Source organism: Globicephala melas, chromosome 12 (assembly GCF_963455315.2).
Source record: "Globicephala melas chromosome 12, mGloMel1.2, whole genome shotgun sequence".
Lineage (NCBI taxonomy): Eukaryota > Metazoa > Chordata > Mammalia > Artiodactyla > Delphinidae > Globicephala > Globicephala melas.
The window spans coordinates 21,149,192-21,293,370 of record NC_083325.1 but is presented as its reverse complement, the minus strand read 5'-3'; the positions used below and the strand labels follow the sequence as shown (position 1 = coordinate 21,293,370).

Here is a 144,179-nt window from a genome sequence, read left to right as displayed (position 1 = left end):
TAACTGCCAGTATTTGCAAATCACCTTCCTGGGCTGGAAAGGGCATTAATAGGCTGTCTCTCTTAAAAAACGAGGGGCAGCATAGACACATAGCTAAGAAGAGGTATAGCAGAAATTAAAATCCAGTTTACCAACTTCCAGTCCATTTCCTTTTCCACTTTATACCCATTGTTGAGCTAAAGCTGTACAAAGGATGGTAAAGGTCATAAATCGGTGAGTTACAAAATCAGACCAACCCTGGAAAGACCCCAAGGCTTCCCACATCAACCTGTTGATGTGATCAAAATCCCATCTGCTTGAGAACTTAAATCCTCTTGAAGCTGAAAGCCAAGAGTTTTCCCTCATGCTCAAGTCATTCAGCCCTCCTGGCAACACAGTGCTGAGAGATACGGAAAAGGACCTTATTTCCTTAAGGGAATGTTATTTTTTCTTATTAAACCATTGAGTCCATCTTGTGGTTCTTAGGGGGAAAGATTGTTTACATTTTGTGTTTGATTTTTCGTTTCTGTCTTTTCGGAACTTTTGATAGAAAAATGGCACAAAGGACACTTCCCTAGAGGGGACAATGTTTACGTGTCTCCCTTTCTGTCTTCCGGCTCTCCCATGAGAGTGACCCTCCCCTAGGGAATGTTATCACTTTTAATTTAGTTACAAGTAGACGAATTGATAGTAGTTTGGTATTTTTTCCTCTTTTCTTAGCTTAGGAAAAATATGTGCGCTTCCTTGGTGACGCAGTGGTGGAGAGTCCGCCTGCTGATGCAGGAGACGTGGGTTCGTGCCCCGGTCTGGGAAGATCCCACATGTCGCAGAGCGGCTGGGCCCATGAGACATGGCCACTGAACCTGCACATCCGGAGCCTGTGCTCCGCAATGGGAGAGACCACAACAGTGAGAGGCCACGTACCACACACACACAAAAAAAGTCAATTTTTGAAAAATAGGTCAAAAATTCAGCAATGCCCTCTTCTCATTCCTTCTACCCCATGAATCCAGCCCTCTCCACCAATGTGAGTGACTTTAAAGACAATGGCTAATGAATACGTGGTTTTGCTCTGAGAGAGGAAGAAGAAAGGAGCAGTGCACTTATTGACTATGGATCAGGCTGGGGCTGCTGCCATTGCCTTCATTCATCAAATTGGGATGAAATGCTACAGAACTGCCTTCACTCATTTAGTTTTCCCAGGATTGGGGAACATGGTCACTGACACAGCCCAGAGCCTTGGGTGAGCTCTTATATTCCTTTGCAAGACACACCCATATTTAGAGCGAAGAGACAGATGGAAGTTTCAGTTACCCACCTTAAGGTGTTGGAGGGCAGGATGCTTGTCAATTTAACTATGACAGTTTTACCACAAGAAAGAAATGTGAAAATTCTGTCATTATCAAAAATGAGTTCATATTTCACAATTGTCCTCCAAAGGCATACTTTATTAATCAAGACCTTATTACAATTGACTCACTAGGATAGATTGTTATATCTTTTCAGAGTCTTTTAATCTAAATGGTATCTTTTCCCACAACACTGTGTTTCTCAGGAATTCAAGAAGCATGGGCCATTCTGTGTTTCTGATTGCTATTATTTACTTTTTCTCAAATAATTGTTTTACTGTAGCAAGATTACTTCTCAACTCATGCTATCTATATTTCCATGAAATATTGGTTTTTCACACTTGAATTTCCACTGAGCTCTAAATATAGTTATGGCTTTGCATTTAAATATTTTTCGTGAAGTAAGTTCTTTTTCCTTTGTAACAAAAGAATCTGTTGGTTGTCCTATCCTGCCTGTTAGATTATTTGTGTGTTCTACTGACTTTTGGATTCTGAGGACATGAATCAATTACAAGCTCAGTTGCATTGACTGCATCTCACACAAACTGGCCTATAAAAACCACTTGAGAGTCAGGGTCTGCAGAGAATTCCAGCTTAACGTATTCCCAGACTGACCAAAATAAACCTGAGCCACTTAGCATGTACCTCATCCTTGCCAAAATTGCCAACTCAGAAGTAAACATGACTAAGGAATTTTTCTCAGTATCCCCACATGAAGCTGATCACCCTTCCAAGTAGAATGCAAAAATAAGTGACCCTTCTTCTACAGCTAAATGACAGTTTGCGAGGCAGTTGTCAGTAGCCCAGGGGAGTGAGCACCTTGATGAAGTAGAGATCTAACTTACATGCAATGTAGGATCAGGTCTACAATTTCATCCATCTCTTGCTCTTACCCTTGCTTAACCCTCTCTCATTCTTCCTTTGATTCTGCATCATTTGACTCTAGTCCTCCTAGGCTTGAAATTCCTCCATTGCCTCTTATTATATCACATTATTATTACCCATCAAGGAAGTTCCATCTCTCAGAAGATCAGCAAGGCAAGTTTCCACATTTCATTTTCCTTAAGATTTTGGCTCATCTATTGAGTTGTGAGATGATTATGAAGTTGCTTTAAACCTAGCTACCATGTAGAAGAGGCAACACTGAACCACCGTCTCCTCTTACTTTCATTTCCTTCTCTGACCTCACTTATCTGTGACACTTGTCATCCCCATACTCACCTCCACTTATCATCCAACATTTATTTAATTCTACTGAACAATTTAAAAGAAATACATGTGTATGCCTACAGGAGTGAGCACTTGAGACATCAACCAGAAGAAATACTCCAGTAGATGTGCCCCTTAAAAGTTAATACCACATTTTGTGCCACAGTTGCCTATCAGGGAAGAGTTGGGGAAAGAATAAACTTCACCTGTTCCTGGAAAAAGGGCTGACCTGTTAATGAGAAACAGGCAATATCTGTGGCAATTCCCAGGCTTTGCTGGGAAGAGACTCCTCCCCATGGCGGGAATCTCCTTGAACCAAAGCCAGGCCCTTCCCATGACCCCTGTCCTGGCTCCCCGATCCTGCTATTCATTTCAGTGCCCCTCCCTCAAATCCTCTTATAAAAACCCAGTCTTTTCTGCCCCGACAAACCAGTGCAGATCCCTTGCAAGAGAAGTAAGTAGGTGCTGAGACAAGATGACACCCCTGACAGGGGTTTCACCTCACATATTTCAGGGAAGGTATACAAGGATCCCTGTCCTCAGAGAATGCAGGAGCTCTGAGAGCAGGCAAAGGCAGTCCTGGGAGGCCCCAGGTGTAGTAGGATATATAGATTTTCAGATTCTTTCCAGAACTATGGAAGGGGATGGAAGCCATCAAGATGGATTTATTCCTAAAGAACTAGACAGAGGAAAAGACAAGAGGTACAACAGGGGGTTTCTCATAGTCTCTCTCTGACCACCCTTTTTTTAGTTCTCTGGTTGTCTCCGCACATCACAGACAAAATGATGTCTTCCATGGGCGCCCCCAGCCTGTCCTGGATGCTGCTCTCCTGCCTGATGCTCCTGTCTCAAGTCCAAGGTGAGACTTTTCTGCCTCTAGCACTGGGTTCCCAGTGTTTGCTCAGGGCCAAGAAGAGGAGGAAAGCTCCTGTGTGCCTCCCGTGGTAATGGTACATCCCCACACAACAACACTGCCTGCAATTCCTGCATCATCACCCTTCCTTCTGGGTGACTAGTGGTGGGAGGTACCACAGTGGTCCAGTAACAGTGGGATGAGATGATTCTCAATTTTCAGTAGAGTCTAATTTATGTGGGTATATTAAGGAGGGAAAGCATAGAGTGTCAGTAATGAGATGAGTAGAAGGAGAATGACTGGAGGATCCAGTGTAGAAACAGTCAGCCAAGACGAGGAGAAGGCTTGGACTTTTGAATAAGGCAGATGAATAAAAAGAAAACAGACCATCTCCCAATTACTAGGTCTACTTTATGATTAAGAAAAACTCCTGGAAATATTGACACTGGTGACAGGCAGTCAGGAGTTTGGTGTCACTGCCTCAAGCTGTGGCACCACAGATATTCCTCAAGGTCACCTCCCCACTCCAATCCCCTCTCTCTATTTTGCCCCATCCCTCTCCTTTATTTCTTCCTCGCCAGGGGAAGATTCCCAGAAGAAACTGCCCTCTGCACGGATCAGCTGTCCGAGAGGCTCCATGGCCTATGCGTCCTACTGCTATGCCTTGTTTACAACACCTAAAACCTGGATGAATGCAAACGTGAGTGCTGGGATTTGCAGTTCGGGCTGGTAAGGAGAAGCAAATTAGAGACAGGGTTTGGGGGCTGGGAGTTCCATTCTCTAGAGTTTCTTGAGGGTGGGAATGAGCACCTCATCTTTTGCAAACACAACCCCTTCTCACCTACCTTGTCCCTGCCCTTCCCTCAGTGAGGGTCTCAAGCTCCTCCCCAGTCTCTCCCTTCTCCACACAGATGGCTTGCCAGAAGAGATCCTCAGGAGAACTTGTGTCTGTGCTCAGTGGGGCTGAGGGATCCTTCGTGGCCGCCCTGGTCAAGAACAACTTGAAAACTGTCTCAGACGTCTGGATTGGGCTCCATGACCCCACAGAGGTACACTTACATCCTCTCTAGTCTGTTACCTCCCAGGATGCTATGGCCACCCAGGCCTGCTCGCTGTCCCCTGTGCCTGCCTAGGAAATAACGTAGAGATCCCTAGAGCTTGGAGGTCAAGGGGGTAATTGGAGAATGGAGGGCCTTGAGACCAGCTGCAGAGCTGAGTTCTGTGCAGGTCTCCAGTCTCCAGCTAAGGTTAATCTGCCTCTTGTCAAGCTTTTACACAGTTCACACACCACGTCTTGATTCAGTTTGCTGTGCATCCCTGAGTCTGTACATGCTGCCCTTAGCAAGTGCTAAATGAGTATTTAGGATTGATGCATTTTTCCCTTATAAAACATATGTTGTCTTGGAGGTTCAGAGGGTAATCACAAATGCACCACCAAATGTAGTTCACACAGTGTCAAGTTACTCTGAGGGCTTCTATTCGTCTTTGTGATTATTGACTTTTGAATTTGCCAATAGAAGCAAAGAGTTAGGGATTGTTTCCCAGAGGAGAGCTGTTGGGCCTCACCTGGTAGAGCAGAACTAATTCCATGATGCTGGGGAGGGTAGCAGGTGTTCCAGCTGAGGGAATCGTGCCAGGAGACCTCTAAAGGCCTTTCCACTTCACCTGACTCCATCCTCTGCTCTATAGGGCTCTGAGCCCAATGGCAGTGGATGGGAGTGGAGTAGCACTGATGTGCTCAATTACGTTGCCTGGGAGACAGATCCCTCCACCAGCTCATCCCCTGGCTATTGTGGGAGCCTGTCCAGAAGCTCAGGTAGGAAACAGAGGAGGTCACTTCTTTCCAGCCTTTTCCATCCCCTCATCCCCTATTTCTGGGTCTGGTCTTCAGAGAATCCCCCTGGGATGGAACTGCTCATCTGTTCCCATCCCCTCTCACCTCTCCTTTCTTTCTCTCTCTTTCCCCTGGAGTGGGACCCTGGTGAATTTGAGGGAGAGCGTTTGAGTCCTAGGCCAGAAGCTGGGATGTGTCCCCATTGGTTTCTCACCAGCCTCATTCACTTGAGCTCTTCTGTCTCTTCAGACTTTCTGAAGTGGAGAGATTATAACTGTTCTGTGAACTTACCCTATGTCTGCAAGTTCAAGGGCTAAGTCAGATGGGAAGTCACTAGCCTGAGTCTGGTGTGCAGCTCATCATGGACTTGGAACCAAGAGTGAAGACCTATCCCGGAAAGGGGAATCCTCCCCACACCCCCAACCTGACCCCCTCATTCTGGCCTTCCCTGTCTCTCAGCCTCATTTCAGGCATGTGTGTGTGTGTGTGTGTGTGTGTGTGTGTGTGTGTATGCATAGCATGGCCTGAGGTCTTGTAGAACAGTAATAAATATCTTATTCCAAACTTACCTGCTTCTGTGCTCTTGTCTTATAACAAGGCTCTGAGGAAGAAGTTTGTATGGGAAGAATCTAGGGGTGGCCTCTGTCAAGTTTCATCCAATTTCCTTGGAAAATGACTGAATGTACATTCCCACCAGTGTATTTGTGATGAGTATGTAGGTCCTGTTCCCTTAGGAATTGGGTTGTGTTATACAAAGGCATTGCTTCCCCACACACTATACTGCCCATTCCTCCTGATGGTATGACACAAGCAGCCTTCGTGTGGTCCCATGCTATTTATTATAGAATGCACTTCTGAAATCATTTGCTGTGAAGGATCATGAAGGATCTATTCCTTTTCTTTAATGTGAGATCCACCTTGGATCATGACTTCTATAAAATATAGTCAAGAATAAATTACTTGGACTGACATGCAGATCATTGGCAGTTGTCACTCTCTTTATTAAAACAGGAAAAAATCTGAATAATTTTAGCACCAACAACTTTTCCTGGGGTAATCTCCTTTTCTTGGGCAATCTGCCGAGGCACCCCATTACATAGATACCTTCTCATTTCTGCTTACTTGGATCAGAACTGCTAGATCTATAAACTTTTAGAAACATGAAATTGCAATTTGGACAACTTGTTGGATGCTGAGTGTGGATTGGCTTTATGAGTGAGAGACTCCTGGAGGCCCCTGTCTAGGGAGTCTCCACTCTCTCATGGCTTTTTCTTTCTGAGAACCCACCAGATTCTTATAGTGAAGAGATAAGTAACCATTCTGAAATATGTTCAGATAAAGACACCATAAATAAGGAACTCTTCAGGTCAATATTCTTGATATACATGGTTGAAAATATCCTCAACAAAGTATTAGCAACTCGAATTCAACAGAACATTGAATGTATAATACACCCTGAACAAGTGGTTCTTATTCCTCGGATGCAAGTGTGGTTCAACATATGCAAATCAATCAACAGTGTACATCACATTAATAGAATAAAGGGTAAATAGCACACAATCATCAATAGATATAGAAAAAGCTTACGGAATCTGTGGTACAACACAGTGGCTATAGTTAGCAATAAGATATTGTGCACTTAAAAAACTGTCTAAAAAAAAAGAAACTATTAGGAGTGTAGTTCTCATGTTAAGTGTTGTTACCACAGAAACAAAGAAACAAACCAAGAAGCGGGACACAAGGAAACTTTCAAAGGTGATGGATATATTTACTACCTTGTTTGCAATGATGGTAACACATATGTATACATATGTCCAAATTATCCAAGTTATATACATTATGTACAGATATCTGTATTTACCAACTATTCCTCAATAAAGCTGTAATAAAAGTGGAACACAATCAAGGAACTATGGAGCACCACTACTGCCGAGATCCTGGATTTAATACAGAGTGCCTGGAATCATTGTCATTATTGTTTTTTTTTAATCGTGCCATCCCTAAACGAGCTTTTTTTTTTTTTTCTTTCAATATCTAGGTTGAAAAATTCTGAATTCTTCTAGAGGAAATCAAGAAAATCTTAAAATCTACTATATCTATCTTAAAAAATTAATCTATATTAAAAATACATTCTTACAAAGAAAAGTTTAGGTCTAGAGTGTTTTTGGAAGAGTCCTACCAAACTACCCCAAAACACATATTTTAAATATTATATACAGGCTTGTAGAGAATAAAGGGAAAATACTTCCTAACTCTGACAGATAATAATAGAAAAAATTCCTTACGGAAAGGAAAAGATACACTTTTACCTAGTTTCAGATGTAATGGGTGATTCTCTCTTTGAAGAAAGATTGCCTATCTTAAAAGGGTATAGGAAACTTGCTAAATGTCAATTAAGGAAAGTAGACACTGTCAATTCATCTGATCTATTTATTTAAGAATGAAAACCTCCATATGTAGTATCACCAGATTTGGCAAATATGCAATATCTGTCAAGTTGAGCAAAGATGTAATATTTGATATACACTAATACCAAGAAACTATTTGTGGCTTATCTGAAATTCAAATTTAGCTAGGAGTCCTCTATTTTATCTGGCAAATATACCTATGTAGCAATGCTGAGTGGCTCTTGGCCCACATAGAAGATTTTGACCAAGGTGACATCCCCATTTCAGATGGGGCAATTGGCCAAATATTTTTACACAAGATATGAGGCTGAGAATGTGTCGGAAATGAGGTAGTGAGTAGTATAATGGTCTAAAAATATTTAGGTTCAATGAAAATTTCAACCGTCTTCACTCATGTAAGTGGTTCTTTTCAAATAAATCATCATTTATTCACTTTTTTTATTTATTCAAAAAATATGAGTAGAGACCCCACAGGATATTAAGCCTTCCCAACTCTAGTCCCGACTGAGGCCAGAGCATGTTTCCAGGACACAGGACAGAAAACCCACTGGGCATTTCTTGCAAGTACTCAGGAAAGTGATACCATTCAGCAACTATAGGGATAAGGAACTAATTGTGTGGTCCATGAAATGCTGCTCGTCCTCAAACTGTTTGTTGCCATACCTGTGCAAGATAACTACAGAAATCCAGGGTAAAATTTTAGAAGTTTTTATAGCAATTTGGCAGATTAGTTTTGTCTATGAAATCTAAAATTTTATAAATGGTTTCTTAACATATGTAACTCTTTTTTATATTTCAATTTTAGTAATTCATTTTTAAAAAGGCTTTAATTCTTAGAATAGTTTTAGATGTATGGAATTATTGAAATGGTAATACAGGGACTTACCACTTGATACAACTGATGAACCATACTGATACAGTATTACTGATAATTCTAATTGAAATATTATTGACATACAATATTACATTAGTTTCAGCTGTACTACATAATGATTGGATATTTGCATACATTATAAAATGATCAGCATGATAAGTCTAGTAATCATCTGTCCCCATACAAAGTTATTATAATATTATTGACCATATTCCTATATATTGCATCCCCATGGCTTATTTATTTTATAACTGGAGGTTTGCACCTCTTAATCCCCTTCCCATATTTCACATCCCTTACCACTGGCAACTTCCTGTTTGTTCTCTGTATCTATGAATGCTTTTATTTCTTTTCATTTGTTTGTTTTATATTTTAGAATTCACATATAAGTAAGGTTATATTGTATTTGTCTTTCTCTGTCTGATTTAATTCACTTGGCACAAAACCCTCTAGATTTATACATATTGTCACAAAGTCTTTCAGTTTTTTTTGTGTCTAAGTAATATTCTATTATATAAATTTTATACATATAAAATATATATTCTTCATCTTCTTTATCCATTAATATGTTGATGAATAGTTAGGTTTATTCTGTGCATTAGCCATTGTAAATAATGCAGCAATGAACATTGGAGTGTACCTATCTTTTCAAATTAGTGTTTTTCTTTTCTTCAGGTAAACACCCAGAGGTGAATTTGCTGGATTACCTGGCAGTCCTAGTTTTAATTTTGTGAAATAATGTTTTCCATAGTGGCTGTACCAATTACATACCCACCAACTGTGCATGAGCGCTCTTTTCTCCACCTCCTCACCAACACTTGTAATTTGTTGTCTTTTTGATGATACCCATTATGCCAGGTGTGAGGTGGTGCCTTATTGTGGTTTTGATTTGCATTTCCATGATGGTTAGTGATGCTAAGTATCTTTTCATATGCCTGTTGGCTGTCTTCTTTGGAAAAATATCTACTCAGATCCTCTGCCCATTTTTTAATCAGAGTACTTGATTTTTGTTGATGTTGAGTTGTATAAGTTCTTCGAGTATGTTGGACATTGACCCCCTATTGCAAATATTTTCTCGCAGTTAGAAGGCGTTTTTCTGTTTTGTTGATAGTTTCCTTCACTGTGGAAAAGCTTTTTATTTTGTCTTAGTCGCATTTGATTATTTTTGCTTTTGTTTCACTTGTATGAGGAGACAGATCCATAAATATATTGTTAAGAAGGATGTCACAGGGCTTCCCTGGTGGTGCGGTGGTTGAGAATCTGCCTGCCAATGCAGGGGACAGGGGTTCGAGTGGTGGTCTGGGAAGATCCCACATGCTACAGAGCAACTAGCCCCATAAGCCACAATTACTGAGCCTGTGCATCTGGAGCCTGTGCTCCACAACAAGAGAGGCCGCGATAGTGAGAGGCCCGCACACCACAATGAGGAGTGGCCCCCACTTGCTGCAACTATAGAAAGCCTTTGCACAAAAATGAAGAGCCAACACAGCCATATATAAATAAATAAATAAATATATATATATATATTTTTAAAGGCAAAAAAAATTTTTTGACAGAAAAAAGGTAATCTTTCTAATTGTTGTACAATTTCAGCTTCTATACTTCCCTTGCCATGGTCGATTGGCATGAGTCCATTTAACTACATGTTGCCCTGTCCCTAGAAGGCACTTGGGAGAACAAACCCCAGAAGGTCCTCTTAAAACACTCTGACTCCATTCAGGACTGGATTTGTGCAACTTATTGTCTGGCAGGATTTCTCTTAACTTATTTTTTTCCATGGAAGCAACCTAAATGTCCATCAACAGATGAATGGATAAAGAAGATGTGGCACATATATACAATGGAATATTACTCAGCCATAAAAAGGAATGAAATTGAGTTTTTTGTAGTGAGGTGGATGGACCTAGAATCTGTCATACAGAGTGAAATAAGTCAGAAAGAGAAAAACAAACACCATATGCTAACACATATATACGGAAATTTAAAAAGCGGTACTGATGAACATAGTGGCCAGGCAGGAATAAAGACAGAGGCTTAGATAATGGACTTGAGAGCACGGGTGGGGAAGGGGAAGCTGGGATGAAGAGTAGCATTGACATATATACACTACCAAATGTAAAATGGATGGCTAGTGAGAAGCTGCTGCATAGTACAGGGAGATCAGCTTGGTGTTTTGTGACGACCTAGAGAGATGGGATATGGAGGGTAGAAAGGAGGCTCAAGAGGGAAGGGATATGAGGATATATGTATACATATAGCTGATTCACTTTGTTGTACAGCAGAAACTAACACAACATTGTAAAACATTTATACTCTAATAAAGATGTGATTAAAGGCCTAAATGTAAGGCCAGACACTATAAAACTCTTAGACGAAAACATAGGCAGAACACTCTATGACATAAATCACAGCAAGATACTTTTTGACCCACCTCCTAGAGTAAGGGAAGTAAAAAAAAATATATAGAAGTGGAACCTAATGAAGCTTTTGCACAGCAAAGGAAACCATAAACAAGATGAAGGGACAACACTCAGAATGGGAGAAAATATTTGCAAATGAAGCAACTGACAAAGGATTAGTCTCCAAAATATACAAACATTTTCTGTATTTAAAAAATGATGCTTTTTTAGTCTGTCATACAGAGTGAAGTAAGTCAGAAAGAGAAAGACAAATACCGTATGCTAACACACATACATGGAATTTAAGAAAAAAAAATGTCATGAAGAACCTAGGAGTAAGACAGGAATAAAGACACAGACCTACTGGAGAACGGACTTGAGGGTATGGGGAGGGGGAAGGGTGAGCTGTGACAGGGCGAGAGAGAGAGGCATGGGTAAAGTAGATAGCTTGTGGGAAGCAGCCGCAGGGCACAGGGATATCGGCTTGGTGCTTTGTGACCGCCTGGAGGGGTGGGATAGGGAGGGTGGGAGGGAGGGAGACGCAAGAGGGAAGAGATATGGGGACATATGTATATGTATTACTGATTCACTTTGTTGTAAAGCAGAAACTAACACACCATTGTAAAGCAATTATACCCCAATAAAGATGTTAAAAAAAAAAGAATAAAATTACAAAAAGTGACATTAGCAGCCACTCTAGAAGAAGTACACAGCCTCTGTAGAAATACAAGTAAATTCGCTCTTTTTCCTTAAAGGAGCATTCAAGTGCATTTTGTTCATTTTTACAGTAATGAAAGAGAGTGCCCTTCAGTCAATTTTCAGGACCTGGTACAAATTATTATATTTTCTCCCTTTAAATGTCAAGGGCAAAAAGTGGAGGGCTCCCCCGCCACCCAGAGCCAAGCGCCTGGGCCAGCAGTGGGAGCTGAAGGATCCCCTGTGCTCAGAACACAGGGGCGCCCCGCGAGGCCCCGGGTCCGTGAGGCCCCGGGGTCGCGAGGCCCCGGGCGGGTCCGCGAGGCCCCGGCCTGGCGCGCGCAGGACCTCGTGCCCAGAGGTTCCGACGCCCCACGAACCGTCCCACACCCCGATGCCAACGGTTGCCTCAGCGCCGTAAGCTTCACGTCTGCTGACTTCGGGGCCTCCCAGAAGCCAAAGCCCGTCGAAGGTCCGACCCCGCTGACCCGCGAGCATGGACAGCTACCTGAGCATGTACCTGGGCACGGCCAAGGCCACGCAGCCAGCCCACGCCCGGAAGCGCCGGTCCCCATGGTTCCCATGGACCGGGCCGCCCGCGGCACCTGCCTCCTGATGGGCCGGGACGGGCGCCCAATCCTGTGCTACCGCCGGCACCGCCGCCAGGATCGCGGGCTCTGGTTCCGCAGCAGGCAGCCGCTCCCCGCCGTCCTGCGCAGCTGGAAGTACTACCTGGTCCGCGGGTCCTCGGCGCCCCAGGGCTGGACACGCCTTCCCAGCGGGCCGCCCCTCCGCACCTCCTCGGGGCTGGGGTTTTCCGGCCATGGCAACGGTTTCACGATGAGGTCCCAGTGGAACGCCCGCCTCTCCTGCCACACGCAGAGCCTGGTGGACATCCGTACCGCCCCCCGTTGAAAGCCTAAGCAGCTTGTCCACGTGTCCGCCCAGCCAGGAGTCCCCGGACACCTGTGCCAAGGAGACCGCGCGCTGAGGGCCCTCAGCCGATGCGAGGAAGGACAAAGGCGGCTCGACGGGCCTCTTAGGTCTGAGAGCCCCGAGCCCAGGCTGTCGGCCTTCCGGCCCGTGATGAGGAATGGAGTGGTCCCTGTCTTTGTGCCCAGGCCGGGGCCTTTGAGAAGAAGCATCTGCTCCAGGTGCAAGCGCCTCCGAGAAGAGGACACTGAGCCCCGGCCTGACCAGCAGCCCTGCCTGAGACTTCTCTGTCTGCCGCCCACCCTGCTGTGAGCCCCCACCCCCACCCCCCACCCACCCAGGGCACAGTCACAGAGCCTCGCTGGAGAGATGGGGGCGGATCAGCACTCCCGGGTTTGGGCCTCCTGCAGCCTGACGTCCCCCTTGAGTCCTGAGAGCCAAGGCCACCTCCTCCTGACACTCAAACTCACATTTCTTTTACCCAGCTGACCCCTGCCCTACCCCACCCCTGCCTGAGTCACTGGCACGGACCACCAGGCCAGCTCCCTCCACTCCAGCCAGGAGCTGCCAAGCCCCAGAGCCACCTCTCCTACCTGCAGAGTCTGCCCCGAGGAAGCACTGCTGACGTCCAGGCCTGCACTCCCTCCTGCCCACCCACCCTTGCTGCCTTTGCCCCTGAGAAGACCCTTCTCGGAGGACCCTTCTCAGGAAGGCGTGCTTCTCCCCTATTGCCCACTTCATACGTTTTAAAGGTTGTTCTTATTTTAAATAATACTAAAATAGCTTCATTATCCTAAAAAAAAAAAGTTTCTCAGAATACTACTTCCATCCAAATCACTGTTCAAGAATACATGTTTTTTAGTACATAAAAAAAAATGATGCTTTTTTGAAGAAGTTCCCCTCACCTAACTGATGGCAAGACCCAGACTTTTCATGCATCTGCATATTTCAAGACCACTAATCTACCTTCTCCCCTTATCATCATCCCACCCTCGCCACAAGCTTCCATTTTGGAAAAAATGGTTTTGGTCAGATTTTCCATAATCTGGAAAAAAACATTTATTCTATGAGAACACTGACAAAATTTTCCATATGGGCCAAGAACACTACAGTCTTGCCATGTAAGGGTATTGCTTCTTAAATAAAGAGATGAAAAGAATCGTGTCTTTTTCTTTTAATGTTTGTTAAATGTCATTTGTTCTTTCTATGATTGACTGCCTTGACTAAATATTCCTTCAGCATTTTTGATGGAAACACCAAACATCAGTTTCAATGAATTTATGATTGCACAATGTCAGACGTTTTGATTTTCTTCCCTGTTTAAAGTCACAACATGGGTTTGAAAAGTTCACAGTAATTGTGCTTGTGTCAGTTTCTATTTTAGTTGAGTTCTCCCTTTGATGGCAGGTGAGCCACTCCAGCTGTGGGGACCAGATCCTATCCTTCCTGTTGGAGAACCCATTGTGTTAGATATGACATTTGAAGTTGAAAGTAAGAAAAATCCCAGAATGATTTGGCTCAAAAATTTAAGGTATTTACTGGACCACATTACTGAAAAATCTAGCAGTGAGGAAGGCTTTGAGCTCAGTTTGACCAGGGCTCAAGTGTCATTTCTCTTGGGTTCTCCTGTCTACATTCTCTTTTATCTGTATCCTTTATTCCTCTACTGGCTTCCTTCTTTTCATAGCTCAAGAGAGTTGCCAGCAGCAGCTGGGGCTACTGTTTCCTTAACAATATCAGTAGAACATATATTATTTCCTCAACTGATAAAAGAATAATACTGACTTCCTCCTGCCTTTTTAGACAAAACTGAGCATATCACTATGGTCAGGAAAATGTCATGGGCTGTTGCTCGAAGCCTGAATTACTGTGCATCTTTGAACCATAATTACAGCAAAGTGGATATAGTATTACATGAGTTATAAACTCTCCAGGATCTTAGAGTGTGATCACTATCAACAAACCTCAGGAAGGGGTCTCAGAAGCATGGAGGGAGTGGATTTTCTTAGTGGACCACCTGAGCTCTTAGAGAAAGGGGAAAAGAGAATAATGAAAAGGGTAGGTTCCCAGGGATTTTCAGCACACACACATTCAGACAATTGGAGATAGGTAAGACTAGACATAATAATTAACTGGAATTAAAGAATGTAAAAAATGATATAATCCTACTTTTTTGGTTGATTATCAGCAATTACCATATTTCCTCCATCAAAAGACTAAACATACAGGTATGTCCAGTGAGGGGAAGCGTCCCAAATTTGCAGACTCCAAGTCAAGGATCAGTCACTTTCTTATAGTCAGTTTGTTATTGACAAGTGACATAAAATATCACTCTTCTCATTTTTCCACATACCTTTGGTCGAAGCTTTTCAGTTCTCTTTGCCAGCTTATATTGTGAATTCTCCTTTGGTTTCCTATCCCATAGATCATCATGTAAATATTCTCTGGTTATTCTCAGCCTCTCTTTGAAAGTAATCAGTCCCTCTGATACTGAAGGTTTAGATGACATTATTTTTCAAACCTAAGCTGGTGATGCTATATATTTTCAAAAAGTGAGTAAATCATTTAGTGATGATAAAATAAAAATTCTGCCTTCTCCTGAGAGCAATGAAAGGACAGAGAATTAGGAAGACACTTGGAAAAATTTGTGATATTGTCACTTACTAAATCTTTTGAAAAGTTTTCTCTTTAATCAGGTTTAGACTGGATATCAATGTATTGCTGCTTTTCTAAGGATGTGCTAAACACTGTCATATGTAGTTTACCTGGAACTTGAATAAGGCCACTTGGTATTCATATTCTGGGTCTCTAAGCCAACTGGTTACTTCGAGAATATAGGAAATTTGTAACTAGTTCTTCGCTGCCAGCCTTTTCACAGAAAGAAGTACTTCCTGATTTTCTTAAAATGAAAACAACAACACCATTGCAAACAATCCTGAGCATTTTTAACTATTAATTTACAAGAGTTTTTATTCCTATCTTTCCTAAAATGAAAATAATAATAATACAGACAGTCAACAAGCCAGATAAGTTTAAGAAATTGTGGCACACTATTGAATTGAATATTAGCCATTATAAATTACATAGAAATATTTAATTTTGTAAAATTATAAAATGTGTACGTGGGAGGAGGTGGAGGCAATGAAGGAACTCCTTTTCCACCCCCTCATTCACTGTCCAGCTTGAGTGGTTTTGCCAGAGTAGATGAGGAAGATTTGTTGTAATGTAACCAGAGGAAAGGGTAGAGGCAAAATTAAAGCCTATGAAGTGAGCAGAACAAAGCCAGGACACTGAGAAGGGACAAAGGTGATGTGGGCTCAGAGAGATTCCCAGAATGGGGAGAGGCCCTTCCAGGCATAGGCTAGAACTGTCCAAGGTCAGGTGTCCTCTCCACAATCAGTCCCACTTTCCTTTAGGCAAAGGTGGAGTTTTATCATTCTATGAATGCTCCCAGGTGCCCAACTCTCGTGTCCTTAAGAGTTGGAGAGAGTGAGAAAAGATCTTCCAGGAAAGGCTGCAAAAGGGAAGCAAAGAGGTAGTCCAGAAAGGATGAAGGAGATCAGGCCTCCTGCTGTTACCAAGCATAAGTTTACATGCCTGATGCACAATGAAGTCAAATAAACCAAAACATTGGAGTTTGGAGCAGAGATAGGTTTATTGAAGGGCCATGCAAGGAGAATGGGTGGCTCATGCTTCCCCAAATCCCTAACTTTCCAAAGGGTTTCAGCAAAGCATTTTTAAAGGCAAGGTGAGGAAGGGACGTGGTTGGTAGTTGCAAACTTCTTGGTGTGGGAATCCTTTGTTCTGGCAACTGTCCTCATAGGTCAGGTCACAATGTTCCTGTAAACCTCCAACAAGACAAATGTTATTCTCTATTCTGCAACTTTTTATCTGTGTATGAATGGAAGAGTGTTATATGCTTAAAGGTCAGAGCCTTGAGAATGGGCTCTCCTGAATATTTCAGGCTATAGGCAACATTCTTTTTTTTTTAATTTTTGAATTTTATTGTCTTTTTTTATAGTGCAGCTTCTTATTAGTAATCCATTTTATACATATTAGTGTATATATGTCAATCCCAATCTCCCAATTCATCACACCACCCACCCACCCCCACCCCTTTCCCCCCTTGGTGTCCATACATTTACTCTCTACATCTGGGTCTCTATTTCTGCCCTGAAAACTAGTTCATATGTATCATTTTTCTAGGTTCCACATATATGCGTTAATATACAATATTTGTTTTTCTCTTCCTGACTTACTTTACTCAGTATGACAGTCTCTAGATCCATCCATGTGTCTACAAATGACCCAATTTCATTCCTTTTTAAGGCTGAGTAATATTCCACTGTATATATGTACCACTTCTTTAACCATTCATCTGTCGATAGGCATTTAGGTTGCTTCCATGACCTGGCTATTGTAAATAGTGCTGCAATGAACATTGGGGTGCATGTGTCTTTTTGAATTATGGTTTTCTCTGAGTATATGTCCAGCAGTGAGATTGCTGGGTCATATGGTAGTTCTATTTGTAGTTTTCTAAGGAACCTCCATACTGTGCTCCATAGTGGCTGTATCAATTTACATTCCCACCAACAGATTAAGAGAGTTCCCTTTTCTCCACACGCTGTCCAGCATTTGTTGTTTGTAGATTGTTCTGATGATGCCCATTCTAACTGGTGTGAGGTGATACCTCATTGTAGTTTGATTTGCATTTCTCTAATGATTAATGATGTTGAACAGCTTTTCATGTGCTTCTTGCCCACCTGTAGGTATTCTTTGGAGAAATGTCTATTTAGGTCTTTGGCCCATTTTTAATTTTTATTTATTTATTTTTTTTGCGGAACGTGGGCCTCTCACTGCTGTGGCCTCTCCCGTTGTGGAGCACAGGCTCTGGACGCACAGGCTCAGTGGCCATGGCTCACGGGCCCAGCCACTCTGCGGCATGTGGGATCTTCCCAGACCGGGGCATGAACCTGTGTCCCCTGCATCAGCAGGCGGACTCTCAACCACTGCACCACCCTTCGGCCCATTTTTGGATTGGGTTTTTTGTTTTTTGGATATTGAGCTGCATGAGCTGTTTATATATTTTGGAGATTAATCCTTTGTCCATTGATTGGTTTGCAAATATTTTCTCCCATTTGAGGGTTGTCTTTTCGTCTTGTTTGTAGTTTCCTTTGCTGTGCAAAAACTTTTAAGTTTCATTAGGTCCCATATGTTTACTTTTGTTTTTATTTCCATTACTCTAGGAGGTGGATCGAAAAACATCTTGCTGTGATTTATGTCACACAGTGTTCTTCCTATGTTTTCCTCTAAGAGTTTTATAGTGTCTGGACTTATATTTAGGTCTCTAATCCATTTTGAGTTTATTTTTGTGTATGGTGTTAGGGAGTGTTCTAATTTCATTGCTTTACATGTAGCTGTACAGTTTTCCCAGCACTATTTATTGAAGGGACTGTCTTTTCTCCATTGTATATCCTTGTCTCCTTTGTCATAGATTAGTTGACCATAGGTGTGTGGGTTTATCTCTGGGTTATCTATCCTGTTCCATTGATCTATATTTCTGTTTTTGTGCCAGTACCATATTGTCCTTATTACTGTACCTTTGTAGTATAGTCTGAAGTCCGGGAGTCTGATTCCTCCAGCTCCGTTTTTTTCCCTCAGCACTGCTTTGGCTATTTGGGGTCTTTTGTGTCTCCATACACATTTTAAGATTTTTTTGTTCTAGTTCTGTAAAAAATGCCATTGGTAATTTGACAGGGATTGCATTGAATCTGTAGATCGCTTTGGGTAGTATAGTCATTTTCACAATATTGATTCTTCCAATCCAAGAACATGGGATATCTTTCCATCTGTTAGTATCCTCTTTAATTTCTTTCATCAGTGTCTTATAGGTTTCTGCATACAGGTTTTTTTGTCTCCCTAGGTAGGTTTATTCCTAGGTACCTTATTATTTTTGTTGCAATGGTAAATGGGGATGTTTCCTTCATTTCTCTTTCAGATTTTTCATCATTAGTGTATAGGAATGCAAGAGATTTCTGTGCATTAATTTTGTATCCTGCTACTGTACCAAATTCATTGATTAGCTCTAGTAGTTTCCTGGTGACATCTTTAGGATTCTCTATGTATAGTGTCATGTCATCTGCAAACAGTGAGAGTATGACTTCTTTTCTAATTTGTATTCCTTTTATTTCTTTATCTTCTCTAATTGACATGGTTATGACTTCCAAAACTATGTTAAATAATAGTGGTAAGAGTGGGAATCCTTGTCTTGTTCCTGATCTTAGAGGAAATGCTTTCAGTTTTTCACCATTTAGAATGATGTTTGCTGTGAGCTTCTCATATATGGCCTTTATTATGTTGAGGTAGTTTCCCTCTATGCCCACTTTCTGGAGAGTTTTTATCATAAATGGGTGTTGAATTTTGTCAAAAGCTTTTTTTTGCACCTATTGAGATGCTCATATGGTTTTCTTCTTCAATTTGTTAATATGGTGTATCACATTGATTGATTTGCATATATTGAAGAATTCTTACATCCCTGGGATAAATCCTACTTGATCATGATGTATTATCTTTTTAATGTGTTGTTGGATTCTGTTTTCTAGTATTTTGTTGAGGATTTTTGCATCTATATTCATTAGTGATATTGGTCTGTAATTTTCTTTGTATTATCTTTGTTGGTTTTGGTATCAGGGTGATGGTGGCCTCATAGAATGAGTTTGGGAGTGTTCCTTCCTCTGCAAATTTTTGGAAGAGTTTGGGAAGGATGGGTGTTAGCTCTTCTCTAAATGTTTGATAGAATTCACCTGTGAAGCCATCTGGTCCTGGACTTTTGTTTGTTGGAAGATTTTTAATCACAGTTTCAATTTCATTACTTGGGATTGGTCTGTTCACATTTTCTATTTCTTCCTGGTTCAGTCTTGGAAGGTTATACCTTTCTAAGAATTTGTCCATTTCTTCCAGGTTGTCCATTTCATTGGCATAGAGTTGCTTGTAGTAGTCTCTTAGGATGCCTTGTATTTCTGCGGTGTCTGTGGTAGCTTCTCCTTTTTCATTTCTAAATTTAACGATTTGTGTCCTCTCCCTCTTTTTCTTGATGAGTTGGGATAATGCTTTATCAATTTTGTTTATCTTCTCAAAGAACCAGCTTTTAGTTTTATTGAACATGGCTATTTTTTTCTTTGTTTCTATTTCATTTATTTCTGCTCTGATATTTATGATTTCTTTCCTTCTACTAACTTTGGGTTTTGTTTGTCCTTCTTTCTCTACTTCCTTTAGGTGTAAGTTTAGATTGTTTATTTGAGATTTTTGTTGCTTCTTGAGGTAGGCTTGTATTGCTATAAACATCCCTCTTAGAACTGCTTTTGCTGCATCCCATAGGTTTTAGATCTTTGTGTTTTCATTGACATTTGTCTCTAGGTACTTTTTGATTTCCTCTTTGATTTCTTCAGTGATCTGTTGGTTATTTAGCAATGTATTGTTTAGCCTCTATGTGTTTGTGTTTTTTTACATTTGTTCACTGTAGTTGATTTCTAATCTCATAGTGTTGTGGTCAGAAAAGATGCTTGATATGATTTTAATTTTCTTAAATTTACTGAGGCTTGATTTGTGACCCAAGATGTGATCTATCCTGGAGAATGTTCCATGTGCTCCTGAGAAGAAAGTGTAATCTGCTGTTTTTGAATGGAATGTCCTATAAATATCAATTAAATCTTTCTGGTTTATTGTGTCATTTAAAGCTTGTGTTTCCTTATTAATTTTCTGTTTGGATGGTCTGTCCATTGGTGTAAGTTAAGTCTTAAAGTCCCCCCCGTATTATTGTGTTACTGTCGATATCCTTTTATAGCTGTTAGAAGTTCCCTTATTTATTGAGGTGTCCCTATGTTGGGTGCATATATATTTATAATTGTTATATCTTCTTCTTGTATTGATCACTTGATCATTATGTAGTGTCCTTCCTTGACTCATGTAACATTCTTTATTTTAAAATCTATTTTATCTGATATCAGTATTGCTACTCCAGCTTTCTTTTGATTTCCATTTGCATGGAATATCTTCCTCCCCCACCATTTTCAGTCTGTATGTGTCCCTAGGTCTGAAGTGGTTCTCTTGTATGCAGCATATATATGGGTCTTGTTTCTGTATCCATTCAGCAAGCCTGTGTCTTTTTGTTGGAGCATTTAATCCATTCACGTTTAAGGTAATTATTGATATGTATGTTCCTATTACCATTTTCTTAATTGTTTTGGCTTTGTTTTTGTAGGTCCTTTTCTTCTCTTGTGTTCCCCACTTAGAGAAGATCCTTTAGCATTTGTTGTAGAGCTGGTTTGGTGGTGCTGAATTCTCTTAGCTTTTGCTTATCTGTAAAGCTTTTGATTTCTCCATCAAATCTGAATGAGATCCTTGCCAGGTAGAGTAATCTTAGTTGTAGTTTCTTCCCTTTCATCACTTTAAGTATATCATGCCACTCCCTTCTGGCTTGTAGAGTTTATGCTGAGAAATCAGCTGTTAACCTTATGGGAGTTCCCTTGCATGTTATTTGCCATTTTTCCCTTGTTGCTTTCAATAATTTTTCTTTGTCTTTAATTTTTTGCCAATTTGATTACTATGTGTCTCGGTGTGTTTCTCTGTGGCTTTATCCTGTATGGGACTCTGCACTTCCTGGAGTTAGTTGCCTATTTCCTTTCCTGTGTTAGGGAAGTTTTCAACTATTATCTCTTCAAATATTTTCTCTGGTCCTTTCTCTCTCTCTTCTCTTTCTGGGACCCCTATAATGTGAATGTTGTTACATTTAATGTTGTCCCAGAGGTCTCTTAGGCTGTCTTCATTTCTTTTCATTCTTTTTTCTTTATTCTGTTCCACAACAGTGAATTCCACCATTCCGTCTTCCAGGTCACCTATCCATTCTTCTGCCTCAGTTACTCTGCTATTGATTCCTTCTAGTGCAGTTTTCATTTCAGTTATTGTATTGTTCATCTCTGTTCTTTCTTTAATTCTTCTAGATCTTTGTTAAACATTTCTTGCATCTTCTTGATCTTTGCCTCCCTTCTTTTTCTGAGGTCCTGGATCTTTTTCACTATCATTTTTCTGAATTCTTTTTCTGGAAGGTTACCTATCTCCACTTCATTTAGTTGTTTTTCTGGGCTTTCATCTTGTTCCTTCATCTGGTATATAACCCTCTGCCTTTTCATCTTGTCTATATTTCTGTGAATGTGGTTCTTGTTCTGCAGGCTGCAGGATTGTAGTTTTTCCTGCTTCTACTGTCTGCCGTCTGGTGAATGAGGTTATCTAAGAGGCTTGTGCAAGTTTCCTGATGGGAAGGACTGGTGGTGGGTAGAACTGGCTTTTGCTTTGATGGGCAGAGCTCAGTAAAACTTTAATCCTCTTGTCTGCTGATGGGTGGTGCTTGGTTCCCTCCATGTTGGTTGTTTGGCCTGAGGTGACCTCAGACTGGAGCCTCCCCCGACTCTTTGTTGGGGCTAATGGCAGACTCTGGGAAGGCTCACACCAAGGAGCACTTCCCAGAACTTCTGCTGCCAGTGTCCTTGTCCTCATGGTGACACACAGCCACCTCCCGCCTCTGCAGGAGACCCTCCAACACTAACAGATAGGTCTGGTTCAGTCTCCTATGGGGTCACTGCTCTTTCCCCTGGGTCCCGATGAGCACACTACTTTGTGTGTGCCCTTCAAGAGTGGTATCTCTCTTTCCCCCTGTCCTGTCGAAGTCCTGCAATCAAATCCCTCTAGGCTTCAAAGTCTGATTCTCTAGGAATTCCTCCTCCTGTTGCCGGACTCCCAGATGGGGAAGTCTGACGTGGGGCTCAGAACTTTCACTCCAGTTGTTGGATTTCTGTGGTATAAGTGTTCTCCAGTTTGGAGTCACCCACCCAGCAGTTATGGGATTTGATTTTATTGTGATTGCACCCCTCATAATGTCTCACTGTGGCTTCCCCTTTGTATTTTGATGTGGGGATATCTTTTTCGGTGAGTCCCAGTGTTTTCCGGTTGATGCTTGTTTATCAGTTAGCTGTGATTCTGGTGTTCTTGCAAGAGGGAGTGAGAGCACACTCTTCTACTCCACCATCTTGAACCAATATTCAATTAATTAAAATTTAAGAGCAAATTCTTGTACTCAAACTTCCACTCATCATTCCCAGTTATTATGAAAAGAAGGCGATATAACTTTAAGCAGTCACCAAGACTTGCCCTTTCTAATGTCTTAATAGCTCTCCAGTGTGTGATCTTCTCTGCTTTACAGCTGCCACTAACTAGTTCAGGCCGTCTCATTCTCTAGGGTGGAGGCAGTGTTCCAGCATGTAAGAGCCCAAACTGAGTTCATATCCTGATTGTAACACTTCTCAAGAAAATGTTAATCAGAGATGCTGTCTGCAGGTTATGCCTGCAATACCTTAGGAGCTATTCAGAATGTATCATAAGGATGATAAAAGGTTTCTAGTTGTATAGTGCTTTATGCACAATCATTCTTCAACTCCATACATTTCAAGATTGCCAAATGCTCTGAGCACCTCTCTGTTGCCAGTTACACAAGGACCCTTCCCCAGACACTTAAACCCTTGCAAATCATTTTTTTTTCTAAAAGTCATTGACTATCACAAGTGGAAAGAACCCTGTTGTTTCATTGAGAAAGTAAAAAAAAATGTTCAGAGATGCCTTGGAAAATAATTCTGTGCAGGGCTCTGATGTTTCTGCACTTCATGCAAGCAGAGACACTGACTGCCCTTTGTTCTGGACTATATTTGCAAGGTTGTCTGTGTAGTGAAGAGCCTTTAAAAATAGAGATGGGTTTGAAGATGACATGATACTATAAATAAAGAATCCTAAAGATGTCACCAGAAAACTACCAGTTAATCAATGAATTTGGTAAAGTAGCAGGATACAAAACTAATGCACAGAAATCTCTTGCCTTCCTATACCTTAATGGTGAAAAATCTGAAAGTGAAATTAAGGAAACACTCCCATTTACCATTGCAACAAAAAGACTAAAATATATAGGAATAAAGGAGACAAAAGACCTGTATGTAAAAAATTATAAGACACTGATGAAAGAAATTAAAAATGATACAAACAGATGGAGAGATATACCATGTTCTTGGATTGGAAGAATCAACATTGTGAAAATGACTCTAATACCCAAAGTAATCTACAGATTCAATGCAATCCCTATCAAACTACCACTGACATTTTTCACAGAACTAGAACAAAAAATTTCACAATTTGTATAGAAATGCAAAAGACCCCGAATAGCCAAAGCAATATTAAGAAAGAAAAACAGAGTTGGAGGAATCAGGCTCCCTGACTTCAGACTATACTACAAAGCTACAGTAATCAAGAAAGTATGGTACTGGCACAAAAACATAAATATAGATCAATGGAACAGGAAATAAAGCCCAGAGATAAACCCATGCACATATGGTCACCTTATCTTTGATAAAGGAGGCAAGTATATACAGTGGAGAAAAGACACCCTCTTCAGTAAGTGATGCTGGGAAAACTGGACAACTACATATAAAAGAATGAAATTAGAACACTCCCTAACACCATACACAAAAATAAAGTCAAAATGGATTAAAGACGTAAATGTAAGGCTAGACAGTATCAAACACTTAGAGGAAAACATAGGCAGAACACTCTTTGACATAAATCACAGCAAGATACTTTTTGACCCAACTCCTAGAGAAATGGAAATAAAAACAAAAATTAACAAATGGGACCTAATGAAACTTAAAAGCTTTTGCACAGCAAAGGAAACCATAAACAAGACCAAAAGGCAACCCTCAGAATGGGAGAAAATATTTGCAAATGAAGCAACTGACAAAGGATTAATCTCCAAAATATACAAGCAACGCATGTAGCTCAATATCAAAAAAACAAACAATCTAATCCAAAAATGGGCAAAAGACCTAAGTAGACATTTCTCACAGATTGCCAACAAACACTCAAGATCATTAATCGTTAGAGAAATGCAACTCAAAACAACAATGAGATATCATCTCACACCAGTCAGAATGGTCATCATCAAAAAATCTACAAACAATAAATGCTGGAGAGGGTGTGGAGAAAAGGGAACCCTCTTGCACTGTTGGTGGGAATGTAAATTGATACAGCCACTATGGAGAACAGTATGGAGTTTCCTTAAAATACTAAAAATAGAACTACCATACAACCCAGCAATCCCACTACTGGGCATATACCCAGAGAAAACCATAATTCAAAAAGAGTCATGTACCACAATGTTCATTGCAGCTCTATTTACAATAGCCAGGACATGGAAGCAACCTAAGTGTCCACCAACAGGTGAATGGATAAAGAAGATGTGGCACATATTTACAATGGAATATTACTCAGCCATAAAACGAAACAAAATTGAGTTATTTGTAGTGAGGTGGATGGACCTAGAGTGTGTCATACAGAGTGAATTAAGTCAGAAAGAGAAAAACAAATACCGTATGCTACCACTTATATATGGAATCTAAAAAAAAAAAAAAAGGTCATGAACCTAAGGTCAAGATGGGAATAAAGACACAGACCTACTAGAGAATGGACTTGAGGATACGGGGAGGGGGAAGGGTAAGCTGAGATAAAGTGAGAGAGTGGCATGGGCATACACTACAAAATATAAAATAGATAACTAACCAAGAGAAGCCGTATAGCACAGGGAGATAGCTTGATGCTTTGTGACCACGTAGAGGGGTGGGATAGGGAGGGTGGGAGGAAGGGAAATGCAAGAGGGAAGAGATATGGGGATATATGTATAACTGATTCACTTTGTTATAAAGCAGAAAGTAAGACACCATTGTAAAGCAAATATACTCCAATAAAGATGTTAAAAAAAAAAAAAACAAAGTAGAGATGGCATCTCTCTCCAAACAAAAGGCAGGCTTGCTTATAGTTTTAGAAAATTGACATAGTGTTTCCATCCAGAGTGAAGTAAGTCAGACCTGGTTACTGTCCAATACAAGAAAGATGTCTCCATCTGAAGTAAGGAGTAGGCTAGCTTACTGCCCATCATAAAGATTCATGTTACCCAAGCTCCTTTAGTGTAATTGTAGGGGATATTCCTCTCCTATAACATAACCCACTACATGTGAAGGCACCTGTATGGGCCCATTTATGTCCCCACCATGGGACTAGCGAGTAAGGGGGACTGAGATGAATATTGTGAAACTCATGATGCTACAAGTACTAATGTCCTTTGCCTCCTGCAAATATCTGTGTAACCATGGGGAGACAACTAGCCTTGCTATTAGAGCAAAATTTCAGAGAGCTCATGGTCCTTGACATGAAATGAAGTAACGTTTGCAGCACATTGGAAGAAAAGGACTTTAACTGAGATGTCTTATGTCTCACTTCCTAATTTCTATTGCTGTTTCCATTGCATTTTCCTTTCAATATAAAAACAGGTTTCTTGCTCTTTTTAAAATTACACCTGTCAGACCTGCTATCCTGGCCTTTTCCTCTGGCAGTCCTCCCCTCCCTCCCTTTCCCCCAAGGTCCTACAGTGTCTCTCTTTCCCTCCCTCTTATAAATCTACAGTTGTTACAGACCCAGTCCTGACATGGTGTCTAGTCCTGCATGATACTAGGAGTTCCATCTTCTTTCCTGAACTTTCCAAGAGCCTCTCTCTGAAGGAAAACTGACTCTTATACCAATACCCTCCTGAAATATCTGCTAATATCAAATACTGTGGACTTCACGAGGTCATGGATCAGGAAATCAGGTAAGAAAATAAGTTTGGAAAAGAATCAACCAAAATACCATTAAATTTGGGGGTTAGATTGTCTGTTTTATTTGTCTATCCTCAGGAATGGTTAAAGAAAGGAATTTTCAACTTTTCTTACATTTTTAGAGTTTTTATATATTTATAAATTCATCTTCACAAGATTTTAAAAAATGTAGATGATTAAATATTTAGAATCTTTAAACCTTTTGATTTTAAGGTACTATACAATGAGAGGGTCTTATTTATATCTCAAATTCCCCTAATGACACTGTGACATTCTAAATTTTCTTTCATAAAATCCTAGCTGAGATTCAAGTGTTTAGCACTATTGGTACCATAATCTTTGTCATGTTAAAAGGCAGAAAATGACCCTGAAATTTTTTGAATGACTGTCAGTTTCTCATAGTCAAGTGATAAGAAGATAGAAGAAAAAAATTCAGCATCTCCTCAGCACTGCTTTCCCAGGTTTTCTAGATAACCATGAGTACCATGGTGAAACAGATTAGGTCAAGAAGCTTAGACCAAGGACAAAGAAGAGAGAGAATAAGGGTTTAAACCACTCTGTAAAGCAAAGAGAGTGGAGCAGTGCTTAGGAGGGGCCTTCCTCAGTCACATATTTGCTGGGACTCTCAGGTGGAGAGATGTCAAGGGGTTTCTGGAAGTGACTGAGTGGTAGGAGGTCCAGCCCTGTTCAAGTCAGTGTACCAAAAACTGGAAGGAAATCAAGCAGAGCACTGTTAGCCTTTATTCAAAATATCTGGCCTGAGAAGCCTCCCAATGAACATTCTGATTTGAGTCAGAAATATGTATTGTTTTATGGAGCTGTAGCATGGGAAGGTGGGTTGTTTCACCTACTGTCAAGATTAAAGGAAATCTTCTTGAAAATTAGCAAACATAACTTGGGCCATCTAGATTTTCTCTAAGTGAGGGAAAATATACAGGGGCTGATTTTCTGTACAAGGTGGGGGTGGTTGGGAGAGAGGTGGAAAATGGCCACAGGGGCAAATACAAGCAAATCCCAGAGGAAATGTTTCCATCTCCAATCTTTCAGGTGCTTTCATATAAGAGATAGGGAGATTATTATCATTCTACAGGTTTGAGTGCGGTTCATCTCAGGGAAGCATGAATGGTGACAAACCTGGGTTGTACAGAATGCCAAAGACCCCCAATGAACCTTGATCTTATATGTTTTCTCCCCTTGATTGTGAAAAGAGCCTTTAGCATGATGAGATACTAACCCCTCATTATGTGATATTATATGGCAAAATGGATTCTTGAAGAAGCAATTCAGGTCACTAATCAGTTAACTGAGTCAATAAAATGAGAACTTTCTGGGAGATTATTGAAGTGACCCAATCTAATTACATGAGCCATTTAGATGCAGTTTCTCTGATTGAGTGTAAGGGGAAGTCAAAAGATTCAAAGCACCAAAAAGGTATATTGTGTCTTTGCTGGTTTAGTAGATGGAGGTGACCATGTACCAAGGTGTGCAGTTGAGAGTGGCACCTCAGTGGACAGCCAGCAGGAAATGGGACCTCAGTCCTACAACTACCAGGAACTGAATTCTGCCAATAACCTGAAAGCAAGTGGGAGTTTGTTACACAGCAAAATTAAACTAATACAGTGGGGTTTCCATGGGATAAAATATGTGGGGCTTAGGTTGGAATCACTTTTGTTGAGTGAAAATTAACTTCTGTGAGTATCAAAGGCCCTATGCCTGTCAGAGCTTAATGAACAGATTTAGCCTATCTTCTAGTGAATCCTAAGCCTGTGTCAGGCCATGCTTAAGGAAAATATTGTGAAAGAGAATTCTCTGTCTGACCCTATTGTACCCTGAAGTTAGAAAAATAAGGAAAACACCAGTGTTGAAAACATCCACCAGATGGCAGGGTCTGAGGACAGAGCAGCATGGTCCCATCAGAGAGATGTTTAAAGATTCCAGGAGGTCCATTTGCAAGGGATGGTGTATGATCCTGACTGACCTTAAAGTGTGCTCAATGGAAGAAAAGCAGCATGGGCTTACAGGCTACTTGGAAGATGGGCACAGTTCAAATGAAGGAGTGGTTTGGTCAATCTATTGAAATCATATCAGAGCAATGCAGGCAGAGGACAGGTCAGGAAAATGATGGCAGGGGAGGGCTAACAAAACAAGGACTCAGTAGGAAATCTGCAAGTGGAGGTGTTCAGAGATAAGGACAGCATGAATTTTGAAAGAAAGCAAAAGAAGGAAAAAATATACTGGAAGTCAGAAGTGTTGAATTTTAACCCCTCTTTCTTTGACAGTAAGATATTGGACAAGTCAGTTAAGTTCTGTGATTTCAAGCTGTTTTCCCACTTGCCCCAAGCAGAGGTGCTCCACATTTGGCCCCACTGCCTGCCTTGTCCCTGTGTCCCACAGATTGTTTCATTACAGATTCACACTCTCTTTGCATGCCCCCTGCTGCCCTCCCTCTCACACCAACCATCACTCTTCCTGGAAGGACTCAGTTCCTTCCCCTTGTGCTCGGGATCATGGGAACAGAGCATCTGGTTGCTACTGGGGAAGGGCAAACCCTGCCTTTGACTTGGACAGTTTGCCAACCTGCCTGGGGCATGGGACCACATCTGTGACAATTCCCAGGGTGTTCCAAGAAGCGGCTACTCCTGATGCTGGAATTTCCTTATGTCAGGACCCTCTGTAGGGCCTCTGAGCTTTCACCTGTGCCCTCCCCTTATAATTCAAATTCAAGGCTTTATAGAGGAGGAATCTAGAGGAAAAAAAGCTATTTCTGAATGTGAGAAATTTACAATGTTTCTAGAGACTTCTTGCTCAAATTAAGTAAATTAAATAACTGGTGGCTTGATGGAGAATGTGTTTCTGACCACTCAAAGATAATGCGATTTAGAGGAGGGAGAGACCATGGATGCTTTTCTATAATATCTGGTTCTTTTCCTAATGCTTTTATGTTCTTTATTTCCATGGACACACACTGAGTCATGAGTGAGAGGTGGAGGCTCTATCTTTCCAGGCTCCATCCTGATTTTAATTTATCTGACCCCATGTGTTTGTGACCAAGGGTGGGGCTTGCTTACAACTATGTTGAGATGAGAAAGTACAACATCTTCTCCCCCCATGTTAGTGAATCTGGTGTATGTAAATACGTAAAGGACAAATTAAGTTGTGGGTCAAAGGACTTGGTTCTTGATGTCTCACCTTTATTCACTGTTTAAGCTCTTCTCGTGAGGTCTGTAGTTATAGCCATGATCGATAGGTGGTTATTTATTAAGATCAGGCAGGCCTCAGAGAGCTGGATAGGTTGAATATAAAGATACTAAAGAAAAGGGAAACAGAAAGTTTTAGTAATATAAAAATTACCCTGAAAGAAAACTTACTGGTTTCAAATCAATCCAACTCCAACACTTTGTAGCTATTTGATCTTAAGTTTCTTAGCTTCTGGGATCCTCAGGTCCTTCCTCTGTTAAATATGCTCAATAACAGCACCTGTATTTTCAGATTGTTATGTGATGGAGATGAACTAGTCTACTATTTGTAAAGCATTTAAGATAGTAGCTGCCAATAGAACATGCAATAAAAGTGTGTGTTAAATGTTCTAGACTTTTCCTTTGAAGTAAAAACGGTTGTGTTGTAAGTAGACCAGAAATGGCCTCATTCCTTCATGTGCTCTTTTAGCCCCTATTCTCCCAGGTCAATTTTTTCTAGACAGGTTCTTACCCACAGGACTGCCAAGAATTAAAACAATTTGGAGATAATCTCTCTATAGAAAGTTTTCAATACCTAGTATGAGGGTGGAACGTAGTGAACAAGTACCAGAAGACAGCCAACAGAACCACTTATCAGTCACAGCCTTGAACTGTCCTAAGCCTTACTGGGGACTTATTAAGGAATTACTCCACTTGGGACACATGAACTCTAGAAATCCAGCATTCTGCTTTCCATCTATCAGAAGAGTTTCAGAGGACTTGTGATGGGAAAGACCTGAAATGAGCTCCTCTGTACATGGTGAAACGAAATCAGAAGATAGTATGTTGAGGTCCCTGAGACCAAGGAGGTACATATTGAAGGGATGGAAGTAAAGCTTCCCTGAAAAAGGCATCGCTATGGACAGAGCAAAAGTCCTCAATTTTATTACCTTCCATGTGAAATTTGGCCAGCTTTATTTGTAAGCAAAAAGGATAATTACCTCAATAAGTATGCAGCTAATGGGGCCAATAAAGATTTTGATGAGACAACAACTGTGTCAGTTGTTGTTTTAACTCTTCCTCTTTTATCTTGCAGCAGCTCCCTCTCTATATCACACTAGCCACAATATATCTATATGCATTTTGAAGTATTAGATCTTTTATTCCTGGAAACTCATTGTGTGTTTAAAGTCTTCTTGAAAAATGAAATATCTCAAATTTAAAAAAGCAACAATCCAGCATGTATTAATGTTCAAAAATTAATTGCTTGCTTACTTTTATCAAGAGAAATATATCATGGTATTGTTGGGGATGGGGAAGTTTCCCCCTCTACCATTCTTTAGTTCTTGTGGCTGAAATAAAATTGAAACAGGACATTAACTGGCTAAAAATAAGCAAATTTTAATTTATGTACATGGAGGCCCCATAGAAATGGAACCTGAGAAGTGGACAAAGTAGGAAGCTTTTATGCTTTTAGACAAAGAAATAATAAATTTGTGAGGAATTGACAGAATAAAGAAACTTAGGCTTTGGGTACCTAATTAGTGAAGAACCTAAACAGAGCTTGGGCTTGGGGCAGTATATTAAAGAAATAACAAAGTTTGTTTACATGGGCCTTCAGCTGAAATTCCCTACCTTTGGTGGTAAGGGTGTCCTGCTAACTCCAGATGCAGGGAGTGTACATTTCACATGAGAGATTTACTTCTTGCTTTCAGGGAGACAGAAAGGAGGGTCAGAGTGTCCCTTTTCCTTAGCTACTTCTTAAGTAACTTTAATTCAATAGGATCAATGTACCATTGAAGTACATTTAAGGACAGCCTAGCCTGGGCCCCAATAGCTACTTCCTCTGAAACTTGGAATTTCTCATATTTAAAGCTGAGCTGTTGACTATATAGAAAGAGAACAGGTTAGTAGGATCCTCCATTTCATTGAACCAACATTTTAGTTCTGAGAACAGATCAGTTAAACAGTTGTATCTCATTTATGAGGTGATGATGCAGATGGGCTCCCCAAGGCAGACATATCTGCAAGGAATCAGGTATTTAATAAGAGACACTTCTGTGGGAACAAAAGGAAAACAAAGGTTAGTGAGACAGCAGATTATAAACCAGTTTCTGAGCCCAGGTTGCAGTCAGTCAAGCAGATTGCTGATGTCAGGGACAAAGCATCTTTTGCAGTTTGAATTATCTCTGAGGAAGTAATAGGATATGTGGGTAAACTTTCTGAGTGGCTTATACGGAAACAGGCACAAGGATTGTTTAAATATGAGCTATTCTAGTGATTTCTTTGAAATTTATATCACATCATGTAGCTTCAATTTGCAGGGCTTCAGGAAAAGGGCAGTTTTAGTTCTCAATAATCCCAAAACAAAAGAAGAGGGTAAAACTGGAAACTTTAGAGAACTGTAGTTAGATATTGGAGAAAACTAGAAAAATTCAGTATCCAGTCCAATTTTCAGGTAAGTAACACAACCTCAAAAGAAAGTAATAGCACTAGAATTTAATATCTACAAGTGGGTATTATAGTTTAATTGAAACATATTTTTTCTCTCTAAAATCTCCTTAATTTTACAAAGACAAATAAAGACTAAGTTGTTTGCAAAATGTTTTAATTTAATAAACCTGACCTGATTATTTTCATAAGTCCAGCAAGAATAGTGATTGACCATGTAGGCTCTTTTAATTATGTTTTGCTGGAACTTGTTATAAGAAATCTCCATATTAAACTTTTAATAACCTCTCAGGAACAGTAAGTCACACCAGATACTCACCATCAGGTTTGCCTATAATAACTATAGATTTTGTGAATTCCACTCCTCTTGAAGTCCCCAAAGTATCCTAAGTTTCCTGGGCCTTCCAGGAAGGACCCTTCCTTATTTACCAGGTAAGGCTGCTGGAAACCCTGTTAACAAGGTACAGGGATTTTTTTCCAAGGGGCCTTATTGGCTCCAAGAAGTCAGCCTTCGTTCCTCCAAGCTCTCTGGTCATATTTGTCTATGCATGTCTCTTTCCAATATGACATTCCAGTCAAAGCCTTGGTAATATAATCAGTGTTTCTAATTGTGTTGTATTATAAAGAGAACAGATTCTTATTGAACTTATGCAAATAACTATACTGCCAAGGAAATAAGAATGCTCACTGAGAGTTTCTGAATTCTGGAAGGATCAGTTAGGGAGAAAAAGATCAATGTCTCAACTCTGCTTATAACAGTATGTCTTACCAAATCGTTGTAAATTTTTTTCAAATTTCCTATACTGAAAAAAAAAAGGATAAAAAATCAGTAGTATTTTAGACAAAAAGTTATAAAAATTATAATAATTCATCAGTTCATTCATTCCCATGTAATTCACTCTTGGTTTTTTAGTCCAGTTTTCCATTAGTTCTGTTGACCGTGCCTGATAATTGAGGTGACAGGGACAGTGCGAATCCAAGAAGTTTGCAAGTTTGTTGTTAAGGCTTATAGTATTTGCCCAGTGAAGTGAGTTCCTGATCACTGGAGATTGTGGAAGGTAGACCCCAAGCAGAAAACACATTTTTAAAAGTTTCTTTACCATTGTGAGGGCATCAGCTTTGCAGCAGGGGAAGGATTCAACCCATTTGAAAAACATACATACAGTAACAATAACATTTTGATAACCCAGTATTAAGTGGTAGTTGAATGAAGTCCAGCTGCGGATGTCCAAAAGGTCCAGAGAAAGGAAGTCTGAGGCCACTGAGGACAAAATTATTTTTTCCCCACGGTTATGAGCCCAGCAGCTCAGACACTGCAGGTAGACTGTTTTCTTAATTTTATAGAAATCTTCCTGCCAATGTTTATTTACAATTTGAATTATTTTAGCTTCACTATGATGGGTGAAGAAATGCAAGGAGAAAAACAAAAAACTGAGGTTTTCCAGAAAGCCATGAAGAACCAAATGGCCATTTTGGTTTCCCATTGCCCTGTTTGTTAATTTAGAGCTATTGCTTCTCCATCTTAATTTCTCTCATTTAGGTGCAGACTGTTGCTTTGTCACAAGCACCTTGAGATCGCATAAATCTGCCAATAAGCATTTTTTTGTTCTGTTTTGTTTTGTTTTGTTTTTGTTTTGTTTTTGTTTTTGCAGAAGCAGAATGAACTTCAACCACATGTGCCACAACCTTACAGATTCTGTTGGTGCTGCTTTTTCGCGAAAGTCAGGGCATTTCCCTGATACTTGAGTTCAGTCCCTTTATCATAAGCCTCAATTTTAATGACAGATAACATCTTATGTCAGAACATATATGACTTCCATGACTTTTATGTAGTTTCTGGGAACACTTATAGTACAAATCCATACAGACACAACATAAAGAAGAGTTAATGTTACTTCTTATTTGACAATGTGTCCCATGTAATTTAACATATCAAATATATTTAGTTTAACCTTGCTCTTTTCATAAAGGAGAGAAAACAAATTTTTGAGATACTTCAAGAACCCTCTAACATAATTCATATCTCAAAGTTAGTTCTAACTCAAAAAGACTTTATTTAGAATTTGCTTTTGGGGAAGTTTGCCAAAATTATCAAAAAAGCTTAAAAACACGGTCATATAGGTGACAGTAGAACAAATCATGGTCATCCATTTAACTAAAACAACAATTAAAGACTTCATAGGCAAATGTAGAAGGTTATATTAAACTTTGCTCTTTATTATTGAGAGAACTAGGCTTCCTTAAGTAAGCAAAGACCTGATAAAGATAACATATAATGTATTGATTATTTTGACAAGACACAGGTTGTTTCTTCTAGCAGATTACTTAAATATAAAGAAAAACCTTTCATAATCTCTTATTATCAGGAGTAGACCAATAGAAAAAAAAAACAAAAAAAAACAAAACCTTTTAACAAAGTGAGAAAACCCGTTCTAATTTTCTACCAGCTTAATTTTGATATTAAAACTCACCTATTAAATTAAATTCATTCCAGTCTTACTCAGTCTTGACCACACATACAGTTCCTTTCCAAAGATTCCTTTATTTACAAATATTTTACAGATTTCTATGTCCATTTTAATTTGTCCCTGGTTTTCTTTCCCATTTAGAAATCACCAACTTTGGGACAAAATCATTTTCTTTTTCCTAAACAAAAAACATCTCCATACTTTATATCTTTTCTTACCCCCAAACACATCCTTTTTCTATTATTATATCTGGTAGTTTTAACCACATATACTAATTAAAGTTCTTAAACCTTTGAAATCTTAATTTCTTTAGTGAAAATAAGCAATTGTGAATTGCATTAGCATTTTGTGGCTTAGGAAGCACAAATACATTTTATAATTTTAGAAACATATGTTATTTCATAGTACAGTCTTTCAGTAGAGCACAAGATAAAATTACTAACAAATACAAACATACTTAGTTTCTCTGTGCTAAGAGATAAAAAGTAAGTATAAACATATTGTTTAACAATTAATGTTTCAATATTTTATCTTACATGGAAATGATGTAGATATTCAGAGAATTCCCATCATTTAATTTAACTTAGCAAAAAATCTAAGGATGTAATTACCAAAGAGACTAAGAAACTATTTTCAGTAGACATTTTTTTTTTTTTTTGCGGTAGCGGGCCTCTCACTGTTGTGGCCTCTCCTGTTGCAGAGGACAGTCTCCAGACGCGCAGGCTAAGAGGCCATGGCTTACGGGCCCAGCCGCTCAGCGGCAGGTGGGATCCTCCCAGACCGGGACATTAACCTGTGTCCCCTGCATCAGCAGGCGGACTCTCAACCACTGCGCCACCAGGGAAGCCCCAGTAGACATTTTTAAAAAAAATGTTGGTAAGAAGTTCACCTAACAACTCTTTACCCATTTACATCTATTTAATCTATTTGTTCTTAATAATCATACTTAGATTACTCATGAAAATTTCCTGAGACATTAAAGCAGTTAGATATTATGTCATTTTTATATTTGCTTTTCTAACAAAGTTTGCATCAGAAGCAACATTAGCCCATTTGACAAATGAACCCAGGTGGAATAAAAGTTGTTTATCTGCATTATATTTAATGTTAACTCTGAAGACATACCTGTATTTATTGAACCAACAAGCTTCAAATTAGCTTTTATTTACTAAAGATTATCTTAGATCATGTGAACTTGAAGCACATTTGAGTTAGCTTTTAATATCTTTTTGACAATTTTTATATAGGCACTTGTTTGTTAAAGCCAACTAAGTAGAGCTCTTGGCAATCCTACCCAGAGGTAACATACACATACAGACAGTCACAACAAGAGATCTCATATTTTCATGTTAAAAATTTAGTCATGAAGCAGATGCAATAGAAAACTCACTAGTTTATAAAAATCATTATTCACTGAGATGGCTAAAGTCCTTACTTATTTTAGAGAAGATGTTTAATATCTGTATTTGCCCTGGACATACAATGTTAAATAAGTTGTTATTTATAAGAGTTTAGGAATGAGAGTCCTTTTAGCATTTTGTGCTGAAAAAGGCCCCCTTCTGTTTTTCTTTCTTTTTTTTTTTTAATTGTAGTATCATGTTCTACCCATTGAGTTAGTTAATAAGGGCTCAGTCTCAAGCTACGTGAGGTACCTTTACATTTCAAAGACATGGTAAGGTTTATAACTTTAAGGGACAGAGAAAGAAAATGTAAGTTTTTCTCCTAAGAGTTTTAGAATATATTGCTCTATTATTATAAGTTTAATAAAACATATTTTCTTAAGTGCAGGACAATTTTCATCCAATATCTTGATCTTTTATAATATCTAAAAGCACTTTGAGAGGAATAGGTGAGGCCTTGGGACTAGTAAAGATTTGGTGGTCCTTGACATGTTTCTAGAGGTGTACTTCTGGTTTTATAGAGATTTGCAAGAAAAAGACAGATTCTGTTGGCCCTTGAATATTGGCCTCCAGCTGATTTATTTCCTCACTATTTGTAGGAAGGTCTGGGGAATTGCTGAAGTAATGGGGTGATTTTTAAGAAAGGGAATTTATATTAGATTTTTGTTTAAGTTGGATTTCTGTTCTTTTAATAAAAGGTTCTTTAGAACTCTTTTTTGTCCCTTATAATTTGATTCTCTCATAAGTACCAATCTGGCAGCTGTTTATGATGACAGCTTTCAAACATTTATTTCCTTTTAATTATAGCCAATTGAAAGCATCCGTCATCAGGCCATTGATGAGTAGGCTCATATATTGATTTCAACTAGGGATTCAAACCAATAAACATTTTATTATGGCTTAACGAAAGAAACAAGACAAGTGTCACGAGCTAGTATGTGGCTCTAACAAGATTTAGAAAGTTCCCTTCCAGTGTTTGTTAGTCTAAGAAAGTAAAATCCCTTTGTTGCTATAGGCGGAAAGAATAGTGTAGAGAAAACGGTGTCTCTGGTGTCAAACAAAAACACGAGGTACCTCCAGAAATAAATGTGCTACTAGTTAATGGCACCATGCAGGTGCAACAGGAGTGGGACTATTCCAACACTAACAAGCAATGAATGTTGAGACGAGAAAGGCCCCTTAAGGATTGGGGCTCCTTATGACAAACTCCCCTGAGAGCTTGCTCAGCCAGACAAAGAGAGAGTGCTGCTTGTGACTTCATGTGCTGGAACCCAGTCAGTTCCATTGGCCAACACATGCACCCCAGTAAATGCACCTTCCTGAAGGCAGAGACCAGAGAGAATATTTTCACTGGACATAAGCCAAGCTCTCAGAACACATAATAAGACTGAAGGAAAAAAACTTCATCTGTTTTTTCATAAGGAACCCACAGTAAAGCTTGCCTAATTGACACCAGTTTGGTAAGAACTATTAACTCACCAGTCTGAGATCTTAGGCTCTGAGGGCAGACTTAGAGGGCCTATGCCTGTGTTCTGCCCTATGGTTCTTGCTCCTTATGAAAAACATCACAAGAGACAGAGACAAAGAAAAACAGTGACCAACTCTGGGAGGTAAAAGATTCCCAGGAGTTGCTCATCCAAGGATCTAGCAACACTAAAATTTTCTCTTGCTTATCTAAATTCAGAGAGAGAGAAAAGGGACTCACATCACTTTCCTTTCCATCAGACCCTACAGGCAGAGGTTTGAGAGGCTGACATGGTAAGAAATCTTACCTTCTACAGGCCTTTGTCAGATTTCCCAGGATCTGTCAGTTTCAGCAGACTTAGGGTGGGAAGCAGGGTCCAGCCAGCCTTCTGCCTGGCTCAACAAGTGTCTGGGAGGGGGACATTTTCCCTTCTACCCCTTTAGAGTCCTTGTACCTGGACTAATAATAAAATTGACACAAGACAGATTAACAGGAGAAAAAGAAACAACTTTTATTTCATGTGCATGGGGGTCCCATAGAAATGGAACCTAAGAAGTGGACAAAGCAGGCAGGCTTTATACTTTTAGATAAAGAAAAAATAAATTCGGAGGAATTGACAGAATAAAGAAACTTAGATTTGGGATACCCACTTAGTGAAGAACCTAAATAGAGTTTGGGTTTGGGGTAGTAAATTTAAAAAGTAATAAGGTTTTTAAACATAGGCTTCTTAGCCCGAACTCCTTGTCTTTGTCATAAGAGTGTCCTTCTAACTCTAGATGCAGGGAGGGTGTCTTTTACATAACATTTATTTCTTGCTTTCAGGGAGACAGAAAGGAAGGTCAGAGTGTCCCTTGTGCTTAGCTGCTCCTATGGTAACTTTAATTTAAAATAAACAATATGTCTTTGAGGCCCATTCTGGGGTGGTCTACTCTGGGCCCCAATAGTACCAAGTATACTGGACACCACCCATCTGCATCCTCTGATAACTCTGAAGAATATGACTGAATATCTTATTTATTGAAAAAGTAAAAAGGTTTCTTTCCCTGGTTACAAGCTCTTAAGAAAGTAAAGCTATTTTTACTAAATGCAGAAATAAAATGTGCTAGTGAAACAAACATATGTAAATCTGACAATCAGGGGGCAAAATTACCATTTCCTTCTTTGTTTAAAACTTCAGTCTCTATAAAGAGAAAAAAAATCACCATAAATTCTCCAGGCAAATACAACAATAAATTTCTCTGTATATTCTTCCGTTTTGTATATTCTTCCATTATTTTTTAAACTACATGGGAATCAATCAGTACATAATATATCGTATTAATTTACGTCCTTTAAAAGCACATATGCATTTTATCAAGTAGTTTGTATTCTTCCTGCAACTGGCATTTTATTTTTCATGCAATATTATGTTAAGATTTAGCTTATTTGATTGAACTGTTGTTTAGTATTTCATTATATTTGATTTATCTATTTATCTTGATATACACACCCCTCTTTCTGTGGCTATTTAGTTTAAACTTTTTCTTCCTAAATTTTCATTCTGTGTTCACTTGTGTTCCTTAGATTCCAAATGGATATTCTTCAGTGATTCTTGTAAGTATTCAGTTTCACTGCAGTATCTCAGGAGTAATTGACATCAAACCAACAACTTCAATGACCCTAGAAACCCAGCCTCCTCACCAGCTACCCTGACCTTCCTTAATTATCAGCTCCCTACAGTTCCCACCTGCTTGGGTATTTTGAGTGATGGCAGCTATTTATGCTCAAACTTATTAAACATGTTGAAATGAATGGAAGTCTAACCTTTGGCACCTGAAGTGAGTCTTGAGAGGCTAGTGTACCTGAAAAGAAATGGAGGAACTACTAAAGCCACCAAAAGTTGTGCTTAGTCATTTGGGTTTGGCCATCTCCTTACCACCCCAACACATGCCTGACACCAAAGACAGGACTCCATATTTACAAGGAGTAGAAGGAAACCTACCAATTTACTATTGGAAGAAGAGGGGTAGATTAAGGAGGAAGACACCGTTGAATGAAATATTAGCATCATCTGGGTCTAGGGAGCTATGCCCTGTGCCATAATCAATGCACTGAATCATAAGCAACCAATCCCGGATGGATTCACCTTACCAAGATTCAGCCACTTTCTTTTTCATGACCAACTCAAGTTGGGTGTGTTATATACTGAGGAATGTTGTTGGTGGTAAAGGCTTCTGAAAAGATAGAGTGTCCTATAGCAGCTATAACAAATTTCCATAAATCTGGCCATTTAAGATGAGAGAAATTTATCCTGGAACAGTTCTAGAGGCCAGAAATTTGACAATAGTATCACTGGGACAAAATCAAAGTGTTGGCAGGGCTGAGCTCCCTCCAGATGCTCTAGTGGACCCCCCTCTTGCATATTATGTGCACATTGGGGTAGTAACAGTACTTCTTTCATAGGGTTGGGATGATGATTAAATAAGTTAATACAAGTAGAAGCAATATAAAATGTCTGGCACGTGGGCAACACCTAATTAATGTTGGTTAGTATTATTTGGATAAGAACAATGTCCATTCTGAAGTAGCATCCAAATGAATACACTTTTCATAAATTATTGTCAAGTGTGTCCAAAGCCTAATGCAATCCTTGGGGCACTCAGTTCCGAGGATAATTGCATTGTAGTAAAAGCACAACTATAGAGGCAGAGCTTAAAAATTATGCCGGTTGTGCTCTGTCCATAAGAGAGGCCTCAGGATACTTCTTGGAATAATTACCTGAGTGGGTTTTTTTAGTCATGTTGATTCAGGAAATGTAGGCACACCCTGGGGAAGGAGGGAAGGAAAAATAAAAGGGAGGGGAGAAGACAAAATACCAATAATATAAGTCCTTTTCAATCTATTGATTTAACCTAATCTGGTCCTGAAAGACAGAATTTAGGAGAGGAGTTGGGCCAATATTCACTCAGGATTTGGGGACCTTCTGGAGGAGAGAGTCTCAAGATCCAAGAAACTTCTTCCCTGAGAGTGAATCGAAAATAGTGTGTGAAAGGACATCTGAAAGGCAGGGTCTGCTGGAGGGTCACTCGGTAAACAGAGTAAAGTTGCTATTTTCCTAAAAGATGGGTTGCAGTACTATCTTTAAATCTCATGTTTTGAATCCTCTGGATTTAGTGGAATTTTGGGGGGAAGATTCCCCTAGTCCAACCCACTCCCTGATTCCTTCCAGGTGTGCTCTCTCTTGCCTGTACTGCTTTTGCCAGAGGTAAGATGTTTTTATTCTTATTCCAAGACGGGAAGGTTAATTTGAAGGCCGTGACAGTGATGGGAGCAAAGTGAGGGAAAGAGAAGAGAGCAATGTCATGAAAACTCTGGAATCTTTATAGAATCATGAAGGGGCAAAGCAGCCAATGTTTTTTGTTCAGAAGAGGAACCAATTTTCTAATCTGAGAGAATCTGCAGGTTTCCATAGATCTTAGAAACTTGGCTGGTGGAGGTGGATGCATTTAGGTCTGGGAGAGAAAAATCAGCCTGTGTTGAATTTAAAACTCTTTCAGTGGTTGCTTCTTCCCTGTCATAGGACAGCTTATTTGGAGCCCGATGGTGTGGGGAGCAGTCAGTCTGAAGCTGGCAAGTGTGGACTACCAGCTGTTATCACTACATAAGAAGATGCAGAGAGTGGCTAGGATCCACTGAAAAGATCTCCTGCTTCTCTTTCTTGGTGAGCATTCTTGAGTTTCTCCTCAAGGGACAGCTGGCACTGCTGGGATGGAAAAACAGATTGTCTATGTGATGTGCAGAGCTCAGATGATGCTTGTGGTGGGGGTGGAGGGGTGTCCAGGGTGCCAGTACTCTACGTGGTGACATGCCACATTTAGTAAGCTGCCTGCATGTGCATATTTTTTTTAATTAGCAGTTTTTCTAAGTTACAAGCATATGCTTTGTCACAGTTTGCTGTTTAAATGGTAAGCTACTATGTTCTTTAGTGAGATCTCAAGGCTTATTTGAGTGAGATTTGCTTAGCATCAGCAGCACAGCACCACATGTCATGCCCTGACTTTCCTGCACATGTCCCAGGCCCCCTCTCGCCAGAACCCTGCCTCTTGCATCCTCCAAATATGCAACCTGGGAAGACACAAAGGGCATGTAAGTGTAGATTCTGCTTTGAACTCCGCTATGAGAATGGAGTAAGCAAATGGTCCAGAGAAAGCTCAGGGACAAAGAGTGAATGACACTTATCCAGAATCAAGGACATGTTCTGTTAAATTCTGGTAAGAAATGCAGTGGAAGCCAGAAGCTCACAATGGAGTGGGTAACAAAGACTTAGAAAAATCTGGGGGCCAAATATAAACAGAGACACAGAATAGACCAAGAATGTCACCAACAAGAATAGCACTTGAAGCTGAATTGAAAAGTTTCTGAGGTAGTGGCTCCTTGCCTGTGCTCCTAGACTGTCAGGCTCCCAGCAGTGTGTGACCACCAGTTCTCCAAGATGACCTGTCATTCCACTTGCCTCTTCAGAACCCAAGTTTTATAATGTTCCGTACTTGGCTTATTCTGGGGATTCCCTAGAACATACTTGCATGTTACCCTAGGAGGGCTCACCTGGATCTTTAGGAATTTTCCTTCTAATTCAAAGCTTTATTGGAGTTAGAGTTATAAGTAAGGTTTTTCTTGTTTTTTTTTTTTTTTCTCTTCTGAAAAATTTAGGCTAACATGATACTGTGGCTTTCTTTAAGGGAAGAACATAAATGAAGAGGCAGAAGCTTGTCTTTTTTCTATCCTTCACTACAATCAAATACTTAACTGTATCACAACACTCCCTCTTGATATACCTGAAGAGACTCCCCTACCCTTCCTTCACATACCTAAACTTTTGCTATCACTAATCTGTTCACTATAACTGGGTTATTTCATGAATTGTTTATAAATGGAATCAGCTAATATGTATCTTTTCAATACTGGATTTTTCATTTGCATGGTTTCCTGGTGGTTCTCCAAATTTTTGTGTTTTTCAACAGTTTATTCCCTTAGAGACAACCTTGTAGTTCTGGATTGCAGTAATGGTACATACACACACAAATATTTAAAATAATAATTTAAAATAATAACCATTATTACTTAAAATAATTTAAAATGATAATAATACACACACGCATATATTGTCACATATTTTTCATTTACATTCTATTAATATGGTGAATTATACTGATAATTTGATTTTTTTATTTTATTTTTTTGAGGTTCGTGGGCCTCTCACTGTTGTGAACTCTTCCGTTGTGGAGCACAGGCACCAGATGCACAGGATCAGCAGCCATGGCTCATGGGCCCAGCCGCTCTGCGGCATGTGGGATCCTCCTGGACCGGGGCACGAACCCCTGTCCCCTGCATCGGCAGGCGGACTCTCAAACACTGCGCCACCAGGGAAGCCCTATACTGATACTTTTGCATGATAAAACAGACCTTATTTCTGAGGTAAATAATCCTTGGCCATGATGTTTTATTCTTTAATATTTTGTTTTATTCAATTTGTTAAATTTTGATAGGAAGCTTGCTATCTTTGTTAATAAGGATTAGTTTTGCTTAGTTGTTTAAATATAATTTTCTGGTTTGCATATCAGGATAAAGTTGGTCTTATAAAATGGCTGGGAAATCCTCTTTTATGTTTCGTTTTCTGAAAAAAATTACACAGGATTGACATTGATTCTTCCTTAAATATTTGGTAGCTTTCACTAGTGAAGTAAATTGGTCACAAAGTTGTCTTCATGGGAATGCTTGAATGAGCTTTTTAGTTGTGTCTTTCAAGGAACTTGACATTGGTACATGTCTCTGTGCTCTTGAAAATAATGTGTATTCCTCTCTCAATGGGTATAGGAGTTTATAAAAGTCTTTTAGGACACGTTTCTTTCAGAAGGTTGATTATTGACTTTTGCTCTTATCTGGATTATTTCCTTTCTTCTCCTGATATTGGGTTTAGTTTAGTTTCCTAGGTAAAAAATACTCAGTCATTGATTTGAGACCTCTCCTCTTCTCTAATGTAGGTATTCAATGCAGTAGATCCCCCTCTGAACCCTGCTAAACATATATTCCAGAAAAGTAAAAACTTATTTTCACAGAGAAACTTGTAAAGAAAGGTTTATATCAGCTTTATTAGTAATAGCACAAACCTGGATCCTATCCAAATGTCCTTCAAAAGGTGAGTGGTTAAAAAAACTGTGTTTTTTTTCATACCACAAGTACTACTCAGCAAGAAATGGGAACTATTAAAAAACACAATAATTTGGACAGAAAAACTACAAGGTTCTGCCAAATTCATTTATGTTCCTCCCCATGAGAAGTTGTAGGATCATCTTCGTCTAAATGTTTCAGTAAAGGACAAACCTACAAAATCTTTACTCATAGCTCTGACTCCAGTAAAGCTTTGAACTGGCTGGAAAATTACTGAAGATCCAGATGACCCCTCATGGTGGAGATGCATGCATGTTCTGGGGAATCCCCAGAATAAGCCAAGTAGGAGATTTTATAAAAACTTGGGTTTTATAGTTGTACCTTTACTTATTTGTAATTACTTTCTCCCACAGAAAGAAAACTGGCTCTCCATATCTACAATATGTTAACTTATTTATCCAACTCTAGTATATATATACTGGACTTTCAGATTGCTATTCTAGATCCCTGTGAGAAACAAACTTACCTACTGGAGTACAGTGTGTACAGTTCTTTTTTTGTCTTTAGCATGTATAAGTATCCAGCTAACATATTGTCTGCAGTTCATTTTCCCCACCCTCTTCTGTATGGTTATTTGATTCATTGTAAAGAGTTATATGCATTTGCTTTCATGTGCATTCTACCTTGGTTTCTTTCCAGTTTTATCAAAATATCACATGGTATATCTCAAATATATACAATTTTTATTTTTGAGTATACCTAAATAAAGATAAGGGAAAAAACAGTGGAAAAAGAAGATCAATAATGTATAGTCTTTTAAAGATATTAAAAGTCTTTAAGTCTTTTAATGACGCCCAAACAGTAGTAGTCCATTCTCAAAATATATTAACTTTGCCCTATACTCACATCTTATTAAAAATTAACTCAAATTGGAACATAGATCTAAATATAAAGTGTAAAATTTTAAGAGTTGGAAAAGAAAACATAGGAGATAATCTTGTTAATGTGAGTTAAGCAAAGATTGAAAAAAAAAAAAACAAGTACAAAGTACATAGGAACAGATCACACTGCAGGGCATGTGTAGTGTCTCTGTTTACAGCCTGCCTCCACCTTGAGTTGAGTGTCTGGTGAGGAGCTTCAGCACACGTTCCGAGCTGAGGTGTCAGCTCAGCCATTTCATGAGGAACTCTGGTCTGAAGGGCCAGGGGCAAGGCCCCTGCACAGGGCTCGCTATGAACAAATGAAACAGACTAAGCACAAAGGGAAAAAAAGTGGATGGGCTAGGCCTGAAGTGACAATGCCAGATTTATGTCCTTTTCAGATGAAATGGGGATCCTCTAACAACAGGACGTGTGAGGAGAGGGGACCTTCAAGATGGCAGAGAAGTAAGAAATGGAGATCAACTTCCTCCGCACCAATACCTCAAAAATACATCTACATGTGGAACAACTCCTACAGAACACCTACTGAATGCTGGCAGAAGACCTCAGACTTCCCAAAAGCCTTGATGCTGACAGGGTCTTGGTGCTCTGGCTGGCTGTCAGCCTCTGAGGTGGGAGAGCCAAGTTCAGGATAATGGGCCACCAGAGAACTCCTGGCCCCACATAATATCAATTGGCAAGAGCTCTCCCAGCGATCGCTGTCTCAAAGCTAAGACCCAGCTCCACTCAATGACCAACAAGCTCCAGTGCTGGATAACCCATGCCAAACAACTACCAAGACAGGAACACAATCACACCCACTAGCAGACAGGCTGCCTAAAATCATTATAAGATCACAGAGACACCAAAACACAACACCGGATGTGGTCCTGCCCACTAGAAACAACAGACGCAGCCTCATCCAACAGAATACAAGCACCAGCCCCCTCCACCAGGAAACCTACCCAACACACTGAACCAACTTTACCCACTGGGGGAAGACACCAAAAACATTGGGAACTACGAACCCACAGCCTGCAAGAAGGAGATGCCAAACACAGTAAGTTAAGCAAAACGAGAAGACAGAGAAATATGCATCAGATGAAGGAGAAATAAGCATCAGATGAAGGAGTAAGGTAAAAACCCACAAGACCAACCAAATGAAGAGGAAATAGGCAGTCTACCTAAAAAATAATTCAGAGTAATGTTGCTAAAGATGATTGAAATTCTTGGAAATAGAATGGAGAAAATACTAGAAATATTTAATAAGGACCTAAAAGAACTAAAGAGCAAACAAACAATGATGAACAACAGAATAAATGAAATTTAAAATTCTCTAGAAGGAATCAATAGCAGAATAATTGTGTCAGAAGAGTGGATAAGTGACCTGGAAGATAAAATAATGGAAATAACTACTGAAGAGCAGAACAACAAAAAAGGAATGAAAAGAATTGAGGATGGTTTCAGAGACTTCTGGGACAACATTAAACACACCAACATTTGAATTATAGGGTCCTAGAAGAAGAAGGGAAAAAGAAAGGGACTGAGAAAATATTTCAAGAGATTATAGTTGAAAAGTTCCCTAATATGGGAAAGGAAATAGTCAATCAAGTGCAGGAAGTGCAGAGTCCAATACAGGATAAAGCCAAGGAGAAACACACCAAGACACATAGTAATCAAACTATCAAAACTTAAACACAAAGAAAAAAATGTTGAAAGTAGCAAGGGAAAAGCAACAAATAACACACAAGGGAATCTCCATAAGGTTTACAGCTGATATTTCAGCAGAAACTCTGCAAAACAGAGTGGCAGCATATATATAAAGTGATGAAAGGGAAAAACCTACAACAAAGATTACTCTAACCAGCAAGGACTTCATGCAGATTCGATGGAGAAATTAAAGCCTTTCAGACAAGCAAAAGTTAAGAGAATTCAGCACCACCAAGCCAGCTTTACGACAAATGCTACAGGAACTTCTCTAGGCAGGAAACACAAGATAAGAAAAGACCTTCAATAACAAACGCAAAACAATTAAGAACATGGTAATAGGAAAATACATATCAAAAATTACCTTAAATGTAAATGGATTAAAGGCTCCAACCAAAAGACTTGGATGGGCTGAATGGATACAAAAACAAGACCTGTATGTATGTTGTCTAAAAGAGATCCACTTCAGACCTAGGTAAACATACAGACTGAAAGTGAGGGGATGGAAAAAGATATCCCATGCAAATGGAAATCAAAGCAAAGTTTGAGTAGCAATTCTCATATCAGAAAAAATAGACTTTAAAATAAAGACTATTACAAGAGAACAAGAAGGATCAAGGGATCCTACATAATGATCAAGGGATCAATCCTTGATCAAGGGATCAATCCAAGAAGAAGATACAACAATTGTAAATATTTATGCACCCAACATAGGAGCACCTCAATATATAAGGCAAATTCTAACAGCCATAAAAGGGGAAATTGACAATAACACAATAATAGTAGGGGACATTAATAACCTACATTCACCAATGCACAGATCAATGAAAATAAAAATAAATAAGAAAACACAAGCTTTAAATGTAACATTAAACAAGATGGATTTAATTGGTATTTATAGAACATTCCATCCAAGAACAACAGAATATGCTTTCTTTCATGTGCTCATGGAACATTTTCCAAGATAGATCATATCTTGGGTCACAAATCAAGCCTTGGTAAATTTAAGAAAATTGAAATTGTATCAAGTATCTTTTCTGACCACAAAGCTATGAGACTAGATATCAATTACATGAAAAAACCTGTAAAGAATACAAGCACATGGAGGCTAAATAATACACTATTAAATAACAAAGAGATCACTGAAGAAATCAAAGAGGAAATCAAAAAATACTTAGCAACAAAGGACAATGAAAACACGACAATGCAAAACCTATGGGATGCAGCAAAAGCAGTTGTAAGAGGGAAGTTTACAGCAATACAATCCTACTTCAAGAAACAAGAAAAATCTCAAATGAATAACCTAAACTTATAACTAAAGCAATTAGAAGAAGAAAAAAAACACACAAAGTTGGCAGAAGATAAGGAACCACAAAGATCAGATCAGAAATAAATGAAAAACAATGAAGGAAACAATAGCAAAAATGAATACAACTAAAAGCTGTTTCCTTGAGAAGTTAAAAAAAATGATAAACCATTAGCCAGATTCATCAAGAATAAAAGGAAGAAGATTCAAATCAACAGTATTTGAAATGAAAAAGGACAAGTAAAAACTGATACTGCAGAAATACAAAGGATCATGAGAGATTACTACAAGCAACTATATGCCAATAAAATGGACAACCTGGAAGAAAAAGACAAATTCTTAGAAAAGCACAACCTTCCAAGACTGAACCAGGAAGAAATAGAAAAGATAAACAGACCTATCACAAGCACTAAAATTGAAACTGTGATTAAAAATCTTCCAACCAACAAGAGCACAGGACAAGATGGCTTCACAGCTGAATACTATCAAACATTTACAGAAGAGCTAACACCTATCATTCTCAAACTCTTTCAAAATATAGAAGCGGAGGGCTTCCTGGTGGTGCAGTGGTTGAGAGTCTGCCTGCTGATGCAGGGTACACGGGTTTATGCCCCGGTCTGGGAGGATCCCACATGCTGCGGAGCAGCTGGGCCCGTGAGCCATGGCCGCTAAGCCAGCACATCCGGAGACTGTGCTCCATTACGGGAGAGGCCATAACAGTGAGAGGCCCATGTACCACAAAAAAAAAAAAAAAAAAAATAGAATATAGCAGCGGGAGAAACACTCCCAAACTCATTCTATGAGGCCACCATCACACTGATAACAAAACCAGACAAAGATGTCACAAAAAAAGAAAACTATTGGCCAATATCATTTATGAACACAGATGCAAAATGCTCAACAAAATAATAACAAACAGAATCCAACAGCATATTAAAAAAATACTCCACCATGATCAAGTGGGGTTTATTCCAGGAATGCAAAGATTCTTCAATATATGCAAATCAATCAATGTGATACACCATATTAACAAATTGAAGGGGAAAAACCATATGATCATCTCGATAGATGCAGAAAACCTTTGACAGAATTCAACACCCATTTATGATAAAAACTCTTTAGAAAGTAGGCATAGGGGGAACTTACCTCAACATAATAAAGACCATATGTGACAAACCCTCAGCTCACATCGTTCTCAATGTTGAAAACTGAAACCCTTTTCACGAAGATCAGGAAGAAGACAAGGTTGCCTACTCCCACCACTATTATGCAACATAGTTTTGGAAGTTTTAGCCACAGCAATCAGAGAAGAAAAAGAAATAAAAGGAATACAAATAGGAAAAGAGGAAGTAAAACTGTCAATGTCTGCAGATGACATGATACTATACATAGAGAATCTTAAAGATTCTACCAGAAAACTACTAGAGCTTATCAATGAATTTTGTAAGGTTGCAGGTTACAAAATTAATGCACAGAAATCTCTTGCATTCGTATACACTAATGATGAAATATATGAAAGAGAAATTAAGGAAACACTCCAATTTACCATTGTAAAAAAAAGAATAAAATACCTAGGAATAAACCTACCTAAGGAGACAAAAGACCTGCATGCAGAAAACTATAAGACACTGATGAAAGAAATGAAAGATGATACAAACAGATGGAGAGATATACCATGTTCTTGGATTGGAAGAATCAACATTGTGAAAATGACTTTACTACCCAAAGCAACCTACAGAGTCAATGTAATCTCTATCAAACTACCAATGGCATTTTTCACAGAACTAGAACCAAAAATTTCACAGTTTGTATGAAAGCACAAAAGATGCAGAATAGCAAAAGCATTATTGAGAAATACAAATGGAGCTGGAGGAATCAGGCTTCCTGGCTTCAGATGATACTAAAAAGCTACAGTAATCAAGGCAGTATGATAGTGGCACAGAAACAGAAATATAAATTAATGGAACAGGATAGAATACTCAGAGATAAACCCATGCACATATGGTCAACTTATCCTTGATAAAGGAGGCAAGAATATACAATGGAGAAAGGACAGCCTCTTCAATAAGTGGTGCTGGGAAAAGTGGAAAGCTACACGTACAAGAGTGAAATCAGAACACTCCCTAACATCATACACAAAAATAAACTCAAAAAGGATTAAAGACCTAAATGTAAGGCCAGGCAGTATAAAACTCTTAGAGGATAACATAGGCAGAACACTCTGTGACATAAATCACAGCAAGATCTTTTTTGACCCACCTCCTAGAGAAATGGAAATCAAAACAAAAATAAACAAATTGGACCTAATGAAACTTAAAAGATTTTCCACAAGAAAGGAAACCATAAACAAGACGAAAAGACAACCCTCAGAATGAAGCAACTGACAAAGCATTAATCTCCAAATACACAAGCAGCTCATGCAGCTCAATATCAAAAAAGCAAAGAACCCAATCCAAAAATTGGCAGAAGGGCTTCCCTGGTGGCGCAGTGGTTGAGAATCTGCCTGCCAATGCAGGGGACACAGGTTCGAGGTCTGGTCTGGGAAGATCCCACATGCCGCGGAGCAACTAGCCCCGTGAGCCAGGAAGACCTAAATACACATTTCTCTAAAGAAGACATATAGATCACCAACAAACACGTGAAAGGATGCTCAACATCACTAATCATTAGAGAAATGCAAATCAATACTACAATGAGGTATCAACTCACAGCAGTCAGAATGGCAATTATCAAAAAATCTACAAACAATAAATGCTGGAGAGGGTGTGGAGAAAAGGGAACGCTCCTACACTGTTGGTGAGACTGTAAATTGATATAGCCACTATGGAGAACAGTATAGAAGTTCTTTAAAAACCTAAAAATAGAACTACCGTATGAACCAGCAATCCCACTACTGAGCATATATCCTGAAAAAAACATTATTCAAAGAGAGTCATGTACCACAAAGCTCACTGCAGCACTATTTACAGTATCCAGGACTGGGAAGCAACCTAAATGTCCATCGACAGATGAATGGATAAAGAAGATGTGGCACATATATACAATGGAATATTGCTCAGGCATAAGACAAAATGAAATTGAGTTATTTGTAGTGAGGTGGATGGACATAGAGTCTGTATACAGAATGAAGTAAGTCAGAAAGAGAAAATCAAATGCCATATGCTAACACATATACATGAAATCTAAAAAAAAAAAAAACAAAAAGGTTGTGAAGAGCCTAGGGGCAGGACAGGAATAAAGATGCAGACTTAAGAGAGCGGACTTAAGGACACGGGGAGGGGGAAGAGTAAGCTCGGATGAAGTGAGAGAGTGGCATTGACACATATACAGTACCAAATGTAAAAGAGATAGCTAGTGGGAAGCTGCCGCACAGCACAGGGAGATCAGCTCTGTGCTTTGTGACCACCTAGAGGGGTGGGATAAGGAGGGTGGGAGGGAGATGCACCTGGCAGGGTATATGGGGATATAAGTATACGTATAGCTGTTTCACTATGTTATAGAGCAGAAACTAACACAACACTGTAAAGGAATTATACTCCAATAAAGATGTTAAAAATAAATAAATAAAATAAAAGGTGTGAAGAGTGAAAAAAAACAACATAAGAACAGAAATGGGTAAGATGGACTTGATAAAAAGAAAAGATTTTGATCTTCATGAGATCCTATTAAAAATATGAAAAAGTAAGCCACCAAATGAGAGAAAATATTTCCAAAATGTATATTCACAAACAAATTTTATGTAGAAAATATAGGAAACTTTTACAACCTGATCATAACAAAGAACCCAATAGAAACAACCCAATACAAAATGGGCAAAAGATTGAAACAGATATTTCCCCAAAAATATATGTAGATGGAAAATTAGGACATGAAACATTTCTCAAGAGCCTTCATTATTTAGAGAGGCAGATTAAATCACAATGAGTTCTGAGAACAGATAGGCTTCTTATATATAGGCTTCTTCTTCTTATATAGGCTCCTTAGCTTGAATTCCCTACCTTTTGCGATAAGGGTGTCCTTCTACCTCCAGATGCAAGGAGTGTACCTTTCACATGAGAGATTCACTTCCTGCTTTCAAGGACACAGGAAGGAGAGTCAGAGTATGTCACTTGTTTTGGCCATTTCTTAAGTAACTTTAATTCAATGTAATCAATATGTCAGTTGAGGCACATTTTGGGACAGACGATTCTGGACCCCAACAGTTCCCTCTTCTGAAACTTCCCTAGAAGTTTTAAATATTAAAAACTGAGCTGGTGATGGCAGAGAGAGAACGGGTTAGTAGAGTCCTCTATTTCACTGAACCAGCTTCTCAGTTTTGAGAACAGTTCAGTTCAGTTAAATTGTTATATTTCAATTCAGGAGGTGGTGATGCAAATGGCCTCCTAAAGCCAGGCCTAAGGTGCAAGCAACCTGGAATTTAATGAGAATCATTTCTATAGAAACAAAAGAAAGCAAAGGTTAATAATTGGAGCAGATTATAAACCATTTTCTGAGCCTAGATGTAGGGTTGAAGGTTGATTTTCCCAGTTTGAAATATCTCTGATGAAGTAATCAGGCTTGCAGGTAAATTTTCTATGTGGCTCATACAGCAACAGACAGGAGGATGGTTTAGATATGAGCGAGCTTGTGACCATTTCTCTGAAGTTTATATCAAGTAGTCAAGCTTCAGTTTGCAGGGCTTCAGGAAAAGGGCAGTTTTAGTTCTCAGTGATTCCAGGTTTTTCAAAAGAGTCAAAAAAAATTGGAAAAATTAGTTTGGAGAGCTGTAGTCAGATATGGGAGAAAACTAGAACAATTCAGTATCTAGTCTAATTCTCAGGTAAATAACAAAACTTCAGGGAAAAGTAATAGCACTAGAATCCAATATCCACAAGTGCGTATCATAGTTTAATTAAACATATTTTTTCCTCTCTAAAATCACCCTCATTTCTACCAAAAATAACCAAATTAAGACTAATTTGTTTACAAAGTGTCTAGATTCCAAATCTTGGTCTAAGTTCAGCAAAAATAGAGATTTGACCATATAGGCGTTTGTAAATATGTTTTGCTGGAACTTTTTGTAAGGAATCTTCAGATTCAACTTTTAATAGCCTTTCAGGGCCAGTAAGTCACACTAAAGATTTGCCATCAGGTTTGCCTGTAATACCTATAGACTTTGGCCAATTCCTCTTCTCTTGAGGTCCCCAAAATATCCTGAGGTTCCAGGTAAGGCTGCTGGGAATCCTGTGAACATGGTGTGAGGCTGTTTCTCTAAGGGGATATAGTGGCTCCATAAAGTCAACCTTAGCTCCTTCAAGGTGTCTGGTCATATCTGTCGATGCATGTCTCTCTCAAGTATGACATTCCAGTCAAAGACTTGGTAATACAATCAATGTTTCTTATTGTGTCCTGTTACAAAGGGAACAGATTCTTATTGAACTTATGCAAATAACTATATTGCCAAGAAAATAAGAATGCTCACTGAGAGTTTCTGAATTCTAGAAGGATTAGGTAGGGTGAAAAAGAGAACTGTTTCACTCCTGCATACAACAGTATAATGTACTAAACTGCTGTAAATCTTTTTTAAAATAAATTTTTATTTATTTATTTATTTATTGTTGACTGTGTTGGGTCTTCGTTGCTGTGTGTGGGATTTCTCTAATTGTGGTGAGTGGGGGCTACTCTTCCTTGCCACTCACGGACTTCTCATTGCCGTGGCTTCTCTTGTGGTGGAGCTTGGGCTTTAAGCACAAGGGCTTCAGTAGTTGTGGCATGTGGGCTCAGTAATTGTGGCTCACGGGCGTTAGAGCGCAGGCTCAGTAGTTGTGGCACACGGCCTTAGTTGCTCTGCGGCTTGTGGGATCTTCCTGGACCAAGGGCTCGAACCCATGTCCCCTGCATTGGCAGGCAAATTCTTAACCACTGTGCCACCAGGGAAGTCCTAACCTACTGTAAATCTTTAAAAAAGTTTCCTTGTATCTGGGAAACAAAAGATTAAAAAATAAGTAGTATTTTAGACAAAAAGTCATATAAAATTATAATCCCATTCATCAGTTCATTCAATCCCATGTGATTAACTCTTGTTCTTTATTAGTCCACTTTTCCATTAGTTCTGTTGACCTTGCCTGATAATTGAGGGTGACAGAGACAGTGATTATCCCCAGAAGATTGCAAGTTTGTTGTTAAGTCTCATAGAATTTGCCCAGTGAATTGAGTGCCTTGATCACTGGAGACTGTGGAAGGTAGGCCCCAAGGGGAGAACACATTTCCTTTTTAACAGTTTCTTTACCATTGTGGGTGCATCAGCTTTGAAGCAAAGGAAGGATTCAATCCATCCAGAAAACATACATACAATACCAAGAATATCTTGATGGCCTATATTAAGTGGTAGTTGAACTAACAGTTGCAGGTATTCGAAGGGTCCGGAGAAAGGAGGTCTGAAGCCACTGAGGACAGAAATATTTTTTCCCAGGGTTATGAACCCAACAGGTAAGACATTTCAGGTAGACTGTTTTCACAATTTTATAGAAATCTTCCTGCCAATGTCTATTTATGACTTAAGTAATTGTAACTGCACTATGGTGGATGAAGAAATACAAGAAAAAATAAACAACAAAAAAATGAGGTTTGCTAGAAAGCCAGAAGGAGCCAAGTGGTTGTCTAGGTTTCCTATAGCCCTGGCTGTCTGATAAATTTACAGCTATTGTTTATCCATCTTATTTTCTTTGATTCAGGAGCAGACTGTTGCCATGTTACGAGCACATTAGGATGGCGAAAGTCTGGCAATAAGGGGTAAATTTTTTTTTTCTTTTTCAGGAGGAGAATGGACTTCATCCACATTTGCCACAAAATTTACAGATTCTGTTGCTGCTGCTTTTTCATGAAAGTCAGTTAGGGCATTTCTCTGACACTAGGATACAGGGATTTTACATAATTTCTGAGTACAGCTATAATACATATCTATATAGACACGACATAAAGAAGGCTTAATGTTACTTCTTATTTTACAATGCATTCCATGGAATTTTACATATCAAATGTACTTAATTAGTTTGATGTCTCTCTTTTCATAAAGAGAGAGAGAACAATTTTTTTAGATATTTCAGTGACCCTCTAAAATATTTCATATCTCAGAGTTAGTTCTAAGTCACAAAGACTTCATTTAGAATTAGATTTTTGGGAATTTTGTAAAGAATATAAAAACATTAAAAATAGTCCAATAGGTGACTGTGAAACAAATCATAGTCATCTATTTAACCAAAATAAAAATTAAAGACCTCATAGGCAAATATAGAATATAATTCTAAGCAAAATTTAGCTCTTTTCATATCGAGAGGACTTACATGAGTAATAAAAGACCTGATAAAGATAACATATAACATAAGTGACTATTTTGACAAGACATAAGATTTTTTTTCTAGGTAAATTTTTAAAGATAAAAAAAAAAATTTTCAGAATCTCTTATTATCAAGAGCAGACCAAAACCAAAACCAAAACAAAACAAAGCTTTGTCCTTTCAACAAAGAGAGAAAAGTAAATTCCAACTTTATATCAGCTTAATTTTGATATTAAAACTAATTTACTTAATTAAATTGATTCCAATCTTATCCAGTCCTGACCACACATAAAATTTCTTTCCAAATATTCGTTTATTTACAAATATTTTACAAATTTCTATATCCATTTCAGTTTGTCCCTGGTTTCCTTTCCCATTTAGAAACAACTAGCTTTGGGACAAATTCATTTTCTTTTTTCTAAACAAAGATATGTCTATACTTTAAACCTTTTCTTACCCCCAAATACATTCTTTCCCAATTATTATATCTGGTAGCTTTAACCACATATATTGATTAGAATTCTTAATTATTTGAAATCTTATTTTGTTCAGTGAAAATAAAGAAGCAAGCAATTGTAAACTGCATTAACATTTTGTGGCTTGACTTACACATACATTATATAATATTTAGAAACATAAGCTACTTCAAAGTACAAACTTTCAATAAAGCACAAAATTTATTTACTAATAGATCCAAACATAGTTAGTTTCTCTGTACTAAGAGGTCAAATGCAGGTGGAAACTTCGACCTATTTAGCAATTAAAGTTTTAGTAATTTATCTCATTAGGAAAGGACATTCAATGAATTCCCAATATTTAACTTAACTTAGCAAAACTCTAAGAATGTAAATTACCAAAGAGATTTAGGAAACTACTCAAGTAGACATTTCTTTTTTTTTTTTCTATTTTTCTTTTTTAAATTTAAGTACAGTTGATTTACAATACTGTCTTAATTTCAGGTATACAGCAAAGTGATTCAGTTATACGTATATGTGTCCTTTTTCAGGTTCTTTTCCATTATAGGTTACTGCAAGATATAGAACATAGTTCCCTGTGCTATAATGTTGTTTCTCTATTTCATATATAGTAGTGTGTATCTGTTAATCCCGAACTCCTAATTTATACCCCCTCCCAGACCTTCCCTTTGCTAACCATAAGATTGTTTTCTATATCTGTGAGTCTGTTTCTGTTTTGTAAGTAAGTTCATTTGTATCATTATTTAGATTCTACAAATAAGTGATATTCTGTGACATTTGTCTTTCTCTGTCTGAATTACTTCACTTAGTATGATAATCTCTAGGTCCATCCATATTGCTGAAAATGACATCATTTCATTCTTTTTTATGGTGGAGTAATATTCCATTGTATATATTACCACATCTTCTTTATCCAGTCATCTGTCAATGGACATTTAGGTTGCCTCCATGTCTTGGCTATCATGAATAGTGCTGCTATGAACATTGGGGTGCATGTATCTATTCAAATTAGAGTTTTCCTCTTTTCCAGATACATGCCGAGGTGTGGGATTGCTGGATCATATGATAACCCAATTTTTACATTTTTAAGGAACCTCCATACTGTTCCACATAGTGGCTGTACCTATTTACATTCCCACCCACAGTGTAGGAGGTTTCCCTTTTTTCCACACCCTTTCTAGCATTTGTTAATTGTAGACTTTTTCATGATGGCCGTTCTGACAGGTGTGAGGTGTCATTGCAGTTTTGATTTGCATTTCTCTGATTGTTAGTGATGTTGAGCAGCTTTTCATGTGCCTATTGGCTATATGTATTGTCTTCTTTGGAGAAATGTCTATGTAGGTCTTCTTCCCATTTTTTGAATGGGTAGTTGCTTTTCCTGATATTGAGTTGTATGAGCTGTTCGTATAATTTGCAAATTAAGCCCTTGTCAGGCACATCATTTGCAAATGTTTTCTCCCAGATCGTAAGTTGTATTTTTATTTAGTTTATGGTTTCCTTTGCTGTGAAAAAGCTTATAAGTTTGATTAGATCCCATTTGTTGACTTTTGCTTTTATTTCTTTTGCCTTGGGAGACTGACCTAACAAAACATTGCTATGATTTACATCAGAGAATGTTTTGCCTATGTTCTCTTCTAACAGTTTTACAATGCCATGTCTTATGTTAAGTGTTTAAACCATTTTGAGTTTTTGTGTGTAGTTTGAGGGAGTGTTCTAACTTCCAGCTTTCTCACCTCCACTTCCTGAAGAGACTCTCTTTTTCTCCATTGTATATTCTTGCCCCCTTTGTCAAAGATTAATTTACCATAGGTGTGTGGGTTTTTGTCTGGGTTTGCTATTCTGTTCCTTTGACCTATATGTCTATTTTTGTGCCAATACCACACTGTGTTGACTATAGCTATAGTGTTGTAGTATTGTCTGAAGCTTGGGACAGTTATGCCTCCAGCTTTAGTCTTTTTCCTCAGGATTGCTTTGGCAATTCTGTGCCTTTTGTGGCTCCTTATAAATTTTAGGTTTATTTGTTCTAGTTCTGTGGAAAAGGTCATGGGTAATTTTAAAGGTATCCCATTAAATCTGTAGATCATTTTAGATAGCATGGCAATTTTAACAACATTAATTCTTCCAATCCAAAAGCATGAGTTATCTTTCCATTTCTTTGAATCATCTTCAATTTCCTCCATCAATGTTTTATAGTTCTAAGCATGTAAGTCTTTCTCTTCCTTGGTCAGGTTTATTCCTAAATATTTTTTTGATACATTTTAAAAGAGATTTTTTTTTTCTTTCTCTTCCTGGTATTTCACTGTGAGTGTAAAGAAATGAAACAGATTTCTGTATGTTAATCTTGTATCCTGCTACCTTTCTGAAGTTGTTTTTCAGTTCTAATTGTTTTGTGTGGAGTCTTTAGGGTTCTCTCTGTAAAGTATCATGTCATCTGCATAAAATGACAATTTTACCTCTTCCCTTTCAATTTGGATAACTTTTATTTCTTTTTCATGTCTGATTGCTGTGGCTAGTACTCCCAATACTATGTTGAATAGAAGTAGTGAGAACAGGCATTCTTGTATTGTTCCAGATTTTAGCAGGAAGCCTTTCAGCTTTTCACCATTGAATATTATGTTGGCTGTGTGTTTATCATAGATAGTTTTTTTTTGTTTGTTTGTTTGTTTGTTTGTTTTTTGTGGTACACAGGCCTCTCACTGTTGTGGCCTCTCCCATTGTGGAGCACAAGCTCTGGACGTCCAAACTCAGTGGCCATGACTCACGGGCCTAGCTGCTTCGCAGCATATGGGATCTTCCCAGACCGGGGCATGAACCCGTGTCCCCTGCATCAGCAGGTGGATTCTCAACCACTGCACCACCAGGGAAGCCCTATCATAGATAGCTTTTATTATGTTGAGCTATGTTTCCTCTATACTCACTCTGGTGAAAGTTTGTATCATGAATGGATGTTGAATTTTATCAAATGCCTTTTCTGCATCTATTGAGATAATCATGTGGTTTTTGTCTATTCTTTTGTTGATATGGTGTATCACAATGGTTGACTTGCCTATGTTGAAACAACCTTGTGACCCTGAGGTGAATCCAGTGTGATTATGGTTTACGATCCTTTTTATGTGTTGTTGGATTTGGTTTGCAATATATTGTTGAGGATTTTTGTATCTATATTCATCAAAGATATTGCCCTATAATTTCCTTTTTTGATAGTGTCTTTGTCTGGTTTTGGTATCAGGGTGATTGTGGCTTCATAGAATGACTTTGGGAGTGCTTCCTCCTCTTCAATCTTTTGGAAGAATTTGAGAAGGATCGGTGTAAGTTCTTCATTGTATGTTTGGTAGAGTTCCACAGTGAAATCATCCAGTACTGGACTTTTGTTTGCAGGGATTTTTTTTTTTTTTCCATTAGAGATTATATTTCACTTCTAGTCCTTGGTCTGTTCAAATTATTTATTTCTTCTTGATTCAGTTTTGGTGGGCTGTATGTTTCCCAAACTGTCCATTTCTTCTGGTTGCCTTCCAGATTGACATTTCTAAGACAGTTATTTTTTAAAGTTTACCTAAAAACTCTTATCTCTTACATCTATTTAATCTATTTGTTCTTAATAATTACACTTAGCATAAACATTTCTTGAGATATTAAAGAAATCAGTGATTATCTTGTTTTTTTGTTTGTTTTTCTGACAAACTTTGCAACAGAGACAAAATTAACCCCTTTGATAAGCAAACAAGGTAGAACAAAAGTTGTTTACCAACATTATATTTAATGCTAATTCTGAAGACACACCTGTATTTATTGAACCAAGAAGCTTAAAATTTGTTTTTATATACTAAAGATTATCTTAGATCTTGTGACTTGAAAAATATTTGGTTTAGTTTTTATTACATTTTTGAGAATTTTTATATAAGTGCTTGAATATTAAAGCCAATAAGTAGAGCTCTTTGTCAAATTAATTTTGGCAATCCCACCCAAAGGTAACATACACATATAGACAGACACAACCAGAAATCTCATAATTTTCATTTTAAAACTTTAGTCATGAATTAATTACAGTAAAATATTCACTATTTATAAATCAAAGATTATTCACTCAGATGGCTAAAGTTTTTTTTTTTTTTATTATATGTGGACAAGACTTTTAAGATCTGTATTTGTCCTTGACAAGCAATTTTAAGAAGACTGTAATTTAATAGAGTTTGGGCAAAAGAGACTTTTTGGCAGTTTGTGTTTTAAAGGCCTGTTTTCCTATTTTTTTTTTCTTTTTTTCTTTTTTTCCTTTTCTAGTTAGTTTAGTGTTCTACACATTGAGTTAATCCAGGCCCAGTCTCAGGCTATGCAGCCTGTGTTTACATTTCAAATACATGGTAAGATTTATAACTTTAAGGAACACAGAAAATAATGGAATTTTTCTCCTGGGAATTTTAGGATATATTTGCATATGATCATAAGTCTTAGGGTAATTACTATTAACTTTTCCGAAATATTGGGCAATATTGCTCCAGTATTGTGATGTTTTACAATATCTACAAACATTTTGAGAGGAATAGCTGAGGCTTGAGACTGGTAAAGATACATGGGCCTTGACTTGTTTCTAGACTTGTAATCCTGGTGTGAAAAGATTTGCAAGAAAACGACACTTGTTTCTGTGAGCACTTGAATATTGGTCTCCAGCAGATTTCTTTCTTGCTTATTTGTAGGAGGGCCTCAGGAATTGCTGAAGTGAAGGGGCGATTTTTAAGAAAGGGAATTTATGTTGAAGTTTTATCGAATTTCTTTTATTTAATAAAGGATTCTTTAAGCCTAGACATTAATGTTATTTTTCATAAGTACCAATATGACACCTGTTATGATGAGAGCTCTGAAAAATTTGTTTCCTTTTAAATATAGCCAATTTAAAGGATCCATACTCTGGTCATTGATGAGTAGGATCATATATTAATTTCAAATAGTGACTCAGATCAATAAGCATTTTATTATGGCTTAACCAAAGAAGCAGGAGAAGTCTCACAAGTTAGTGTATAGCCCTCCCAAGATCTAGAGAGTTCACTTCTAGTATTAGTCTAACAAGCAATGAAGGTTGAGATGATAAAGGCCCCATAAGGACTGAGAACACTTATGACAAACTTCCCTAATTGCTGGTACAGCCAGACAAATGGAGTACTGCTTATGACTTCATGATTTCATGTCTTGGAAACCCAGCCAATTCCTTGGGCCACCAGATGCACCCCAGTAAATGAACGTTCCTGAAGGCAGAGACCAGCGAGAATGTTTTCACTGGACAGAAAGTTAAGCTCTCAGGATATAAAAGAAAGAATGAAAAACTTCATCTGTTCATAAAGGACCCACAATAAAGTTTGTCTAAATGATGCCAGTTTGGTAAGAACCGTTAACTCACCTTTTTGTGAGATTGGCTCCAAGGGCCGACTTAGAGGGCCTATGCCTGTGTTCTGCCTTACGGTTCTTGCTCCTTATGGCAAACAACACAAGGGACGGAGACAAAGAAAAACTGTGACCATCTCTGGGAGGTAAAGGATTCCCAAGAGCTGCTCATCCAAGGAACTAGCTCCAGTAATATCTTCTCCTGCTTATCTAAATTCAACAGAGATAAAATGGGCTCTTAACACTTTCCCTTCCAGCAGACTTGGCAGGCAGAGATCTGGGAGGCTGACATGGAAAGAAAGAACTCTTACCTTCTGCAGGCCTTCGTCAGATGTCCCAGGACCTCTCATCTGCAGAAGACTTAGGGAGGGAAGCAGGGAACAGCCAGCCTCCTACCTGTCTCACCAACTGTTTGGAAGGATGAAATTTCCTTTCAACTACTTTTGAGTTCTGTGGCTGGACTCAGAATAAAATTAACACAAGACAGATTAGCAAGAGAAAAAGAAAGAAATTTTAATTCACATACATGGAGGTCTCATAGAAATGGAACCTAAGAAGTGAACAAAGCAGACCGTTTTTATACTTTGAGAGAAAGGAGAAATGAATTTGTGAGGAATTGACAGAATAAAGAAACTTAGGCTTTGGGTACCTAGTTAGTGAAGAATAGAGTTTGGGTCTGGAGTAGTAAATTAAGAAGTAACAAGGTTCGTTTATATATGCTTATCAATCTGAATTCCCTGTCTTTGCCATAAGGTGTCCGTCTACCTCCAGATGCAAAGAGGGCACCTGTCACATGAGATGTATTTCCTGCTTTCAGGGAGACAGAAAGGAAGGTCAGAGTGTCCCTCTTCCTTGGCCACTTCTTAAGTAACTTTAATTCAAAACAATCAGTATGTCACTGAGGCACATTTTAGGATGTCCTACTCTGGACCCCAATAGCATCAAGTATACTGGACACCACCCATCTGCATCTTTTGATAACTCTGGAGAATATGATCGAATCCCTTATTTATTGAAAAATAGAAGTATCTTTCCTTGGTTACTAACTCTTAAGAAAGCATAGCTATTTTAATTAAATGAAGAAAGAAATTGTACTAATTAAACAAACACATATGAACCTACCATTCAGAAGAAAAATATTATCATTTCCATTCTTTGTTTACAATCTTCAGTCTCTATAAAAAGAAAAAAAAACTCATTATAAATTCTCCGGGCAAATACTACAATAAATTTCTCTATATTCTCTCATTACTCTTTAAACTACATGGGAATCAATCAATACATAAATATAGTATTGATCTATATCCTTTAGAAGCACATATACATTTTATCAAGCAGTTTGTATTGTTCCTGCAACTGGCATTTTATTTTTCATTCAAAATTATGTTGATTTAGATTATTTGATTGAACTGTTGTTTAATATTCCATTATATTTTATCTATCCATTTTTCTTGATATACACACCCCTCTTTGTGGACATTTTGTTCAATTTCTTTCTTCCTAAATTTCATTCTGTATTCACTTGTGTTCTTTAGATTCCAAATGGATATTCCTCAGTTATGCTTATAAGTATTCAGTTTCACCACCGCATCTCAGAGGCAATTGACCTCAAACCAGCAACTTCAGTGACCCTAGAAAGACAGCCTCCTCTCCAGCTATTTTGATCTTCTTTAATTATCAGCTCCCTACAGTTCCCACCTGCTTGGATATTTTGTGTGATGGCACCTACTTATGCTCAAACATATTAAACATTTTGAAATGTTTGGCTCCTGAAGTGGGTCTTGAGAGCTTACTGTGCCTGAAGAGAAATGGAAGAACCTCCTAAAGCCACCAGAAGTTGTGCTTAGTCATTTGGGTTTGGCCATCTCCTTACCACCCCTACCCATGCCTGACATCAAAGACAGGACTCCATATTTACAGAGAGTAGAAGGAAACCTACCAATTTACTATTGGAAGAAGGGGTGTAGATTAAGGAGGAAGACAACTTTGAATGAAATGTTAACATCATCTTGGTCTAGGGAGCCACGTCCTGTGCCATAAGCAATGCATTGAATCACAAGCAACCAATCTTTGATAGAATCAGCTTATCAAGATTCAGCCATTTTCTTTTTGTATAAACAACACCAACTGTGTGATTTATACTGAGGAATGCTGTTGGTGGTAAAGGCTTCTAAAATTCCCTCTGCAAATTCAGCCACCAACTTGAGAGACATTTATTCTCAAACTTTTCAAAGATATGTTGCCATCTATTAGAATGAAAACTGTGTTTCCTTCATGGGGATCTCCTCCTGTCTGTGAAGTGGTCTTTGTAGAGGAATGCATGTGTTCATAGGTGCAGAAACACTGTGAGGCCATGCCTCAAACCTGTTGGATGCAAACATCTGCAGTTTAATAGAGAGAAGTCTGAAGTGGTGAAGTAAGCAGAAGGTGAATTTTGTATCTGGAGTCCTTACCTTTTCGTAATCTCCTAGACCTGGTCCAATACCCTGGAAGGAATGGACACACACTGAGGACTTTCTATGACTCTTCTACCTTGTTATATATACGGTATAGTGTCCTATGGCACCTTTAACAAATTTCCAAAAACCTGGCAATTTAAGATGAGGGAAATTTATTCTGGAACCATCTGGGGGCCAGAAATCTGATATTAATATCGCTGGGACAAAATCAAGATGTTGGCAGGGCCGAGCTCTCTCCAGATGCTCTAGTGAAGCCCCTTCTTGCGTATTATGTGCACAATGGGATAGTAATATTACTTGCTTCATAAGGTTGGAAGGATGAAAAAATAAGTTAATATAAGTTGAAGCTATATAAAATTTCTGGTAGGAGAGCAACACCTAATATGTAGGTAATACCAATATTATTTGGATAAGAACAGTGTCCAATCTGAAGTAATATCCAAATGAATATGCTTTTCAAGAATTACTGTCAAGTGTGTCCAAAGCCTAAAGCAATCCATGGGACATTCAGTTCCGAGGATAAGTGCCTCATAGCAAAAGCACAACTATTGAGGCAGAATTTAAAAATTATGCCAGTTGTGCTCTGTCCACAGGAGAGGCCTCAGGATACTTTTTGTGAATAATTATCTGAGTGGGTTTCTTTAGTCACATTTTCCCAAGAAATGTAATCACACACTGGGGAAGGAAGGAAGGAAAAATGAAAAGGAGGGGGGTAGACAAAATACCAATATTATAAGTTCTATGCATTTCATTCATTTAACCAACTCTGGTCCTGAACGACAGAATTTAAGGGAGGACTTGGGCTAATATTCATTTAAGATTTGGGGACCTTCTGGAGGAGAGAGTCTCAAGACCCAGAAAGGTCTTCCCTGAGAGTGAATTGAAAATAGTTTGTGAAAGACCATCTGAAGGGCAGGCTCTGATGGTGGGTCACTCAGTAACCAGAGTAAGAGTTGATCCTTGGTGTCTCTGCTTTCCTAAAAGATGGGTTGCAGTAACACCTTTGGAAATCAGTGCTTTGAATCCTCTGGGTTCAGAGGAATTTTCTTGGGAAGCTTTCCTTTGCCTAAGTCACCCGCCAATTTCTTCCAGGCCTGCTCCCTCATGCCGGGGCTCCTTTTGCCAGAGATAAGATTTTTTACTCTTATTCCAAGACAGGAAGGTTAAGCTGAAGCCTGTGATGGTGGGGGGCAGTAAAGTGATGGAACGAGAACAATGTCATGAAAACTCTGGAACCTTTATAGAACCATGAAGGGGCAAAGCAGCCAATGGCTTTTCTTCAGTAGAGGAACCAGTTTTCTAACCTGAGAGAATCTGCAGGTTTCCACAGATCTTAGAAACTTGGCAGCTGGATGTGGATACATTTAGATCTGGGAGAGAAAAGTCAGCCTGTGTTGAATTTGAAACACTTCCAATGGTTGCTTCTTCCCTGTCATAAGACAGCTTATTTGGAGCCTGATGGTGTAGCGAGCCGTCAGCCTGAAGCTGGCAAGAGTTAGCTACCAGCTGTTTTCACTTCACACCAAGATTCGGAGAGTGGCTAGGATCTACTGAAAAGATTTCACACTTCCCTTTCTTGGTGAGCATTCCTCAGTTTTTCCTCAAGGGACAGCTGGCACTGCTGGGATGGAAAAACAGATTGTCTATGTGATGTGCAGAGCTCAGATGATGTTGGTGGGTGGGGGTGGAGGAGCGTCCCAGGTGCCAGGAGTCTAAGTGGTGACATGCCACATTTAGTAGGCTGCCAGCATGTGCATATTTTGTTTAATCAGCGGTTTTGTAAGTCACAGCATACGCTTTGTCACGTCTTGTTGTTTTATTGGTAAGCTACTATGTTTTTAGTGAAATCTTACGTCTTCTCTGAGTGAGATTTGCTTATCAGCAGCAGCTCAGCACCACATGTCATGCCCAGACTTTCCTGTACACGCCTCCCATCCCCTTGCTCCAGCACCTTGTCTCTTGCTATCCTGCAAATACAGATTCCTCTTTGAGCTTCCCTATGGGAATGGAGTAGGGGAATGGGCCAGAGAAACTCAGGAACCAAGAGTGAAAAACATTTGTCCAGAATCAGGAATGCAGCCTGTTAAATTCTGGTAAGAAAGGCAGTGGAAGCCAGAGGCTCACAATGGAGTGGGTAACAAAGACTTAGCAAAATCTGGGGGCAGAATCTAGACAGAGATAGAGAAGAGACCAAGGATACCACCTGCAAGAATAGCACCTGAGGCTGAATTGAAAAGTTTCTGAGTAGGGGTCCTTGTCTGTGCTCCTAGGTTGTCGGGTCCCCAGAAGTATTTGACCACCAAATGAGGTGACACTGCCCAGTTCACCAAAATTAGCTGTCATCCCACTTGACTCTTTGGAACCCAAGTTTTTATGAAGTTCCCTACTTGGCTTATTCTGGGAATTCCCAAGAGGATGCCTGCATATGCCCCAGGAGGGGTCTCCTGGGTCTTCAAAAATATTCCAACCAATGTAAAACTTTATGAAAGTCAGAGCTATAAGTAAGGGTTTCGTGCTTTTTTCTCTTCTGAAAAATTTAGTCTAAGATGATACTGTGGCTTTCTCAAAGGGAGGAACATAAATGAAGAGGCAGAAGCTTGTCCTTTTTCTAACCTTCACTACAATCAAGATACTTAACTGTATCACAAGTCTCTCTCTCTAAAAAAACTCTCCTTCTCTTCTCCTTCATCCTTAAACCTTTGCTATCACTAATCTGTTCTCTATCACTATAATTGGGTTATTTCATGAATGATTTATAAATAGAATCAACTAGTATGTACCTTTTGATATTGGATTTTTCACTTGCATTATTTCCTAGAGGTTTTCCAAATACCTGTCTTTATCAATGTTTGCTCCCTTTTCTTGCTGAATAGTGCTTGTGGTGTGGACAAAAGGTAGTTTGTTAAACCATTCACATACTAAAGGGCATTTGGATGGTATCCAGTTTTGTGCTATTACAAATAAACCTGCAATAAACTTTTCTTTACAAGTTTCTATGTGAAAATATATTTTTTAAAATTTCTCTTAGATATTTGTTTAGCAGTGCTCAGAGCGGAATCTACAGCATTAAATAGCTACATTAGAGAAGAAGATAGATCTCAAATCAACAATCAAGGTTGTTACCAAAAATCTAAACTAAACACAATAGCTGGAGAATAAAGGAAATGATCCAGATAAGAGCAAAAATCAGTAATTAATATTCTGATAGAAACACAGCTTAAAAATTTTATAAACTCCTACACCTCTCAAGAGAGGAATACACATTCTTTTCAAGCGCACATACACATGTACCAATATCAACCATATTCTGAACCATAAAACAAATCTCGATAAATTTAAGTATTCAAATCATACAAAATATGTTTTTGCACCTTAGCTGCAAGCAGAACAGTAATTGAAGCCATCCAACCAAAGATAACTCTTTAAGATGGTCCATAAGATTGACGAAACCTCTGACCCAACTGAAGAAAAAGAGTGATATCCCAATGGCTAATACCAATAATGGGAACAGAGCCAGCACTACAAATCCAAGAGACCTTGAAAGGCACTGGAAATGTTATAGGTAACTTCACATCAACAAATATGGCAATTCATATGAAATAGACAAGTTCCTTGAAAGACACAAACCAAAAAGCTCATTCAAGCCTTCCCATAAAGAAAAATTTGCAAAGAAACTACTTCACTAGTGAATGCTACCAGATATTTCAGGAAGAATTAATGCCAATTCTATGTAAATTCTTTCAATAAATAGAAGATAAAAGAATATTCTCCAGCACATTTTATAAAGTCAACATTATCCTGATATGAAAACCAGAAAAAATACATGAAAAAACTAAACAAAAATACTCATCATGAACAGAACTATAAAATGTCCTACAAAATTTTTAATATATTGAATAAAGAAATATATTAAAGAATAAACCATGACCAAGGATTATTTACCTCAGAAATATAGGTTGTTTTATCACTCAAAAGCATCAGTATAATTCACCATACTAATAGAATATAAAAGAAAATTACATCTGGATATTATCATTTTAAAGGAGCAAATACTCCAACTGTAATCCAGAATTACAAGGTTTTCTCTAGAATTCCTCCTTATCTTATTTGTAATTACATTCTCCCAAAGAGAGAAAACTGGCTCTGATTACCTACAGTATATTTACTTATGTATTTACCCAACTCCAGTATTTATATAGAGTATTTTCAGATTGTTATTCTAGATCTTTGTGAGAAACAAACTTACCTACTAGAGTACAGTGTGTGCAGTTCTTTTTTGTCATTAGTGTGTATAAGTATCTGGCCAAAATATTATTTTCCAAAGCCACTTAAACCAGCTCATTTTCCCTACCCTCCTACTATGGTTATTTTGTTTATTGTAAAGGAAGTTAGGTCCATTCGCTTTCATCTGCATTCTATCTTGGGTTCCTTACAATTTTATCAAAACATCATGTTGTATATCTTAAATGTATAACATTTTTATTTGTCAAATATGTGTCAATAAAGCTAAGGGAAAAAACAACGGAAAAAAAGGTCATTCAATGGGTAGTCTTTTGAGAAATAGTGTGAGAAACAATTTGATGTCCACACACAAAATAAATTAAGTCTGACCAAAACTCACATCTTATTCAAAAATGAACTCAAAATGGATTTCAGACCTAAACACAAAGTATAAAATTATAATAATTGAAAAAGAAAATATAGGAGATAATCTTGTAAGTTAAGCAAAGATTGAAAAAATAATACCAACTACATAAGTACAGAAATAGATAAGTTGTACTTGATAAAATGAAAAGCTTTTGCTCTTCCTGAGACCCTGTTTAGAATATGAAAGCCAAGCTACCAGCTGGGAGAAACTATTTCAAAAACATATATCCACAAAGTAATTTTATCTAGAATATATAAAGAACTCTTACGACTTGATAATAAGACAAACAACCCAGTACAAAATGGGCAAAAGATTTAAACAATTATTTACGCGAAAAGATATGTAGATGGAAAATTAGCACATGAAAAATTTCTCAACATCATTCATTATTAAGATAGGCAGATTAAATCACAATGAGAAGTAATTATGTGCTTCTAAGAATGGCTAAAATTAGAAAGCCTGACCATACTGAGAATGCTAAATATCTGGAACTCTCAAACACTGCTGGTGGTGATGTAGATAATATTATGACTTCAGAAAATGTGTGGCAGGTTTTAAAACATTAGCGATATGCCTGTTGTGCAGCACAGGTATTCCACTCCTAGCTATCTACCCAGGATAGATGAAAGCATTTGTCTCTACAAAAATTTGTACACTAACATTCACAGCAGCTCTATTTATAATACACAAAACTGAAAATCACCCAACTGTCTATCAATAGAAGACTAAATTATGCCATACCCACACAATAGAATTTACTCAACAATGAAAATAAATGAAGTGTTGAAACAAACAATAATATGAGTGAATCTTGAAATAAAATTGCTTAGTATACGAAACCAGGGAGGAAAGCATGCCATGTATTATTCTACTTATATACCATTGAAGAAAATGCAAGTTAAACTTATCTATAGTGCCTGAAAACAGATCAGTGGTTACCGTGGATTCGGGGGAATGGAGAAGTTGAGGGTGAGAAGTAGGGGTGGGAGAGGAAACCTTCATGGTGATGGCTGTATTTATTATAGGGGTTATTTTGATGGTGTCATTGGGTGTATCTGTAAGTCAAGACATCAATATTTAAATGCACTTTAAATATGTACCCTTGACTGCACTTCAGATATACCTTGAAATAGCTGAAAAGTAAAAACAAACAAAACATAAAAGTTATTCATTGGATCAAAGTTTCACTGGGAGGCTCGAGCACCAGGTCCGGACAGCAAGAAAGGAACCAGGAAAGTCTGGCGGCTAAAAGCAAAATCATGTAGTTAGAGCAAGTTGATGGTGAAGCTCCCTGTGAGCCACAACCATTGAACCCTCTCTGCCAGCACTACAGGGACCCCAGCTCCATACACACTGGGAATGATCTCTAATTGCTTCTTCCTCTTTGTGCCACCACCTGGCTGGGCGTCTCATTGTCATACCTCCATCACAATGGAGGATATCCTAGCCTCCAGACAACTGGAAGGTGGAGGATATCTGTCACCTTTGCTTCTGTACTGGGAGCTGTGACCCTGCCTCTCGCCATGACCCACACCAAGGGGTGTCCCTCGACACAAAGGACGCACTCTCATTCTGAGTAGCCAAGAGGGGAAAAAGACAAATTTCTCCCTGAGCATTCACATCAGTCATCGTTTCTGAAGGATTAGGAGCCCTCGAATCCCAGGTGTCTCTCTGATTCACTCCTGTGTATACAGCATTCTGCATCATGCAAGCCTTCCTCTCTACTTGCTTAGGGACACAGCTCAGCTACCCAGTTCTGACCCTTGTGTTATTACAACCCTGCATTTTCATTTGCAAGATGTGTTTCCTCTGTCCCCTGTGATGTGCAACTGTGGCAGACATTTAATCTTAGAGGATGCAGGAGTAGATTAAACTTTATTTTTTCTCCTGATATCTTTCTCTAACCCACTCTCTATTTAGAAGCAGCTTGCTCCTGCTTCTAATTTTCCCCAGCACTAAACTGTGTGCTCAGCCAGCTCACACCCTAGTGGTAGTTTGTTTAATCCTCCCGTAGTTACCTAAAAGCCTATTCTTTGGAACAGTGGGTTTTTGTTTGTTTGCTTTCTTTTCTTTTGTTTGTTGTTTTTGATGTTGTTGTTGTAGAGTCTCTAGTTTATTATGAAAGGGTTCTTCCAGTATGCACACAGGAACCAAACTTACCAGTTTATCCTTCCCACTCTGACTCTCAAAGCCATACCAGCAACAACAGAGTTCCTTCATGTTGCTTAGAAGAACCGCAAAACTTTTGAGGTAAAAACGTTATCTACGCACCCTGTGTTTATGACTTTATACATACTCTGGGGCAGTGTGATAAAGTTCTCAACACAGCAGTCTATCCAGATAAGGTCATCAACCAAATGCATTTTCCCAGGGCTAAGAGAGAATCTCACTACACATGAGGGTACTGAAACCCAAACTCCAAAAGCCAGAGCTAGGGTCCAGGGCACTGGTTCTTCTACGGCACCAGCAGGACACATCAGAAGGACTGGGAGGCTTTCAACACTACACCTATAGGACCTCACTCGGAGTCAGAGGGTTTGAGGACACCCGGGCAGTCAGACGGCTCTGCCCCGTGATCAGTTGCAGAAGAATGAGTGCTCAGAGAGCAGGGACACAGGAGGTCGTGGTCATTCCTTGTCTTCCTTTTTTCCCAGTTGTATATAACCAGATATATACGAAAACACACAGTTCGCTTTTATTTATAATCAAATGGGTTCTATACTTTCAAGTGCCTAATTCCCACTTGAAAACTTCGTACTGGATGCTGGTGGCAAGCCGAGATATTAGTTTTCTCTGCATTAAATCCCACACTGGGCTTCAGGAGATAGATTATAAGAGAAAATAAGTCACTAGCATCCCCCTTTGCCATGAGACCAGTAGCTCTGGTCTGCCAGGTATTGATAAAATAAGAGAAGGCAGCAAATCCATGGGGCAAAATCTTATGGGAGAGATGCCTGGCTGAAATACCAGCGCACACCCAGAGGAAGACTGGCGATCTTCAAAATTTTGGCTGCTATTTACAATAAGAAATATATGTTATATTTCAACACTTTTCATTCGTATGAATGCTGAAAATCAAAATTAAAATGTCACAAAACACTATTTACCCGCTTTATGTAATATACTGTGGAGTTTTCTATTCTATTCTCCTTGTGTTTTTCAAATATGTTAGTTATTACCCACTAACTTGATTTAATAATTTCAGACACCAGTAAGTTGCAAGCCATGATTTGAAAAGCGGTGCTTTCAACGATTAATAAAACTGAATTAACGTAGTGATCTATTAACAGGTATTTCTCCCAAGTAGGAATACACAAACATGCCCACAAAAACCTATGACCAAATGCCTGATGAGCTGCAAAACCTTTTACTTTCCTTCATTTTGGTGCATTTGCACACAGAGTCAGAGAACAGCCCTGCAGTAAAGAAACTTGCTTAACTTTGCATAACAGTGTTTCCTGAACTTAACCATGGAACAAGCATTTCCAAAATATTTGCAGACAGCAAAGTGAAACAAATCTAGGACTAGCTCTTGAAAGAGTGTTTGAAGGAGTGAGATTCGGGGAAATTTTGCCTGAGACATGAAGTAGAAATCCATAAATAAATGCAAGTGCCAAGCATGCTCATAATTGTAGCACAGACCTATGCAGCTGGGGTGCAATGGTCCCCCCGAGGTGCACTCCAAAAACTACTTGGGAAGGGTAGACAAATGTGGTTTGGTGGTGTCACTGGGTAGACGTGCGTTGTAACAAAATAGCTTCAACGGAGGAGGTCAAAGGAAGACCCGGACCAGCAATCTCAGTCCCACCTTAGTAAGCAAAGAATCGCCAACTACCACTTTAAGCTTAAGCACATAGCAAAGTTTATTTAAGCATAGGTACACTGTAAAAGAGGGAGTGAGAGAAAGAGAGAGAGAGCGCGAGAGCAGGCTGTTTCTGTGAATTGAAAGCAGCATTCTTGTACAGGTTTAAGGGTGCTTTTAAGGAGCATTCTGCAGGGAGGCGGGGGTGAGTGACAGGGGATCATTATTTGATTGAAGGTCCTGATCCATGTAACAGGTTTACCGCTGTGCATGCTCTCAGCCTTAAATTGCTAAGAAATGCCCACGGGGTGTGGGGTGGGGCAAAACCACATGGAGATTTTATTATAATGATGGTATAATGAGTTTGGGTTTACTATAGGTCATACACCTGTCTGGTCTGGGCATGTGAAGCCCAGAGAAGTTCCCTTCTGTTACAGTGCCCCTCTAAATGAGGATAAGCTGACCACCACACGACCCTAGTTTTGTCTGTTCTGGGCAGGGTCAGGAGAGAGCCACCGGATGGTTGGGTGCGACTCAATGACTTCTTGTCTTTCTTGCCACTGCTACCTCCTTGCTGCTAATGACTGACTGACTACCTAACATTGGTAGGAGGTTTGGAGGTGGAGAGAGAAGAACCCTGTTAAAAGTAAAAGGGGTGAATCACTAAGGTACATTCAGGGATATTAGGATACTAGAGTCACTTGGTTTACAGGTCTCTTATCCAGATGTTCTCTGCGTCTGCGATTGCTATCAAATTCTTTTGTCTCCTGAACACTAGATGGAAGGTAAAATCAATGACAGAGGCACCACCAGAGACACAGGAACCTGTGGGGGTGTACTGATCCAACTGGAGAAAAGGTTTTGTTCTCTTCTTTGGCTCCCAGTGACTGGCATCTATCAGGACAGGTTAAATCCTGATCAGGACAAGTTAAATACATCATTCTTGACGCAGAGGAGGGCTGAATACATACCATAAGAGTAGTGAATACAACAGCCAGCTGGACAACTCCTGCAAGTCTGGAGGCAGTCCAAGGTCAGAAGCAGATGTGGTGTGTGGGGCAACATCCAAGGAAGGAATCTAGGTCTGAAAACAAGCCAAGGTCAAAACAAGAGGCTGAGACAATGAAGTCTTGTTTGCTGCAGTAAACATCTGTTGGGCTCCCTCCTCTAAGAACTAGGTCTCATCCACAGGTCCTACTTAAGTGGTGAGTGAAGTTCCCATAATAACACCAAGTGACTCAAATTCCTTGCCCCAGTTGATTGGCCTGGTGTGAATAACCAGGCCTAGCTAGATGAAACAGATATTCTCCTGAAAATGAATTTGTTCACCATGAATATAGTTAATCTTTTGAGTCTCTGCAGTGAAGGTTTGGAAGAACTCTAATGAGTTAACCATGTTTGATCATGCTGCATGTACCCAAAAGGCAAGGAAACTGACTGGATCAAAGAGAATGACCCAAACCCAGTGAATTAAAGAAAGAAAATGAAGGAGAGCATATCTTCACTTTCTGACATTTTTCTTCCTTTTTCTAGGCCTTCGTGAGACTTGGTTGTGCCCTAAATTTGGGTGCATTGAGATAAGGCCATATCCTTCTAAAAACATCCCCTTTTGTTTGAGTGAGTAATAATGTATGTCAGCATCTTATACGCGACTAGCCTAAACTTATACGCAAAGAAGCCAACCTAAAAGAAGCCTGTGCCCTATCTCAGTCAAGGCCCCTTTGAGCTATTAGTGACCCAATAGAGTATGAACTGTGGAAGAGGAAATTGCAGAGAATTCAGGTATTGGATATGACACAAAGTTTCTCATACAAGTTTCATGCATTGGGGGATCATACACAAATTGGAGAACCCCCACTTTATTATACCCAAACTGAGGTGGACTAGTTTCTAGAGAGAGAAAATAAGAGCTAACAATTACTAGCAGGGAGCGACTTTTTTATCAAGTGTTTCAGGAGAAGAAGAGCTCTGGACAGCCTGAAAGGCACTAAATGATGGAGGGTTCAGTGGGGTAGAATGGAAGCAGGGGGAGGAAAGTTAGAAACAGCTTTTGTAGTTCTGTTCTAGACTTCTAGATGGAAAGCTTCATGAGAGTTTACCAGGGGAAGAAAATTTATGATGTGGTTGAGGACACAAACTGGTCAGCCATAAAAACTATGAATTTAGCAAATGATCCCCTGTGATCAGTATCTCGGGAACTTAAGTATGACCATAGGTACAGTAGACAATGTTGATTGACTTGACAACAGCTATTCTTACATATAGTGGTGTATATCTATTAATCCCATATGCCTAATTTATCCCTCCACCCCCTTTAGTAACCAAAAGTCTGTTTTCTGTGAATCTGTTTCTGTTTTGTAAATAAATTGATTTGTATTTTTTGTTAGATTCCACATATAAATGATATATTATATGTCTTTCTCTGCCTACTTCACTTGGTATGATAATCTCTTGATCTATCCATGTTGTTACAAATGGCAATATTTCATTCTTTTTTATGGATGATTAATATTCCGCTGTGCATGTGTGTGTGTGTGTGTGTATGTATAAATATGTGTGTGTGTGTGTGTGTATATATATATATATATATATATATATATATATATATGACATCTTCCTTATTCATTCATCTCTTTTTGGATGCTTAGGTTGCTTCTACATGTTGGCTATTGTAAATAGTGTTGCTATGAACATTGGTGTGCATGTGTCTTTTCATATTAGAGTTTTTGTCTTTTCCAGACAGATGCCCAAGAGTAGGATTGCTAGATCATATGGTAACTCTATTTTTAGTTTTCTAAAGACCTCTATATTGTTCTACATAGTGGCTGCACCAATTTACATTCCTATCAACAGTGTAGGAGGGTTCCCTTTTCTCCACACCTTCTCCAGCATTTATTATTTATAAACTCTTTAATGACAGCCATTCTGACCTGTGTGAGGCACTACTTCATTGTAGTATTGATTTGCTTTTCTCTAATAATTAGCGATGGTGATCCTCTTTTCACGTGCCTATTGGCCATCTGAATGTCTTCTTTGGAGAAATGTCTATGTAGATCTTCTGCCCATTTTTTATTGGTTTGTTTGGTTTTTGTTATTCAGTTGACTGTGCTGTTCATATATTTTGGAAATTAAGCCCTTGTGGGTCACATCATTTGCAAATGTGTCTTCCTAGTCCATAGGTTGCTTTTTCATTTTGTTGATGGTATCCTTTGTTGTGCAAAAGATTATAAGTTTGATTAGGTCCAATTTGTTTATTTTTGCTTTTATTTATTTATTTATTTTGCCTTGTGAGACCGACCTAAGAAAACATTGCTAAGATTCATGTCAGAGAATGTTTTACCTAAGTTCTCTTCTAGCAGTTTTCTGGTGTCATAACTTATATTTAAGGCTTTAAGCCATTTTGAGTTTACTTTTGTGTATGGTTTGAGGGAGTGTTCTAACTTCATTGATTTACATGAGGCTGTCCAGCTTTCCCAGCACCACTTGCTGAAGAGACTGTCTTTTCTCCATTGTACATTCTTGCTTCCTGTGTGGAAGATTAATTGACTGTAGGTGTGTGGGTATATTTCTGGGCTCTCTATTTTGATCCTTTGATCTATATGCCTATTTTTGTGCCAGTACTACACTGTTTTGATTGCTATAGCTTTGTAGTATTGTCTGAAGTGTGGAGGGTTATGCCTCCAGCTTTGTTCTCTTTCCTCAGGATTGCTTTGGCAATTCTGGTTATTTTGTGGTTCCATACAAATTTTAAGGTTATGTGTTCTAGTTCTGTGGAAAATGTCATGGGTAATTTTACAGGTATTCCATTAAATCTGTAGATTGCTTTGGATAGTATGGTCATTGTAACAATATTAATTCTTCCAATCCAAGAGCATGGAATATCTTTCCACTCTGAGTCATCTTCAGTTTCCTTTATCAACGTTTTATAGTTCTCAGCGTACAAGTCTTTCACCTCCTTGGTCACATTTATTCCTAAGTATTTTTTTGATGAGTATTAAAAGGAATTGTTTCTTTTCTTATTCTTTCTGATATTTCATTGTTATTGTAAAGAAATGAAACACAGTCCTGTATGCTAATCATGTATGCTGCTACCTTGCCGAATTCATTTATCAGTTCTAATAGTTTTTGGCTGGAGTCTTTTGTGTTTTCTATATAGAGTATCATGTCATCTGCATTTAATGACAATTTTACCTTTACCCTTCCGATTTGGCTACCTTTTATTTATTTTTTCTTGTCTAATTGCCGTTGCTAGTACTTCCAATACTATGTTGGATAGAATTAGTAAGAGTGGTCAACCTTGTCTTCTTCCAGGTTTTAGAAGGAAAGCTTTCCACATCTCGTCATTGAGTATTATGTTGGCTGTGGGTTTATCATAAATAGCTTTTATTATGTTGAGATGTGCTCCCTCTATACACACTTTGTTTAGAGTTTTTTTTTTTTATCATAAGTGAATGCTGAATAAGTTTTTTAACGTTTTTATTGGAGTATAACTGACTTACAATGTTGTGTTCGTTTCTGCTGTATAACAAAGTGAATCAGCTATACGTATACATATATCCCCATATCTCCTCCCTCTTGCATCTCCCTTCCACCCTCCCTATCCCACCCCTCTAGGTGGTCACAAAGCATGGAGCTGATCTCCCTGTGCTATATGGCTGCTTCCCAGTAGCTATCTGTTTTACATTTGGTAGTGCATATATGTCAATGCCACTCTCTCACTTCGTCCCAGCTTACCCTTCCCCTTCCCCATATCCTCAAGTCCATTCTCTATGTCTGTGTCTTTATTCCTGTCCTGTCCCTAGATTCTTCAGAAACATGGGGCTTTTTTTTTTTTTTAGATTCCATAGGGATGCTGAATTTTGTCACATGCTTTTTCTGCATCTATTGAAGCAATCATGTGTTACTTGGCCCCTCTTTGCTTGATATTGTGTATCACATTGATTGACTTGCCTATATTGAAACATCCTTGTGACCCTGGGATGAATTCAACTTGATCATGGTATATGATCTTTTTTATGTGTTCTTGGATTTGGTTTGCTAATATTTTGTTGAGAAGTTTTGCATGTATATTCATGAAGGATATTGGCTTGTAGTTTCCTTTCTTGGTAGTGTCTTTGTCTGGTTTTGGTATCAGGGTGGGCGATTCTCTCTTTTTTTTAATTTATAAGGTGTAGGTTGTTACTTCTCCTCTTTTGTCTCTTATTTTGTTAATTTAGATCCTCTCTCTTTTCTTCATGGTGAGACTGGGCCAAGATTTGTTAATTTTGTTTACCCTTTCAAAGAAGCTACTCTTGGTTTTATTGATTTTTTTCCTTTTTTTTGTCTCTATTATATTTATTTCATCTCTAATCTTATTATTTTCTTCCTTCTGCTGAATTTAGGCTTTTTTTGTTCTTCTTTTTCTAATTCTTTTAGATGGTAGGGTAGGTTGTTTATTTGAGATTTTTCTTGTTTTTTGAGGAAAGCCTGTAGCGCTAGGAACCTCCCTTTAACAACTGCTTCATCTGCATCCCATAGATTTGGTATGACTGTGTTTTCGTTGTCATTTGTCTCAAGCTATTTTTTAATTTCCTCTTTGACATCATAGTTGAGCCATTTGTATCCTAGTAGCATGTTGTTTAGTCTCCATGTAATCATTTTTTTCCTCATTTCTCTTTATGTGCTTGATTTCTATTTTCATGCTGTTGTGATCAAAAAAGAGGCTTGAAATAATTTCTAACTTCTTAAATTTGCTGATGATTGTTTTGTTTCCTAGTGTGTGGTCTATCCTAGAGAATGTTCCATGTGCACCTGAAAAGAATGTGTATACTGTGTGGGTTTGGATTTAATATCCTGAAAAGATAAGTCTAACTGTTCTGTTTTTGTCATTTAGGATCTCTGTTTCCTTATTGATTTTCCATCTGGAAGGTCTGTCCATCAGTGTGAGTGGGGTGTTAAATTCTTCGACTATCATGGTATTCCCATCAATTTCTCCCTTTACATCTGTTAGTAGTTATTTTATGTACTTAGGTGCTCCTATATTGGGTGCACATATGTTAACAAATGTAATATCCTCTTCTTGTATTGATCCTTCTATCATTATATAGTGTCCTTCTTTGTCTTTCTTTATGGTCTTTTTATTAAAGTCTATTTTGTCTGTTAGGAGTATTGCTACCCCTGCTTTCTTGTCATTTCCATTTGCATGAATTTTTTCCCACCACTTCAGTTTCAATCTATATGTATCATTTGCCCTAAAGTGGTTGTCTTGTAGATAGCAAACTGTAGGTTCTTGTTTTATTAGCCAACCTGCCACTCTATGTCTTTTGATTGGAGCATTTAGTCCATTGACATTTAAGTTAATTATTGTTAAGTATGATTTTATTGCCATTTTAAACCTTGTCTTCCAGTTGATTTTGTATTTCTTCTTTGGTCCTTTCCTTTTCTTTTTGTTTCTCATTTTGTGAATTGATGCTTTTATTTTGTATTATATGTATGTTCTCTTCTTTTTTCTTTTTTGTTTTTGTGAACCTATTGTATGTTTTTGATTTGTGGTTACCTGTTTTTCAAGTGTATTAACCCATTACTATGTCTACTTGCTTTAGACTTGTAGTCATATAGACTCAAAAATATTCTTTAAAAATAATCTACATTTTCTTCCCCCACACACCATTTTATGATTTGGATGTCCTCTTTCACATCTTCATGTTTATCCTTTTGCGGTTCATTGTTGTTATCATTGTTTTCACAAATTTTTTCTTATTTTTTTTAAATCTATGTACTGGCTTAATTAAGTGATTTACTTTACAATTTTGATATTCTCTTTCCCCTAGATTCCTACTTCTTTTTTATAAAGACCTCTCAATATTTCTTTTAGGAATATTTAGTTTAGTATTGCTGTATTATTTTAGTTTTTGCTTTTCTGAGAAATCGTTTATCTCTCCTATACTGAAAAATTTTCTTTATGGTAGAGTATCCTAGGTTTCAGGTTTTCCCTTTCTGGATTTCAAGTACATCTTGCCACTTTCTTCTTGCCTACAACGTTTTTGTAGAGAAATGAATTGATAGCCTTATGTGGGTTCCCTTATAATTAATTATTTATTTTTCTCTGCTGCCTTTAGAATCCTCTCTTTATCTTTAAATTTTGTCATTTTAAGTAGAATATGTTTTGATGTAGATCTATTATGTTCATATTGTTTAGGACCCTCTGTGCATCCTGTACCTGGATATCTGTTTGCTTTTCTAGCTTTGGGAATTTTTCATCCATACTTTCTTCAAATATATTATCAATCCCCTTTTCTCATTCTTCTCCTTTTGGGATCCCTATTATGCATAGATTGGCGTGCTTTACATTATATCATAGGTCTCATATACGGCTTTCATTCTTTTTTTTTTTTTTTTTCTTTCATTTGTCTATTTGTCTGCTGTTGTGATTCGGTGATTTCCGTTATTCTATTTTCCAGGTCACTCATTCATTCTCGCATTATTTATTTTTCTAATTATGCCTTTAGCTCAGCTTGGTCTTGGCAAGTGAGTTTCCTAATTTTAAGTGGTTCATCTTTAAGTTTCTAGTTCCTTTTTACAGTGGTCTCCCTTTATACTGATTGCTTTTCTTAATTCCTTTAGTGTTTTTATTACCTCCTTCGTGAACTCAAGATCTAGTAGAATGGAAAGGTCCCGTTCACTGTTTGTTCTTTCAGGACTTCTCTTGTTCTTCTAATTGAGAGTGGTTCCTCTCCTTCTTCATTTTACTTATATTTACTTATATTTCTCTGACTCTCTGTGGTCTTGAAGGGCTAATGTTAAGTGGGAGCATCCCTGTGTAGCCTGCATGAGTCTCATATTTTTGGTGCAAGGGTTGTTTGTTTTAGATGGATGCCTCCATACCTTTCCTCAGTGTGTGCTGGGCAGATTGCCTAGATAAGGGGTGTGATTGTGGTTGTGGTGACCAGAGCCTGCACTTGACATTGAGCAGGTCTCCTCTTTGCTCTGTGGTTGTCACAGCCCTGTTGGGACATGGTCTGCTCCCCAGTTGTTGGATAGAAACCCCCATATCCATTTCCAAGCTTTAGTGTGAGGTAGGCAGGACTGGAGCACTCCTGCTGGGAGAGGAGTCACTTAGTATTCCTCTGCAGGAGCTGTCCACCAGGAAGTGTGGTCTGTGGTGTCACCTGTCACCCTTGGTGTGGCCTCACAAAAGACTGTTGATGGCATTGCCCTTGGCCCAGCCTCAACCACGGGAATGCAGGCAATCATCCTGGGTGTGCCTCAGGGCTTGTGCTCACAAAGCTACCAGCGCAGATCCACAGGCGCACATCCACTGAAATCTGGCTCTGGGACCGCAGGAGTCACATCTGAAACCAAAAGGCATGGTTCTCCAAATACTGCTTAAAGACTTCTGGTGGACTACTAATTCTGCTTAACTGAGCAAATAAGTGTAGGGTCATTTGTGGTATAGTCTGATGGTACTAGACGAATAATTACCCAGTTAAATACTTCCTGGATCTGTAACTCAGAATGTTAATGATAAATGCTTTGCCAAACACTTTTTGCTTTATGTCATGTATTATAGAGTGTTAGAGCTAAGTGTCATTATAGATCATTTAATCCCAATGGGAAATCACGTAAAACAGATACCAGGAAGAGAGTTCAAGGGTTTAGCTCACAGCAAAGATTTGGGGACTAGTGGAAAATAGGAATAAGTATTAATAAAGCTAAAGGTAGAAAAACATAGATAGGGGGAAGTGTTTTCAATAACTGCCAGTATTTGCAAATCACCTTCCTGGGCTGGAAAGGGCATTAATAGGCTGTCTCTCTTAAAAAACGAGGGGCAGCATAGACACATAGCTAAGAAGAGGTATAGCAGAAATTAAAATCCAGTTTACCAACTTCCAGTCCATTTCCTTTTCCACTTTATACCCATTGTTGAGCTAAAGCTGTACAAATGATGGTAAAGGTCATAAATCGGTGAGTTACAAAATCAGACCAACCCTGGAAAGACCCCAAGGCTTCCCACATCAACCTGTTGATGTGATCAAAATCCCATCTGCTTGAGAACTTAAATCCTCTTGAAGCTGAAAGCCAAGAGTTTTCCCTCATGCTCAAGTCATTCAGCCCTCCTGGCAACACAGTGCTGAGAGATACGGAAAAGGACCTTATTTCCTTAAGGGAATGTTATTTTTTCTTATTAAACCATTGAGTCCATCTTGTGGTTCTTAGGGGGAAAGATTGTTTACATTTTGTGTTTGATTTTTCGTTTCTGTCTTTTCGGAACTTTTGATAGAAAAATGGCACAAAGGACACTTCCCTAGAGGGGACAATGTTTACGTGTCTCCCTTTCTGTCTTCCGGCTCTCCCATGAGAGTGACCCTCCCCTAGGGAATGTTATCACTTTTAATTTAGTTACAAGTAGACGAATTGATAGTAGTTTGGTATTTTTTCCTCTTTTCTTAGCTTAGGAAAAATATGTGCGCTTCCTTGGTGACGCAGTGGTGGAGAGTCCGCCTGCTGATGCAGGAGACGTGGGTTCGTGCCCCGGTCTGGGAAGATCCCACATGTCGCAGAGCGGCTGGGCCCATGAGACATGGCCACTGAACCTGCACATCCGGAGCCTGTGCTCCGCAATGGGAGAGACCACAACAGTGAGAGGCCACGTACCACACACACACAAAAAAAGTCAATTTTTGAAAAATAGGTCAAAAATTCAGCAATGCCCTCTTCTCATTCCTTCTACCCCATGAATCCAGCCCTCTCCACCAATGTGAGTGACTTTAAAGACAATGGCTAATGAATACGTGGTTTTGCTCTGAGAGAGGAAGAAGAAAGGAGCAGTGCACTTATTGACTATGGATCAGGCTGGGGCTGCTGCCATTGCCTTCATTCATCAAATTGGGATGAAATGCTACAGAACTGCCTTCACTCATTTAGTTTTCCCAGGATTGGGGAACATGGTCACTGACACAGCCCAGAGCCTTGGGTGAGCTCTTATATTCCTTTGCAAGACACACCCATATTTAGAGCGAAGAGACAGATGGAAGTTTCAGTTACCCACCTTAAGGTGTTGGAGGGCAGGATGCTTGTCAATTTAACTATGACAGTTTTACCACAAGAAAGAAATGTGAAAATTCTGTCATTATCAAAAATGAGTTCATATTTCACAATTGTCCTCCAAAGGCATACTTTATTAATCAAGACCTTATTACAATTGACTCACTAGGATAGATTGTTATATCTTTTCAGAGTCTTTTAATCTAAATGGTATCTTTTCCCACAACACTGTGTTTCTCAGGAATTCAAGAAGCATGGGCCATTCTGTGTTTCTGATTGCTATTATTTACTTTTTCTCAAATAATTGTTTTACTGTAGCAAGATTACTTCTCAACTCATGCTATCTATATTTCCATGAAATATTGGTTTTTCACACTTGAATTTCCACTGAGCTCTAAATATAGTTATGGCTTTGCATTTAAATATTTTTCGTGAAGTAAGTTCTTTTTCCTTTGTAACAAAAGAATCTGTTGGTTGTCCTATCCTGCCTGTTAGATTATTTGTGTGTTCTACTGACTTTTGGATTCTGAGGACATGAATCAATTACAAGCTCAGTTGCATTGACTGCATCTCACACAAACTGGCCTATAAAAACCACTTGAGAGTCAGGGTCTGCAGAGAATTCCAGCTTAACGTATTCCCAGACTGACCAAAATAAACCTGAGCCACTTAGCATGTACCTCATCCTTGCCAAAATTGCCAACTCAGAAGTAAACATGACTAAGGAATTTTTCTCAGTATCCCCACATGAAGCTGATCACCCTTCCAAGTAGAATGCAAAAATAAGTGACCCTTCTTCTACAGCTAAATGACAGTTTGCGAGGCAGTTGTCAGTAGCCCAGGGGAGTGAGCACCTTGATGAAGTAGAGATCTAACTTACATGCAATGTAGGATCAGGTCTACAATTTCATCCATCTCTTGCTCTTACCCTTGCTTAACCCTCTCTCATTCTTCCTTTGATTCTGCATCATTTGACTCTAGTCCTCCTAGGCTTGAAATTCCTCCATTGCCTCTTATTATATCACATTATTATTACCCATCAAGGAAGTTCCATCTCTCAGAAGATCAGCAAGGCAAGTTTCCACATTTCATTTTCCTTAAGATTTTGGCTCATCTATTGAGTTGTGAGATGATTATGAAGTTGCTTTAAACCTAGCTACCATGTAGAAGAGGCAACACTGAACCACCGTCTCCTCTTACTTTCATTTCCTTCTCTGACCTCACTTATCTGTGACACTTGTCATCCCCATACTCACCTCCACTTATCATCCAACATTTATTTAATTCTACTGAACAATTTAAAAGAAATACATGTGTATGCCTACAGGAGTGAGCACTTGAGACATCAACCAGAAGAAATACTCCAGTAGATGTGCCCCTTAAAAGTTAATACCACATTTTGTGCCACAGTTGCCTATCAGGGAAGAGTTGGGGAAAGAATAAACTTCACCTGTTCCTGGAAAAAGGGCTGACCTGTTAATGAGAAACAGGCAATATCTGTGGCAATTCCCAGGCTTTGCTGGGAAGAGACTCCTCCCCATGGCGGGAATCTCCTTGAACCAAAGCCAGGCCCTTCCCATGACCCCTGTCCTGGCTCCCCGATCCTGCTATTCATTTCAGTGCCCCTCCCTCAAATCCTCTTATAAAAACCCAGTCTTTTCTGCCCCGACAAACCAGTGCAGATCCCTTGCAAGAGAAGTAAGTAGGTGCTGAGACAAGATGACACCCCTGACAGGGGTTTCACCTCACATATTTCAGGGAAGGTATACAAGGATCCCTGTCCTCAGAGAATGCAGGAGCTCTGAGAGCAGGCAAAGGCAGTCCTGGGAGGCCCCAGGTGTAGTAGGATATATAGATTTTCAGATTCTTTCCAGAACTATGGAAGGGGATGGAAGCCATCAAGATGGATTTATTCCTAAAGAACTAGACAGAGGAAAAGACAAGAGGTACAACAGGGGGTTTCTCATAGTCTCTCTCTGACCACCCTTTTTTTAGTTCTCTGGTTGTCTCCGCACATCACAGACAAAATGATGTCTTCCATGGGCGCCCCCAGCCTGTCCTGGATGCTGCTCTCCTGCCTGATGCTCCTGTCTCAAGTCCAAGGTGAGACTTTTCTGCCTCTAGCACTGGGTTCCCAGTGTTTGCTCAGGGCCAAGAAGAGGAGGAAAGCTCCTGTGTGCCTCCCGTGGTAATGGTACATCCCCACACAACAACACTGCCTGCAATTCCTGCATCATCACCCTTCCTTCTGGGTGACTAGTGGTGGGAGGTACCACAGTGGTCCAGTAACAGTGGGATGAGATGATTCTCAATTTTCAGTAGAGTCTAATTTATGTGGGTATATTAAGGAGGGAAAGCATAGAGTGTCAGTAATGAGATGAGTAGAAGGAGAATGACTGGAGGATCCAGTGTAGAAACAGTCAGCCAAGACGAGGAGAAGGCTTGGACTTTTGAATAAGGCAGATGAATAAAAAGAAAACAGACCATCTCCCAATTACTAGGTCTACTTTATGATTAAGAAAAACTCCTGGAAATATTGGCACTGGTGACAGGCAGTCAGGAGTTTGGTGTCACTGCCTCAAGCTGTGGCACCACAGATATTCCTCAAGGTCACCTCCCCACTCCAATCCCCTCTCTCTATTTTGCCCCATCCCTCTCCTTTATTTCTTCCTCGCCAGGGGAAGATTCCCAGAAGAAACTGCCCTCTGCACGGATCAGCTGTCCGAGAGGCTCCATGGCCTATGCGTCCTACTGCTATGCCTTGTTTACAACACCTAAAACCTGGATGAATGCAAACGTGAGTGCTGGGATTTGCAGTTCGGGCTGGTAAGGAGAAGCAAATTAGAGACAGGGTTTGGGGGCTGGGAGTTCCATTCTCTAGAGTTTCTTGAGGGTGGGAATGAGCACCTCATCTTTTGCAAACACAACCCCTTCTCACCTACCTTGTCCCTGCCCTTCCCTCAGTGAGGGTCTCAAGCTCCTCCCCAGTCTCTCCCTTCTCCACACAGATGGCTTGCCAGAAGAGATCCTCAGGAGAACTTGTGTCTGTGCTCAGTGGGGCTGAGGGATCCTTCGTGGCCGCCCTGGTCAAGAACAACTTGAAAACTGTCTCAGACGTCTGGATTGGGCTCCATGACCCCACAGAGGTACACTTACATCCTCTCTAGTCTGTTACCTCCCAGGATGCTATGGCCACCCAGGCCTGCTCGCTGTCCCCTGTGCCTGCCTAGGAAATAACGTAGAGATCCCTAGAGCTTGGAGGTCAAGGGGGTAATTGGAGAATGGAGGGCCTTGAGACCAGCTGCAGAGCTGAGTTCTGTGCAGGTCTCCAGTCTCCAGCTAAGGTTAATCTGCCTCTTGTCAAGCTTTTACACAGTTCACACACCACGTCTTGATTCAGTTTGCTGTGCATCCCTGAGTCTGTACATGCTGCCCTTAGCAAGTGCTAAATGAGTATTTAGGATTGATGCATTTTTCCCTTATAAAACATATGTTGTCTTGGAGGTTCAGAGGGTAATCACAAATGCACCACCAAATGTAGTTCACACAGTGTCAAGTTACTCTGAGGGCTTCTATTCGTCTTTGTGATTATTGACTTTTGAATTTGCCAATAGAAGCAAAGAGTTAGGGATTGTTTCCCAGAGGAGAGCTGTTGGGCCTCACCTGGTAGAGCAGAACTAATTCCATGATGCTGGGGAGGGTAGCAGGTGTTCCAGCTGAGGGAATCGTGCCAGGAGACCTCTAAAGGCCTTTCCACTTCACCTGACTCCATCCTCTGCTCTATAGGGCTCTGAGCCCAATGGCAGTGGATGGGAGTGGAGTAGCACTGATGTGCTCAATTACGTTGCCTGGGAGACAGATCCCTCCACCAGCTCATCCCCTGGCTATTGTGGGAGCCTGTCCAGAAGCTCAGGTAGGAAACAGAGGAGGTCACTTCTTTCCAGCCTTTTCCATCCCCTCATCCCCTATTTCTGGGTCTGGTCTTCAGAGAATCCCCCTGGGATGGAACTGCTCATCTGTTCCCATCCCCTCTCACCTCTCCTTTCTTTCTCTCTCTTTCCCCTGGAGTGGGACCCTGGTGAATTTGAGGGAGAGCGTTTGAGTCCTAGGCCAGAAGCTGGGATGTGTCCCCATTGGTTTCTCACCAGCCTCATTCACTTGAGCTCTTCTGTCTCTTCAGACTTTCTGAAGTGGAGAGATTATAACTGTTCTGTGAACTTACCCTATGTCTGCAAGTTCAAGGGCTAAGTCAGATGGGAAGTCACTAGCCTGAGTCTGGTGTGCAGCTCATCATGGACTTGGAACCAAGAGTGAAGACCTATCCCGGAAAGGGGAATCCTCCCCACACCCCCAACCTGACCCCCTCATTCTGGCCTTCCCTGTCTCTCAGCCTCATTTCAGGCATTTGTGTGTGTGTGTGTGTGTGTGTGTGTGTGTGTGTGTGTGTGTATGCATAGCATGGCCTGAGGTCTTGTAGAACAGTAATAAATATCTTATTCCAAACTTACCTGCTTCTGTGCTCTTGTCTTATAACAAGGCTCTGAGGAAGAAGTTTGTATGGGAAGAATCTAGGGGTGGCCTCTGTCAAGTTTCATCCAATTTCCTTGGAAAATGACTGAATGTACATTCCCACCAGTGTATTTGTGATGAGTATGTAGGTCCTGTTCCCTTAGGAATTGGGTTGTGTTATACAAAGGCATTGCTTCCCCACACACTATACTGCCCATTCCTCCTGATGGTATGACACAAGCAGCCTTCGTGTGGTCCCATGCTATTTATTATAGAATGCACTTCTGAAATCATTTGCTGTGAAGGATCATGAAGGATCTATTCCTTTTCTTTAATGTGAGATCCACCTTGGATCATGACTTCTATAAAATATAGTCAAGAATAAATTACTTGGACTGACATGCAGATCATTGGCAGTAGTCACTGTTTTAAGAAAGAAGCAAACTGTAGGTAAGGCACTCCATGATCCCAAACTTTACTACAAAGCAACGGTAATGAAAAGAATATTGTACTCAAAAAAAACAGACATATAGGTCCATTGAACAGAATAGACAGCCTTAAACTAAACCCATACTTATATGGTCAATTAATCTTCAACAATGAAGTCCAGAATATACAGTGGGAAAAAGACAGTGTCTTCAACACTGGTGTTGGAAAACTGACAGCTTCATGCAAAAGAATCAAACAGGACTGCTTTCTCACACATATACAAAGTTGAAATCAATATGGATAAAAAACTTGCATTTAATACCTGAAACACTAAAACTGCTAGTAGAAAAACATAGGGAGTATAGTCTGTGACATCCTTCTTTTTTTTTTTTTAAAGGAATTTTGCCTTTAAAAAAATATATTTATTTATTTATTTATTTATTTATTTATTTATTTATTTATTTATATATGGCTGTGTTGGCTCTTCATTTTTGTGCAAAGGCTTTCTATAGTTGCAGCAAGTGGGGGCCACTCCTCATTGTGGTGTGCGGGCCTCTCACTATCGCGGCCTCTCTTGTTGTGGAGCACAGGCTCCAGATGCACAGGCTCAGTAATTGTGGCTTATGGGGCTAGTTGCTCTGTAGCATGTGGGATCTTCCCAGACCACCACTCGAACCCCTGTCCCCTGCATTGGCAGGCAGATTCTCAACCACCGCACCACCAGGGAAGCCCTGTGACATCCTTCTTAACAATATATTTATGGATCTGTCTCCTCATACAAGTGAAACAAAAGCAAAAATAATCAAATGCGACTAAGACAAAATAAAAAGCTTTTCCACAGTGAAGGAAACTATCAACAAAACAGAAAAACGCCTTCTAACTGCGAGAAAATATTTGCAATAGGGGGTCAATGTCCAACATACTCGAAGAACTTATACAACTCAACATCAACAAAAATCAAGTACTCTGATTAAAAAATGGGCAGAGGATCTGAGTAGATATTTTTCCAAAGAAGACAGCCAATAGGCATATGAAAAGATACTTAGCATCACTAACCATCATGGAAATGCAAATCAAAACCACAATAAGGCACCACCTCACACCTGGCATAATGGGTATCATCAAAAAGACAACAAATTACAAGTGTTGGTGAGGAGGTGGAGAAAAGAGCGCTCATGCACAGTTGGTGGGTATGTAATTGGTACAGCCACTATGGAAAACATTATTTCACAAAATTAAAACTAGGACTGCCAGGTAATCCAGCAAATTCACCTCTGGGTGTTTACCTGAAGAAAAGAAAAACACTAATTTGAAAAGATAGGTACACTCCAATGTTCATTGCTGCATTATTTACAATGGCTAATGCACAGAATAAACCTAACTATTCATCAACATATTAATGGATAAAGAAGATGAAGAATATATATTTTATATGTATAAAATTTATATAATAGAATATTACTTAGACACAAAAAAAACTGAAAGACTTTGTGACAATATGTATAAATCTAGAGGGTTTTGTGCCAAGTGAATTAAATCAGACAGAGAAAGACAAATACAATATAACCTTACTTATATGTGAATTCTAAAATATAAAACAAACAAATGAAAAGAAATAAAAGCATTCATAGATACAGAGAACAAACAGGAAGTTGCCAGTGGTAAGGGATGTGAAATATGGGAAGGGGATTAAGAGGTGCAAACCTCCAGTTATAAAATAAATAAGCCATGGGGATGCAATATATAGGAATATGGTCAATAATATTATAATAACTTTGTATGGGGACAGATGATTACTAGACTTATCATGCTGATCATTTTATAATGTATGCAAATATCCAATCATTATGTAGTACAGCTGAAACTAATGTAATATTGTATGTCAATAATATTTCAATTAGAATTATCAGTAATACTGTATCAGTATGGTTCATCAGTTGTATCAAGTGGTAAGTCCCTGTATTACCATTTCAATAATTCCATACATCTAAAACTATTCTAAGAATTAAAGCCTTTTTAAAAATGAATTACTAAAATTGAAATATAAAAAAGAGTTACATATGTTAAGAAACCATTTATAAAATTTTAGATTTCATAGACAAAACTAATCTGCCAAATTGCTATAAAAACTTCTAAAATTTTACCCTGGATTTCTGTAGTTATCTTGCACAGGTATGGCAACAAACAGTTTGAGGACGAGCAGCATTTCATGGACCACACAATTAGTTCCTTATCCCTATAGTTGCTGAATGGTATCACTTTCCTGAGTACTTGCAAGAAATGCCCAGTGGGTTTTCTGTCCTGTGTCCTGGAAACATGCTCTGGCCTCAGTCGGGACTAGAGTTGGGAAGGCTTAATATCCTGTGGGGTCTCTACTCATATTTTTTGAATAAATAAAAAAAGTGAATAAATGATGATTTATTTGAAAAGAACCACTTACATGAGTGAAGACGGTTGAAATTTTCATTGAACCTAAATATTTTTAGACCATTATACTACTCACTACCTCATTTCCGACACATTCTCAGCCTCATATCTTGTGTAAAAATATTTGGCCAATTGCCCCATCTGAAATGGGGATGTCACCTTGGTCAAAATCTTCTATGTGGGCCAAGAGCCACTCAGCATTGCTACATAGGTATATTTGCCAGATAAAATAGAGGACTCCTAGCTAAATTTGAATTTCAGATAAGCCACAAATAGTTTCTTGGTATTAGTGTATATCAAATATTACATCTTTGCTCAACTTGACAGATATTGCATATTTGCCAAATCTGGTGATACTACATATGGAGGTTTTCATTCTTAAATAAATAGATCAGATGAATTGACAGTGTCTACTTTCCTTAATTGACATTTAGCAAGTTTCCTATACCCTTTTAAGATAGGCAATCTTTCTTCAAAGAGAGAATCACCCATTACATCTGAAACTAGGTAAAAGTGTATCTTTTCCTTTCCGTAAGGAATTTTTTCTATTATTATCTGTCAGAGTTAGGAAGTATTTTCCCTTTATTCTCTACAAGCCTGTATATAATATTTAAAATATGTGTTTTGGGGTAGTTTGGTAGGACTCTTCCAAAAACACTCTAGACCTAAACTTTTCTTTGTAAGAATGTATTTTTAATATAGATTAATTTTTTAAGATAGATATAGTAGATTTTAAGATTTTCTTGATTTCCTCTAGAAGAATTCAGAATTTTTCAACCTAGATATTGAAAGAAAAAAAAAAAAAAGCTCGTTTAGGGATGGCACGATTAAAAAAAAACAATAATGACAATGATTCCAGGCACTCTGTATTAAATCCAGGATCTCGGCAGTAGTGGTGCTCCATAGTTCCTTGATTGTGTTCCACTTTTATTACAGCTTTATTGAGGAATAGTTGGTAAATACAGATATCTGTACATAATGTATATAACTTGGATAATTTGGACATATGTATACATATGTGTTACCATCATTGCAAACAAGGTAGTAAATATATCCATCACCTTTGAAAGTTTCCTTGTGTCCCGCTTCTTGGTTTGTTTCTTTGTTTCTGTGGTAACAACACTTAACATGAGAACTACACTCCTAATAGTTTCTTTTTTTTTAGACAGTTTTTTAAGTGCACAATATCTTATTGCTAACTATAGCCACTGTGTTGTACCACAGATTCCGTAAGCTTTTTCTATATCTATTGATGATTGTGTGCTATTTACCCTTTATTCTATTAATGTGATGTACACTGTTGATTGATTTGCATATGTTGAACCACACTTGCATCCGAGGAATAAGAACCACTTGTTCAGGGTGTATTATACATTCAATGTTCTGTTGAATTCGAGTTGCTAATACTTTGTTGAGGATATTTTCAACCATGTATATCAAGAATATTGACCTGAAGAGTTCCTTATTTATGGTGTCTTTATCTGAACATATTTCAGAATGGTTACTTATCTCTTCACTATAAGAATCTGGTGGGTTCTCAGAAAGAAAAAGCCATGAGAGAGTGGAGACTCCCTAGACAGGGGCCTCCAGGAGTCTCTCACTCATAAAGCCAATCCACACTCAGCATCCAACAAGTTGTCCAAATTGCAATTTCATGTTTCTAAAAGTTTATAGATCTAGCAGTTCTGATCCAAGTAAGCAGAAATGAGAAGGTATCTATGTAATGGGGTGCCTCGGCAGATTGCCCAAGAAAAGGAGATTACCCCAGGAAAAGTTGTTGGTGCTAAAATTATTCAGATTTTTTCCTGTTTTAATAAAGAGAGTGACAACTGCCAATGATCTGCATGTCAGTCCAAGTAATTTATTCTTGACTATATTTTATAGAAGTCATGATCCAAGGTGGATCTCACATTAAAGAAAAGGAATAGATCCTTCATGATCCTTCACAGCAAATGATTTCAGAAGTGCATTCTATAATAAATAGCATGGGACCACACGAAGGCTGCTTGTGTCATACCATCAGGAGGAATGGGCAGTATAGTGTGTGGGGAAGCAATGCCTTTGTATAACACAACCCAATTCCTAAGGGAACAGGACCTACATACTCATCACAAATACACTGGTGGGAATGTACATTCAGTCATTTTCCAAGGAAATTGGATGAAACTTGACAGAGGCCACCCCTAGATTCTTCCCATACAAACTTCTTCCTCAGAGCCTTGTTATAAGACAAGAGCACAGAAGCAGGTAAGTTTGGAATAAGATATTTATTACTGTTCTACAAGACCTCAGGCCATGCTATGCATACACACACACACACACACACACACACACACACAATGCCTGAAATGAGGCTGAGAGACAGGGAAGGCCAGAATGAGGGGGTCAGGTTGGGGGTGTGGGGAGGATTCCCCTTTCCGGGATAGGTCTTCACTCTTGGTTCCAAGTCCATGATGAGCTGCACACCAGACTCAGGCTAGTGACTTCCCATCTGACTTAGCCCTTGAACTTGCAGACATAGGGTAAGTTCACAGAACAGTTATAATCTCTCCACTTCAGAAAGTCTGAAGAGACAGAAGAGCTCAAGTGAATGAGGCTGGTGAGAAACCAATGGGGACACATCCCAGCTTCTGGCCTAGGACTCAAACGCTCTCCCTCAAATTCACCAGGGTCCCACTCCAGGGGAAAGAGAGAGAAAGAAAGGAGAGGTGAGAGGGGATGGGAACAGATGAGCAGTTCCATCCCAGGGGGATTCTCTGAAGACCAGACCCAGAAATAGGGGATGAGGGGATGGAAAAGGCTGGAAAGAAGTGACCTCCTCTGTTTCCTACCTGAGCTTCTGGACAGGCTCCCACAATAGCCAGGGGATGAGCTGGTGGAGGGATCTGTCTCCCAGGCAACGTAATTGAGCACATCAGTGCTACTCCACTCCCATCCACTGCCATTGGGCTCAGAGCCCTATAGAGCAGAGGATGGAGTCAGGTGAAGTGGAAAGGCCTTTAGAGGTCTCCTGGCACGATTCCCTCAGCTGGAACACCTGCTACCCTCCCCAGCATCATGGAATTAGTTCTGCTCTACCAGGTGAGGCCCAACAGCTCTCCTCTGGGAAACAATCCCTAACTCTTTGCTTCTATTGGCAAATTCAAAAGTCAATAATCACAAAGACGAATAGAAGCCCTCAGAGTAACTTGACACTGTGTGAACTACATTTGGTGGTGCATTTGTGATTACCCTCTGAACCTCCAAGACAACATATGTTTTATAAGGGAAAAATGCATCAATCCTAAATACTCATTTAGCACTTGCTAAGGGCAGCATGTACAGACTCAGGGATGCACAGCAAACTGAATCAAGACGTGGTGTGTGAACTGTGTAAAAGCTTGACAAGAGGCAGATTAACCTTAGCTGGAGACTGGAGACCTGCACAGAACTCAGCTCTGCAGCTGGTCTCAAGGCCCTCCATTCTCCAATTACCCCCTTGACCTCCAAGCTCTAGGGATCTCTACGTTATTTCCTAGGCAGGCACAGGGGACAGCGAGCAGGCCTGGGTGGCCATAGCATCCTGGGAGGTAACAGACTAGAGAGGATGTAAGTGTACCTCTGTGGGGTCATGGAGCCCAATCCAGACGTCTGAGACAGTTTTCAAGTTGTTCTTGACCAGGGCGGCCACGAAGGATCCCTCAGCCCCACTGAGCACAGACACAAGTTCTCCTGAGGATCTCTTCTGGCAAGCCATCTGTGTGGAGAAGGGAGAGACTGGGGAGGAGCTTGAGACCCTCACTGAGGGAAGGGCAGGGACAAGGTAGGTGAGAAGGGGTTGTGTTTGCAAAAGATGAGGTGCTCATTCCCACCCTCAAGAAACTCTAGAGAATGGAACTCCCAGCCCCCAAACCCTGTCTCTAATTTGCTTCTCCTTACCAGCCCGAACTGCAAATCCCAGCACTCACGTTTGCATTCATCCAGGTTTTAGGTGTTGTAAACAAGGCATAGCAGTAGGACGCATAGGCCATGGAGCCTCTCGGACAGCTGATCCGTGCAGAGGGCAGTTTCTTCTGGGAATCTTCCCCTGGCGAGGAAGAAATAAAGGAGAGGGATGGGGCAAAATAGAGAGAGGGGATTGGAGTGGGGAGGTGACCTTGAGGAATATCTGTGGTGCCACAGCTTGAGGCAGTGACACCAAACTCCTGACTGCCTGTCACCAGTGTCAATATTTCCAGGAGTTTTTCTTAATCATAAAGTAGACCTAGTAATTGGGAGATGGTCTGTTTTCTTTTTATTCATCTGCCTTATTCAAAAGTCCAAGCCTTCTCCTCGTCTTGGCTGACTGTTTCTACACTGGATCCTCCAGTCATTCTCCTTCTACTCATCTCATTACTGACACTCTATGCTTTCCCTCCTTAATATACCCACATAAATTAGACTCTACTGAAAATTGAGAATCATCTCATCCCACTGTTACTGGACCACTGTGGTACCTCCCACCACTAGTCACCCAGAAGGAAGGGTGATGATGCAGGAATTGCAGGCAGTGTTGTTGTGTGGGGATGTACCATTACCACGGGAGGCACACAGGAGCTTTCCTCCTCTTCTTGGCCCTGAGCAAACACTGGGAACCCAGTGCTAGAGGCAGAAAAGTCTCACCTTGGACTTGAGACAGGAGCATCAGGCAGGAGAGCAGCATCCAGGACAGGCTGGGGGCGCCCATGGAAGACATCATTTTGTCTGTGATGTGCGGAGACAACCAGAGAACTAAAAAAAGGGTGGTCAGAGAGAGACTATGAGAAACCCCCTGTTGTACCTCTTGTCTTTTCCTCTGTCTAGTTCTTTAGGAATAAATCCATCTTGATGGCTTCCATCCCCTTCCATAGTTCTGGAAAGAATCTGAAAATCTATATATCCTACTACACCTGGGGCCTCCCAGGACTGCCTTTGCCTGCTCTCAGAGCTCCTGCATTCTCTGAGGACAGGGATCCTTGTATACCTTCCCTGAAATATGTGAGGTGAAACCCCTGTCAGGGGTGTCATCTTGTCTCAGCACCTACTTACTTCTCTTGCAAGGGATCTGCACTGGTTTGTCGGGGCAGAAAAGACTGGGTTTTTATAAGAGGATTTGAGGGAGGGGCACTGAAATGAATAGCAGGATCGGGGAGCCAGGACAGGGGTCATGGGAAGGGCCTGGCTTTGGTTCAAGGAGATTCCCGCCATGGGGAGGAGTCTCTTCCCAGCAAAGCCTGGGAATTGCCACAGATATTGCCTGTTTCTCATTAACAGGTCAGCCCTTTTTCCAGGAACAGGTGAAGTTTATTCTTTCCCCAACTCTTCCCTGATAGGCAACTGTGGCACAAAATGTGGTATTAACTTTTAAGGGGCACATCTACTGGAGTATTTCTTCTGGTTGATGTCTCAAGTGCTCACTCCTGTAGGCATACACATGTATTTCTTTTAAATTGTTCAGTAGAATTAAATAAATGTTGGATGATAAGTGGAGGTGAGTATGGGGATGACAAGTGTCACAGATAAGTGAGGTCAGAGAAGGAAATGAAAGTAAGAGGAGACGGTGGTTCAGTGTTGCCTCTTCTACATGGTAGCTAGGTTTAAAGCAACTTCATAATCATCTCACAACTCAATAGATGAGCCAAAATCTTAAGGAAAATGAAATGTGGAAACTTGCCTTGCTGATCTTCTGAGAGATGGAACTTCCTTGATGGGTAATAATAATGTGATATAATAAGAGGCAATGGAGGAATTTCAAGCCTAGGAGGACTAGAGTCAAATGATGCAGAATCAAAGGAAGAATGAGAGAGGGTTAAGCAAGGGTAAGAGCAAGAGATGGATGAAATTGTAGACCTGATCCTACATTGCATGTAAGTTAGATCTCTACTTCATCAAGGTGCTCACTCCCCTGGGCTACTGACAACTGCCTCGCAAACTGTCATTTAGCTGTAGAAGAAGGGTCACTTATTTTTGCATTCTACTTGGAAGGGTGATCAGCTTCATGTGGGGATACTGAGAAAAATTCCTTAGTCATGTTTACTTCTGAGTTGGCAATTTTGGCAAGGATGAGGTACATGCTAAGTGGCTCAGGTTTATTTTGGTCAGTCTGGGAATACGTTAAGCTGGAATTCTCTGCAGACCCTGACTCTCAAGTGGTTTTTATAGGCCAGTTTGTGTGAGATGCAGTCAATGCAACTGAGCTTGTAATTGATTCATGTCCTCAGAATCCAAAAGTCAGTAGAACACACAAATAATCTAACAGGCAGGATAGGACAACCAACAGATTCTTTTGTTACAAAGGAAAAAGAACTTACTTCACGAAAAATATTTAAATGCAAAGCCATAACTATATTTAGAGCTCAGTGGAAATTCAAGTGTGAAAAACCAATATTTCATGGAAATATAGATAGCATGAGTTGAGAAGTAATCTTGCTACAGTAAAACAATTATTTGAGAAAAAGTAAATAATAGCAATCAGAAACACAGAATGGCCCATGCTTCTTGAATTCCTGAGAAACACAGTGTTGTGGGAAAAGATACCATTTAGATTAAAAGACTCTGAAAAGATATAACAATCTATCCTAGTGAGTCAATTGTAATAAGGTCTTGATTAATAAAGTATGCCTTTGGAGGACAATTGTGAAATATGAACTCATTTTTGATAATGACAGAATTTTCACATTTCTTTCTTGTGGTAAAACTGTCATAGTTAAATTGACAAGCATCCTGCCCTCCAACACCTTAAGGTGGGTAACTGAAACTTCCATCTGTCTCTTCGCTCTAAATATGGGTGTGTCTTGCAAAGGAATATAAGAGCTCACCCAAGGCTCTGGGCTGTGTCAGTGACCATGTTCCCCAATCCTGGGAAAACTAAATGAGTGAAGGCAGTTCTGTAGCATTTCATCCCAATTTGATGAATGAAGGCAATGGCAGCAGCCCCAGCCTGATCCATAGTCAATAAGTGCACTGCTCCTTTCTTCTTCCTCTCTCAGAGCAAAACCACGTATTCATTAGCCATTGTCTTTAAAGTCACTCACATTGGTGGAGAGGGCTGGATTCATGGGGTAGAAGGAATGAGAAGAGGGCATTGCTGAATTTTTGACCTATTTTTCAAAAATTGACTTTTTTTGTGTGTGTGTGGTACGTGGCCTCTCACTGTTGTGGTCTCTCCCATTGCGGAGCACAGGCTCCGGATGTGCAGGTTCAGTGGCCATGTCTCATGGGCCCAGCCGCTCTGCGACATGTGGGATCTTCCCAGACCGGGGCACGAACCCACGTCTCCTGCATCAGCAGGCGGACTCTCCACCACTGCGTCACCAAGGAAGCGCACATATTTTTCCTAAGCTAAGAAAAGAGGAAAAAATACCAAACTACTATCAATTCGTCTACTTGTAACTAAATTAAAAGTGATAACATTCCCTAGGGGAGGGTCACTCTCATGGGAGAGCCGGAAGACAGAAAGGGAGACACGTAAACATTGTCCCCTCTAGGGAAGTGTCCTTTGTGCCATTTTTCTATCAAAAGTTCCGAAAAGACAGAAACGAAAAATCAAACACAAAATGTAAACAATCTTTCCCCCTAAGAACCACAAGATGGACTCAATGGTTTAATAAGAAAAAATAACATTCCCTTAAGGAAATAAGGTCCTTTTCCGTATCTCTCAGCACTGTGTTGCCAGGAGGGCTGAATGACTTGAGCATGAGGGAAAACTCTTGGCTTTCAGCTTCAAGAGGATTTAAGTTCTCAAGCAGATGGGATTTTGATCACATCAACAGGTTGATGTGGGAAGCCTTGGGGTCTTTCCAGGGTTGGTCTGATTTTGTAACTCACCGATTTATGACCTTTACCATCCTTTGTACAGCTTTAGCTCAACAATGGGTATAAAGTGGAAAAGGAAATGGACTGGAAGTTGGTAAACTGGATTTTAATTTCTGCTATACCTCTTCTTAGCTATGTGTCTATGCTGCCCCTCGTTTTTTAAGAGAGACAGCCTATTAATGCCCTTTCCAGCCCAGGAAGGTGATTTGCAAATACTGGCAGTTATTGAAAACACTTCCCCCTATCTATGTTTTTCTACCTTTAGCTTTATTAATACTTATTCCTATTTTCCACTAGTCCCCAAATCTTTGCTGTGAGCTAAACCCTTGAACTCTCTTCCTGGTATCTGTTTTACGTGATTTCCCATTGGGATTAAATGATCTATAATGACACTTAGCTCTAACACTCTATAATACATGACATAAAGCAAAAAGTGTTTGGCAAAGCATTTATCATTAACATTCTGAGTTACAGATCCAGGAAGTATTTAACTGGGTAATTATTCGTCTAGTACCATCAGACTATACCACAAATGACCCTACACTTATTTGCTCAGTTAAGCAGAATTAGTAGTCCACCAGAAGTCTTTAAGCAGTATTTGGAGAACCATGCCTTTTGGTTTCAGATGTGACTCCTGCGGTCCCAGAGCCAGATTTCAGTGGATGTGCGCCTGTGGATCTGCGCTGGTAGCTTTGTGAGCACAAGCCCTGAGGCACACCCAGGATGATTGCCTGCATTCCCGTGGTTGAGGCTGGGCCAAGGGCAATGCCATCAACAGTCTTTTGTGAGGCCACACCAAGGGTGACAGGTGACACCACAGACCACACTTCCTGGTGGACAGCTCCTGCAGAGGAATACTAAGTGACTCCTCTCCCAGCAGGAGTGCTCCAGTCCTGCCTACCTCACACTAAAGCTTGGAAATGGATATGGGGGTTTCTATCCAACAACTGGGGAGCAGACCATGTCCCAACAGGGCTGTGACAACCACAGAGCAAAGAGGAGACCTGCTCAATGTCAAGTGCAGGCTCTGGTCACCACAACCACAATCACACCCCTTATCTAGGCAATCTGCCCAGCACACACTGAGGAAAGGTATGGAGGCATCCATCTAAAACAAACAACCCTTGCACCAAAAATATGAGACTCATGCAGGCTACACAGGGATGCTCCCACTTAACATTAGCCCTTCAAGACCACAGAGAGTCAGAGAAATATAAGTAAATATAAGTAAAATGAAGAAGGAGAGGAACCACTCTCAATTAGAAGAACAAGAGAAGTCCTGAAAGAACAAACAGTGAACGGGACCTTTCCATTCTACTAGATCTTGAGTTCACGAAGGAGGTAATAAAAACACTAAAGGAATTAAGAAAAGCAATCAGTATAAAGGGAGACCACTGTAAAAAGGAACTAGAAACTTAAAGATGAACCACTTAAAATTAGGAAACTCACTTGCCAAGACCAAGCTGAGCTAAAGGCATAATTAGAAAAATAAATAATGCGAGAATGAATGAGTGACCTGGAAAATAGAATAACGGAAATCACCGAATCACAACAGCAGACAAATAGACAAATGAAAGAAAAAAAAAAAAAAAAAGAATGAAAGCCGTATATGAGACCTATGATATAATGTAAAGCACGCCAATCTATGCATAATAGGGATCCCAAAAGGAGAAGAATGAGAAAAGGGGATTGATAATATATTTGAAGAAAGTATGGATGAAAAATTCCCAAAGCTAGAAAAGCAAACAGATATCCAGGTACAGGATGCACAGAGGGTCCTAAACAATATGAACATAATAGATCTACATCAAAACATATTCTACTTAAAATGACAAAATTTAAAGATAAAGAGAGGATTCTAAAGGCAGCAGAGAAAAATAAATAATTAATTATAAGGGAACCCACATAAGGCTATCAATTCATTTCTCTACAAAAACGTTGTAGGCAAGAAGAAAGTGGCAAGATGTACTTGAAATCCAGAAAGGGAAAACCTGAAACCTAGGATACTCTACCATAAAGAAAATTTTTCAGTATAGGAGAGATAAACGATTTCTCAGAAAAGCAAAAACTAAAATAATACAGCAATACTAAACTAAATATTCCTAAAAGAAATATTGAGAGGTCTTTATAAAAAAGAAGTAGGAATCTAGGGGAAAGAGAATATCAAAATTGTAAAGTAAATCACTTAATTAAGCCAGTACATAGATTTAAAAAAAATAAGAAAAAATTTGTGAAAATAATGATAACAACAATGAACCGCAAAAGGATAAACATGAAGATGTGAAAGAGGACATCCAAATCATAAAATGGTGTGTGGGGGAAGAAAATGTAGATTATTTTTAAAGAATATTTTTGAGTCTATATGACTACAAGTCTAAAGCAAGTAGACATAGTAATGGGTTAATACACTTGAAAAACAGGTAACCACAAATCAAAAACATACAATAGGTTCACAAAAACAAAAAAGAAAAAAGAAGAGAACATACATATAATACAAAATAAAAGCATCAATTCACAAAATGAGAAACAAAAAGAAAAGGAAAGGACCAAAGAAGAAATACAAAATCAACTGGAAGACAAGGTTTAAAATGGCAATAAAATCATACTTAACAATAATTAACTTAAATGTCAATGGACTAAATGCTCCAATCAAAAGACATAGAGTGGCAGGTTGGCTAATAAAACAAGAACCTACAGTTTGCTATCTACAAGACAACCACTTTAGGGCAAATGATACATATAGATTGAAACTGAAGTGGTGGGAAAAAATTCATGCAAATGGAAATGACAAGAAAGCAGGGGTAGCAATACTCCTAACAGACAAAATAGACTTTAATAAAAAGACCATAAAGAAAGACAAAGAAGGACACTATATAATGATAGAAGGATCAATACAAGAAGAGGATATTACATTTGTTAACATATGTGCACCCAATATAGGAGCACCTAAGTACATAAAATAACTACTAACAGATGTAAAGGGAGAAATTGATGGGAATACCATGATAGTCGAAGAATTTAACACCCCACTCACACTGATGGACAGACCTTCCAGATGGAAAATCAATAAGGAAACAGAGATCCTAAATGACAAAAACAGAACAGTTAGACTTATCTTTTCAGGATATTAAATCCAAACCCACACAGTATACACATTCTTTTCAGGTGCACATGGAACATTCTCTAGGATAGACCACACACTAGGAAACAAAACAATCATCAGCAAATTTAAGAAGTTAGAAATTATTTCAAGCCTCTTTTTTGATCACAACAGCATGAAAATAGAAATCAAGCACATAAAGAGAAATGAGGAAAAAAATGATTACATGGAGACTAAACAACATGCTACTAGGATACAAATGGCTCAACTATGATGTCAAAGAGGAAATTAAAAAATAGCTTGAGACAAATGACAACGAAAACACAGTCATACCAAATCTATGGGATGCAGATGAAGCAGTTGTTAAAGGGAGGTTCCTAGCGCTACAGGCTTTCCTCAAAAAACAAGAAAAATCTCAAATAAACAACCTACCCTACCATCTAAAAGAATTAGAAAAAGAAGAACAAAAAAAGCCTAAATTCAGCAGAAGGAAGAAAATAATAAGATTAGAGATGAAATAAATATAATAGAGACAAAAAAAAGGAAAAAAATCAATAAAACCAAGAGTAGCTTCTTTGAAAGGGTAAACAAAATTAACAAATCTTGGCCCAGTCTCACCATGAAGAAAAGAGAGAGGATCTAAATTAACAAAATAAGAGACAAAAGAGGAGAAGTAACAACCTACACCTTATAAATTAAAAAAAAGAGAGAATCGCCCACCCTGATACCAAAACCAGACAAAGACACTACCAAGAAAGGAAACTACAAGCCAATATCCTTCATGAATATACATGCAAAACTTCTCAACAAAATATTAGCAAACCAAATCCAAGAACACATAAAAAAGATCATATACCATGATCAAGTTGAATTCATCCCAGGGTCACAAGGATGTTTCAATATAGGCAAGTCAATCAATGTGATACACAATATCAAGCAAAGAGGGGCCAAGTAACACATGATTGCTTCAATAGATGCAGAAAAAGCATGTGACAAAATTCAGAATCCCTATGGAATCTAAAAAAAAAAAAAAGCCCCATGTTTCTGAAGAATCTAGGGACAGGACAGGAATAAAGACACAGACATAGAGAATGGACTTGAGGATATGGGGAAGGGGAAGGGTAAGCTGGGACGAAGTGAGAGAGTGGCATTGACATATATGCACTACCAAATGTAAAACAGATAGCTACTGGGAAGCAGCCATATAGCACAGGGAGATCAGCTCCATGCTTTGTGACCACCTAGAGGGGTGGGATAGGGAGGGTGGAAGGGAGATGCAAGAGGGAGGAGATATGGGGATATATGTATACGTATAGCTGATTCACTTTGTTATACAGCAGAAACGAACACAACATTGTAAGTCAGTTATACTCCAATAAAAACGTTAAAAAATCTTATTCAGCATTCGCTTATGATAAAAAACTCTAAACAAAGTGTGTATAGAGGGAGCACATCTCAACATAATAAAAGCTATTTATGATAAACCCACAGCCAACATAATACTCAATGACGAGAAGTGGAAAGCTTTCCTTCTAAAATCTGGAAGAAGACAAGGATGACCACTCTTACCAATTCTATCCAGTATAGTATTGGAAGTACTAGAAACAGCAATTAGACAAGAAAAAATAAATAAAAGGTATCCAAATCGGAAGGGTAAAGGTAAAATTGTCATTAAATGCAGATGACATGATACTCTATATAGAAAACACAAAAGACTCCAGCCAAAAACTATTAGAACTGATAAATGAATTTGGCAAGGTAGAAGCATACATGATTAGCATACAGGACTGTGTTTCATTTCCTTACAATAACAATGAAATATCAGAAAGAATAAGAAAAGAAACAATTCCTTTTAATACACATCAAAAAAATACTTAGGAATAAATGTGACCAAGGAGGTGAAAGACTTGTACGCTGAGAACTATAAAACGTTGATAAAGGAAACTGAAGATGACTCAGAGTGGAAAGATATTCCATGCTCTTGGATTGGAAGAATTAATATTGTTACAATGACCATACTATCCAAAGCAATCTACAGATTTAATGGAATACCTGTAAAATTACCCATGACATTTTCCACAGAACTAGAACACATAACCTTAAAATTTGTATGGAACCACAAAATAACCAGAATTGCCAAAGCAATCCTGAGGAAAGAGAACAAAGCTGGAGGCATAACCCTCCACACTTCAGACAATACTACAAAGCTATAGCAATCAAAACAGTGTAGTACTGGCACAAAAATAGGCATATAGATCAAAGGATCAAAATAGAGAGCCCAGAAATATACCCACACACCTACAGTCAATTAATCTTCCACACAGGAAGCAAGAATGTACAATGGAGAAAAGACAGTCTCTTCAGCAAGTGGTGCTGGGAAAGCTGGACAGCCTCATGTAAATCAATGAAGTTAGAACACTCCCTCAAACCATACACAAAAGTAAACTCAAAATGGCTTAAAGCCTTAAATATAAGTTATGACACCAGAAAACTGCTAGAAGAGAACTTAGGTAAAACATTCTCTGACATGAATCTTAGCAATGTTTTCTTAGGTCGGTCTCACAAGGCAAAATAAATAAATAAATAAAAGCAAAAATAAACAAATTGGACCTAATCAAACTTATAATCTTTTGCACAACAAAGGATACCATCAACAAAATGAAAAAGCAACCTATGGACTAGGAAGACACATTTGCAAATGATGTGACCCACAAGGGCTTAATTTCCAAAATATATGAACAGCACAGTCAACTGAATAACAAAAACCAAACAAACCAATAAAAAATGGGCAGAAGATCTACATAGACATTTCTCCAAAGAAGACATTCAGATGGTCAATAGGCACGTGAAAAGAGGATCACCATCGCTAATTATTAGAGAAAAGCAAATCAATACTACAATGAAGTAGTGCCTCACACAGGTCAGAATGGCTGTCATTAAAGAGTTTATAAATAATAAATGCTGGAGAAGGTGTGGAGAAAAGGGAACCCTCCTACACTGTTGATAGGAATGTAAATTGGTGCAGCCACTATGTAGAACAATATAGAGGTCTTTAGAAAACTAAAAATAGAGTTACCATATGATCTAGCAATCCTACTCTTGGGCATCTGTCTGGAAAAGACAAAAACTCTAATATGAAAAGACACATGCACACCAATGTTCATAGCAACACTATTTACAATAGCCAACATGTAGAAGCAACCTAAGCATCCAAAAAGAGATGAATGAATAAGGAAGATGTCATATATATATATATATATATATATATATATATATACACACACACACACACACACATATTTATACATACACACACACACACACACATGCACAGCGGAATATTAATCATCCATAAAAAAGAATGAAATATTGCCATTTGTAACAACATGGATAGATCAAGAGATTATCATACCAAGTGAAGTAGGCAGAGAAAGACATATAATATATCATTTATATGTGGAATCTAACAAAAAATACAAATCAATTTATTTACAAAACAGAAACAGATTCACAGAAAACAGACTTTTGGTTACTAAAGGGGGTGGAGGGATAAATTAGGCATATGGGATTAATAGATATACACCACTATATGTAAGAATAGCTGTTGTCAAGTCAATCAACATTGTCTACTGTACCTACGGTCATACTTACGTTCCCGAGATACTGATCACAGAGGATCATTTGCTAAATTCATAGTTTTTATGGCTGACCAGTTTGTGTCCTCAACCACATCATAAATTTTCTTCCCCTGGCAAACTCTCATGAAGCTTTCCATCTAGAATTCTAGAACAGAACTACAAAAGCTGTTTCTAACTTTCCTCCCCCTGCTTCCATTCTACCCCACTGAACCCTCCATAATTTAGTGCTTTTCAGGCTGTCCAGAGCTGTTCTTCTCCTGAAACACTTGATAAAAAAGTCGCTCCCTGCTAGTAATTGTTAGCTCTTATTTTCTCTCTCTAGAAACTAGTCCACCTCAGTTTGGGTATAATAAAGTGGGGGTTCTCCAATTTGTGTATGATCCCCCAATGCATGAAACTTGTATGAGAAACTTTGTGTCATATACAATACCTGAGTTCTCTGCAATTTCCTCTTCCACAGTTCATACTCTATTGGGTCACTAATAGCTCAAAGGGGCCTTGACTGAGATAGGGCACAGGCTTCTTTTAGGTTGGCTTCTTTGCGTATAAGTTTAGGCTAGTCACATATAAGATGCTGCCATACATTATTACTCACTCAAACAAAAGGGGTTGTTTTTAGAAGGATATGGCCTTATATCAATGCACCCAACTTTAGGGCACAACCAAGTCTCACGAAGGCCTAGAAAAAGGAAGAAAAATGTCAGAAAGTGAAGATATGCTCTCCTTCATTTTCTTTCTTTAATTCACTGGGTTTGGGTCATTCTCTTTGATCCAGTCAGTTTCCTTGCCTTGGTAGTTGGCGATTCTTTGCTTACTAAGGTGGGACTGAGATTGCTGGTCCGGGTCTTCCTTTGACCTCCTCCGTTGAAGCTATTTTGTTACAACGCACGTCTACCCGGTGACACCACCAAACCACATTTGTCTACCCTTCCCAAGTAGTTTTTAGAGTGCACCACGGGGGGACCATTGCACCCCAGCTGCATAGGTCTGTGCTACAATTATGAGCATGCTTGGCACTTGCATTTATTTATGGATTTCTACTTCACGTCTAAGGCAAAATTTCCCCGAATCTCATTCATTCAAACACTCTTTCAAGAGCTAGTCCTAGATTTGTTTCACTTTGCTGTCTGCAAATATTTTGGAAATGCTTGTTCCATGGTTAAGTTCAGGAAACACTGTTATGCAAAGTTAAGCAAGTTTCTTTACTGCAGGGCTGTTCTCTGACTCTGTGTGCAAATGCACCAAAATGAAGGAAAGTAAAAGGTTTTGCAGCTCATCAGGCATTTGGTCATAGGTTTTTGTGGGCATGTTTGTGTATTCCTACTTGGGAGAAATACCTGTTAATAGATCACTACGTTAATTCAGTTTTATTAATCGTTGAAAGCACCGCTTTTCAAATCATGGCTTGCAACTTACTGGTGTCTGAAATTATTAAATCAAGTTAGTGGGTAATAACTAACATATTCTTTGTAAACACAAGGAGAATAGAATAGAAGACTCCACAGTATATTACATAAATCAAGTAAATAGTGTTTAGTGACATTTTAATTTTGATTTTCAGCATTCATACGAATGAAAAGTGTTGAAATATAACATATATTTCTTATTGTAAATAGCAGCCAAAATTTTGAAGATCGCCAGTCTTCCTCTGGGTGTGCGCTGGTATTTCAGCCAGGCATCTCTCCCATAAGATTTTGCCCCACGGATTTGCTGCCTTCTCTTATTTTATCAATACTTGGCAGACAAGAGCTACTGGTCTCATGGCAAAGGGGGATGATAGTGACTTACTTTCTCCTTTAATCTATCTCCTGAAGCCCAGTGTAGGATTTAATGCAGAGTAAACTAATATCTCGGCTTGCCACCAGCATCCAGTACGAAGTTTTCAAGTGGGAATTAGGCACTTGAAAGTATAGAACCCATTTGATTATAAATAAAAGCGAACTGTGTGTTTTCGTATATATCTGGTTATATACAACTGGGAAAAAAGGAAGACAAGGAATGACCACGACCTCCTGTGTCCCTGCTCTCTGAGCACTCATTCTTCTGCACGTGATCACGGGGCAGAGCCGTCTGACTACCCAGGTGTCCTCAAACCCTCTGACTCCGAGTGAGGGCCTATAGGTGTAGTGTAGAAAGCCTCCCAGTCCTTCTGATGTGTCCTGCTGGTGCCGTAGAAGAACCAGTGCCCTGGACCCTAGCTCTGGCTTTTGGAGTTTGGGTCTCAGTACCCTCATGTGTAGTGAGATTCTCTCTTAGCCCTGGGAAAATGCATTTGGTTGATGACCTTACCTAGATAGACTGCTGTGTTGAGAACTTTATCACACTGCCCCAGAGTATGTATAAAGTCATAAACACAGGGTGCGTAGATAACGTTTTTACCTCAAAGTTTTGCGGTTCTTCTAGGCAACATGAAGGAACTCTGTTGTTGCTGGTATGGCTTTGAGAGTCAGAGTGGGAAGGATAAACTGGTAAGTTTGGTTCCTGTGTGCATACTGGAAGAACCCTTTCATAATAAACTAGAGACTCTACAACAACAACATCAAAAACAACAAACAAAAGAAAAGAAAGCAAACAAACAAAAACCCACTATTCGAAAGAATAGGCTTTTAGGTAACTACGGGAGGATTAAACAAACTACCACTAGGGTGTGAGCTGGCTGAGCACACAGTTTAGTGCTGGGGAAAATTAGAAGCAGGAGCAAGCTGCTTCTAAATAGAGAGTGGGTTAGAGAAAGGCATCAGGAGAAAAAATAAAGTTTAATCTACTCCTGCATCCTCTAAGATTAAATGTCTGCCACAGTTGCACATCACAGGGGACAGAGGAAACACATCTTGCAAATGAAAATGCAGGGTTGTAATAACACAAGGGTCAGAACTGGGTAGCTGAGCTGTGTCCCTAAGCAAGTAGAGAGGAAGGCTTGCATGATGCAGAATGCTGTATACACAGGAGTGAATCAGAGAGACACCTGGGATTCGAGGGCTCCTAATCCTTCAGAAACGATGACTGATGTGAATGCTCAGGGAGAAATTTGTCTTTTTCCCCTCTTGGCTACTCAGAATGAGAGTGCGTCCTTTGTGTCGAGGGACACCCCTTGGTGTGGGTCATGGCGAGAGGCAGGGTCACAGCTCCCAGTACAGAAGCAAAGGTGACAGATATCCTCCACCTTCCAGTTGTCTGGAGGCTAGGATATCCTCCATTGTGATGGAGGTATGACAATGAGACGCCCAGCCAGGTGGTGGCACAAAGAGGAAGAAGCAATTAGAGATCATTCCCAGTGTGTATGGAGCTGGGGTCCCTGTAGTGCTGGCAGAGAGGGTTCAATGGTTGTGGCTCACAGGGAGCTTCACCATCAACTTGCTCTAACTACATGATTTTGCTTTTAGCCGCCAGACTTTCCTGGTTCCTTTCTTGCTGTCCGGACCTGGTGCTCGAGCCTCCCAGTGAAACTTTGATCCAATGAATAACTTTTATGTTTTGTTTGTTTTTACTTTTCAGCTATTTCAAGGTATATCTGAAGTGCAGTCAAGGGTACATATTTAAAGTGCATTTAAATATTGATGTCTTGACTTACAGATACACCCAATGACACCATCAAAATAACCCCTATAATAAATACAGCCATCACCATGAAGGTTTCCTCTCCCACCCCTACTTCTCACCCTCAACTTCTCCATTCCCCCGAATCCACGGTAACCACTGATCTGTTTTCAGGCACTATAGATAAGTTTAACTTGCATTTTCTTCAATGGTATATAAGTAGAATAATACATGGCATGCTTTCCTCCCTGGTTTCGTATACTAAGCAATTTTATTTCAAGATTCACTCATATTATTGTTTGTTTCAACACTTCATTTATTTTCATTGTTGAGTAAATTCTATTGTGTGGGTATGGCATAATTTAGTCTTCTATTGATAGACAGTTGGGTGATTTTCAGTTTTGTGTATTATAAATAGAGCTGCTGTGAATGTTAGTGTACAAATTTTTGTAGAGACAAATGCTTTCATCTATCCTGGGTACAGAGCTAGGAGTGGAATACCTGTGCTGCACAACAGGCATATCTCTAATGTTTTAAAACCTGCCACACATTTTCTGAAGTCATAATATTATCTACATCACCACCAGCAGTGTTTGAGAGTTCCAGATATTTAGCATTCTCAGTATGGTCAGGCTTTCTAATTTTAGCCATTCTTATAAGCACATAATTACTTCTCATTGTGATTTAATCTGCCTATCTTAATAATGAATGATGTTGAGAAAGTTTTCATGTGCTAATTTTTCATCTACATATCTTTTCGCGTAAATAATTGTTTAAATCTTTTGCCCATTTTGTACTGGGTTGTTTGTCTTATTATCAAGTCGTAAGAGTTCTTTATATATTCTAGATAAAATTACTTTGTGGATATATGTTTTTGAAATAGTTTCTCCCAGCTGGTAGCTTGGCTTTCATATTCTAAACAGGGTCTCAGGAAGAGCAAAAGCTTTTCATTTTATCAAGTACAACTTATCTATTTCTGTCCTTATGTAGTTGGTATTATTTTTTTCAATCTTTGCTTAACTTACAAGATTATCTCCTATATTTTCTTTTTCAATTATTATAATTTTATACTTTGTGTTTAGGTCTGAAATCCATTTTGAGTTCATTTTTGAATAAGATGTGAGTTTTGGTCAGACTTAATTTATTTTGTGTGTGGACATCAAATTGTTTCTCACACTATTTCTCAAAAGACTACCCATTGAATGACCTTTTTTTCCGTTGTTTTTTCCCTTAGCTTTATTGACATATATTTGACAAATAAAAATGTTATACATTTAAGATATACAACATGATGTTTTGATAAAATTGTAAGGAACCCAAGATAGAATGCAGATGAAAGCGAATGGACCTAACTTCCTTTACAATAAACAAAATAACCATAGTAGGAGGGTAGGGAAAATGAGCTGGTTTAAGTGGCTTTGGAAAATAATATTTTGGCCAGATACTTATACACACTAATGACAAAAAAGAACTGCACACACTGTACTCTAGTAGGTAAGTTTGTTTCTCACAAAGATCTAGAATAACAATCTGAAAATATTCTATATAAATACTGGAGTTGGGTAAGTACATAAGTAAATATACTGTAGGTAATCAGAGCCAGTTTTCTCTCTGTGGGAGAATGTAATTACAAATAAGATAAGGAGGAATTCTAGAGAGAACCTTGTAACTCTGGATTACAGTTGGAGTATTTCCTCCTTTAAAATGATAATATCCAGACGTAATTTTCTTTTATATTCTATTAGTATGGTGAATTATACTGATGGTTTTGAGTGATAAAACAACCCAGATTTCCGAGGTAAATAATCCTTGGTCATGGTTTATTCTTTAATATATTTCTTTATTCAATATATTAAAAATTTTGTAGGACATTTTATAGTTCTGTTCATGATGAGTATTTTTGCTTAGTTTTTTCATGTATTTTTTCTGGTTTTCATTTCAGGATAATTCTGACTTTATAAAATGTGCTGGAGAATATTCTTTTATCTTCTATTTATTGAAAGAATTTACATAGAATTGACATTAATTCCTCCTGAAATATCTGGTAGCATTCACTAGTGAAGTAGTTTCTTTGCAAATTTTTCTTTATGGGAAGGCTTGAATGAGCTTTTTGGTTTGTGTCTTTCAAGGAACTTGTCTATTTCATGTGAATTGCCATATTTGTTGATGTGAAGTTACCTATAACATTTCCAGTGCCTTTCAAGGTCTCTTGGATTTGTAGTGCTGTTTCTGTTCCCATTATTGGTATTAGCCATTGGGATATCACTCTTTTTCTTCAGTTGAGTCAGAGGTTTTGTCAATCTTATGGACCATCTTAAAGAGTTATCTTTGGTTGGATGGCTTCAATTACTGTTCTGCTTGCAGCTAAGGTGCAAAAACATATTTTGTATGATTTGAATACTTAAATTTATCGAGATTTGTTTTATGGTTCAGAATATGGTTGATATTGGTACATGTGTATGTGCGCTTGAAAAGAATGTGTATTCCTCTCTTGAGAGGTGTAGGGGTTTATAAAATTTTTAAGCTGTGTTTCTATCAGAATATTAATTACTGATTTTTGCTCTTATCTGGATCATTTCCTTTATTCTCCGGCTATTGTGTTTAGTTTAGATTTTTGGTAACAACCTTGATTGTTGATTTGAGATCTATCTTCTTCTCTAATGTAGCTATTTAATGCTGTAGATTCCGCTCTGAGCACTGCTAAACAAATATCTAAGAGAAATTTAAAAAAATATATTTTCACATAGAAACTTGTAAAGAAAAGTTTATTGCAGGTTTATTTGTAATAGCACAAAACTGGATACCACCCAAATGCCCTTTAGTATGTGAATGGTTTAACAAACTACCTTTTGTCCACACCACAAACACTATTCAGCAAGAAAAGGGAGCAAACATTGATAAAGACAGGAATTTGGAAAACCTCTAGGAAATAATGCAAGTGAAAAATCCAATATCAAAAGGTACATACTAGTTGATTCTATTTATAAATCATTCATGAAATAACCCAATTATAGTGATAGAGAACAGATTAGTGATAGCAAAGGTTTAAGGATGAGGGAGAAGAGACGGAGTTTTTTTTAGGGATATTAAGAGAGAGACTTGTGATACAGTTAAGTATCTTGATTGTAGTGAAGGTTAGAAAAAGGACAAGCTTCTGCCTCTTCATTTATGTTCCTCCCTTTGAGAAAGCCACAGTATCATCTTAGACTAAATTTTTCAGAAGAGAAAAAAGCACGAAACCCTTACTTATAGCTCTGACTTTCATAAAGTTTTACATTGGTTGGAATATTTTTGAAGATCCAGGAGACCCCTCCTGGGGCACATGCAGGCATCCTCTTGGGAATTCCCAGAATAAGCCAAGTAGGGAACTTCATAAAAACTTGGGTTCCAAAGAGTCAAGTGGGATGACAGCTAATTTTGGTGAACTGGGCAGTGTCACCTCATTTGGTGATCAAATACTTCTGGGGATCCGACAACCTAGGAGCACAGACAAGGACCCCTACTCAGAAACTTTTCAATTCAGCCTCAGATGCTATTGTTGCAGGTGGCATCCTTGGTCTCTTCTCTATCTCTGTCTAGATTCTGCCCCCAGATTTTGCTAAGTCTTTGTTACCCACTCCATTGTGAGCCTCTGGCTTCCACTGCCTTTCTTACCAGAATTTAACAGGCTGCATCCCTGATTCTGGACAAATGTTTTTCACTCTTGGTTCCTGAGTTTCTCTGGCCCATTCCCCTACTCCATGCCCATAGGGAAGCTCAAAGAGGAATCTGTATTTGCAGGATAGCAAGAGACAAGGTGCTGGAGCAAGGGGGTGGGAGGCGTGTACAGGAAAGTCTGGGCATGACATGACATGACAAGTGTCATGACATGACAAAGTCTGGGCATGACATGACAAGTGTCCAGGAAAGTCTGGGCATGACATGACATGACAAGTGTCATGACATGACAAAGTCTGGGCATGACATGACATGACATGACAAGTCTGGTGCTGAGCTGCTGCTGATAAGCAAATCTCACTCAGAGAAGATGTAAGATTTCACTAAAAACATAGTAGCTTACCAATAAAACAACAAGAAGTGACAAAGCGTATGCTGTGACTTACAAAACCGCTGATTAAACAAAATATGCACATGCTGGCAGCCTACTAAATGTGGCATGTCACCACTTAGACTCCTGGCACCCGGGACGCTCCTCCACCCCCACCCACCAACATCATCTGAGCTCTGCACATCACATAGACAATCTGTTTTTCCATCCCAGCAGTGCCAGCTGTCCCTTGAGGAGAAACTGAGGAATGCTCACCAAGAAAGGGAAGTGTGAAATCTTTTCAGTAGATCCTAGCCACTCTCCGGATCTTGGTGTGAAGTGAAAACAGCTGGTAGCTAACTCTTGCCAGCTTCAGGCTGACGGCTCCCCACACCATCAGGCTCCAAATAAGCTGTCTTATGACAGGGAAGAAGCAACCATTGGAAGTGTTTCAAATTCAACACAGGCTGACTTTTCTCTCCCAGATCTAAATGTATCCACATCCAGCTGCCAAGTTTCTAAGATCTGTGGAAACCTGCAGATTCTCTCAGGTTAGAAAACTGGTTCCTCTACTGAAGAAAAGCCATTGGCTGCTTTGCCCCTTCATGGTTCTATAAAGGTTCCAGAGTTTTCATGACATTGTTCTCGTTCCATCACTTTACTGCCCCCCACTATCACAGGCTTCAGCTTAACCTTCCTGTCTTGGAATAAGAGTAAAAAATCTTATCTCTGGCAAAAGGAGCCCCGGCATGAGGGAGCAGGCCTGGAAGAAATTGGCGGGTGGCTTAGGCAATGAAAGCTTCCCAAGAAAATTCCTCTGAACCCAGAGGATTCAAAGCACTGATTTCCAAAGGTGTTACTGCAACCCATCTTTTAGGAAAGCAGAGACACCAAGGATCAACTCTTACTCTGGTTACTGAGTGACCCACCATCAGAGCCTGCCCTTCAGATGGTCTTTCAAACAAACTATTTTCAATTCACTCTCAGGCAAGACCTTTCTGGGTCTTGAGACTCTCTCCTCCAGAAGGTCCCCAAATCTTAAATGAATATTAGCCCAAGTCCTCCCTTAAATTCTGTCGTTCAGGACCAGAGTTGGTTAAATGAATGAAATGCATAGAACTTATAATATTGGTATTTTGTCTACCCCCCTCCTTTTCATTTTTCCTTCCTTCCTTCCCCAGTGTGTGACTACATTTCTTGGGAAAATGTGACTAAAGAAACCCATTCAGGTAGTTATTCACAAAAAGTATCCTGAGGCCTCTCCTGTGGACAGAGCACAACTGGCATAATTTTTAAGTTCTGCCTCAACAGTTGTGTTTTGCTATGAGGCACTTATCCTTGGAACTGAATGTCCCATGGATTGCTTTAGGCTTTGGACACACTTGACAGTAATTCTTGAAAAGCATATTCATTTGGATATTACTTCAGATTGGACACTGTTCTTATCCAAATAATATTGGTATTACCTACATATTAGGTGTTGCTCACCTTACAGAAATTTTATATAGTTCTACTTATATTAACTTATTTTTTCATCCTTCCAACCTTATGAAGCAAGTAATATTACTATCCCATTGTGCACACAATATGCAAGAGTCGGCTCCACTAGAGCATCAGGAGAGAGCTCAGCTCTGCCAACATCTTGATTTTGTCCCAGTGATACGAATGTCAGATTTCTGGCCCCTAGACGGTTCCAGAATAAATTTCTCTCACCTTAAATTGCCAGGTTTTTGGAAATTTGTTAAAGCTGCCATAGGATACTATACCGTATATATAACAAGGTAGAAGAGTCATAGAAAGTCCTCAGTGTGTGTCCATTCCTTCCAGGGTATTGGACCAGGTCTAGGAGATTACAAAAAGGTAAGGACTCCAGATACAAAATTCACCATCTGCTTACCTCACCATTTCAGACTTCTCTCTATTAAACTGCAAATGTTTGCATCCAACATGTTTGAGGCATGGCCTCACAGTGTTTCTGCACCTTTGAACACATGCATTCCTCTACAAAGACCACTTCACAGACAGGAGGAGACCCCCATGAAGGAAACACAGTTTTCATTCTAAAATATGGAAACATATCTTTGAAAAGTGTGAGAATAAATGACTCTCAAGTTGGTGGCTGAATTTGCAGAGGGAATTTTAGAAGCCTTTACCACCAACAGCATTCCTCAGTATAAATCACACAATTTGTGTTGTTTATACAAAAAGAAAATGGCTGAATCTTGATAAGGTAATTCTATCAAAGATTGGTTGCTTGTGATTCAATGCATTGCTTATGGCACAGGACGTGGCGCCCTAGACCAAGATGATGCTAACATTTCATTCAAAGTTATCTTCCTCCTTAATCTACCCCGCTTCTTCCAATAGTAAATTGGTAGGTTTCCTTCTACTCTCTGTAAATATGGAGTCCTGTCTTTGATGTCAGAAATGGGTAGGGGTGGTAAGGAGATGGCCAAACCCAAATGACTAAGCACAAATTCTGGTGGCTTTAGGAGGTTCTTCCATTTCTCTTCAGGCACAGTAAGCTCTCAAGACCCACTTCAGGAGCCAAACATTTCAAAATGTTTAATATGTTTGAGCATAAGTAGCTGCCATCACTCAAAATATCCAAGCAGGTGGGAACTGTAGGGAGCTGATAATTAAGGAAGATCAAAATAACTGGAGAGGAGGCTGTCTTTCTAGGGTCACTGAAGTTGTTGGTTTGAGGTCAATTGCCTCTGAGATGTGGTGGTGAAACTGAATACTTATAAGCATAACTGAGGAATATCCATTTGGAATCTAAAGAACACAAGTGAATACAGAATGAAAATTTAGGAAGAAAGAAATTGAACAAAATGTCCACAGAAAGAGGGATGTGTATATTGAGAAAAATGGATAAATAAAATATAATGGAATATTAAACAACAGTTCAATCAAGTAATCTAAATCTTAACATAATTTTGAATGAAAAATAAAATGCCAGTTGCAGGAACAATACAAACTCCTTGATAAAATGTATATGTGCTTCTAAAGGACATAGATTAATACTATATGTTATGTATTGATTGATTCCCATGTAGTTTAAAAAGTAATGAGAGAATATAGAGAAACTTACTATAGTATTTGCCTGGAGAATTTATAATGAGTTTTTTTTTCTTTTTATAGAGACTGAAGATTGTAAACAAAGAATGGAAATGATAATGATTTTTTTCTGAATGGTAGGTTCATATGTGTTTGTTTATTAGTACAATTTCTTTCTACATTTAATAAAAATAGCTATGCTTTCTTAAGAGTTAGTAACCAAGGAAAGATACTTCTATTTTTCAATAAATAAGGGATTCGATCATATTCTCCAGAGTTATCAAAATATGCAGATGGGTGGTGTCCAGTATACTTGATGCTATTGGGGTCCAGAGTAGGACACCCTAAAATGTGCCTCAGTGACATACTGATTATTTTGAATTAAAGTTACTTAAGAAGTGGCCAAGGAAGAGGGACACTCTGACCTTCCTTTCTGTCTCCCTGAAAGCAGGAAATACATCTCATGTGACAGGTGCCCTCCTTGCATCTGGAGGTAGACGGACACCTTATGGCAAAGAAAGGGAATTCAGATTGATAAGCATATATAAACGAACCTTGTTACTTCTTAATTTACTACTCCAGACCCAAACTCTATTCTTCACTAATTAGGTACCCAAAGCCTAAGTTTCTTTATTCTGTCAATTCCTCACAAATTCATTTCTCCTTTCTCTCAAAGTAGAAAAATGGTCTGCTTTGTTTACTTCTTAGTTTCCATTTCTATGAGACCTCCATGTACATGAATTAAAATTTCTTTCATTTTCTCCTGCTAATCTGTCTTGTGTCAATTTTATTTTGAGTCCAGCCACAGAACTCAAAAGTAGTTGAGAGGAAATTTCATCCTCTCAGACAGTTGGTGAGACAGGCAGAAGGCTGGCTGTTCCCTGCTTCCCTCCCTAAGTCTTCTGCAGATGAGAGGTCCTGGGACATCTGACGAAGGCCTGCAGAAGGTAAGAGTTCTTCCTTTCCATGTCAGCCTCCTGGATCTCTGCCTGCCAAGTCTGCTGGAAGGGAAAGTGTTAAGAGCCCATTTTATCTCTGTCGAATTTAGATAAGCAGGAGAAGATATTACTGGAGCTAGTTCCTTGGATGAGCAGCTCTTGGGAATCCTTAACCTCCCAGAGATGGTCACAGTTTTTCTTTGTCTCCGTCCCTTGTGTTGTTTGCCATAAGGAGCAAGAACCGTAAGGCAGAACACAGGCATAGGCCCTCTAAGTCGGCCCTTGGAGCCAATCTCACAAAAAGGTGAGTTAACGGTTCTTACCAAACTGGCATCATTTAGACAAACTTTATTTTGGGTCCTTTATGAACAGGTGAAGTTTTTCATTCTTTCTTTTATATCCTGAGAGCTTAACTTTCTGTCCAGTGAAAACATTCTCGCTGGTCTCTGCCTTCAGGAACATTCATTTACTGGGATGCATCTGGTGGCCCAAGGAATTGGCTGGGTTTCCAAGACATGAAATCATGAAGTCATAAGCAGTACTCCATTTGTCTGGCTGTACCAGCAATTAGGGAAGTTTGTCATAAGTGTTCTCAGTCCTTATGGGGCCTTTATCATCTCAACCTTCATTGCTTGTTAGACTAATACTAGAAGTGAACTCTCTAGATCTTGGGAGGGCTATACACTAACTTGTGAGACTTCTCCTGCTTCTTTGGTTAAGCCATAATAAAATGCTTATTGATCTGAGTCACTATTTGAAATTAATATATGATCCTACTCATCAATGACCAGAGTATGGATCCTTTAAATTGGCTATATTTAAAAGGAAACAAAGTTTTCAGCGCTCTCATCATAACAGGTGTCATATTGGTACTTATGAAAAATAACACTAATGACTAGGCTTAAAGAATCCTTTATTAAATAAAAGAAATTCGACAAAACTTCAACATAAATTCCCTTTCTTAAAAATCGCCCCTTCACCTCAGCATTCCCGAGGCCCTCCTACAAATAAGCAAGAGAGAAATCTGCTGGAGACCAATATTCAAGTGCTCACAGAAACAAGTGTCGTTTTCTTGCAAATCTTTTTCACACCAGGATTACAAGTCTAGAAACAAGTCAAGGCCCACGTATCTTTACCAGTCTCAAGCCTCAGCTATTCCTCTCAAAATGTTTGTAGATATTGTAAAACATCACGATACTGGAGGAATATTGCCCAGTATTTAAGAAAAGGTTAATAGTAATTACCTTAAGACTTATGATCATATGCAAATATATCCTAAAATTCCCAGGAGAAAAATTCCATTATGTTCTGTGTTCCTTAAAGTTATAAATCTTACCATGTATTTGAAATGTAAACACAGTCTGCATAGCCCAAGACTGGGCCTGGATTAACTGAATGTGTAGAACACTAAACTAACTAGAAAAAGAAAAAAAAAATAGGAAAACAGGCCTTTAAAACACAAACTGCCAAAAAGTCTGTCTTTCCCAAAGTTTATTAAATTACAGTCTTCTTAAAATTGCTTGTCAAGGACAAATACAGGCCGTTAAAACACAAACTGTCAAAAAGTCTCTCTTGCCCAAAGTTTATTAAATTACAGTCTTCTTAAAATTGCTTGTCAAGGACAAATACAGATCTTAAAAGTCTTGTCCACATATAATAAAAATCTTCAGCCATGTGAGTGAATAGTCTTTGATTTATAAATAGTGGATTTTTACTCTAATTCATGACTAAAGTTTTAAAATGAAAATTATGAGATCTCTGGTTGTGTCTGTCTATATTTCTATATGTGTATGTTACCTTTGGGTGGGATTGCCAAAATTAATTTGACAAAGAGCTCTACTTATTGGCTTTAATAATCAAGCACCTATATAAAAAATCTTAAAAATGTAATAAAAACTAAACCAAATATTTTTCAAGTCACAAGATCTAAGATAATCTTTAGTATATAAAAACAAATTTTAAGCTTCTTGGTTCAATAAATACAGGTATGTCTTCAGAATTAGCATTAAATATAATGTCGGTAAACAACTTTTGTTCTACCTTGTTTGCTTATCAAAGGGGTTAATTTTGTCTCTGTTGCAAAGTTTGTCAGAAAAACAAACAAAAAAACAAGATAATCACTGATCTCTTTAATATCTCAAGAAACGTTTATGAGTAAGCTAAGTGTAATTATTAAGAACAAATAGATTAAATAGATGTAAGAGATAAGAGTTTTTAGGTAAACTTTTAAAAAATAACTGTCTTAGAAATGTCGATCTGGAAGGCAATCAGAAGAAATGGACAGTTTGGGAAACATACAGCCCGCCAAAACTGAATCAAGAAGAAATAAATAAGTTGAACAGACCAAGGACTAGAAGTGAAATATAATCTCTAATAGAAAAAAACAAAATCCCTGCAAAAAAAAGTCCAGTACCAGATGATTTCACTGTGGAACTCTACCAAACATACAATGAAGAACTTACACCGATCCTTCTCAAATTCTTCCAAAAGATTGAGGAGAAGGAAGCACTCCCAAAGTCATTCTATGAAGCCACAATCACCCTGATACCAAAACCAGACAAAGACACTATCAATAAAGGAAATTATAGGGCAATATCTTTGATGAATATAGATGCAAAAATCCTCAACAATATATTGTAAACCAAATCCAACAACACATAAAAAGGATCGTAAACCATAATCAGATTGGATTCATCTCAGGGTCACAAGGTTGTTTCAACATAGGCAAATCAAACATTGATATACACCACATCAACAAAAGAATAGACAAAAACCACATGATTATCTCAATAGATGCAGAAAAGGCATTTGATAAAATTCAACATCCATTCATGATACAAACTTTCACCAGAGTGAGTATAGAGGAAACATATCTCAACATAATAAAAGCTATCTATGATAGGGCTTCCCTGGTGGCACAGTGGTTTAGAGTTCGCCTGCCGATGCAGGGGACACGGGTTCGTGCCCTGGTCTGGGAAGATCCCACATGTCACGGAGCAGCTAGGCCTGTGAGCCATGGCCACTGAGCTTGCATGTCCGGAGCCTGTGCTCCGCAATGGGAGAGGCCACAACAGTGAGAGGCCTGCGTACCACCAAAAAAAAAAAAAAAGCTATCTATGATAAACACACAGCCAACATAATATTCATTGGTGAAAAGCTGAAAGCCTTCCTGTTAAAATCTGGAACAATACAAGAATGCCTGTTCTCACTACTTCTATTCAACGTAGTATTGGGAGTACTAGCCACAGCAATTGGACATGAAAAAGAAATAAAAGTTATCCAAATTGAAAGGGAAGAGGTAAAATTGTCATTTTATGCAGATGACATGATACTTTACAGAGAGAACCCTAAAGACTCCACACAAAACAATTAGAACTGAAAAACAACTTCAGAAAGGTAGCAGGATACAAGATTAACATACAGAAATCTGTTTCATTTCTTTACACTCACAGTGAAATACCAGGAAGAGAAAGAAAAAAAAAATCTCTTTTAAAACGTATCAAAAAAATATTTAGGAATAAACCTGACCAAGGAAGAGAAAGACTTACATGCTTAGAACTATAAACATTTATGGAGGAAATTAATGATTCAAAAAAAAATGGAAAGATATCTCATGCTTTTGGATTGGAAGAATTAATGTTGTTAAAATTGCCATGCTATCTAAAATGATCTACAGATTTAATGGGATACCTATAAAATTACCCATGACCTTTTCCATAGAACTAGAACAAATAAACCTAAAATTTATATGGAGCCACAAAAGGCACAGAATTGCCAAATCAATCCTGAGGAAAAAGACTAAAGCTGGAGGCATAACTGTCCCAAGCTTCAGACAATACTACAACACTATAGCTATAGTCAAAACAGTGTGGTATTGGCACAAAAATAGACATATAGATCAAAGGAACAGTATAGCAAACCCAGACAAAAACCCACAAACCTACGGTAAATTAATCTTTGACAAAGGAGGCAAGAATAAACAATGGAGAGAAGAGAGTCTCTTCAGGAAGTGGAGGTGAGAAAGCTGGAAGTTAGAACACTCCCTCAAACTACATACAAAAACTCAAAATGGCTTAAACACTTAATATAAGACATGGCATTGTAAAACTGTTAGAAGAGAACATAGGCAAAACATTCTCTGATGTAAATCATAGCAATGTTTTGTTAGGTCAGTCTCCCAAGGCAAAAGAAATAAAAACAAAAGTCAACAAATGGGATCTAATCAAACTTATAAGCTTTTTCACAGCAAAGGAAACCATAAACTAAATAAAAATACAACCTACGATCTGGGAGAAAACATTTGCAAATGATGTGCCTGACAAGGGCTTAATTTGCAAACTATAAAAACAGCTCATACAACCCAATATCAGAAAAAGAAATTACCCAATCAAAAAATGGGAAGAAGACCTACATAGACATTTCTCCAAAGAATACCATACATATAGCCAATAGGCACATGAAAAGATGCTCAACATCACTAACAATCAGAGAAATGCAAATCAAAGCTACAATGACACCTCACACCTGTCAGAACAGCCATCATCAAAAAGTCTACAATTAGCAAATGCTAGAAAGGGTGTGGGAAAAAGGGAAACCTCCTACACTGTGGGTGGGAATGTAAATAGGTACAGCCACTATGTGGAACAGTATGGAGGTTCCTTAAAAATGTAAAAATTGGGTTATCATATGATCCAGCAATCCCACACCCCGGCATGTATCTGGAAAAGAGGAAAACTCTAATTTGAATAGATACATGCACCCCAATCTTCATAGTAGCACTATTCATGATGGCCAAGACATGGAGGCAACCTAAATGTCCATCGACAGATGACTGGATAAAGAAGATGTGGTACATATATACAATGGAATATTAGTCCACCATAAAAAAGAATGAAATGATGCCATTTTCAGCAATATGGATGGACCTAGAGATTATAATACTAAGTGAAGTAATTCAGACAGAGAAAGACAAATGTCACAGAATACCACTTATTTGTAGAATCTAAATAATGATACAAATGAACTTACTTACAAAACAGAAACAGACTCACAGATATAGAAAACAATCTTATGGTTAGCAAAGGGAAGGTCTGGGAGGGGGTATAAATTAGGAGTTCGGGATTAACAGATACACACTACTATATATGAAATAGAGAAACAACATTATAGCACAGGGAACTATGTTCTATATCTTGCAGTAACCTATAATGGAAAAGAACCTGAAAAAGAACACATATACGTATAACTGAATCACTTTGCTGTATACCTGAAATTAAGACCGTATTGTAAATCAACTGTATTTAAATTTAAAAAAGAAAAAAAAAAAGAAATGTCTACTTGAGTAGTTTCCTAAATCTCTTTGGTAATTTACATTCTTAGAGTTTTCCTAAGTTAAATTAAATATTGGGAATTCATTGAATGTCCTTTCCTAATGAGATAAATTACTAAAATATTAATTGCTAAATAAGTCTAAGTTTCTACCTACATTTGACCTCTTAGTACAGAGAAACTAACTATGTTTGGATCTATAGTAAATAAATTTTGTGCTTTATTGAAAGTTTGTACTTTGAAGTAGCTTATGTTTCTAAATATTATATAATATATGTCTAAGTCAAGCCACAAAATGTTAATGCAGTTTACAATTGCTTGCTTCTGTATTTTCACTGAACAAAATAAGATTTCAAATAATTAAGTATTCTAATCAATATATGTGGTTAAAGCTACCAGATATAATAATTGGGAAAGAATGCATTTGGTGATAAGAAAAGGTTTAAAATATAGAGATTTTTTTGTTTAGAAAAAAGTAAATGAATTTGTCCCAAAGTTAGTTATTTCTAAATGGGAAAGGAAACCAGGAACAAACTAACATGGATATAGAAAATTGTAAAATATTTGTAAATAAACGAATATTTGGAAAGAAATTTTATGTGTGGTCAGGACTGGATAAGATTGGAATCAATTTAATTAAGTAAATTAGTTTTAATATCAAAATTAAGCTGATATAAAATTGGAATTTACTTTTCTCTCTTTGTTGAAAGGACAAAGATTTGTTTCGTTTTGGTTTTGTTTTTGGTCTGCTCTTGATAATAAGAGATTCTGAAAGTTTTTTTTTTTTATCTTAAAAAATTTACCTAGAAAAAAAATCTTATGTCTTGTCAAAATAATCACTTATGTTATATGTTATCTTTAACAGGTCTTTGATTACTTATGTAAGTCCTCTCAATATGAAAAGAGCTAAATTTTGCTTAGAATTATATTCTATATTTGCCTATGATGTCTTTAATTTTTATTTTGGTTAAATAGATGACTATGATTTGTTTCACAGTCACCTATTGGATATTTTTAATTTTTTTATATTTTTTACAAAATTCTCAAAAATCTAATTCTAAATGAAGTCTTTGTGACTTAGAACTAACTCTGAGATATGAAATATTTTAGAGGGTCACTGAAATATCTAAAAAATTTGTTCATTCTCTCTTTATGAAAAGAGAGATATCAAACTAATTAAGTACATTTGATATGTAAAATTCCATGGAATGCATTGTCAAATAAGAAGTAACATTAAGCCTTCTTTATGTCGTGTCTGTATAGATATGTATTATAGGTGTACTCAGAAATTACATAAAATTCCTGTATCTTAGTGTCAGAGAAATGCCCTAACTGACTTTCATGAAAAAGCAGCAGCAACAGAATCTGTAAATTTTGTGGCAAATGTGGATGAAGTCCATTCTCCTCCTGAGAAAGAAAAAAAAAAAATTACCCCTTATTGCCAGACTTTTGCCATCCTAATGTGCTCGTAACATGGCAACAGTCTGCTCCTGAATCAAAGAAAGTAAGATGGATAAACAATAGCTGTAAATTAATCAGACAGCCAGGGCTATAGGAAACCTAGACAACCACTTGGCTCTTCCTGGCTTTCTAGCAAACCTCATTTTTTATTTTTTTGTTTACTTTTTCTTGTACTTCTTCATCCACCATAGTGCAGTTACAATTACTTAAGTCATAAATAGACATTGGCAGGAAAATTTCTATAAAATTGTGAGAACAGTCTACCTGAAATGTCTTACCTGTTGGGTTCATAACCCTGGGAAAAAATATTTCTGTCCTCAGTGGCTTTAGACCTCCTTTCTCCGGACCCTTCGAATACCTGCAACTGTTAGTTCATTCAACTACCACTTAATATGGGCCATCAAGATGTTCTTGGTATTGTATGTATGTTTTCTGGATGGATTGAATCCTTCCTTTGCTTCAAAGCTGATGCACCCACAATAGTAAAGAAACTGTTAAAAAGGAAATGTGTTTTCCCCTTGGGGCCTACCTTCCACAGTCTCCAGTGATCAAGGCACTCAATTCACTGGGCAAATTCTATGAGCCTTAACAACAAACTTACAAACTTCTGGGGATTATCACTGTCTCTGTCACCCTCAATTATCAGGCAAGGTCAACAGGACTAATGGAAAAGTGGACTAATAAAGAACAAGAGTTAATCACATGGGATTGAATGAACTGATGAATGTGATTATAATTTTATATGATTTTTTGTCTAAAATACTACTTATTTTTTAATCTTTTGTTTCCCAGATACAAGGAAACTTTTTTAAAGATTTACAGTAGGTTAGGACTTCCCTGGTGGCACAGTGGTTAAGAATTTGCCTGCCAATGCAGGGGACATGGGTTCGAGCCCTTGGTCCAGGAAGATCCCACAAGCCGCAGAGCAACTAAGGCCGTGTGGCACAACTACTGAGCCTGCGCTCTAGAGCCTGTGAGCCACAACTACTGAGCCCACATGCCACAACTACTGAAACCCTTGTGCTTAAAGCCCAAGCTCCACCACAAGAGAAGCCACGGCAATGAGAAGTTCATGCGTGACAAGGAAGAGTAGCCCCCACTCCGCAAGTAGAGAAATCCCACACACAGCAATGAAGACCCAACACAGTCAACAATAAATAAATAAATAAGTAAATAAATATAAATATATTTAAAAAAAGATTTACAGTAGTTTAGTACATTATACTGTTGTATGCAGGAATGAAACAGTTGTCTTTTTCACCCTACTTAATCCTTCTAGAATTCAGAAGCTCTCAGTGAGCATTCTTATTTTCTTGGCAATATAGTTATTTGCATTAGTTCAATAAGAATCTGTTCCCTTTGTAACAGGACACAATAAGAAACATTGATTGTATTACCAAGGCTTTGACTGGAATGTCATATTTGAGAGAGACATGCATCGACAGATATGACCAGACACCTTGAAGGAACTAAGGTTGACTTTATGGAGCCACTATATCCCTTTAGAGAAACAGCTTCACACCCTGTTCACAGGATTCCCAGCAGCCTTACCTGGAACCTCAGGATATTTTGGGGATCTCAAGAGGAGAGGAATTGGCCAAAGTCTAGAGGTATTACAGGAAAACCTGATGGCAAATCTTTAGTGTGACTTACTGGCCCTAAAAGGCTATTAAAAGTTGAATCTGAAGATTCCTTACAAAAAGTTCCAGCAAAACATATTTACAGATGCCTATATGGTCAAATCACTATTTTTGCTGAACTTAGGCCAAGATTTGGAATGTAGACACTTTGCAAACAAATTAGTCTTAATTTGGTTATTTTTGGTAGAAATGAGGGTGATTTTAGAGAGAAAAATATGTTTAATTAAACTATGATACACACTTGTAGATATTGGATTCTAGTGCTATTACTTTTCCCTGAAGTTTTGTTATTTACCTGAAAATTGGACTAGATACTGAATTTTTCTAGTTTTCTCCCATAACTGACTACAGCTCTCTAAACTAATGTTACCATTTTTCCGACTCTTTTGAAAAACCTGGAATCACTGAGAACTAAAACTGCCCTTTTCCTGAAGCCCTGCAAACTGAAGCTCGACTATTTGATATAAACTTCAGAGAAATGGTCACAAGCTTGCTCAAATTTAAACAATCCTCCTGTCTGTTGCTGTATGCTGTATGAGCCACATAGAAAATTTACCTGCAAGCCTGATTACTTCATCGGAGATATTTCAAACTGGGAAAATCAACCTTCAACCCTACATCTAGGCTCAGAAAATGGTTTATAATCTGCTCCAATTATTAACCTTTGTTTTCTTTTGTTTCCATAGAAATGACTCTCATTAAATTCCAGGTTGCTTGCACCTTAGGCCTGGCTTTAGGAGGCCATTTGCATCACCACCTCCTGAATTGAAATATAACAATTTAACTGAACTGAACTGAACTGTTCTCAAAACTGAGAAGCTGGTTCAGTGAAATAGAGGACTCTACTAACCCGTTCTCTCTCTCTGCCATCACCAGCTCAGTTTTTAATATTTAAAACTTCTAGGGAAGTTTCAGAAGAGTGAACTGTTGGGGTCCAGAATCGTCTGTCCCAAAATGTGCCTCAACTGACATATTGATTACATTGAACTAAAGTTACTTAAGAAATGGCCAAAGCAAATGACATACTCTGACCCTCTTTCCTCTGACCCTCTGACCCTGTGTCTTTGAAAGCAGGAAGTGAATCTCTTATGTGAAAGGTACACTCCTTGCATCTGGAGGTAGAAGGACACCCTTATCACAAAAGGTAGGGAATTCAAGCTAAGGAGCCTATATAAGAAGAAGCCTATATATAAGAAGCCTATCTGTTCTCAGAACTCATTGTGATTTAATCTGCCTCTCTAAATAATGAAGGCTCTTGAGAAATGTTTCATGTCCTAATTTCCCATCTACATATATTTCTGGGGAAATATCTGTTTCAATCTTTTACCCATTTTGCATTGGGTTGTTTCTATTGGGTTCTTTATTATGATCAGGTTGTAAAAGTTCTCTATATATTCTAGATAAAATTTGTTTGTGAATATACATTTTAGAAATATTTTTTCTCATTTGCTGGCTTGCTTTTTCATATTTTTAATAGGGTCTCATGAAGATCAAAATCTTTTCATTTTATCAAGTTCATCTTACCAATTTCTGTTCTTATGTAGTTTTACTTTCACTCTTCACACCTTTTATTTTATTTATTTATTTTTAACATCTTTATTGGAGTATAATTCCTTTACATTTTTGTGTTAGCTTCTGCTGTATAACATAGTGAAACAGCTATACATATACTTATATCCCCATATACCCTGCCACGTGCATCTCCCTCCCACCCTCCTTATCCCACCCCTCTAGGTGGTCACAAAGCACAGAGCTGATCTCCCTGTGCTGTGCGGCAGCTTCCCACTAGCTATCTCTTCTACATTTGGTACTGTATATGTGTCAATGCCACTCTCTCACTTCATCCGAGCTTACTCTTCCCCCTCCCCGTGTCCTTAAATCCACTCTCTTAAGTCTGCATCTTTATTCCTGTCCTGCCCCTAGGCTCTTCACAACCTTTTTGTTTTTTTATAGTTTCCGTGTATATGTGTTAGCATATGGCATTTGATTTTCTCTTTCTGACTTACTTCATTCTGTATGACAGACTCTATGTCCATTCACCTCACTACAAATAACTCAATTTTGTTTCTTCTTATGCCTGAGCAATATTCGATTGTATATATGTGCCACATCTTCTTTATCCATTCATCTGTCGATGGACATTTAGGTTGCTTCCCAGTCCTCGATATTGTAAATAGTGCTGCAGTGAGACTTGTGGTACATGACTCTCTTTGAATAATGTTTTTTTCAGGATATATGCTCAGTAGTGGGATTGCTGGTTCATACGGTAGTTCTATTTTTATTTTTTTAAAGAATTTCTATACTGTTCTCCATAGTGGCTATATCATTTTCCATTCCCAAAACAGTGTAGGAGCGTTCCCTTTTCTCCACACCCTCTCCAGCATTTATTGTTTGTAGATTTTTTGATAATTGCCATTCTGACTGCTGTGAGTTGATACCTCATTGTAGTATTGATTTGCATTTCTCTAATGATTAGTGATGTTGAGCATCCTTTCATGTGTTTGTTGGTGATCTGTATATCTTCTTTGGAGAAATGTATATTTTGGTCTTCTTGGCTCACAGGGCTAGTTGCTCCGCGGCATGTGGGATCTTCCCAGACCAGACCTCGAACCTGTGTCCCCTGCATTGGCAGGCAGATTCTCAACCACTGCGCCACCAGGGAAGCCCTTCTGCCAATTTGTGGATTGGATTGTTTGCTTTTTTAATATTGAGCTGCATGAGCTGCTTGTATATTTTGGACATTAATGCTTTGTCAGTTGCTTCATTCTGAGGGTTGTCTTTTCGTCTTGTTTATGGTTTCCTTTCTTGTGGAAAATCTTTTAAGTTTCATTAGGTCCAATTTGTTTATTTTTGTTTTGATTTCCATTTCTCTAGGAGGTGGGTCAAAAAGGGTCTTGCTGTGATTTACGTCACAGAGTGTTCTGCCTATGTTATCCTCTAAGAGTTTTATACTGCCTGTCCTTACATTTAGGTCTTTAATCCTTTTTGAGTTTATTTTTGTGTATGGTGTTAGGGAGTGATCTAATTTCATTCTTTTACATGTAGGTTTCCACTTTTCCCAGCACCACTTATGGAAGAGGCTGTCTTTTCTCCATTGTATATTCTTGCCTCCTTTATCCAGGATAAGGTGACCGTATGTGCATGGGTTTATCTCTGAGTATTCTATCCTGTTCCATTGATCTATATTTCTGTTTCTGTGCCAGTACCATACTGCCTTGATTACTGTAGTTTTTTAGTGTCATCTGAAGCCAGGAAGCCTGATTCCTCCAGCTCTGTTTTTTGTTCTCAATATTGCTTTGGCTATTCTGCATCTTTTGTGCTTTCATACAAAGTGTGAAATTTTTGGTTCTAGTTCTGTGAAAAAATGCCATTGGTAGTTTGATAGAGATTGCACTGACTCTGTAGGTTGCTTTGGGTAGTATAGTCATTTTCACAATGTTGATTCTTCCAATCCAAGAACATGGTATATCTCTCCATCTGTTTGTATCATCTTTCATTTCTTTCATCAGTCTTATAGTTTTCTGCATGCAGGTCTTTAGTCTCCTTAGGTAGGTTTATTCCTAGGTATTTTATTCTTTTTTTTACAGTGGTAAATTGGAGTGTTTCCTTAATTTCTCTTTCGGATTTTTCATCATTAGTGTATAGGAATGCAAGAGATTTCTGTGCATTAATTTTGTAACCTGCAACCTTACAAAATTCATTGATAAGCTCTAGTAGTTTTCTGGTAGAGTCTTTAAGATTCTGTATGTATAGTATCATGTCATCTGCAGACAGTGACAGTTTTACTTCTTCTTTTCCAATTTGTATTCCTTTTATTTCTTTTTCTTCTCTGATTGCTGTGGCTAAAACTTCCAAAACTATGCTGCATACTAGTGGTGGGAGTGGGCAACCTTGTCTTGTTCTTGATCTTCATGGAAAGGTTTTCAGTTTTCAACATGAGAACGATGTGGGCTGAGGGTTTGTCACATATGGTCTTTATTATGTTGAGGTAAGTTCCCCCTATGCCTACTTTCTGGAGAATTTTTATCATAAATGGGTGTTGAATTCTGTCAAAGGTTTTCTGAATCTATTGAGATGATCATATGTTTTTTATCCTTCAATTTGTTAATATGGTGTATCACATTGATTGATTTGCGTATATTGAAGAATCTTTGCATTCCTGGAATAAACCCCACTTGATCATGGTGGAGTATTTTTTTAATATGCTGTTGGATTCTGTTTGTTATTATTTTGTTGAGCATTTTGGATCTATGCTCATCAGTGATATTGGCCACTAGTTTTCTTTTTTTGTGACATCTTTGTCTGGTTTTGGTATCAGGATGATGGTGGCCTCATGGAATGAGTTTGGGAGTGTTCCTCCCACTGCTATATTTTGAAAGAGCTTGAGAATAATAGGTGTTAGCTCTTTTGTAAATGCTTGATAGAATTCACCTGTGAAGCCATCTTGTCCTAGGCTCTTTTTTGTTGGAAGATTTTTAATCACAGTTTCAATTTCAGTGCTTGTGATAGGTCTATTTATCTTTTCTGTTTCTTCCTGGTTCAGTCTTAGGAGGTTGTGCTTTTCTAAGAATTTGTCTTTTTCTTCCAGGTTGTCCATTTTATTGGAATATAGTTGCTTGTAGTGATCTCTCATGATCCTTTGTATTTCTACAGTATCAGTTTTTACTTGTCCTTTTTCATTTCTAACACTATTGATTTGAGTCTTCTCCCTTTTTTTCTTGATGAATCTGGCTAATGGTTTATCAATTTTTTTTACCTTCTCAAGGAAACAGCTTTTAGTTGTATTCATTTTTGCTATTGTTTCCTTCATTTTTTTTTCATTTATTTCTGATCTGATCTTTATGATTTCTTATCTTCTGCCAACTTTGGGTTTTTTTTTTTTTTTCTTCTTCTTCTAATTGCTTTAGTTATAAGTTTAGGTTATTCATTTGAGATTTTTCTTGTTTCTTGAAGTAGGATTGTATTGCTGTAAACTTCCCTCTTAAAACTGCTTTTGCTGCATCCCATAGGTTTTGCATTGTCGTGTTTTCATTGTCCTTTGTTTCTAAGTATTTTTTGATTTCCTCTTTGATTTCTTCAGTGATCGCTTGGTTATTTAATAGTGTATTATTTAGCCTCCATGTGCTTGTATTCTTTACAGGTTTTTTCATGTAATTGATATCTTGTCTCATAGCTTTGTGGTCAGAAAAGATACTTGATACAATTCCAATTTTCTTAAATTTACCAAGGCTTGATTTGTGACCCAAGATATGATCTATCCTGGAGAATGTTCCATGAACACCTGAAAGAAAACGTATTCTGTTGTTCTTGGATGGAATGTTCTATAAATACCAATTAAATCCATCTTGTTTAATGTTGCATTTAAAGCTTGTGTTTTCTTAGTTATTTTTATTTTCATTGATCTGTGCATTGGTGAAAGTAGGTTATTAATATCCCCTACTATTATTGTGTTACTGTCGATTTCCCCTTTAATGCCTGTTAGCATTTGCCTTATATATTGAGGTGCTCCTATGTTCGGTGCATAAATATTTACAATTGTATCTTCTTGGATTCATCCCTTGATCATTATGTAGGGTCCTTCTTGTTCTCTTGTAATAGTCTTTATTTTAAAGTCTATTTTTTCTGATATGAGAATTGCTACTCAAACTTTGCTTTGATTTCCATTTGCATGGAATATCTTTTTCCATCCCCTCACTTTCAGTCTGTATGTTTACCTAGGTCTGAAGTGGATCTCTTTTAGACAACATACCTACAGGTCTTGTTTTTGTATCCATTCAGCCAGTCCCTGTCTTTTGGTTGGAGCATTTAATCCATTTACATTTAAGGTAATTTTCGATATGTATTTTCCCATTACCATGTTCTTAATTGTTTTGTGTTTGTTACTGAAGGTCTTTACTTCTCTTGTGTTTCCTGCCTTGAGAAGTTCCTGTAGCATTTGTTGTAAAGCTGGCTTGGTGGTGCTGAATTCTCTTAGCTTTTGCTTGTCTGAAAGGCTTTAGTTTCTCCATCGAATCTGCATGAAGTCCTTGCTGGTTAGAGTAATCTTTGTTGTAGGTTTTTTTCCCTTTCATCACTTTATATATATGCTGCCACTCTCTTCTGTCTTGCAGAGTTTCTGCTGAAATATCAGCTGTTAACCTTATGGGGATTCCCTTGTGTGTTATTTGTTGCTTTTCCCTTGCTACTTTCAATATTTTTTCTTTGTGTTTAATTTTTGATAGTTTGATTACTATGTGTCTTGGTGTGTTTCTCCTTGGCTTTATCCTGTATTGGACTCTTTGCACTTCCTGCACTTGATTGACTATTTCCTTTCCCATATTAGGGAAGTTTTCAACTTTAATCTCTTGAAATATTTTCTCAGTCCCTTTCTTTTTCCCTTCTTCTTCTAGGACCCTTATAATTCAAATGTTGGTGTGTTTAATGTTGTCCCAGAAGTCTCTGAAACCATCCTCAATTCTTTTCATTCTTTTTTTTTTTGTTCTACTCTTCAGTAGTTATTTCCATTATTTTATCTTCCAGGTCATTTATCTGTTCTTCTGACACAATTATTCTGCTATTGATTCCTTCTAGAGAATTTTTAATTTCATTTATTGTGTTGTGCATCATTGTTTGTTTGCTCTTTAGTTCTTTTAGGTCCTTATGAAACATTTCTAGTATTTTCTCCATTCTATTTCCGAGAATTTGGATCATCTTTACCAATGTTACTCTGAATTCTTTTTTAGGTAGACTGCCTATTTCCTCTTCATTTGTTTGATCTGGTGGGTTTTTACCTTGCTCCTTCATCTGATGCATATTTCTGTCTTCTCATTTTGCTTAACTTACTGTGTTTGGCCTCTCCTTCTTGCAGGCTGTGGGTTCATAGTTCCCGTTGTTTTTGGTGTCTTCCCCCAGTGGGTAATGTTGCTTCAGAGGGTGGTGTAGGTTTTCTGGTGGAGGGGACTGGTACCTGTATTCTGTTGGATGAGGCTGTGTCTATTGTTTCTAGTGGGCAGGACCACATCTGGTGGTGTGTTTTGGTGTCTCTGTGATCTTATAATGATTTTAGGCAGCCTCTCTGCTAGTGGGTGTGGCTGTGTTCCTGTCTTGGTACTTGTTTGGCATGGGTTATCCAGCACTGGAGCTTGTTGGTCATTGAGTGGAACTGGGTCTTAGCTTTGAGACAGCGATCGCTTGGAGAGCTCTTGCCGATTGATATTATGTGGGGCCAGGAGTTCTCTGGTGGCCCATTATCCTGAACTTAGCTCTCCCACCTCAGAGGCTCAGGCCTGACATTCAGCCGGAGCACCAAGACCCTGTCAGCCATACGGCTTTTGGGAAGTCTGAGGTCTTCTGCCAGCATTCAGTAGGTGTTCTGTAGGAGTTGTTCCACATGTAGATGTATTTTTGAGGTATTGGTGGCGAGGGAATTGATCTCCATTTCTTACTCCACTGCCATCTTGAAGGTCCCCTCTCCTCACACGTCCTGTTGCTAGAGGATCCACATTTCATCTGGAAAGGACATAAATCTGGCAACGTCACTTAAGGCCTAGCCCATCCACTTCTTTCTCTTTGTGCTTAGTCTGTTTCACTTGCTCATAGTGAGCCCTGTGCAGGGGCCTTGCCCCCGGCCCTTCAGACCAGAGTTCCTCGTGAAATGGCTGAGCTGACACCTCAGCTCGGAACATGCGCTGAAGCTCCTCACAGGACACTCAACTCAAGTTGGAGGCGGGCTGTGCACAGAGACACTACACATGCCCTGCAGTGTGAACTGTTCCTATGTACTTTGTATTTGTTTTTTTTTTTCTATCTTTGCTTAACTCATGTTCACAAGTTTATCTCTATGTTTTCTTTTCCAACTCTTAAGCTTTTACACTTTATATTTAGATCTACATTCCAATTTGAGTTAATTTTTAATAAGATGTGAGTATAGGGCAAAGTTAATATATTTTGAGAATGGACTACTACTGTTTGGGCATCATTTCTTAAAAGACTATACATTATTGATCTTCTTTTTCTGCTGTTTTTTCCCTTATCTTTATTTAGGTATACTCAAATATAAAAATTGTTTATATTTGAGATATACCATGTGATATTTTGATAAAACTGGAAAGAAACCAAGGTAGAATGCACATGAAAGCAAATGCATGTAACTCCTTACAATGAAGCAAATAACCATACAGAAGAGGGTGGGGAAAATGAACTGCAGACAATATGTTAGCTGGATACTTATACATGCTAAAGACAAAAAAAGAACTGTATACACTGTACTCCAGTAGGTAAGTTCGTTTCTCACAGGGATCTAGAATAGCAATCTGAAAGTCCAGTATATATATACTAGAGTTGGATAAATAAGTTAACATATTGTAGATATGGAGAGCCAGTTTTCTCTCTGTGGGAGAAAGTAACTACAAATAAGTAAAGGTACAACTATAAAACCCAAGTTTTTATAAAATCTCCTACTTGGCATATTCTGGGGATTCCCCAGAACATGCATGCATCTTCCCCAGGAGGGGTCACCTGGATCTTCAGCAATTTTCCAACCAGTTCAAAGCTTTACTGGAGTCAGAGCTATGAGTAAAGATTTTGTAGGTTTGTCCTTTACTGAAACATTTAGACGAAGACGATCCTACAAATTCTCATGGGGAGGAACTTAAATGAATTTGTTAGAACCTTGTAGTTTTTCTATCCAAATTATTGTGATTTTTAATAGTTTTTCCCTTTTCTTGCTGAGTAGTATTTGTGGTGTGGAAAAACCACAGTTTTTTTAACCACTCACCTTTTGATGGATATTTGGATAGCATCCAGTTTTGTGCTATTACCAATAAAGCTGATATAAACCCTTCTTTACAAGTTTCTCTGTGAAAATAAGTTTTTACTTTTCTGGAATATATGTTTAGCAGGGTTCAGAGGGGGATCTACTGCATTGAATACCTACATTAGAGAAGAGGAGAGGTCTCAAATCAATGACTGAGTTTTTTTTACCTAGGAAACTAAGCTAAACCCAATATCAGGAGAAGAAAGGAAATAATCCAGATAAGAGCAAAAGTCAATAACCAACCTTCTGAAATAAACGTGTCTTAAAAGACTTTTATTATCTCCTATACCCATTGAGAGAGGGATACACATTATTTTCAAGAGCACAGAGACATGTACCAATGTCAAGTTCCTTGAAAGACACAACTAAAAAGCTCATTCAAGCATTCCCATGAAGACAACTTTGTGACCAATTTACTTCACTAGTGAAAGCTACCAAATATTTAAGGAAGAATCAATGTCAATCCTGTGTAATTTTTTTCAGAAAACGAAACATAAAAGAGGATTTCCCAGCCATTTTATAAGACCAACTTTATCCTGATATGCAAACCAGAAAATTATATTTAAACAACTAAGCAGAACTAATCCTTATTAACAAAGATAACAAGCTTCCTATCAAAATTTAACAAATTGAATAAAACAATATATTAAAGAATAAAACATCATGGTCAAGGATTATTTACCTCAGAAATAAGGTCTGTTTTATCATGCAAAGTATCAGTATAGGGCTTCCCTGGTGGCGCAGTGTTTGAGAGTCCGCCTGCCAATGCAGGGGACAGGGGTTCGTGCCCCGGTCTGGGAGGATCCCACATGCCGCGGAGCGGCTGGGCCCGTGAGCCATGGCCGCTGAGCCTGCACGTCTGGAGCCTGTGCTCCACAATGGGAGAGGCCACAACAGTGAGAGGCCTGTATACCAGAAAAAAAAAAGAAAAAGAAAAAGAAAAATGTATCAGTATAATTCACCATATTAATAGAATGTAAATGAAAAATATGTGACAATATATGCGTGTGTATTACTATCATTTTAAATTATTTTAAATAATAATAATTATTATTTTAAATTATTATTTTAAATATTTGTGTGTGTATGTACCATTACTGCAATCCAGAACTACAAGGTTGTCTCTAAGGGAATAAACTGTTAAAAAACACAAAAATTTGGAGAACCACCAGGAAACCATGCAAATGAAAAATCCAATATTGAAACGATACGTATTAGTTGACTCCATTTATAAACGATTCATGAACAGATTAATGAACAGATTAGTGATAGCAAAGGTTTAGGGATGTGAAGGAAGGGTAGGGGAGTCTCTTCAGGTATATCAAGAAGGCGTGTTGTGATACATTAAGTATTCGATTGTAGTGAAGGATAGAAAAAGGACAAGCTTCTGCCTCCTCATTTATGTTCTGCCCTTAGAGAAAGCCACAGTATCATCTTAGCCTAAATTTTTCAGAAGAGAAAAAAAAAAAACAAGAAAAACCTTACTTATAGCTCTAACTCCAGTAAAGCTTTGAACTAGATGGAAAATTCCTGAAGATCCAGGTGAGCCCTCCTAGGATAACATGCAAGTATGTTCTGGGGAATCCCCAGAATAAGCCAAGTACAGAACATTATAAAACTTGGGTTCTGAAGAGGCAAGTGGAATGACAGGTCATCTTGGAGAACTGGTGGTCACATCGCTGGGAGCCTGGCAGTCTAGGAGCATAGGCAAGGAGCCACTACCTCAGAAACTTTTCAATTCAGCTTCAAGTGCTATTCTTGTTGGTGACATTCTTGTTCTATTCTGTGTCTCTGTTTATATTTACCCCCAGATTTTTCTAAGTCTTTGTTACCCACGCCGTTGTGAGCTTCTGGCTTCCACTGCATTTCTTACCAGAATTTAACAGAACATGTCCTTGATTCTGGATAAGTGTCATTCACTCTTTGTCCCTGAGCATTCTCTGGACCATTTGCTTACTCCATTCTCATAGCGGAGTTCAAAGCAGAATCTACACTTACATGCCCTTTGTGTCTTCCCAGGTTGCATATTTGGAGGATGCAAGAGGCAGGGTTCTGGCGAGAGGGGGCCTGGGACATGTGCAGGAAAGTCAGGGCATGACATGTGGTGCTGTGCTGCTGATGCTAAGCAAATCTCACTCAAATAAGCCTTGAGATCTCACTAAAGAACATAGTAGCTTACCATTTAAACAGCAAACTGTGACAAAGCATATGCTTGTAACTTAGAAAAACTGCTAATTAAAAAAAATATGCACATGCAGGCAGCTTACTAAATGTGGCATGTCACCACGTAGAGTACTGGCACCCTGGACACCCCTCCACCCCCACCACAAGCATCATCTGAGCTCTGCACATCACATAGACAATCTGTTTTTCCATCCCAGCAGTGCCAGCTGTCCCTTGAGGAGAAACTCAAGAATGCTCACCAAGAAAGAGAAGCAGGAGATCTTTTCAGTGGATCCTAGCCACTCTCTGCATCTTCTTATGTAGTGATAACAGCTGGTAGTCCACACTTGCCAGCTTCAGACTGACTGCTCCCCACACCATCGGGCTCCAAATAAGCTGTCCTATGACAGGGAAGAAGCAACCACTGAAAGAGTTTTAAATTCAACACAGGCTGATTTTTCTCTCCCAGACCTAAATGCATCCACCTCCACCAGCCAAGTTTCTAAGATCTATGGAAACCTGCAGATTCTCTCAGATTAGAAAATTGGTTCCTCTTCTGAACAAAAAACATTGGCTGCTTTGCCCCTTCATGATTCTATAAAGGTTCCAGGGTTTTAATGACATTGCTCTCTTCTCTTTCCCTCACTTTGCTCCCGCCACTGTCACGGCCTTCAAATTAACCTTCCTGTCTTGGAATAAGAATAAAAACATCTTACCTCTGGCAAAAGGAGTACAGGCAAGAGAGAGCACACCTGGAAGGAATCAGGGAGTGGGTTGGACTAGGGGAATCTTCCCCCCAAAATTCCACTGAATCCAGAGGATTCAAAACATGAGATTCAAAGATAGTACTGCAACCCATCTTTTAGGAAAATAGCAACTTTACTCTGTTTACCGAGTGACCCTCCAGCAGACCCTGCCTTTCAGATGTCCTTTCACACACTATTTTCGATTCACTCTCAGGGAAGAAGTTTCTTGGATCTTGAGACTCTCTCCTCCAGAAGGTCCCCAAATCTTGAGTGAATATTGACCCGACTCCTCCCCTAAATTCTGTCTTTCAGGACCAGATTAGGTTAAATCAATAGATTGAAAAAGACTTATATTATTGGTATTTTGTCTTCTCCCCTTCCCTCCTTCCCCAGGGTGTGCCTACATTTCCTGAATCAACATGACTAAAAAAATCCACTCAGGTAATTATTCCAAGAAGTATCCTGAGGCCTCTCTTATGGACAGAGCACAACCGGCATAATTTTTAAGTTCTGCCTCTATAGTTGTGCTTTTACCACAATGCAATTATCCTCGGAACTGAGTGTCCCAAGGATTGCATTAGGCTTTGGACACACTTGACAATAATTTATGAAAAGTGTATTCATTTGGATGCTACTTCAGAATGGACATTGTTCTTATCCAAATAATACTAACCAACATTAATTAGGTGTTGCCCATGTGCCGGACATTTTATATTGCTTCTACTTGTATTAACTTATTTAATCATCATCCCAACCCTATGAAAGAAGTACTGTTACTACCCCAATGTGCACATAATATGCAAGAGGGGGGTCCACTAGAGCATCTGGAGGGAGCTCAGCCCTGCCAACACCTTGATTTTGTCCCAGTGATACTATTGTCAAATTTCTGGCCTCTAGAACTGTTCCAGAATAAATTTCTCTCATCTTAAATGGCCAGATTTATGGAAATCTGTTATAGCTGCTATAGGACACTCTATCTTTTCAGAAGCCTTTACCACCAACAACATTCCTCAGTATATACCACACCCAACTTGAGTTGGTCAGGAAAAAGAAAGTGGCTGAATCTTGGTACGGTGATTCTATCAAAGATTGGTTGCTTGTGATTCAATGCGTTGCTTGTGGCACAGGACGTGGCTCCCTAGACCAGGATGATGCTAACATTTCATTCAAAGGTTTCTTCCTCCTTAATCTACCCCTCTTCTTCCAATAGTAAATTAGTAGGTTTCCTTCTACTCTCCATAAATATGGAGTCCTGTCTTTGGTGTCAGGCATGGGTTGGTGTGGTGAGGAGATGGCCAAACCCAAATGACTAAGCACAACTTTTGGTTGCTTTAGGAGGTTCCTCCCTTTCTTTTCAGGTTCACTAACTTCTCAAGACGCACTTCAGGTGCCAAAGGTTAGACTTCCATTCATTTCAACATGTTTAATATGTTTGAGCATAAACAGCTTCCATCACCCAAAATACCCAAGCAGGTGGGAACTGTACGGAGCTGATAATTAAGGAAGGTCAGGGTAGCTGGTGAGGAGGCTGGGTTTCTAGGGTCATTGAAATTGTTGGTTTGATGTCAATTGCTCCTGAGATACTGCAGTGAAACTGAATACTTACAAGAATCACTGAAGAATATCCATTTGGAATCTAAGGAACACAAGTGAACACAGAATGAAAATTTAGGAAGAAAAAGTTTAAACTAAATAGCCACAGAAAGAGGGGTGTGTATATCAAGATAAATAGATAAATCAAATATAATGAAATACTAAACAACAGTTCAATCAAATAAGCTTAATCTTAACATAATATTGCATGAAAAATAAAATGCCAGTTGCAGGAAGAATACAAGCTACTTGATAAAATGCATATGTGCGTTTAAAGGACGTAAATTAATACCATATATTATGTACTGATTGATTCCCATGTAGTTTAAAAAATAATGGAAGAATATACAGAGAAATTTATTGTTGTATTTGCCTGGAGAATTTATGGTGATTTTTTTTTCTCTTTATAGAAACTGAAGGTTTAAACGAAGAAGGAAATGATAATTTTGCCCCCTGATCGTCAGATTTACATGTGTTTGTTTCACTAGCACATTTTATTTCTGCATGTAGTAAAAATAGTTTTACTTTCTTAAGAGCTTGTAACCAGGGAAAGAAACCTTTTTACTTTTTCAATAAATAAGATATTCAGTCATATTCTTCAGAGTTATCAGAGGATGCAGATGGGTGGTGTCCAGTATACTTGGTACTCTTGGGGCCCAAATTAGGCCACCCCAAAATAAGCCTCAATGACATATTGTTTATTTTGAATTAATGTTACCATAGGAGCTGCTAAGCACAAGGACACTCTGACCTTCTTTTCTGTCTCCCTGAAAGCAGGAAATAAATGTCATGTGAAAGACACCTTCCCTGCATCTAGAGGTAGAAGGACACTCTTATGACAAAGACAAGGAGTTCAGGCTGAGAAGCCTATGTTTAAAAACCTTATTACTTTTTAAATTTACTACCCCAAACCCAAACTCTGTTTAGGTTCTTCACTAAGTGGGTATCCCAGATCTAAGTTTCTTTATTCTGTCAATTCCTCCAAATTTATTTTTTCTTTATCTAAAAGTATAAAACCTGCCTGCTTTGGCCACTTCTTAGGTTCCATTTCTATGGGACCTCCATGCACATGAAATAAATGTTGTTTCTTTTTCTCCTGTTAATCTGTCTTGTGTCAATTTTATTATTAGTCCAGGTACAAGGACTCTAAAGGGGTAGAAGGGAAAATGTCCCCCTCCCAGACACTTGTTGAGCCAGGCAGGAGGCTAGCTGGACCCTGCTTCCCACACTAAGTCTGCTGTAACTGACAGATCCTGGGAAATCTGACAAAGGCCTGTAGAAGGTAAGATTTCTTACCATGGCAGCCTCTCAAATCTCTGCCTATAGGGTCTGATGGAAAGGAAAGTGATGTGAGTCCCTTTTCTCTCTCTCTGAATTTATATAAGCAAGAGAAAATTTTAGTGAAGCTAGATCCTTGGATGAGCAACTCCTGGGAATCTTTTACCTCCCAGAGTTGGCCACTGTTTTTCTTTGTCTCTGTCTCTTGTGATGTTTTTCATAAGGAGCAAGAACCATAGGGCAGAACACAGGCATAGGCCCTCTAAGTCTGCCCTCAGAGCCTAAGATCTCAGACTGGTGAGTTAATAGTTCTTACCAAACTGGTGTCAATTAGGCAAGCTTTACTGTGGGTTCCTTATGAAAAAACAGATGAAGATTTTTTCCTTCAGTCTTATTATGTGTTCTGAGAGCTTGGCTTATGTCCAGTGAAAATATTCTCTCTGGTCTCTGCCTTCAGGAAGGTGCATTTACTGGGGTGCATGTGTTGGCCAATGGAACTGACTGGGGTTCCAACACATGAAGTCACAAGCAGCACTCTATCTTTGTCTGGCTGAGCAAGTTCTCAAGGGAGTTTGTCATAAGGAGTCCCAATCCTTAAGGGGCCTTTCTCGTCTCAACATTCATTGCTTGTTAGTGTTGGAATAGTCCCACTCCTGTTGCACCTGCATGGTGCCATTAACTAGTAGCACATTTATGTCTGGAGGTACCTCGTGTTTTTTTTGACACCGGAGACACCGTTTTCTCTACACCATTCTTACCACCTATAGCAACAAAGGGATTTTACTTTCTTAGACTAACAAACACTGGAAGGGAACTTTCTAAATCTTGTGAGAGCTATACACTAGCTTGTGACACTTGTCTTGTTTCTTTCGTTAAGCCATAATAAAATGTTTATTGGTTTGAGGCCCTAGTTGAAATCAATATATGAGCCTACTCATCAATGGCCTGATGACGGATGCTTTCAATTGGCTATACTTAAAAGGAAATAAATGTTTGAAAGCTGTCATCATAAACAGCTGCCAGATTGGTAATTATGAGAGAATCAAATTATAAGGGAAAAAAAGGAGTTCTAAAGAATCTTTTATTAAAAGAACAGAAATCCAACTTAAACAAAATTCTAATATAAATTCCTTTTCTTAAAAATCACCCCATTACTTCAGCAATTCCCCAGACCTTCCTACAAATAGTGAGGAAATAAATCAGCTGGAGGCCAATATTCAAGGGCTAACAGAATCTGTCTTTTTCTTGCAAATCTCTATAAAACCAGAAGTACACCTCTAGAAACATGTCAAGGACCACCAAATCTTTACTAGTCCCAAGGCCTCACCTATTCCTCTCAAAGTGCTTTTAGATATTATAAAAGATCAAGATATTGGATGAAAATTGTCCTGCACTTAAGAAAATATATTTTAACAATAATTACCCTAAAACTTATGATAATAGAGCAATATATTCCAAAACTCTTGGAGAAATCTTACATTTTCTTTCTCTGTCCCTTAAAGTTATAAACCTTACCATGTCTTTGAAATGTAAAGGTACCTCACGTAGCTTGAGACTGAGCCCTTATTAACTAACTCAATGGGTAGAACATGATACTACAATTAAAAAAAAAAAAGAAAGAAAAACAGAAGGGGGCCTTTTTCCGCACAAAATGCTAAAAGGACTCTCATTCCTAAACTCTTATAAATAACAACTTATTTAACATTGTATGTCCAGGGCAAATACAGATATTAAACATCTTCTCTAAAATAAGTAAGGACTTTAGCCATCTCAGTGAATAATGATTTTTATAAACTAGTGAGTTTTCTATTGCATCTGCTTCATCACTAAACTTTTAACATGAAAATATGAGATCTCTTGTTGTGACTGTCTGTATGTGTATGTTACCTCTGGGTAGGATTGCCAAGAGCTCTACTTAGTTGGCTTTAACAAACAAGTGCCTATATAAAAATTGTCAAAAAGATATTAAAAGCTAACTCGAATGTGCTTCAAGTTCACATGATCTAAGGTAATCTTTAGTAAATAAAAGCTAATTTGAAGCTTGTTGGTTCAATAAATACAGGTATGTCTTCAGAGTTAACATTAAATATAATGCAGATAAACAACTTTTATTCCACCTGGGTTCATTTGTCAAATGGGCTAATGTTGCTTCTGATGCAAACTTTGTTAGAAAAGCAAATTAAAAAGTGACATAATTTCTAACTGCTTTAATGTCTCAGGAAATTTTCATGAGTAGTCTAAGTATGATTATTAAGAACAAATAGATTAAATAGATGTAAATGAGTAAAGAGTTGTTAGGTGAACTTCTTACCAATATTTGTTTTAAAAATGTCTACTCAAATAGTTTCTTAGTCTCTTTGGTAATTACATCCTTAGATTTTTTGCTAAGTTAAATTAAATGATGGGAATTCGTTGAATATCTACATTATTTCCATGTAAGATAAAATATTGAAACATTAATTGTTAAACAATATAAGTTTATACTTACTTTTAATCTCTTAGCACAGAGAAACTAAGTATGTTTGTATTTGTTAGTAATTATATCTTGTGCTTTACTGAAAGACTGTACTATGAAATAACATATGTTTCTAAAATTATAAAATGTATTTGTGCTTCCTAAGCCACAAAATGTTAATACAATTCACAATTGTTTATTTTCACTAAAGAAATTAAGATTTCAAAGGTTTAAGAACTTTAATATATGTGGTTAAAACAACCAGATATAATAATAGAAAAAGGATGTGTTTGGGGATAAGAAAAGGTATAAGGTATGGAGATGTTTTTATTTTATTTATTATTATTATTTTTTTTTTTTTTTTGCGGTACACGGGACTCTCACTGTTGTGGCCTCTCCCGTTGCGGAGCACAGGCTCCGGACACGCAGGCTCAGCGGCCATGGCTCACAGGCCTAGCCGTTCCACGGCATGTGCGATCTTCCCAGACTGGGGCACGAACTGCATGGGCAGGCAGACTCTCAACCACTGCGCCACCAGGGAATCCCTGGAGATGTTTTTTGTTTAGGAAAAAGAAAATGATTTTGTTCCAAAGTTGGTGATTTCTAAATGGGAAAGAAAACCAGGGACAAATTAAAATACACATAGAAAACTGTAAAATATATGTAAATAAAGGAATCTTTGGAAAGGAACTGTATGTGTGGTCAGGACTGAGTAAGACTGGAATGAATTTAATTTAATAGGTGAGTTTTAATATCAAAATTAAGCTGGTAGAAAATTAGAACTGGTTTTCTCGTTTTGTTTTTGTTTTTATTTTCTATTGGTCTGCTCCTGATAATAAGAGATTATGAAAGGTTTTTCTTTATATTTAAGTAATCTGCTAAAATAAACAGCCTGTGTCTTGTCAAAATAATCACTACATTATATGTTATCTTTATCAGGTCTTTGCTTACTTAAGGAAGCCTAGTTCTCTCAATAATAAAGAGTAAAGTTTAATATAACCTTCTACATCTGCCTATGAAGTCTTTAATTGTTGTTTTAGTTAAATGGATGACCATGATTTGTTCTACTGTCACCTATATGACTAAGTGTTTTTAAGCTTTTTTGATAATTTTGTCAAACTTCCCCAAAAGCAAATTCTAAATAAAGTCTTTTTGAGTTAGAAATAACTTTGAGATATGAATTACATTAGAGAGCTCTTGAAGTATCTCAAAAATTTGTTTTCTCTCCTTTATGAAAAGAGCAATGTTAAACTAAATATATTTGATATGTTAAATTACATGGGACACATTGTCAAATAAGAAGTAACATTAACTCTTCTTTATGTTGTGTCTGTATGGATTTGTACTATAAGTGTTCCCAGAAACTACATAAAAGTCATGGAAGTCATATATGTTCTGACATAACATGTTATCTGTCATTAAAATTGAGGCTTATGCTAAAGGGACTGAACCCAAATATCAGGGAAATGCCCTGACATTCACGAAAAAGCAGCACCAACAGAATCTGTAAGGTTGTGGCACATGTGGTTGAAGTTCATTCTGCTTCTGTAAAAACAAAAAACAAAAACAAAACAAAACAGAACAAAAAAACGCTTATTGGCAGATTTATGTGATCTCAAGGTGCTTGTGACAAAGCAACAGTCTACACCTAAATGAGAGAAATTAAGATGGATAAGCAATAGCTCTAAATTAACAAACAGTGAGGGAAATGGGAAACCAAAAAGGCCATTTGGTTCTTCGTGTCTATTTGGAAAACCTCATTTTTTTTTTCTTGCATTTCTTCACCCACCATAGTGAAGCTAAAATAATTCAAATTGTAAATAGCCATTGTCAGGAAGATTTCTATAAAATTAAGAAAACAGTCTACCTGCAATGTCTGAGCTGCTGGGTTCATAACACTGGGGAGAAAATAATTTTGTCCTCAGTGGCCTCAGACTTCCTTTCTCTGGACCTTTTGGACATCCGCAGCTGGACTTCATTCAACTATCACTTAATACTGGGTTATCAAAATGTTATTGTTACTGTATGTATGTTTTTCAAATGGGTTGAATCTTTCCCCTGCTGCAAAGCTGATGCCCTCACAATGGTAAAGAAACTTTTAAAAATGTGTTTTCTGCTTGGGGTCTACCTTCCACAATCTCCAGTGGTCAGGAACTCACTTCACTGGGCAAATACTATAAGCCTTAACAACAAACTTGCAAACTTCTTGGATTCGCACTGTCCCTGTCACCTCAATTATCAGGCACGGTCAACAGAACTAATGGAAAACTGGACTAAAAAACCAAGAGTGAATTACATGGGAATGAATGAACTGATGAATTATTATAATTTTTATAACTTTTTGTCTAAAATACTACTGATTTTTTAACCTTTTTTTTACAGATACAAGGAAATTTTTTAAAATGTTTACAACGATTTGGTAAGACATACTGTTATAAGCAGAGTTGAGACATTGATCTTTTTCTCCCTAACTGATCCTTCCAGAATTCAGAAACTCTCAGTGAGCATTCTTATTTCCTTGGCAATATAGTTATTTGCATAAGTTCAATAAGAATCTGTTCTCTTTATAATACAACGCAATTAGAAACACTGATTATATTACCAAGGCTTTGACTGGAATGTCATATAGGAAAGAGACACGCATAGACAAATATGACCAGAGAGCTTAAAGGAACTAAGGCTGACTTCTTGGAGCCAATAAGGCCCCTTGGAAAAAAATCCTTGTACCTTGTTAACAGCGTTTCCAGCAGCCTTACCTGGTAAATAAGGAAGGGTCCTTCCTGGAAGGCCCAGGAAACTTAGGATACTTTGGGGACTTCAAGAGGAGTGGAATTCACAAAATCTATAGTTATTATAGGAAAACCTGACAGCGAATATCTGGTGTGACTTACTGGCCCTGAGAGGTTATTAAAAGTTTAATATGGAGATTTCTTATAACAAGTTCCAGCAAAACATAATTAAAAGAGCCTACATGGGTAATCACTATTCTTGCTGGACTTATGAAAATAATCAGGTAAAGCTTATTAAATTAAAATATTTTCCAAACAACTTAGTCTTTATTTGGCTTTGTAAAATGAGGGTGATTTTAGAGAGAAAAAATATGTTTCAATTAAACTATAATACACTTGTAGATATTAATTTCTAGTGCTATTACTTTCTTTTGAGATTTTGTTACTTACCTGAAAATTGGACTGGTTACCGACTTTTTCTAGTTTTCTGCAATATCTAACTACAGTTCTCTAAAGTTTCCAGTTTTACCCTCTTCTTTTGTTTTGGGATTATTGAGAACTAAAACTGCCCTTTTCCTGAAGCCCTGCAAATTGAAGCTACATGATGTGATATAAATTTCAAAGAAATCACTAGAATAGCTCATATTTAAACAATCCTTGAGCCTGTTTCCGTATAAGCCACTCAGAAAGTTTACCCACGCATCCTATTACTTCCTCAGAGATAATTCAAAATGCAAAAGATGCTTTGTCCCTGACATCTAGCAATCTGCTTGACTGACTGCAACCTGGGCTCAGAAACTGGTTTATAATCTGCTGTCTCATTAACCTTTGTTTTCCTTTTGTTCCCACAGAAGTGTCTCTTATTAAATAACTGATTCCTTGCACATATGTCTGGCTTGGGGAGCCCATCTGCATCATCACCTCATAAATGAGATACAACTGTTTAACTGATCTGTTCTCACAACTAAAATGTTGGTTCAATGAAATGGAGGATCCTACTAACCTGTTCTCTTTCTATATAGTCAACAGCTCAGCTTTAAATATGAGAAACTTCCAAGTTTCAGAGGAAGTAGCTATTGGGGCCCAGGCTAGGCTGCCCCTAA

General features: G+C 38.5%; 3 protein-coding genes across 3 annotated transcripts in view; 2 read left to right on the top strand and 1 right to left on the bottom strand.

The window, feature by feature from the left end:
- LOC132598237 (lithostathine-like) overlaps positions 1 to 5,548 on the top strand; it is a 20,785-nt gene extending 15,237 nt beyond the window's left edge. Inside the window, exons 2-6 of the mRNA XM_060309548.1 lie at positions 3,316 to 3,396; positions 3,972 to 4,090; positions 4,302 to 4,439; positions 5,080 to 5,206; positions 5,474 to 5,548. Coding sequence (XP_060165531.1) covers positions 3,321 to 3,396; positions 3,972 to 4,090; positions 4,302 to 4,439; positions 5,080 to 5,206; positions 5,474 to 5,541 — 528 coding nt within the window. The 5' untranslated portion in view covers positions 3,316 to 3,320 and the 3' untranslated portion in view covers positions 5,542 to 5,548. The remainder of the gene's footprint in view (positions 1 to 3,315; positions 3,397 to 3,971; positions 4,091 to 4,301; positions 4,440 to 5,079; positions 5,207 to 5,473) is intronic.
- A 35,263-nt stretch (positions 5,549 to 40,811) lies between these two features.
- LOC132598234 (lithostathine-like) lies at positions 40,812 to 85,667 on the top strand. The gene is made up of 6 exons (XM_060309521.1): positions 40,812 to 40,936; positions 83,408 to 83,515; positions 84,091 to 84,209; positions 84,421 to 84,558; positions 85,199 to 85,325; positions 85,593 to 85,667. Exons 2-6 carry the CDS (start codon positions 83,440 to 83,442, stop codon positions 85,658 to 85,660), a joined length of 528 nt encoding a protein of 175 aa, XP_060165504.1. The 5' UTR covers positions 40,812 to 40,936; positions 83,408 to 83,439; the 3' UTR covers positions 85,661 to 85,667.
- Positions 85,668 to 91,266: 5,599 nt separating this feature from the next.
- Positions 91,267 to 134,662, bottom strand: LOC115850767 (lithostathine-like). Its single transcript, XM_060309520.1, has 6 exons — positions 134,536 to 134,662; positions 93,419 to 93,526; positions 92,725 to 92,843; positions 92,376 to 92,513; positions 91,609 to 91,735; positions 91,267 to 91,341 (listed from the first exon to the last, which is right to left on the bottom strand). The coding sequence occupies exons 2-6, from the start codon at positions 93,492 to 93,494 to the stop codon at positions 91,274 to 91,276; spliced, it is 528 nt and encodes a 175-aa protein (XP_060165503.1). The 5' UTR covers positions 93,495 to 93,526; positions 134,536 to 134,662; the 3' UTR covers positions 91,267 to 91,273.
- Between the last annotated feature and the right edge of the window lie 9,517 nt (positions 134,663 to 144,179).

Bases quoted from the DNA above. Each gene is read 5' to 3' on its own strand.
- LOC132598234 (XM_060309521.1), top strand. From the start codon at position 83,440: ATGATGTCTTCCATGGGCGCCCCCAGCCTGTCCTGGATGCTGCTCTCC. The intron at 84,210-84,420 runs GTGAGTGCTGGG...TTCTCCACACAG, and splicing joins AAACCTGGATGAATGCAAAC to ATGGCTTGCCAGAAGAGATC. The intron at 85,326-85,592 runs GTAGGAAACAGA...CTGTCTCTTCAG, and splicing joins GAGCCTGTCCAGAAGCTCAG to ACTTTCTGAAGTGGAGAGAT.
- LOC115850767 (XM_060309520.1), bottom strand. From the start codon at position 93,494: ATGATGTCTTCCATGGGCGCCCCCAGCCTGTCCTGGATGCTGCTCTCC. The intron at 92,844-93,418 runs GTGAGACTTTTC...CTTCCTCGCCAG, and splicing joins GCTCCTGTCTCAAGTCCAAG to GGGAAGATTCCCAGAAGAAA. The intron at 91,736-92,375 runs GTACACTTACAT...TCTGCTCTATAG, and splicing joins GGCTCCATGACCCCACAGAG to GGCTCTGAGCCCAATGGCAG.